Source organism: Phascolarctos cinereus, unplaced genomic scaffold, assembly GCF_003287225.1.
Source record: "Phascolarctos cinereus isolate Bilbo 61053 unplaced genomic scaffold, phaCin_HiC Scaffold_5;HRSCAF=322, whole genome shotgun sequence".
NCBI lineage: Eukaryota > Metazoa > Chordata > Mammalia > Diprotodontia > Phascolarctidae > Phascolarctos > Phascolarctos cinereus.
The window spans coordinates 278,185,856-278,330,034 of record NW_027555958.1 but is presented as its reverse complement, the minus strand read 5'-3'; the positions used below and the strand labels follow the sequence as shown (position 1 = coordinate 278,330,034).

Genomic DNA, 144,179 nt, shown 5'->3' with positions numbered 1-144,179 from the left:
TGTTCAACCAAACTGATCATTCAACCAAAGCTGTTCTGCCCAATGTACTAAAAAACTCTGAATTGCCAAATCTAATGACCCTTTTTTCAGTCTTCAACTTTATTGATGTCGCTGCATCCTTTTATACAGTTGATCACCCTCCTCTTCTTAATAATCTTGAACAAGACACTCCATCTCTTAACTCTGGTTATTTTCACCAACTATCTCCTCTGCCTGAAATGCTTTTCCTCTTCATCTATGCATCCTGGTTTCCCTGGATCCTTCAGTTCTCTACAGGAGGTCCTTCTCAATCCCTCATAATTTGAATGTCTTCCCTATGTTGATTATCTCTAATTTGGCCAGCATGTGGCTGATTTGTATATAGTTGTTTACATGGTGTCTCCCCCATTAGACTGTGACCTTCTTGAGAGCAAGGAGTGTCTTTTGTCTTTCTTTGTACCACCAGCACTTAGCATGGTCCCTGGCACGTAATAAGTGTTTGATATATATTTACTGACTGACTCTTTGTTAGCCCAAGCTATTTCCAAAAGTTGGGGCAGGTGGGTGGCTCAGTAGATAGAGTACTGGGCCTAAAGTCAGAAAGATTCAACTTCCTGAGTTCAAATCTGCCCTCAGACATTACTAGCTATGTGACTCTGTGTAGCCCTGTTTGCCTCAGTTTTCTCATCTGTAAAATGATCTGGAGGAGGAAACAATCCAGTATCTTTGTCAAGAAAACCCCAAATGCAGTCATAGAGAATAGGATACAACTGAAAGGACTGAAAAATAACAACATTGCCAACAGCTAGCAAGCAGCCGGGCTATTTCAAAGCAAGGTCCTCTAACTCCAAGCCCAGTGTTCTTTCTACCATATCATTCCTAACTGCCATTATGGAGAATGGTGAGAAAGTAGATAGGTTAAGATCCTCTGGCAGGGAGGAGAGGGTGGTATGGTCAAATAGTATTTACTTCAAAGTAGAGATTGTTCAGTGATGATGGAAGAGCAAAGGTTTGAAAATGATATTGGGAAGCAATGAATGTAGCAACTCTATCTCCAGGCCCTATAAGAGACAGAGAATGAGCAAAAAGATTGGTTCTCATTAGAGAGATAAACTGGAGATGCAGGATTCTTATGGGAAAGCTGGTTCTATGAATTTGAAAAAATTAAATACGTATAGAAGGTAGAGTTCTGAGATGAGGGGAAGCTTATTAACAATGGAATAAGAGATCCAATAGGCACAGGGGATATTCAGACCAAGGAAGGTTAGCAACCGAGGTTAAGGAATGTCAGAGTAAATAGAGATGAGTTTACAGGGAAGTAGTAGTCATATAGGGAAGAAGGAATGAAAAGAAACAAGCATTCCTTAAGTACTTACTAAATGTCAGGCATTGTGCTAAGCACTTTTACAAATATCCTCTCATTTCATCCTCACAACAACTCTGAAAGGTAGATGCTATTATTATTCCCATTTTACAGTTGAGGAAACAGAGGTAGACAGTTAAGTGACTTACCCAGGGTCACACAGCTAGTAGGTATCTGAAGAATAGATTTGAACTTGGGTCTTGACTCAAGGCCCAGCACTCTATCCAACAGTACCACCAACTTGCCTCTAGAGCCTGGGTTTACAGCAAATGCCTTTGAATGAGAAGCATTAGGGGTATCAGTCAGTAAACAAACATTTACTATGTGCAAAACACTAATTGCTGGGGATACAAAGGAAAACAATAACATTGCCCCTACCTTAAGGAGCTCATATTCTAATGGGTGAGACAACATGAAAATAACCATGTACCTGTAAGATCCATAAATGGAAAGTAATCTCAGAGGGCAGGTGTTTAAAAGGTGAATTGGAGTAATTTGTTAAGCCATAAAGGAAAGAGAGACTGGGCAGGTAGAGATGATAATAGAGAAGTTTGCACATCTATTTGACCCTCCAGGTATAGGAGCTCCTCTTGATTTCCTGGGTTCCCCAATTACAGAGGCATTCCTTCTGGGATCACTCCACTCCCCATCCTGAACTTGCATTCAAGGCTTGAACTTCGCAGAAGGATGGCAGATGGCTTACTACTCAGGATTCTAGGGATAACTCTGAGAAGATGGGTTTATAAGACTATTGCTCAATTTCCAATTGTTATGCTTCCAACTAACAACTACCTAGCCAGACTTAATTAGCTTTTTTGAAAAAATTGTTAACTAAAATGGAACAATAAGAACACCTGGTACAAAATATTCCCGTTAAAAGCCCAGGGCTCACTCTCCCACAAATATGCACATATCCATGGGAAAAGTGGTTCAAACTTAGAGTGTTATAGTAGTGGAAAATATATAGAGGATTCTCTTGTGGTACAACTGCTACCTTTATGACTGGAAGACCTTTCTTGAGCCCACAGCCAGCATTCTTCTTGAAACTTGCCTCCCTCCTAGGATGAGCATCTTTCCATATCTGTTTGTCCTGTGTGTCACCTTGATTCCAAACTGGATGTATTGTCTCCTACTTATCCAGTCTTTCTGATTCCCACTAGATGCATTCTCAGCTACTTGTCTAGTCTCTCCAATGACATGAGAGGAGTAAGAGGGAAAAAGTTAGAAAAACTCTCCAAGGGTGATTCCTTCTCAGGGATTTAACTCCAGTTCTACAACTGGAATTCTCATCTCTCAAACTTGGTTCTATTGGCAGATTCATTGCTGAAATCTGTTTAGCTATTTGGAGCCCCCAGAAGTATAGTTAGCTTGTTTGATTATCAATTAGTAGTTCCCTTCTAAACCCACAGAGGTCCAGACTTCAAAAAGAGATCATGGGGTATAAATCATTTTGTCATACATTTGAAACTTGACCATACTTTTATGCTGATTACATTAATTGAAATGGAGTAGATATGGCACTCCCTGTCTTACAATACAACAGTACTAATACTACCATGATTATCTGTGTCCCTTGATAAACTTCCTTCTACTCTATCATGCGTATTTTTAAACTGTTTAATTAATACTCTTTTCTTTCTTTTCCTCTTTTTTTTTTTAATTACCACTATCTCTGTAGAGGTAAATGGCTAGTAGTGGCTTAATCAGGTTCAATAATATACACCAGTTAGTGATTTTTGGTATAATCCAAATTGCTTTTCAAAATACTACTTCTAGTAGTACTACTAACAGTACATTATGGGGCCCATCCTTCCACAGTTCCTCAAACAATTGTCTTTTTCACTTTTTGTCATTTTTGCCAATTCACTGACTGTGAGGAAGTGAGGGGAAAAAATGGTGAGGAAACTAAGAGTTGCATTTATTGTATTTCTCTTAATGCTTGTGATTTGGAGCTCTGTGTGTGTGTGTGTGTGCGTGTGTGTGTGTGTGTGTGTGTGTGTATCTATACACACACATTTCACGCATGTATATATTTGTTAATAATTTGGATTCCTCCTTTGAGAGCTACATGTTCATATCCTTTTTACCATTTTTCTTTTGGAGAATGAATATTGATTTTAAATTCCTTAGATATGAAAGCTATCAAACTTTTATCAGAGAAATTTAATGGAAAGCAAATTTTATCCAGTTAATCACTTTCATTCTAATCCTGCCTGCATTGATTTTGTTGGTGTAGAAACTTTACAATTTTATGGAATTGAAAGTGTCTATTCATGACCTGTATGCCTCTTTATCCCCTGTTTGATCAAGAACTTTGCTATTATCCATGGTTATGAAAGTTGTCTCTTTTTCTTCTACTCTAATATGTTTATAAAGTGATTTTCCCCCTGTTTCTATGTCATGTGTATCATATATCTACTTGGGCCTATGATTGTATATAGTGAGATGCTAGTCAAATCTAATTTTTGCCAGACTGTTTTTCAGTTTTCTAATTTTTTTAAAAATAGTGAGTCCTTACCCTACTAGTTGAAGTAGTTGGTTTTATCAAACACTATATTAAATTGTTTCTAATTCTTATGTATTCAATCTGTTCCATTGATCAACTTTTCTACTTTTTAACCAGCACTAAGCAATTAACTAGGGAAATCTTTGGTAGTAAATTTCTCTGATAAAATTTTGATATCTGTGGCACAAAAAGATTTATTCAAATTTAATAATTATTGCTTTATAATATAGTTTCAGATCTAATACTTCTAGACCCTTCTATTTTTTTTTCATTTTTTTTCCTTTTATTTTGTCTAGTTCTATAAAGTAATTATTTGGTAGTTTGGTATGGCACTGAATCTGGAAATTAATTTAGATAGCATTCTTATTTTGCCAAACATTATCATAAATCAACCATGAGCAATTAATATTGTTCCATTTAATATTAATAGAGCATAGACTTGTGATTTCATTGGTATAAGGAATGCCCAGGTGAGCACCTTGTTAGTAATTTTTAGTCTTAGACAGTTTCCTAGAACTATGATAGGTAAAGTGACTTGTCCATAGTCAAACAGTCAGTATTTATCAAAGATAGGACTTGGAGCCTGGCCTTCCTGATTCAAGGCCAGGTCTCTATCCATTACGGCTCACTGCCTTCTTTAAATTTTCCTTTATTTCTATAAAGAATGTTTAGTAGCTGCATCCATATAATTCCTGTATTTCTTGGTAAGAGGATTCCTAAGTAGTTTTTATATTCTATTGTTATTTCAAAAGAGATTTTTTTTCCAGCACTTTCTTTTGGATTTTATTGGTAATATGTGGAAAAAACTGATATTTTTGCCAGCCTATTTTGTATTCTGCTACTTCAATTAAATTATTAAATGCTTCTGTTACATGTAATATAACAATATTACCATTAATTAAATTCTTAATTGTTTCTATTATATGAAACAGAACAATATAATAATTGCAATGGTGCAATAGAGGAGAGGTGGTTCCATCCAATCTCAAGAAAGCACAGGGAGGAGGGAAATGAGAAGAGTATAACATGAGGGAAATAGCTAGAATTTGTGAAACTATAGGATTGAAAGATTTAATATATATGTGAACATATTTGCTTTAAAATCTACACTCATAGAATCATCCCACTTGAGAGGTAGGAGGAATCTCAGCAATCATTTGGCCCAAGCCATATGTAAAGTACAAATCCTCCCCTCTAACATCTGCATCAAGTCCCTCTCCATTATCTGCAACAACTAGTCATAGCATCTCTACATAAACACCTCTGCTGGTGGAAAATTCACCTTATCTCATAGTATGCCATTCTACTTTGGATCAGCTCTAACTGTTATGAAATTTTTCTTTGTGTCAAGCCAAAATATATCTCTCTGAAATTTCCACCCATACTGGCCCTAATTTTGTCCTTTGGAGACAAGTCAAACAAATCTACTCCCCCTTAATTACAGAATGCTTTAACATCTGTGGTTATTAGGTCATTTAATTCTCATAAGAATCTTGGGAGGTAGGTCTGATAGACATTAAACTCAGGCCAGTGGGATTTTAAAGTATGCATGTAAAAAGGGGAATTGGGTTCACAGAATTGAACGCATTTCTAAATAACAGTGAATGAAAGCTGTGACATTCAATATGAGAAAGCCAGAGTCATGTGTTAACTCAAAGACCATATTGGAGTTATTTGTTTTGAACTTGTGTTTATTTGGAAATCTTCTAGTGTCTCTTCATTGAAAATAATGCTAGCACTTGATTTTGGAAGTGTAAGATTTATGGTATCAAAAATTGCCCTTACAGAAAATAAAAGAATACTTAAATGGTACTGAGGGGACATAGTGAGAACTGAAGGTAAATTGTGGTTTATTTCTTTCATGTTTCCTTTGCATTGGGCCACTTCTCAATCCTTTGTTCTACTTTATAGGATTTTTAACATAAGCAAACCTTACAGTTTGTCAAAGGCTTCTTCTTGCATCTGTTGACATAATCATCTGTTTGGAGATGTTTTATTTGTAATATGACTAATTATGTTAATTTGTTCTATAATATTGAACCAATCTTGCATATTTGACATAAATCAACTTGGTCATAGTAGATAAGAACTTTTTTATATATTGCTGTAGGTTTTCACCAGAATTTTATTTTAAAATCTTGCATCAGTTATTTTTCCATAAATCTTTAAAAAAGATAAAGAAAACTGGTTGTTTTAGCATCTTGGAAACAGAGTCAGAAAGAGCAAGAGAGAGACCCAGAAATAGATATAGGATATATAGGATAAATAGGGAATAATTAAAGAGAGAAGACATTGGAATTAAGAGGGATTGGGAACGGTTTCTTGATAGTAAGAATTAAGGACAATATCTATGGTGCTCATGTATGCTTTCAGGCTTATAGAGAAAGAATATCCAATGATAATAACCCCAATTCAAGTCAAGTAATATTCACCCATGAACAACTGAAGTTGAGGAGGGATAGAAGCCATGGAGGTGAGAATTTTTTTTTAACTGGAAGACCAGAATGTTTAAAGGACAACAACAATAGAAGTCATCAAGGATGAAAGCAAGAGATGGGATGAAAGAAAGACCATGAGTCAGGAACTAAACCAATTGAGAAAAGACAGAGTTACTAGAGGTCAATTAATGACAACAATGAATATCTACATATAGCAATTATTCCAGGCTTTAACAGCAGTTACAGGAACTTAGAGAAAGTTTTGAAAAATTTTAGAAAGAGTAATAATGCATATAGCAATAGGCCTTTGATTATGGTTCTAACTAGGACAAGGGGAAGCTAAAGGCTTAAATCAAGACACCTGGAGAAGTAACTCATGGGGAAGCATGAACAATGAGAGAAAGATGCAACCAGGGTAGTACCAGAACACTGAGGCTAATATAGTCTTCAGGACATGACAAGAGGAAGAAGGCAGGTCAGCAGTGGTCCCTCAGATGGACCACTTTTAGATTCAGCACACTTAGCTACATCAGGGGAGATCTCCATCACTCCTAGTTGGCAAAGACTATATTGCAATCATTTTCATACCACAATAGCTGCTTGAGCTCATGAGCTTTATAGGGAAGGTCTATTTTCTCACTCTTAAGTCTGATTCCTTTTCATTTCTAATTTCACAGTTAAGAAGATAGTAGGTATTGGCTGAGGGAGACCCAGCTGATCCTGATAGGAAGTATAAGCATGGGAGTGGGGGAGGAGTGCTAAGTACAGAGTACAAGAATCTTACTGTGAGTGAGCTTGATGGGTATCAAAGAATGTCATAGATGACAACTTATTATTGTTATTACAATGATATCAAGGTAGAAATGGTTGCTTAGTGATGGTGGCAGAAGTAGGGTCTGGAAGTATAATGGGGAACAAAGAATATGGTAACTTCTTCCCCCGTCCCACTGTGTTGAGGACATGCAAGAAGGAGTGCCTGGCACTAGAGAGGGTCACAAGAGATGAAACAGTTTCAAGATGGATCCAGGTTTCTATGAGCACCAGAAAATGGAAAGAGTGAAAAGAAGAAAATCAGGGTAGAGGGAAATTTTTTAACAATAGAATTGGGGTTCCAGAGAACATAATACAAGAAGATGGAAGATGAAGATATGACCTAGGGAGGAGGAGAACTGAAATAATTAGGAAGGAATACAGGGACAGACAGCAAAGGAGAGGCGAAGCTTTGCCTCTGAATCCTCCGATTAGAGGAAAAGGAGGCAAGAATTTGCCAACCATAAGACGAAAGAAGTGCCAAGTATCAAGAAGCTTGAAGAAAAAATCAGCTCTAAAATGGTAATTAGAATTCTAGTGTGAAGGGGCTTGGGCTGATAGTGTCCTCTAATTGAACCCTCTTGGCTGAGGAGTGAGGTCTAAAAGGATCAATTATAATGGATGGTGGAAAAGTCTTGAGATGAATGGAGCCATCTAAGAAGAGACATCTAAGCAATGCCCATTCCTGCAGTTAGAACTCCCTCAGTTTGAGATGACAACTGGGGATCAGTGGTAGTGGCAGCTGGAAAGCTTGTTTGGTAAAGAAAGCCATTTGCAACTTAGAAGGTCAATTCACTCATATAAGCACAGGACAGAATCTCAGAGCTGGAAGGTACCTAAGCTACCTGAACAAAAATGCCTCTTACAATATAACTCTTCAAGGACATGAAGAGAGCTATCACATTCATCTGCAATTCTTTGGGCTAAACATCAATCACTTCAAATGGTTTTTCAGAATGATCTTGAGATCTTTCACCATCCTGGCTGCCTTCCTCTTCATGTTGTTGAGCTTCTTAAGTCCTTAAAATGTGGTACCCTAAATGTGCCATGAGACTTAAGATGTGGTAATCACAGTAGAATACAGTGGAATTTTAATTCCCCAAATTCTGGTTTTGAGTACTGTTTCTCTGATTGCAACATTAGATGGCATTAGTATTGGCTTCCATATCACATTATTGACTCATATTGAGGTTACAATATATTAAATATCCCGTATGTTTTTTTCTTCCCCAGAAGAATTGCTGTTAGTCATGTCTCTCCCCCTTCCCATTACCCATTTTCAATGTTGATTTTTGCATTTATTCCTGTTAAGTTTAAACTCAGTAGGTTGTATCCAACATGTTTACCTACTAAAATCTCTTTGGAAACTGAGTCTGTCATTCAATGTATTTGTTTTTCCTTCCAACTTTGTATCATCTGCAAATTTGATAAGAATGACATTAATGCCTTTATCCATGTCAATGATAATGCAAAAGGCCAAACTGAGGCATTATTGATTACCATTTATGTTAAATTTTTAGGTCCTGCCATTCATTCTGTTCTAAGTTCACTTCACTGCATTGTCATTGATCCCACACCTCCCCATCTTGTCCATAACAATAGAATGTTAGATTTTGTCATGTTTTGCTAAATCTAAACAAACTATATCTGTGGGAGTCCTCTAATCTGTCTAGTAACTTGGTCAAGAAAAGAAATGGGAAAAAAAGAAAAGTGGGGTGAGTCTAGCATGACTTATTCTTTGTGGTCACCACTTTACTTTTGTAATATTCACAAGTCATCCCTTTTATAATATATTCTAGAATTTTGCCACAAATCAAAACCAAGCTCACTGGCCTACAGGTTATAGTCTCTATTCTCTAGTTTTAATTTGGACATCTATCCTTTGCCAGTTCTCTGGAACCTCATCTATTCTTCACAATATTTCAAAGATCATTGACAATGGATCAGCAATCACACTCACTGATTATTTCAGGGAAATGTAGTTGGTCTGGACTTGGTGGTATGAAGTTCATTAAAGTGAACTAGGTGCCCTCTCACTATCTTGTGTTTCAATTGCTTTTTATCCATTTTTGTTCTTAGCTTCTAGTCCAAATATCATCATCCTAGGCAGAATCTGATTGCGTGGTTTTGTAAGCCACTTCTTCCATCCTCTTCCACCACAATCTCTAAGCTCACCCTGCTTTTCTGGAAGCTATTTCCTTATGGCATTGTGGAAAGTGTGCCTACACTTACGAGATCATAAATCCATATAAATATTTAAATAATAGAGAGATACAACTGTTTAATTGACTGACTTTTTGCTCTTCTCAGTTTTTTAACATCATGGAAATAAGTAACTGTTCTAATCTATTCTGTCTCCTTTCTTATGTGCTCTCCCTTTTTACTATTCTGATTTTCATACCTCTTCAACGTTACCACATCCCTTTTTTGTTGTTTTTAAGTTAAAACCAGTTTACTTTTCTACTGTTTAGCATGATTTGTTTTGAACAAATGATGGAATAAGAAAGTGAAGTATATTGTGAGGCAACATGAATGGAGTTTCTCCAGGGAGTATTCTTTGTTGTGCTATCAGAGGGAGAGCACATCTGGAGGGCTATGGAGGTATGAAAAGGAAAAAGAAGGAAGACAAATTTGTACCATCTCACAGAGGAAAAAACATCAGTCTTCAAAGGATGTGAGTTTAATTTTTTTCCAATTTCCAGGATCCTCCCAATTCTCCTGGTCCCTTCTCTCTCTATGTTCAACAAAAAATAAAAATAAAAAAATGTCACGGAATGAAGCAAAATAAAGGAGCCTGACCCAAGCATTTTCCTTGACTGATTTAAACTCTGATTGGTGAGGCATAAGCAATTTTCTCAACTTGAATCATATAACAAGAAAGTGCAGACCCAGACCTTAGCAGGAAGTAATCTCTTCTTAAATTCAACTTAATTTGACAAGCATTTGTTAGCACTGACACTTGAAAGGCAAAAATTTGTCCTCACACTCAAAAAGCTTACATTCTACTGAAGGGAAATGTGTGAACTAATGGTATCAAACTCAAATAAAAATGGATCCCTGCAAAGAGCAGACTGACATAGAAAACTACAAATTAATATTACCTATGTTGTGTTGTATTTTTATTTATTTTGTTAAACAGCTCCCAATTGGAGTTTTGCCTGTTTGTTGGACCAACAGTTTGATACTTTTGATGTACACGATTCTTAAAGACAAAATATGTATCAAGTAAATGCAAAACAATATGGGTTAGGGTAGACGCATTAGTTAATTGGGGAGATTGGAAAAAGGAGTCTTTGAGAAGGGAAAGCATTTAAAGCATGTAGAAGAGCTTGTATGAAGAGACACAAGAGGCAAAATCCTCTGTACGTGGAAGAAGTAGAAGGCCAATTTCTCGAACGTAGTGTGCCTAAGGAGGAATAATAGGAAATCAGCATGGAAAGATAAAATGGAACAGATTGGTTCTAAATGTTGAACAGAAGAGTTTGTATTTTATTCTACAGGCACAGGGAGCCACTGAAGTACCTTGAGCAGGGAAATGGCATGGTCAAAAATATGCTTTAAGAATCTCAATTTAATGGGGGCAGCTGGGTGGTGCAGTGGATAGGTCTTCAGTCCTGGACTCAGGAGGACCTGAGTTCAAATATGGCCTCAGACACATAACACTTACTAGCTGTGTGACCCTGGGCAAGTTACTTAACCCCCATTGCCCAACCAAAAAAAAAAAAAGGAATCCCAATTTAATAATGAAGGATTAGAGTGGGAAGGGACTTGAAGTAGGGAGAACAATTGGGAAATTGTTACAATAGTCTAGGAGTCTAGGAGAGATGTGGATCAAAACGGATGATGGAGTAGAGAAGTAGCTTGATTTTCCTTACAAATACTCCAATGAAGATTTAAGAGGAGTGTCAAACTGAGTAGTGATTGGGAAATTTAAGGAGACACCACAGTGGGTCATTTTTTCAAGCCCAAGATTGTAAATTCAGCCCACAAGCAAGTGACCAGGGAAAGAACTGTGGAACAAGAGTGGGCCCTGAGTTCTGTTGCTCTGATTTCAGAGCCATTACCAAAAAGAATATATTTCAGAAATCACAAATCATATCTCTTAGAATCAGAAGGCAAAGTAAAAATAGAATCTTCAAAAAGACTCTCTTAACTGTAATATTTCCTTCCTTTTTCCTCTTCTCCAGCCACCAAACTTCACAAACTTTACACCAGTGACCCTCCTGCCCACACCCAAGACCGTGTTCTGGAGGATTTTAAGCCCTGAGGACTTACTCTCCTGAAATATTATGTTAAGAAAATTCCAATTATGCTTCATTTCACTCTCTTTTCTCTGACCACATCCTCTACAACCTCCTCATTAACTGTTTCATTGCCCATCTCAAAGGCCATTTCCTACAGGACCCAGTGCTTTCATTCCCTCCATTTCATCACCCCCCCACACACACACACACATTCAAGTTCTGGGACAAAGTACCATGACCAAATCAACTCTGCCATTGTTCCTGAATGGGGCATGTTAATCTACTCACTTATTGCCCCACTCACTATCCTGGTAATTTTTCAGACCAAAGTGCCCTTTTGGTGTGTTATACCTTCCTCATTAGAATGTAAGCTCCCTCAGAACAGTGAATCTTTGTTTTCATATTTGTATTCCCCAGTTTATCACAGTATTTAGCACATAGTAAGAAGAAAATAAATGCTTTTTCATTCATTAATTCATTTATTCATTTATTCCTTAAAATATCATGTATATGTAATCAAGCTTCCAACCAAACCTGTTTTTTAGTTTGTTTGTTTGTTTGTTTTACATGTTGCTGGTATGCAGAAGAAGCAATTCTGGATTGTTGGCAAGGAGGCTGAGCACAATGCTATGTATCTGCTTAAGGGATTTATTAATAGCAGACTTTCTTCAGGAAGAGACAAGACAGGTGGATGGAGGACATGCCATGTGAAAAAAGAAATACTTGGAAATAACAGACATGTGTTGGAAGCCAGCTTCATAATATCTCTAGATTTATTTGAAATTCTAGAGGCTGCTAGAATGGACTTCCTCTGTATGAGATGTTATTTCTTTCCTGGTTTTAATTGATATCTCATTTCCCTCTTAGCTAAAGAACTAATTTATTCTTGTATATTTTTTGGTTTATTCCTATTTGTATAACTTCCCCAACTTGTATTTACTATTTTACTTGTAAAAATGGGTGGGAATCATAGACTTTTTTGGAGAGAGTCAGGCCAATTTCCAGATTAATACACATACATCTACATACACACATATACGTACATGTACCATGTATAAACATACATGCATATGACTCCATTCTACCTGCAGGTTATATCTGTACATGTACAATCCATGTTGACATCTTTTAAATGGACACTGGACTTGCATATCTTACATGCACTTGTGTTTACATGCTATATCTCCCATCTGTCACTCACTCCTAAGAGAATATAAGTTCTATGAAGTCTGGGATTTTTTTTGGTAGAGGTGGGGAAGGAGAATGTTTGCTTGGAGGAGGTATACCTAATGCCCAGATCAGTCCTTTGCCCACAGTAGGTAATTAATAAGTGCTTGTTGGCTTGAATATGATTGTCTAAGGTCACAAAGGTAGTAGGCAATGTAGCCAGTATTTGGATCCAGCTCCCTATACTTGAAATCCAGTGCTCTTTTAAATAAACCACACTATCACTTTAAAAGAGTCAGGATGTCATAACTTCTAAAACTGTACATATAAGTCTTTATTAGTCAGAGAAAATGTGGATCAGAAACAATAGATGAACCTATGGTATGAGTTAGCATTTATTCTGAAGGAATAATAATAATAATAATAGCTAGCATTTATATAGTGCTTTAAGATTTGAAAAGCACTTGACAAACATTATTGATCCTCACAAAAACCCTAGGAGGTAGGCACTATTATTATTCTTATTTTATCAAAGAGGAAACTGAGGCTGAGAAATGTTAAATGACTAGTTCAGGGTCGTGCATAGTGTCTGAGGCTGTATTTGAGCCCCTGTCTTTTTGGTTTCAGTTCCAGTAATCTATTTCCTGCACCATCTAGATGTCTTGGTTAGGTCCAGGATGTATGAATCTTTTCCATTAAAAAAATTCCTGAGGATTGTCCTAGCAAGTGCACATGTCCTAGCAAGTGAATGAGGCTCAGCAAGCCGTGATATTCCTCCCCACAAAAAGGGGCAAGGGGCATGGTGAAGGGGTAAAAGGGCTAGCTAAAGGTGGAAGATAACTTGGTGCACATCAGATTGAGGAATTCTGAACAAAATCTGATGGGAAAATCAACTGTGGTATCATGACCTAGGACCCTGAATTGTATTGATTTTTATCTTCGATGTTCACACTCTTACTTGCTGTTCTGAGTTTAGTATCAACAAGTGGTAGTTGATTTAATGGGGATTCTATTTTAGAATGTATCATTTCTCTGTTACTGTGTCACAAAACAATAGAATGATCTAAAGGAGAAATTCTGGAAATGTGATGCCATATGAGGACCCTCTCTAGTAGAACCTATACCAACATTGTTATCTGAAGGACAAGGATTGTGTGGCTTTCCATGTTATCCTGGAAGAGACACAGACACCATTTCGTAGCAACAGGCATGATTTAACCATCTCTATGACTGAAGCCATGGTATACTATAGCAATTCTAACTATCCTGCTATTTTACTGTATTGTTCTTGGTTAGAAGGGACCTAGTAAAGTCTGACAGAGGCATAAATGTGAAATAGAGCAAATAATAATTTAATATTGCAGAAAAGAACATCCCTGAACTAGAAGATCAGTGTTTGGGTGGGAAAACAAGAAATGACAAACCAGCTGTGAGTCATCGTGGCTCTGAATTATGAAAAGGGAATAGAAGAAAATCAATAAGAGATTATCTTCTTTCATAATTCGTGATGCTTATGAAATGCTCTATGAATATCTTCAAAGCAAAGTAAAAGCCACTCATTTCTTCACCTCCTTCCCTTACAAATGCTTATAAAGGTAATTGATCATGGGATTGACATTTTGGCTTATAACAGCACAACATTCACCAAAGATAATCAAGTTTTACAGCATAGTGCTATGGTAGACATTGGGTCAGGTAGACAACCTAGTGGTATGTGTTAAACATAGGGTGAGGAAAACCTGGGTTTAAATCCCAGATACTGACTAAGTGACCCTAGCCAAGTTACTTTTCCCTGAGTATCAGTTTCTTCATCTGGAAAATAGGAACAACAATAACAATAAAAGCTATAGTGTCTACTTTATAGGGTTATTGTGTGACTCAAGTTCAATGATATATGTCAAAGACTTCGCAAACTTTAAAGTGCTATCTAAATGTCAGCTATTATTATAGACATCTGCTTAACTGTTAAAAAAAAAAATTTACCCTGACTGCCAAAATGTTTCTGGCAAGTGATTCATAGAGCTGGGAGGTAGGAATGAATTCCAATATTAAATAACATACTCAGAAAAATAAATCTTATTAGAAGACTAAAATATAAGTTTCTTTAGTATCTAAATGATTTAGCTGTAAGTATTTGATATATAGTTGATTCTATTATTTGCCTGTATTACCAAAGGGAATTAGAGGAAAGCTTGGCTTTGGGGTAAGAAACTCTCTACCTACAAGTCTGATCTAACCCTAGAGGCGAGTACCAAGAGATGATTTTGCTTATGCAAAGATCTGTAAAAATTTAAAAAACAATAACATCACCTTGAAAGTATTTAGCAGTGAAGGCCTGAAAAGCCAAAGATGTTGTGGTAAAGTAGTGTAATGGATAGACAGCTGGTGTCAGAGTCATGAAGACCCAGGCCCTAGTCCCACCTCTGACACACACTGACTGTATGACCCTGAGAAAATCATTTAACCTCTCAGTCCTCTAGGCAACTTCCTAAAACCACAAGTTGATGAGAATGTACTGACCTGCACTGGTAGAGAAAGGTCCTCCATAGGCTCTCCCTATATGAAGGAAATGAATGAATGGTCCAGTCCACATCCCAATTCTACTTTCATGATGTTCACCTGTCAGTTTGCATGTATCAATGCCTCTGTCTCTTTTCTCCCTATGCTTGTTCTACCTTCTCTCTCTTAACAGAATGTATGCAAGGAGGACAAGAGTTATAGTTGTCAAATAGAATTTTTAGTTCTCTCCTTATTTGGATTTTAAAGTTAATAAGTGGAATCACTTATATTTGTCTATTGAAAGTAATAAATTACTTTCTTATTCATAGAGTCCTTATTTTTTCTGTGTTAATTAGTTACTCAATCAATTTCTTAATCTATCCCCATTCTTAAACATCCACTATGTATCTGTGATGTAACTAATAGCCAAATTTTGCTGCTCTGAAACAGTGTCTTTTGTTCTGTTTTATATATCACTAACTAGACTTAGCTAACATTTAAAATATATTTATATACTTCACTGTAACTGTTATCTCATTGATAAGAATACTTCCTCTGTAGAGATTTCAACACATCTGGAATCTCTCTTCTGACATAATTCTGGTTCGTGTTCACCCATAGATCTTCCACAGAGGGTGCTTAAGGCCTTCCTCGATGCTTCTCTACATTCCAGTGGATAGTCAAAAAGCTGTCCATATGGTGAATTTTCCTCTCACTACTTCATTTTTTGGCATGCATTTCTTCAATTGCTACCACTTTTTGTGCATAAATCATCTTGGGAAATATAACTCAGACTACTTGAACCTACCACATACTGCTCCATTGTCCTTTGGTCATTCCAAACTTTAATTTCTTCTGAGACTACAGTGTTCCAAAATTCACAGCATGCCATATCACTGGAAGAATATTTTGGCTTAAATATGGGTTGTTGGACCAGAGAACAGCTTGAAATTATTAAAAATACAGAACCATAGCCCATGTGGAATCTAGCCTGCTCTCATCCTCTAATTCAATTCTGGGTCCAACTCATTGCCCTTGTATAGTGTCTATAGTGAATACGTGAACTGAGGAATAAATTAACAGATTAACAATCCAAAGCCCTTATTGTACTCTGGACAATAGGCATTTTTCATGCATTAAACTTTTCCATATAGATTACCAGGACAATCTATTATGAGAATTCATGAACTACATCACAGGAGCTAAAATTCTACAAGAGAAGTTGGTCTAAGAAGGGTTCCAAGCTCTCAAGAATGAAATTCTGAAGACAGAAAGAAAAATGATTCTGTTGGGGTAAGGGAAGAGAAGTTGCCTAAAAAAGACTAATGTACGCAAAAGGGAATTCATCATTTAAAATATCATTAGACATTTTAAAGATGGAAGCACCTTCAAAAGAAAATGGAAGCAAAGATAGGCAACAGAGGATGAATATAAAAATGTGACATGGTCCTTTAACTGTTGGTAGTATTGTATCCATAGCATTAAATCTGAGGTTAGTATGGAAGATTGAAAATAAAACAAAGGAGTGGCAACGGAAAGTTATGTTGGCTATACTGGGGCAAGGAGGATGATAAAATAAAGAATAAGATCGCTACTTGGAGTAGATGAAACAGTGAAAAAATGGAGCTGCTCCAATTCTATTTCTCATCTATTTTCTTTGCCACGGGGAATGATCTTTGGACTTGAAAGGACCCTTAAAGTGTGGAATAGATACCAAGATATGTTGTAGGACAATAAAAGGAAAGGTCACTGCCCTTAATGGGTTCAGACACAGATCAACTACATCCCAGAGTACCAAAGGAACTGGAAAGTATGATTTCTGAGCCACTGTAAACATCTTTGAAAGATTGGAGACACCTTGAAAAGAACTACATGTAAAATGGCAAATATTAGCCCTATTTCTAAAAAATACCTGGAGAGAATGGAATTACAAAACTACAGGCCAATGAGCTTGATTGATTCCTGGGAAATCTCTAGAATATATTGTTAAATGATTTGTGAATATTTGGAAAAGGAAGTAACAACTACAGAGGGCCAGTAAGCCTTTATCAAGAATAAAACACTTAGCACAGTGTCTGGCATATAGTAAGCACTATGTAAGGTTAGCTGTTATTATTATGCCAAGCTAACCTTATTTCCTTTCATGAGAGGATTACTGCACCGATGGGGAGAATATTCTATGTATATTTTACTCCATTTTAGTCTAATACTTGACAAAGTTTCTGATGACATGCTTGTGGACAAGATGAAGAAATGCAAGATAGACAATAGTATAGTTGAGTGGACTAATACTTGGATAAAAGGTCAGACCCAAAGACCTATCATTAAGTTAATTTTATGTGAATTCTGAAAGCTGTCTCTAGTGGAGTGCCCCATTTATCTGTGTTTGGCCTTCATCTTTTTAACATTTTCCTCAATCATAATGCTAAAGGTTTAGAAGGCATGTTTATCAGGTCTTCAAATGGTACAAAGCTGGAAAGGGTGTCTTAACATGCTGGACAACAGTCAGAATCTCAAAAGATCTTAACAGGTTTCATTGGGCTGAATCAGATAAAATAAAATTGAATAAGGATAAATGTAAACTCCAACATTTGGATTTGAAAAGAATCAGCTTCATAAGTGCAAGATGAGGGAAGCATGATTAAAACAGCCAGTCATCAAATGAAGACCTGAGAATGTTAGTGGAATGCAAGTTCAATATAAATGACCAATGTACTATGGAAATAAGGGGGGAAAGAAACTAACAGAAACTTAGATAATATTCAGAAGTATAGCATTCAGAATGACAGGTGATAGTCCCATTATACTCTGACCTGATCACATCACATCTTTAATGTTATGTTCAGTTCTTGGCAACACATTTTAAGAGCCTAGATAAACTATTTATTGTCAAGAGGTAGGCAACCAGGTTGTTGAAGAACCTAGGGATTATGCCATGCAAGAAAAAGTAGGATATTGAGCCTGAAGAAGAAAAAATTGGGGGAGGGCGATAATTAATGTCTTAGTATTTGTAGGACTACCACATGGAAGAAGGTTTAACATCTTGGCCCCGAAAGAACAATGAGTATAAATGGGAGCAATACAAAGGTAGTCTTGATATAAGTAAATGTTTTCTAACAATGAGTTCATAAAAAGCAAAATAAACTGCTTTTTTAAGTAGTGAGTTTTCCATGACAAGAAGTATTCAAGCAGAGCCTATGTATGTGTCAGGTATGGTATAGAGGGGGCCCTCAGGCACAAGTTAGACTAGTGTCCCTTTCTAATCTAAGATCCTCTCATTTTGGATTTCACTGAGATAGCCTTGTAATTTATTAGTGATTTATGTTACCAGTATATTAAGCCAATGCTTTCTGTAAGCAGAAGCATTCCTCAGCTTCCATAAGGGATCTTGATATTTGGACCTTGCACAAGACATCCTTCATGACACTTTAGAGAAGCATGCATGTCTTTATTTAAAGCCTTGTTTGGTCATTCTACAAAGTTATCTCCACCTTTGCATTTATCAAGAAACTTTGTATGAGTTTAATGTATGCATGAGATTCTTTAATCAATAAATCAACTAAAATTTATTAAGTACCTTCTATGCGCCAGGCTTTGTGATAAGCAAAGCAAAAATGAAATAATTCCTGCCCTCAGGGAGGACATTCTATCAAAGAACAAAACATTTAGATGATAGATAGATACTTAGAGAGATGGATACTAGATAGATTCATATATACATAGATACATAGATGGATGGATGGATAGATAGATAGAGAGATAGATGGAGAGATAGATAGTAAATACAAATAAAAATGTCAGATTCTTGGGAGAGAGGTACTAGCTGGGGAATCAGGAAAGGAAATAGGTAGGTGGTGTCATTTGAGTAGTCTTTTGAAGGGAAGAAGGGATTCTGAGAGGCAGAAATTAGATGGAGTGAATTGTAGCAGAGGATGTAAAGGTGTAAAGATGCAAAGAAGGAAAAAGGAGTGTCATCTGCGTGGAAGAGCAAGAAGGGTAGTTTGGCAGGACCATAGTGAGTCAAAAGGGGAGGAACATATAATAAGAGAGGAAGGGTAGTTGGATCTAGATAGTAAAGGGATCATAGAACTATAGAATTCTAGATCTAAAGCTGGAAAGGAGTTCCAAGGCTATATTATCTAATCTTTTCCTTTTGCAGTTGAAGAAACTGAGGCTCAAGTAGGCTAAGTCACTTGTCTTAGGTCATCCAGATAGTAAGGGGTTGGGATTTGAATCTAGATCCTCTGACTCCAGGGACAATGTTCTTTCTACCATTTCACTGAAAGCTAAATAGAGGAGCCCATTTTTTGTTGGCTTTTTTGAGAGAGCCAGTTGGGGTTTATCGAGTAGGAAAATCGTGTGGTTAGCTGTATACTTTGGGACATTCACTTTGGCTGCTGAATGAAGGATGAGATGAGTCAGAGAAAAGAATTAGGAAGTTGTTGCAGTTATCCAGATGAATGAGTGATGAGAGCCTGACCTAGGGTAATGACCATGTGGGAAAGAAGTGAATAGATTCTGGATCTACTGTTGAATTAGAAATTATAGGATCTAGCAACTGACTTGGATATCTGGCATAAAGGAGGGTGGGGAGTCAAGGATAATATCAAAGGTGCAAACCAGGGTCACTAGAAGAATGGTGGTACCCTCACAGTATTAGGGAACTTCAGAAGAGAGATTCTTTTGGGAGGAAAGGGAATGGGTTTTGCTTTGAACATGTTGAGTTTGACATGAATATAGGCCATTCAGTTTGACATATTCCAAATGCAGTTGGAGATGTATGACTGCAGTTCATTTGAGAAATTCAGGCTGGATATGTAGCTTTAAGAATCATCTATAGAGAGATGATAATGAAACTGATGAGAGCTGGTGAGGTCACCAAGTGAGAGAATGTAAAGAGAAAATAGAAAGGGGCTCAGAAGAGTCTCAGGAGAGACACAACTAAGGTGTCTGATACGGATGATGTCCTAACAAAGTTGATAAGTAGGGGTCAAGTGGAGAACAAAGGAAAATGAACAAAATGTTATAGAAGACCAGAAAGGAGAGCATTGCTAGGGAGAAACAGTGGTCAGGTGTAAATTGTTGCAGAGAGATGGAAAAGAATGAGGATTAAGAAAAGAACAACAAATTTGGCAATTAAGACATTACTGGTAAATTTGGATAGAGATGGTTCAGTCAAATGATGATCTTGGAAGCTACATTATAAAAGAAAAGATGCTTTTTTTTTTTGCTCTATCAAGTCAAATTTTGATTATTATGTTCAGGTCTGGGCATCACAGTTTAAGAAAGTCTAATAATCTAGAGATTGTCCAGAGAAAGGAAACCAGAATGATAAAGGTCCCTGAGTTCATATTATATGAGGGTCAGTTTAAAAAGATAGATATGATTAGCCTGGAGAAGAAAAAATGGAGGGGGGAAGGGGAAGAGAAGACATAATAGGTGTCTTCAAGTATTTGAAAGACTATCATGTATAATAAGCCCTGGCAGAGACTGGCTACAAAATCCCACAGGATTTGTAGCTTTCCTCAGCTTGAGAAGAGAAGAAACTAACTCCAGATCCATAATGACTGTGAAGATAGTTATAGAAATAGAGAGAAATAATTCTATTTTATATCTACGTATGATTCTCCTTCCACTTTCATTATAAATGCTTTGGGGATGCTACATTTTAAGTGGGGCTCACATAAAACTTTTAGTAGTCTTGTTTTCACTTACATTGCTTTTTGCTGTTTTGTGACATATAATCTGTAATTTACAGTCTTTCTCCAAAGGTTTAACAAATGAGTTTGTATTCTAAAGTGGCTTTCTTCTTGGTTGCTTTGCCTGTCTACTTGACAAGCAAATCACATGTTTGCTGGCTAAGGTAGTTTGTGGATTATTTTGTTCTCTTTGTGGAAGTTGTTTTACATAAAACCATTGCAGCAAATTGTTATAAGTGAGGTAATATCTTTGCTTTTCTCCATTTCCTCTTCCCATTTGGGGGAAATATAAATGGCTCATTAAAATAACAGGGATTGAAACTGTCACCTCCTCTCATGCCTCATCATTATGTGGAAGTGATTCTGGGTTCTCAAACACTATGCCGTGAAAGCATAATTTTTATTTATTTCTACCATACTAGAAAGTCACTGTGTTCCCAGTGACAGTCTGTACCTGCTCTATGAAGGTCAGTTTAGTTAAGTATAGAGAGAGACTCAACACCAGAGATCAATCGTTAAGTATTGAACACCATGTCTATTACAATTTATGAAATAAATAAAAAGATGAATAGCCCCCCAGTCTTGTACAGCTCTCTTCTGTTTCTGCAATGATAAAATGTCATGGTAGAAAAGGGGACAGAGAGTGCTAAGAATCATATGATTTAAGGTCTGTTTATAAATATTAATATATATTGGTATTTTTTGTTCAACGATCAATGAATTTACAAATTATTGAAACTGATACACATCAATATTTAAATTCTTTTGACAAATAAAACCAGGAGTCAAGAGAAAACTGCATCTAAATCAAAGATGCCTCATGGGTTCTCCTTAAAAGGAGAAAACAAAGCATTTGGTTCCTTGGTAGACTCAAAGGGAACATGGAAAAAATTATTCTTCTCGTTATGAAATGATCAAGATAACAAAAAGGCCACTGAGAACATCATCTTAGTTCATGTACCAATCAATATCTATTGCAAAAGATGAAGAAGTAGAGGAATTCTTAGGGAAGAAAAAACTGTTAAGATCATCCAAACCAAGTCAGCATACCTTTTGATATTCAATGACATAAGTGCAAAAGGTGGCAGAGTGGAAGATAGCCTGGAAAATATGGTTCAGGTTCAATAAACGAAAGAGGCCTAAGGCTTAGAAACTCATGCCTACATACCATGCATTGCAGGCCAGGCCAGACTCATGCCAATCTGGTATTTCATATTTGGAGCTGGAGTTTGTAGACCAACTGAAAGTTAACAAAGGGAGGTTTACTTAATGATAGCATGGGAAGGACATTCAGCAAGGATACAGGATTAACTCAGTTAAGCACAATTATTCAGCCTGTTTGCTGATCATGGTAGCATAGCAATCAAGCTTAAGAGAGATCCTGCTGAGCTGTCTTTTTGTTCTTAGGACATCAAGAAGCAATGCCAACAGTCTGATCTTTAATCACCTGAGCCAATTTAGTCCCAACGTCAGTTTCAATACTTTTCAAGGAAAAATTATGTTTTACGCCAACCCACATTGTAAATATTGCTCCTGCCACACCATGAAAACATATTTATAACGTTCTAGAGTTTATTAAAGGCTCAGATCTCTAAAAATGATGAATGATCACTCATTAGAGGTATTGTCTTCTTTTCAAATGAAGATGAGATAACTTTTGAGATTCCTCTCAATGCTAAGATTCTGTGAGTCTATGTCCTAAAACAATTTATTTTAATCATTTTGCATTGAAATACTTCTTTAAAGTAGCATATACTCCCTTGCCTTATTTAAAATACAAAGAGGAATCTGTACACATTTTATTGAAAACTCAGGATAACCAATAATTTTAAACCTTCATAATTGTGCTACATTGGAATATAGCAATGCACTCAACATCTATTGAGGTGCATGGATCTGCATTCTTCTATGTTAAGTGATCCCGTACTCCTGTGCTTGTCAAAATTTTGTTTTCACTTTTTGTATTTTTTTTTAATCTCCACCCTTGGTGTCAAGTTCTCAGTGTGTCTTGAGTTGTTTACTTCTAATTTACACCATTACCACCACCACTTCTCTTCCTATCTGTAGTGGGTTTGAAAATTCAGGTCAGCTCAATTTTTAAGATTCTTGAACCCAGTAACAAACATTGCTAGAGTTGCATGTAAATACCATTTTCACTTGGTTCAATAAATATTAATAAATGTGTAAGGTTGAATGTTGAACTCTAAATAAATGAAATCAAAATAAAGGCCTCAAGAAGACTCAGATTAAGTATTGGGCATAAACTTTAGTACGTGGACTTATATTTAACATCTCCTTCAGCTGCTTCAAAGCTCTTTTTTTTTACATCCCTTGTCATTTTGTGCTTTATTCTAGTTTCATAAGATTATCAGACAGATGTCATCCAGATATACGAGATATAATTTTACAATGATTTCTTATTTCATGGAGTTTCTGTCTCTCCCACCACCACCTCTACCTTTCTCCCCTCCTTTTGCTTTTCTTATTATCTACTTCTTTCTTGCTTTGCCTATTTCCCTGACCTTCTATTACATGAAAATGCCTATTATTTTTTCTCTTTTCATTCACTTCTTTCTCCTCCTTTATACACAATCTTTTCTTTTTTTTTAGCCAGAGAAAAAGTTTATTAGTGATAAAACATATAGGCCAGGTGACACCCGTAAAGACGAATGGGCGTGAGAGGTTCTCAGCCTTTTAAGCGTGAGATTCTCAGTCCCGAATGAGGGACGGGGTAGATCTTATATACTTTTGGGTGACCAGGGAAGGGTCTGGGAAAAGGGTCTGGGAAAAGGGGTCTGGGTGAGAATTCCCAGAATTGGAAGGTCTAAGAGATTGAATAGACAATGGGAATAGATAATGAAGCAACTGAAAAGCATCTGAGTGAGACAATCTTTTCTTTCAAAATTTTCAGGTAGAGTTAACATATCAAAATAGAAACAGGGAGAAAAAAGAGAAAAGAAGATGTTGGCTTTCTGGTGACATATCTTTTGCCTTCAATAATTAATAATTACATTTGATTTAATTTATTTGGTCCTCTAGGAATGTGAATCAAAGAATGTTAAAGGAGACATTAGGCTTTAGGACATGTGACTGTAATGGACTGATTCAAGGGATTGCTAAAAGTCTATTTCACAAGATTCCTTTCAAAAGGGAGCCTGGCATCTGCTTTGGTTTAAGTATCATGTAGTTAATGAACATTCCTCCATCCATCTTTCTGTTGCATTGTAAATTTCATATTTTGGGGAGTTCTGCTAGACTGGTTATTTTAGAAACATGTTTTTGGGAAGAATTTGTAGATTTCCTGCAACTGTTGACCAATTTTTAACCTTATATTGACTACAAATAAGAAAGATTTTTCTTACAATGAGTGCATAACTTTTCAGTGTTATTCATGTATCTGTGTATTAATGATATTTAAATTGATGTCTACAATTCACTTTCAGGAGAAGAATAGATGCAAACCTCAATTTTTGCAGCTTTTACTTAAGGTGAGGCTTTTTCCTTGTTTGTTTGACATTTAATTTCAGAAAATATTCTCCTAGACAACCATAAAATATGTATGGTTTATTTTAGAGCTATATGTGGCATTGTTGGGGTAATGTGATAATTTTGGTGTGACAAATCTATACAGTTAATAACTCAAAAAGGGATATGGTAGCACATCACAGGATATGCCACCAACTCTTTATTACCCTTGAGTACCCCTTCAGAGAAAGCCTATTTATTAAATGTGTTACTATTTATTAACCCAGAATGGATGTGCTCCCTATCATTGAATAAGTAATAACTCTATGTGTCGCTGCTCTGGGAGTTAGGGAGGAAAATTTGGTATAGCTCAGTTATACCACTACTTCTATATCCCCTAATACACAGGTTTGCCATAAATCAAATTAATCAGCTAGCATGTATTAAGTTTCTACTATGTGCCAGGCACTGTGCTAAGACTTGGGGATATAAAGAAGGCAAAAAATAGAAATATACAGTCCCTATTCTCAAAGTGTTCACAGTCTAATGGTAGAGACAGAATGTAAATAACTATGTAGAAACTAGATGCATATAGGATTAAATGGAAATATTCAAAAGAGGGAAGTCTCAAAGATTAAAGAGGACCAGGAAATGCTCCTAGAAGAAGGTCAGTCAACAAATAGTAAGTGCCTACTGTGTGCCAGTAACTGTACAAAAGATAGTGGCTTTTTTCAAGGAAGTCACAGTCACAGTGGGAGACAACATGCAAAAACTTAATGTAAATAAGATACAGACAGGATAAATTAGAGATAATCAGAAAAGGGAAGGCATTAGCATTAAGTGGGATTGGGAATGGCATTTTATAGAAGGTATAATTTTAACTGGAGCTTGAAGGGAGCCAGAGAAGCCAGGAGGCAAAGATAAGGAGGAAGAGAGTATCAAGAATGGGGGACAGCCAGTGAAAATGCTAGAAGTCGGAAGATGGAGTGTCTTGGATGAAGAAAAGCAAAGTCACCAGTGACAATGGATTTCAGAGTACATGGAGGTGGGGGCCAGTAAGGATAATATGCTAGATTGGGGAGAGATTTGAAGCAGGGAAACCAACCAGAGGGTTATTACAGTAGTTCAGGTATGAAGTGATGAGGATTTATACCAGGATGATGGCAGAGTCAGAGGAGAGAAGGGAATGTCTCTCAGAGATGTTCACACAGCCATGGCTATACAAGCCACAAATAGCATCTGTGATACTTGGGACAAGAATCACAAAAGGTCCTTGCCTTTTACTTACCTTTTTCTAAAGAAAAATTCAGTTGCAGGTAGAGGGAGGGTAGAGAACCTAGGGAGAGACCTCAGGTATTATGACAAAGACCTATGGAGAGATAGATAGACCCTGGGATACCTCCCTTTAAGAAGGAAACAGAGATTTGGGGTACTGAGTCATTTGGGCACTCTGGGACACTCTGTAGAGCAGGAGAGACCTAGTCTGGAAAAGAATTCATATGCAAGTTATTATTTAATTATTCTTGCCACTAGGGGGTAAGCTTAATTGTTTCTACCTGTTGAAAAATTAGAAGAGATATCAATATCACCTGCTCCCCCGCATTCCAGTGCCCTGGAATAAAGCCCCAGCTGTTATCAGCTCTAATTTCTATGATCTTCAGTGGTGTCAAAGTCAAATAGACCCAGTCCGGTGGGTTGCATATTAACTTGGAAAACTACAAATTAACAATATTTCTGTTGCATTATATTTTTATTTATTGTTTTAAACATTTCCCAATTACATTTTAATCTGATTCAGACTTTACTTTGGGAATTTTGCAGAATTTAATACCTCTGGTGTACTTTTGCTCTCTACACCCCCCCCCATCTTCTAGTCTTGGTCAGAGTGGCCAAAACTATTAATTTTTACATAATCTTTAACTGGCTCCATTTTTCTGACTTGAAATAGTTTGCCTAAGTGAATACTTCCAACAGAGCTATCCCAAAATGGAACTGGTTGCCTTGAGAGATACTAGATTCCTCCTAAGTAGAGGTCTTCAAGCAAATGCCATGTGAACACTTGTCTGGTATGCTGTGAAGGCTCTCCTTGTTCTGGTATAGATTGGACTCAATGCCACCCAAAGTCCTTTCCAGTTCTTAGATTCTTTATTTCAGAGAATGGCTTTATATATTATAAGGTTTTATTGTTAATTCTAATGTGGTAGACTTTAGACAACTGAGGAGGTCGGTTAAAGGTTTATTAGATAACTTTGTTCCCAGGCTATTTTAATAATCTAAACCACAAACTCTTTTCTCTCTTTCTATGCAACCATGTTAACCCACATAATTCCACTTACAAACAATACTGACCTTTATGAAGAAAGCAAAACAGCAGAACAAATGGCGGTAATATGTAGAAAGTTAACTATTCTAGTGTTTGATTCATTATGATGACAGAACCCTAAAATACTGAGGCTTGCCAGCTAAGGCCTATTTTTCCCCCTATTCCAGTGTGTTGAGCATAGTAGACTTGAATTTGAGAAGTGATCAACCAAAGCGTTGGAGAAAAGTCAGCTGATCCAGTGACCTCTGTGGACAGAAGGGTAGGAGTGAATCACATTTTCAAAATGAAGGTGAATAAATTATAGCTAGATTAGAAAGTAAAACCTTAAACTAAACTTCATATTTCATGGCAGTAAGCTGTAAAACCATGAGGGCAATCCTAAGTCACAGAGAAAATAAGTCTATATTCTCTAGAGAATGTGTTTTCCTAGGTGAAAACTGAGAGGTGGTCAGTTACAAATACACTAAATATAATCAACCAGTGATAGATTTTGGAATTTATTTTTCAGAAAGTCCAGAAAGGAGATTATCAGCCTGAGACGATTTCCAATAAAAAGATCACAAGGTAGGCTCACTTTATATAGCCTTAGCAATAGCTCTGGCTTTGTTAAAGACGTGATAAAATTATTTTCTGCTGTTCATCTTATACATTTTGTTGTTGTTGTTGTTCAGTCATTTTCAGTCATGTCTGATTCTTTGTGACCCTATCTGTGGTTTTCTTGGCAGAGATGCTGGAGAGTTTTGCCATTTCCTTCTCTAGCTCACTGTACACATGAGAAACTGAGGCAAATAGGACTAAGTGGCTTGCCCAGGGTCACAAGTCTAGTAATTGTCTGAGGCCATATTTGAACTCAGGAAGATGAGTCTTCCTGATTTCAGGCCTGGCACTCTACCCACTGCTCCACTTAGCTGCCTTATGTGATAGATAGATAGATAGATAGATAGATAGATAGATAGATAGATAGATAGATAGATAGATAGATAGATATAGATATAGATATAGATATGTAGATATAGAGAGATATATCTGTATCATATATAATTTCATATATCTATTATAGGAATGTGATTACAATAACAAAATGAGAGGTCTCTGTGTTTGAGGAACTTTTCCCAAATACACTCCAAATTTATGTTAGGACCCAGTCTCTGGGGGCAACTAATTTGAGAGGATTGAATTACCAATTTTTCCAATGTAAAACTGACCTCTCTCTTTGGGGAAACACGCTTTTAAAATGTTAGAATGGTTTTTCCATGGACATTTACATCCTTCTTTACAGTTTGGAAAATCTCATTAAGTTAGAAGGAAAAACATAGAAAACCCATAGAGCTGAGCATATAAATTTTCCAAATGACAGTGGTTTGCTTTTCATTCTTCTCTGTTAAGTCTGTCCCTTTTCATTCAGTGTCTGAACCCACAGCGCTTGCCAAATGGTAACAGAATCCACTTTATTCAATTCTTCTACTGCTGACACCCGGACAAAATTCTATGATTCTGTAATAGAGCCCAACTTTTATCTTTATATTGATGGGAATTTGCACAAAATGTCAGAGCTGCTTGTGGTGCATACCAACTGGATTTTGTTACTACAAACAAAACAGAATGTCCCTTCACTGAGAAAGTACATGTTTTCTGTGGCAGGAATCTAATTTCATGAGTTCCCTAGTTTCCTGCTGCACAACAGAATGACACAATGTCACACCAACATCACAGTTCAGGTACAACTCAAAAATATTTTCTCAAATAGAATAGTTGATAGAAAAAGTTAACCCCTTAGCACTAGATGACTTTGCCATTGGGTGTAAGGAGAAGTTTGATGTGGATATACTCATTTCTCTCCCTTTTGTATCCATGTTATTCCTTGTGGAGAAGATAACATACGCATTTTTGTAGGCTAAGTGTTATGCTTATATTTTTTAAACCTTATGAAATTACAAGAGGCAGAGTGTAATAGTGCTTTGAACTCTGGACATCCAGTCAAGTTTTGCCAAATCATACGAAATCATCAATCAGTATTGTGACTATAGGCAGGTCACTTAACCTCTCAGTGTCCCAGGCTCTCATCCTGGGTAATCTTCTGCCTCTAAACGTTTATCAGGCTCACAATGGATCATCTGGGTCACCAATTCTCTGATGCTGCAGTCTTCAATTTTGTTTAGCACTTGTTCAGGGAAATAATGTCCATTTCTATAAGCCAAAAGCTGGGATAAGTCAAACAGTGGGACCCTTTCGGTAAATAGCTCAGCTATCACACAACCTCCCAAAAAGATGTCCATTACACGCTTCAGCTCCCTTCTCGTCCTCTGGTTGCATTCGTCAAGTCCACTAAGGGGGTGGAGGGATCTTTCATGCACTCTAACTCTGTGGCAAACATGCCACCATCAACAAAGCACTCCAGAGCTATATATAGCAAGTTCTCCTCGATGTGTCAAAAAAATAGTTGAAATCGGCAGGGTTGTCTTCTGGAAGATAAGTAGGTTTAAAACTGGCAAAGTCTGTTAGAAGAACCCAATTACAACTGGTTACCATGACATTTTCAGTTTTGATGTCCCCATGCCGGACCCCAGATTTGGGAGCTTGGTCCACAGCAGTCAAGATTTGGAAAGCAGTCCACCGTTTTTCAATATTATTTAAGAATGGACGGGTACTGATTTGATCATAGAGGTTGTCTCGGACATACTGCCTGAAGAGCAGAGCTGCTTTTTCGGATGTCTTTTCTGTGGCCCTCTGGAATGGCAAACAGTTCTGGGCTGAATTAAGCCTTATTTTCAGCTCTTCCAGTTCCTGTTTATATCTAGTTAAAGGTAATGTTGGATCCTGAATCGCAAAGACTTTCACCACCACCAAACCTTCTCTGTGCTTGGCTCGAGCAACTTTAAAAAACCGAGTATTCCAAGGCTTTTGTCATATTCAAAATCATGGATGTGATTTTGATATAATTAATATCTTCTGTACCTGAGGCAGCTAGGTAGCTAGTGAATAGAAGACTAGGCCTGAAGTTAGGAAAACCCGAATTCAAAGTCAGCCTCAGACACTTCCTGGCTCTGTGGCTCTTGGAAAATCACTTGACCTCTGTGTGCCTCAGTTTCCTCAACTGTAAAATAGAGAAAATAATATTCCTTCCACTGAGAGTTATTGTGAGGATTAAATGAGATAATATTTATAAAATGCTAAGCACATTGCCTGGCACTTAATTAATGCCTATTTTCTTTCTTCATTTTATGGATTTCAATATCTGGAGGGAAATTAACATAATTTTGTTCATATGATATCTAGAAAGGGCCTAAGAGATCACCTAATGACTATTTGATCTATTTTATATCATATGGACACCTAGAAAAATGTAACATGCTTGTATACATGTATAAGAATATATGTGTCTATGTGTGTGTATATGTACGAATTAAAATAATTTCTCATGTTTACTATATGCCAAGCACTGTACTAAGAACTGGGAATACAAATTTAAAAGCAAAGACAGTACCTGCCTTCATAGAATATGTATTTTAATAGGAGAGACAATATGTGTAGGGTAATCTTGGCCAGAGAGTGATATTTTAGATTGGAAATTTAAAGGGTTAGGGACTGAAGACATAACGGAGTAATAGATTGGCACATCTTTTTAGGAGTAATGAAAGAGTTGATTTGGCATGCACACACACATAAATCATTTTACTATATGTAATTTATATTTATGATAATAAACATTGTATGTTTGGATATGTAATATCTATAATAATACATATACATAATCTAATATAGGTCTATTTATATAGTTCACTTCCTGGATTTCTAATCAGCTGCCATGCTGCATGGTCCAGAAACCAAGTCCTGGGAACTTAACATACACATATACATATTACATGCCTATTACATATTTATATATAATTGTATAAAATAAATAAAAGTAAGTCCCGCATAAACTATGAACCAAATTAAGTGAAATCTACAAAAGGAAAAAGAAGGCAAAAGATAAAATTTATTTGATTATATAATAGCCCTTCACCTTCCCATTAATGTTGAAAGTCTTCGGAACACAAATCCTACTCTTCTCCAATTGTGTTACCAATACTTCTACATTCTTAGCTTGGTTGAATTATTGCTGTCCTCCAAGACAAAATTCTATCCAAAAGATTTAAACTATTTCTGACCTTAAGCCTAGCATTTAGGCTACAGAGAATACATCTTGAACACAAGAAATGAAATTACCAGGAGAAGAGCCTGCTGTTAGCATGAACTTACTCTGAAATCTAGCCTGGCCTGTCATCATACCATCCAACTCCAGTCATGGAACTTAATGTTGCAAAAAAATTCCATTATTGAAATTGGGCACTACAGACCAAATTCCCATTTAATGAAAAGATTTATAAATCCTAGCTAATGGCCAGCTTGCTCTAAACATAATTTGCACCAGAATCTATATGTTAATAACAAAAAATTTGTCCAATCCCTTAGCCTTTGTTTTAAAAAGATCTGGACCTGTAGCTATTATCATACCACTTCTCTGACTACACGTGCTTGATAATAGAATAAGATCCCGGACTTTAAGCCATTAATTTCCTGCTTCAGGGATTATTCAAGTATAGTGGTTTTGCTAGTCTCTTTCCTAACATAGGAGCACAAGGCTCAAGAAAAAAACGGAACCAATTATACAGTTCATTAAATGAAAGGTGTTCTGTCCTGACTTCCCTCTTCTCCTCCCTTATTCGTGTGCCTGACTTCTGGTCTCAGGTAAATATTTATTAATATTAGCAGCTCTTCTTCCTGCAAGTCAAACAGTATTGGGAGACAGGCTTAGTTATCAGGATAGGTCCTCTTCTTTGAACTGATGACAGTGTCATGTGGAGGAAACCAAAGTGACAAAGTTTCACTGTATTCACTGTATTTGCTAATATCTTCTAACAGTCTCTGGACACAGTGTCAGAGCTCTCAAAAAGTTCATAACTATTGTAAAGGTCTTCCACTGATTTGTCAAGAAAGGAAATAGCTTCTTCAGTCAGGTCTTGGATTGCTAGTTACAGGAACCAGGACTTTTTTGGGATGTTTTCTCCTTTTTGAAACACGACTACTTTTCTGAGGATTATGGATATCTGGGAACATGAACCTAGGAAAAAGAGCTCTCAAGCTTGAAGAAATCTTGAGAGGTCCCCTAATCCATCTTCTCGTCTTCTAGAAGGAATTAAGGAATTAATCCTTTTTTAAAAAAAAAATCCCCATTGATAAAAGATTGTAGGCATTTCTAGTAATGGAGATCAATAGTTAGGAATTCTACCTTCTAACCCACCTAAATGAAGAGATACTGCAATTTCACATAGCCACCTACTTTAGAGCACAGCTACCTTTAGTAACAAGAAAGTCTTTTCTGGATTTCCTACACAAGAAGGTCCCTCGATACGTTGGGTTATCCCCCTGCATTGAACTTCGGCTAATGCATAAGCACTACCTCCAAACTGTCTTTCCTGAATGATTTGATATTTCTCACGCTTTATGCTACACATTCTAGCCTAAAAAGTCTACTCTCTATTCTCCATACAAAATATTATATCTGTAGTTTCCATGCCTTTTCATAAACTGTTTCTCATGCCTAGAGTATACTTCCTCCTTGGCTCTGGCCCAGTATTTTACTACTTGTGACTGTCAACAAATCAGCTAACCTGTCTGGACTTCTGTTTCTTCATCTTTAAAATGAAAAAAATTAGACTAGATAATTTCTAAGGTATCTTCTGCATCTAGATTTAAGATCCTCTAATCTGAGCAGAGGGATGACCTGACCACACCTATGCTTAAGGAACATTACCTTGATAGCATTATTAAGGAGAATTAGAATATTGGAGAGGAGAGTGTAAATAAATGGGAAGACCTGTTAAGAGACCAATATATTAGTGAAGGTGGGTAAAAATGTTGGAGCGAATTATTAACTAAACAAGAGAAAGAAGGAATTATAAAGGAAAAGATAGACAATTTTGATTATGTGACATTGAAAAGCTGTTGCATGAACAAAATCAATACATCTAAAGTAAGGACAATGGTAAACCAGGTTAAAAAAAGCTTTATATCAAATATATATGATAAGGTTATGATATCTAAAATACATGGACAATTGACAGAAAGCTAGAAGGCCAGAAGTTACCATTTCCTCTCCCTGTCCCCCCAGTAGAGAGATGATGTCTTTACATACTTAAGGGGCTATCATTTGAAAAAGGGTAGACTTGCTCTACATTTCTCTGGAGAACAGAAGTGTTAACAGTGAGTAGAAGTCACAGCAAGGTAGATTTTAGCTCCCTGTAAAGAATAACTTTCCAACAATTAGAGCATATCAACAATGAAGCCATCTACCTTTCAAAGTAGGGGCCTCCCCCCATCATTTGAAGAGTCTTGTTAGGGATGCTACAGCAAGGATTCTAAGTTATCTCCCCTCTAAGAGAATGAAAACTTAATTCAATTTAACTAAGGATTATTGTATACCTACTAAGTGCAAAACATTGTGTGAGGTACAAAAAAAAAAGTTCCAAAATGCTTTACTGTGACCCTGCAGCACCAGGAAAAGTCCTGCTAACTGGGAGTGTTATTTTTCCAGCTCCTGTTCTCTGCAGCTGTTCTTTTCTAGGGAATGGGGAAAAATCCTGTTCTCTCCCCTGCCCCCCAAACACAGACTGTCTTGTTATTTACACCAACAACAAACAATTCTTTGTTTGTTCCACTCTGAAAGAACACAGTAAAATATCTCCACATTTCCCAGGAGAGGCATTGCTGCGCATGTTTTCCGAGGCTGAAAGTAGCCTCCCAGAATCCTCTGTAAATATATTCAAGATGTGAATGTGGTCTTTTGCAAGAACTGATCTTTTGCTGTGTGTTAAATTTCTGGCTTTGATACAACCAGCAGAAATACTCTTTTCTAAGAAACCATGGAAGTAGGTTTTCAAAGGGTGCCATCTTCTGGTCTGATTTTTTAAAGCCAACTCAAGGTGCTTAGTTTGTTTCTATTAGTTCATTTAGCTTTTCTTTCAACCCAAAACAACCATAAAAAAAAAACAAACTTGTTACTTTCTTGAAGCCACTCAGGTGGCTGGGATATATCTCAGTCTGTCTCAGACCTCTAATTTAGCAGGTGCAGTCTCGAATTGCATCCTAGCTATGGAACTATGTAAAACAGTGTTTATTTGCTGAAAGAGCAGCTTTATAGAAGCTCTTCCATCATAGCACTGAATTGATGAAATCAGAACTGATCACTTCCCCCTCCAAGAAATACTTTGTTGTTAGCCTTGTTAGACATATGGAAACCAAGTGGTTTTTAGTCCTCTGAATATAGTCACAGTTAACTTACTCCTAAAATGCGCAGCTTTCTTTAGCCCAAAACCCTTTTTAATATCCCCATAATGTTTTAGCATTGAACACATTATATTTATAAAGTAAGACACCCTCCTCCAAAAAAACAGCTCTTAACCTGGGGTCCAAAGATCCCCAAGAGGCCTAGGAATAGATTTTAGGAGGTACAGAAACTTGGGTGGGAAAAATTATTTGCATCTTTATTTTCACTACCTTTTGGTTTTCTTTGTAATCTTATGTATGTTATTTTGTGCATTTAAAATATTCTTCTGAGAAGGGGTCCATAGGCTTAGTCAGACTGTCCAAGTGGTCCAGAAAAAAAAAAGATTACAAATTCCTGCTCTAGATGCTTGTTATGTTCTAAGATTCTATTCCTGTAATCCTTATAGCTCTCACTAGAAGGATAGACATGGCTGCTGGCATAGCTTAGACTCAACAAGTGAGTCCATTTTGGCTAATTTCAAAGAGGTAATAAGCTCCACGCTTGCATATGTTCTATCTATCAAAAAATCCTTAAACAAAAATAGCAGTATAACTTAGTTATCTACTTTCTGTGAGATTACTGTTTAAAGGTCTGAGTGTATCCATGAACTCATCAGTATGAGTACTTTCTTCACTGATACAGATGAAAACTCCTCCTAACCTCATCCTATATGATTCTTATTCCTGTGTTTTAGCAAATACTCCCAAGAGAAGCTTACTCTATGTGCTAAAGGCCTTCCTCTTGATTCTTTTAGTATTTCAGCAGTGCAAGATTAGCAAAAAGTTGTTCATCTAGTAGCATTAGTAATGATAAGAATAATGGTAATAATAATAAAACCTTTAACCCATCATCCATGGAAGGTTTGGTGGGGGAGATGAGAAGAGCTATAAAAATGATTTCATGAGGCCTGAGATGACTATAGTAGTTATGAAGGCTTTACAGAAACTCTGAAACATTGGCCATTTGTGTTCTGGTGATGCTACTGGTTGGGATAACACCTTAGTCAGTATGATACAACTATTTCTAAAAGTCAAAGAAGCAGAGTAACACAAATTTGCATGCTGATCCTACTCTAAACTGTCAAGATGGTTATCTTGACAGAATGTAGCTGAATGTCTGATGCTACCCTGTGTTCTGGCACAACAAAAACAAGTAAGGATATATTGGGACAAATCAAAAATACTAACTCCCCACCTGCTGGAAAAGCTGCAGTAAAGATGGCACTAACCACTAAAGCAGGCAAAATACATGTATGCATGAAATGGACTGAAGATCTGAAAACCTACATTATATGCCTGTACTACATCCTAGTTCTACATCCCACAGATGTTCTCTGTTATAGGCAGGGTTCCATTTTGCTTTTTGTCACTGTCACCCCCAGCTTCAAGTCACATAGCCATATAATGCTGACCAGGGCAATAACTATATCCCTAAGCCTATATCAGATGGAATAAGATATGAAATGGATGAGCTACTAGAAACTGAAAAGAACCTGAAATTATTGAAACAATGCAAATGCCAGAAATTGTACCTAATAACAAAATGGAGGACAAAAGTGGTGCCATTTAATAATTTTGAAAAGGAAATGGGAATACTGCTTGAGACCAGAAAAGATGGTGGAGTAGGAAGAAACAGTACAACCCAACTGCTTCCATAGCTACTCCAACAAAGACCTAAGAAGAACCCAAGATTGAGTAGCAGTCAGGAAATCTAAAGAGGAAATGCAATGTGACATTTTTTTCCAGCCCAACGAGATGAATTCAACCTACAGGCAATAAGATATGTGGAACAAGGGTGGACTTGGAGCACTTTTTGCTTTGGTCTCAGAATAGGAAAAAAGTTTTAGACCCCAGTTTCAGAACAGGTTTAGGCTAGCAGCACTATTTCTCTGACTAGAGTTGGATCATGGACTCTTTCTCTCGGCTAAAACTAGGGATAAGCTCTGCTACTTTGTTGTACTGACCTCAGAGTAAATTCTAATTTAGTCCTTGGGCTCAGACCAAGAGTAGGCCAGAAGCTCTGTTGCTCTGAATCTATAGAGTCCTTTAGCTAACTGATAGGGGATGGTCAACCATTGTCTACTGAAGCTTCACCCAAAGGCATGTCTACAGTTGTATTGTCTAGATCCAAACCTACACCTGGAGCCTAAAAAAGGGAAGGAAAATAAACTGCCCTAGATTAGACTGCTTAGGACCCATGTAAAGTTTGTAGTTCCCGGGCCCAAGTTGCCCTTCCAATCTTTGAAAAAGACATCATGCAATAACCGGAGAAAGCAGGAGCAAGATGCTATAGAATACAAATCAGTACCAAACATGGCCTGAAATGTCTCCAAAAATAAATAAACACAAAGCTTAATCTGGGAAGTAAGGCTGAAGAATAAGTAAAGAAATCAGAAAAGGGATTCACAAAATAAGGTTATTATGGTGCCAGGAACACTGAAGACACAAACATAAGAAAGGAGAATAACCTACATATATATATATATATATATATATATATATATATGTATATATATATGTATATGTATATATATATATGTATATGTATATATATATATGTATATGTATATATATATGTATATGTATATATATGTATATGTGTGTATATATATATGTATATGTATATATATGTATATGTATATATATATGTATATATGTATACACACACACACACACACACACACACGTATATAGTCTCAAAAACATAACTTGACCACAAGACCAATTAGAATTTCTAAAAGAAATCAAGAAAGGCTTTTCCTTTAAATGAATTTAAACTGATATTATAAATGAAATGAGAGTGCTATAGGAAAAAAAAGAAAAAAATGAGTACAATAGAGAAAGACTTGGAAGGAGAATAAACAGGTTGGCACAAGAGTTACAAAACCTTACCAAAATAACAAATTCCTGAAAATTAGAATGGACTAAACAAAAATGAACAACTCCATGATACAACAAAAATATTAAAACAAAGACAAAAAATTTAAAAAATAGAAGAAAATAGCAAATATATTTTAAATTTATTTTTAAAATATTTTTATTTTCCCAATTACATGAAAAACAAATTTTAATATTTAGTTTTTTAAAAATTTTTTGTTCCAAATTCTCTCTCTTCTTCTCTGCCCTCCCCCCTCATTGAGAAGACAAGAAATTTTATATGGGCTATATACATGCAGTCATGCTAAACATATTTCCCTATTAGTGATGCTGAGAAAGAAAGAAAGAAAGAAAGAAAGAAAGAAAGAAAGAAAGAAAGAAAGAAAGAAAGAAAGAAAGAAAGAAAGAAAGAGGAAGGAAGGAAAGAAGGAAGGAAGGGAGGAAGGAAGGGAGGAAGGAAGGAAAAAAGGAAGGAAAAAAAGTTTTTAAAAGTGTGCTTCAATCTGCATTCAGAACCCATCAATTCTTTCTCTGGAGGTGGATAGCATAAGTCCTCCATAACTGTCTTGAATTGTTGTATTGGTGAGAATGGCAAGTCATTCACAGTTGATCATTGCACAATATTGTTGTTACTATGTACAATGTTCTCCTGATTCTGCTCACTTCACTCAGCATCAGTTCATATAAGTCTTTCCGGGTTTATCTAACAGCATCCTGATCATCATTTCTTATAGCATAATAGTATTCCCTCACAATCATATACCACAGCTTGTTCAGCTATTCCCCAATTGATGGGCATTTTCTCAATTGCCATTTCTTTACCACAATTAAAAAAGCCGCTATAATTTTTTGTAAATATAGGTCCTTTTTCTTTTTGTTTTATATCTATTTGGGATATGGACCTAGTAGTGGTATTGCTAGATCAAAGGGTATACACGGTTTTATAGCCCTTTGGGTATAGTTCCAAATTGTTCTCCAGAATGGTTGAATCAATTCACAACTCCACCAACAGTGCCCCAATTTTCCCACATCCCCTCCAACATTTGTCATTTTCCTTTTTTGTCATATGATAAGTGGTACCTTAGAGGTGTTTTAGTTGGCATTTCTCTGATGAATACTGATTCATATTACTAAAGATAGTTTTGATTACTTCATCTGAAAACTACCTGTTCATATCCTTTGACTATTAATTAGGAAGTGGCTCTTATTTTTATAAATTTGACTCAGTTCTCTAAATATTTGAAAAATGAAGCCTTTATGAGAAAAACTTGCTGTAAATTTTTTTACAGTTATGATTACTGCATATTTTCCTCTATCCCATTCCCCCCTTTTATGCTACTCTCTCTCTCTCTCTCTCTCTCTCTCTCTCTCTCTCTCTCTCTCTCTCTCTCTCTCTCTCTCTCTCTGTGTCTCTCTCTCTCTGTCTCTCCCTCCTTCTACCCTGTCCATCTTCAAAAGTATTTTGCTTCTGACTACTGCCTCCTCCAATCTGCTCTCCCTTCTATCAGCACCCCCTATTGCCTTCTTTTATCCTCTTCTCCTCCTATTTTCCTATAGGGTAAGATAGATTTCTATACCCAATTGAGTGTGTGTGTTATTGCCTCTTTGAGTCAATTCCAATTACAGTAAGGTTAAAGTGCTCTCTTCTCCACTTCCCCCATCTTCCTCTCCATTGTAAAAGTTTGTGTGCCACTTTTACATGAGATAATTTTCTACCTCTCCCTTCCCCCTTCTTCCAGTGGATTCCTCTTTTTCACCCCTTCATTTCAACCCATCATATTCAACTCACAGCTATTCCCTTTATATTTACTCCTTCTAACTGCCCTAATAATAATAAACTTCTTACGAGCTACACATTCACCTTCCCATGTAGAAATGTAAACAGTTTAACCTTATTAAGTCCCTTAGGATTTGTCTTTCCTGTTTTCCTTTTTATCCTTCTCTTGAGTCTTGTATTTGAAAGTCAGATTTTCTATTCAGCTGTGGTCTTTCCATCAGGAATGCTTGAAAGTCCTATATTTCATTCAATATCCATTTTTACCCTGAAAGATTATATTCAGTTTTGATGGGTAGATGATTCTTGGTTGTAATCCTAGCTCCTTTTCTCTCCAGAATATCATGTTCCAAGCCCTAGGATCCTTTAATGTGAAAGCTGCAAAATCTTCTATGATTCTGACTGTTGCTTCATGATATTTGAATTGTTTCTTTCTGGTTGTTGCAATATTTTCTCCTTGACTTGGGAACTCTGAAATGTGGCAATAATATTCCTGGGAGTTTCCATTTGGAATCTCTATAGATTTTTTTTTCAATTTCTATTTTACCCTCTGGTTCTAGAATATCAGAGCAGTTTTTCTTGATAATTACTTGAAAGATTACATATAGGTTCTTTTTTAAATTATGTCTTTCAGGTAGTCTGATAATTCTTTAATGATCTATCCTTGATCTATTTTCTAAGTCAGTTGTTTTTCCAATGAGATATTTCACATTATATCCTATTTTTTAATTAATTTTATGGTTTCTTGATGTCCCATGGAGTCATTAGTTCTCACGTGCCCAATTCTAAATTTTAAGGCATGATTTTTCTTCAGTGAGCTTTTGTACCTCCTTTTCCATTTGGCCAATTGTGCTTTTTAAAGAGTTCTTTTTTTTTCAGTGAATATTTGTATATATTTTTCCAGTTGGCCAATTCTGCTTTTTAAGGAGTTCTTCTCTTCAGTGGATTTTTGTGCCTCTTTTATTGTTTGGCCTATTCTGGTTTTTTGAGGTATTATTTTCTTCAGTATCTTTTTGTGTCTCCTTTACCAAACTGGTACATCTTTTCCATAATTTTCTTGTATCACTCTCATTTCTTTTCCCAATTTTTCCTCTAACTGTCGTATTTGATTTTTAGAAGACCTTTTGAGCTCTTTCAGAAATTCTTTCTGGGCCTGAGATTAATTTACATTTTTCTTTGAGGCTTTGGATGTAGCAGTTTTGATTTAGTTGTCTTCTTCTCAGTTTGTGTTTTGATCTTCCCTGTCACCATAGTAACTTTCCATGGTCAGCTTCTCTTTTTGTTGTTTGCTCATTTTTCTGGTCTATTTCTTGACTTTGAACTTTATGTTAAAGTTGGGTTCTGTTTCTAGTGTGAAGAAAGCATCATCCCAAGCTTCAAGGTTTTTTGTGCATCTGTTTTCAGAGCTAGTTCCTGGGACTCTTAAGTTTTCAGTTCTTCTAAGGTGGTATGATCTAAGGAAAGATGTATTTACCATTCTCTTGGCCTATGCTCTGGTCTGTGAGTGACCATAATCCTTCTTTTCCACCCTGGAACTGTGATGAGGGTCCCTATTTTCCTGTGGCTGAAAGTTCTGGTATTCTAGTGCTCCTCCTTGCCCTGAAACTGCAATGCAGATTCATATATGGGCAATGCAAAAGAGTCTTGCCCTCAGTGTCAACAAAGGGTTCCCTGTAATCTTGTTCTGACCAGTTGTCTGATTCCCTTACCATCTGTGGACTGAGAGCTCCAGAAGCTGCTACTACCAATTCAGTTGCCCCCAAGACCTGTTGCTGGCCTGCCAAGGCATGGCCTGCTGTCCTGATGGCTCACAGCATAGCACCTGGCCTCAAGGAACCTTACTAAGAGAATATAATAGAGTCACACATAAGTAAATATGGGATACATGGAATACACACAGTGAAAGGGGGTCCCTAAAGATTGAGGCAATCACAAGAAGCCCCTTGAATAGTATGGCTCTTGAGGCGAACCTTGGTAAGAGTTAGAATAAAGATAAAGAACATTCCATGTATGAAGTCAGCCTATGCAAAGATAATTAGGTGGAAGATGGAAACTTTCAGTGTTCTCCATTCACCTAGGTCACTTTCCTGTCTTTATAATGTGTATATGTCAACAGCAAAGACTAATTGCTTGGTGGTATATTTTTGGCTATTTTTGGAAAGCTTCCATCACCCTGCATATGGGAACAATAAGCAGATCAGTTTGGCTGGAGAGTAAAGGATGAATAGGTTATAAGTGTATAATCAGCCTAGCAAGTCATAATAAGCTGGGATGTGACTCCTAGCTGGAGTTATATTGTGAAGGGCTTTAAATTCCAGAGAGATTTCTTTTTTTTATTATTAAAGCAATGAGGAGCCACTAAAGTTTCTTGAGAAAGCACTTGACATAGTTATATCTGTGCTTTAGAAATACAAATTGGCTGTTTGAAGGACAGATGTAAATTTGAATGCTGTTTTATTAGTCCAGATACCTGGACTAAACGGTGCCTGGACTTTTGTGGTGATATTGTGGGTAAAGAGAAGGGAACGTATGCAAGATACACTGAGGGGGAAGAGCAGAAAAGAATCAGCAGCTGATTAGATAGAGGGGATCTCTGAGAAAGAAGGGTTAAGAATGTGAATGTGGATGAACTCTTGACAAAAATAGGAACATTAGAATGATAGGTGAGTGTTCAGGAAAAGATGAGTTCTATTTTGGACTCACTGAGTTTGATAAGCCTATGAAATATCCTGGTGGCGATATTCAGAAGACTGTTATAGGATTGAAGCTCATGGGAGTGATAAGAGACGTTTATGTAGATTTGGTCACCTTCTGCATAGAGATGAGAGTTGAATCCATGGGAACTGATGAAAGCATAAGGTCAAAGTAGAGAGAGAATAAGAGAGGGCCCAAGAGAGAACCCTAGGTTACATCCATACATGGGAGATGGGACATGGATGATAAATTGATAAACTATATCCTGTAGGAAGACCCATAATGGAGCAATGTCATGGAAACCCAGGGAAGAGAGACTATGCAGAAAGAAAGGATGGTCAGCTGTGTCATATGCTACAGAGAAGTCAAGACAGAGAAGAAGTGAGAAAAGGCTTCTGGATTTAGGTATAAAGAAAGCAAAGGTAACGTAGAGCAGTTTAAATGGTGGGCACAGAAGCCAGATTACAAAGCAGTCAAGAGGTGAGAAAATTTAAGCAATGAATATAGACATCTGTGTCTAGGAGTTAGAACATGGAGAGGAGGAGAATTATAGGACAAGACCTTGAAGGGATAGTTGGGTCATGTGAAGCTGTTCCAGATAAGTAAAATTTGCTTGTAGAAAGCAAGAAAGGAACTGGTGGTTAAAAACGGTTAAAATTAGAGACTAGGGGGAACAATAAAAGGGGCAAAATGCCAGAGAAGAAGGAAGCTGTGGTGCTCAGGGCACAAGCAGAGTAGTTGGCATTGGCAAGGAGATCTATCATTCTCTGAGTCTGAGGCAAGATAAGTGAATGGAAGATGATGATGAAGTGATTTAAAGGGTGGAACTAATGGGATGAGGGAGCTCAGACAGATAGCCTCCGTTGCTTTTTTTTCTGTAAAGTATGGGTGCAGTCCTCTGCTGAGAAGGTGTGTGGAGATAGGGTATAAGTGACTTGAGAAGAGAGGGTTTGGAACAGCCACTGTGGGGAAAACAATAGAGTTGGTGAGGAAGGAGTAAAAAGGCTGTCATATGAATGCCCAGGTAAGATTACATAAAAGGGTTGTTGTGAGGCTCAAATAAGAAACTTCATAAACATTAAAGTGCTGCGAGAATGTCAGTTATTACTAAGAAACCTTAGACTTCTTTTGTGCTTTTCTATTCACCTGCCCCAACCAGCTTTTCAAGTCTGGGCAATTGTGATAAGCTATTTCTGTTTCCCTACAAACTGCAAAGATCAAGCACATCTGCAGGGAAAGAATAAAGATAGTTTCCTCTGCCTTTTGAGTGTACTTAATTATAAACTGGCCTTAGTTCCTTTTCACTTGACTCCAACCTCCCACAGAGAACCATTTTGTCCACAGTTGTAAGCTTGAAGCTTAATGGGACTGAGATTATTTGGGGAGCCTGCTCCTGTCATTTGGAGATTCTTAATTAGGTGTTTGACAATACACTAAAGGTCATCACTGATGTCTGAATTCAATCTCTTAGGTACAATGTGAAAATTAGAAGTCTCCTTTCAGATAAGGAGTGCTTGAATTCATCTCTGCTACCATGTACCCCAGTCAGTGCAGCCATTAATGAGGATATAGTTTCACTCATGAAGTGTTCATTACAGCACAGTCCAAGGCAAATTGTCACTGTCTTCATTTTCATTCTAGAATGAAATTCTTGTCCAGATTCTCCCCAAATATTTTTTGATTCAATTATGAAAAAAATCAAATGAGTAAAGAGAAAGGAACGCATGCAAGAGACACCGAGGAGGCAGAATAGACAAGAATTGTTGACGCAAATAGAAAGGAATTCAAGAGTCATTTCTATGGCATTTCAATTCAAAGAATGGGTAAAATTGCTGTTACAAAATAAAACTTGTTGTTTGAATGGATGAATGAATGAATGCATGCATGCATGCATGCATGAATGAATGAATAATGAATGAATGAATGAATGAATGAAGATCCAGGAACCAAAAGTTGAGGCTAATGTCTGAGTTTATGCAAAGCAATCATGAGTGGATAGGGCTTAAAAATCAAAGAAATCTCAGGAGAACAGGAAAAGAGCCAAGAGAATAATGAAGAGGAAAAAACTAGTGTCACATCTTGGATTCTATATGAGAAGGAATCAGCAGTAGTGTTATAAATCATTTGTTGTTCAGCTGTTTCAGTTGTGTCCAACTCTTCGTGACCCCATTTGGAATTTTCTTGGCAAAGATATTGAAATAGTTTGCCACTTCCTTTTCCAGCTCATTTTATTGATGAGGAACTGAGGCACACAGGATTAAGTGACTTGCCCAGGGTCACACAGGTAGTAAGTGTCTGAGGCCAGATTTGAACTCACAAAGATGAGTTTTCCTGACTCCAGGACCAGCACTCTATCCACAGTGATGCCTAGCTCCCAAGAGTAGTGCTCTGCTATGAGATAAGTACTCTTCCTTTTTCTTTTTCCTTTTTAACTTCAAAATTGTTTTTTAGATTTATTTTCATTTTTTTAATTACAAACTTGATAAGCATCAGAAAATATGAACATTTCCTAATACAAAAAAAGAACAGAAAAGGGAGATTGTATATGACATTGTGACTGACATTGTGACTCTATTGTATACAGCTTGTTTTAAAAATAAATATTAATTTTTTACACAATAGTTCTAATACTGTTGTCTCTTGAAGTTTTATTTTCTACCATGCATTTTTAAATGTTTTATTGGTGCTTTTCCTCCTCTTTATTTTTTGACATAATTATCACTGTGCCCCAACTATCACAATAATTCTCCCCAACCTCAAAATAATAAAAATTCTCCCCTTAAAAAAAATAAATGCAATCAATCAAAACAAATCACACATTGTTCCATTCTGAAAATGCCCAACTTAAAACATATTTGATTTTTTTCTAACAGTTTTTCTGAATCTTTTCATTAATAGATGCAATTCTTGGGTTTATGAAATGTGGTAACATGTTTGATTACTTCTGGTATCATACACACATTCTGTTCCTTTGACCAACTTTTCTTTTTATAAACTAGTGCCAAATAGTTTCAATGATTACTTCTTCTAATTTGAGATCCTGTGCTTATAGACCCTTCCCCCTTTTTTCATTATTTTTCTTGAGATTATTCACCCTTTATTTCTCCAGATGAGTTTAGTTAGTATTGTGTTTAATTGTATAAAGTAACTTTTTGGTACTTTGATTGGTATAGCATTGAACCTATCAAATAATATAGGAAGTATTTTAATTTTATGATATTAGCATATTCCAGTCATAAACAATATCTCTCTATTTACAACTGTATTTTTTCTGCAAAAAGTGTTCTGTAGTTGTATTTATATAATTCCAATGTGGGCTTTTTAGGTAGACTCCTAGATATCTTATATATTCTATAGTCATTTTCAGAAGAAATTTTTTCCTACCTCTTTCTTACCTGCTGCTGGGCTGTTTTGGTAAGGCATAAATAAACTGATGGCTTGTGTATGTTTATTTTAAATCCTCATATTTTACTAAGGTTATTAATTGCTTCAATTTATTTTAATTGAATACCTAGGGTTCACTAAATAACACATCATATCATCTGCAAAACATGATCATTGTATTTCCTGTTATGATTATTCCCTCAATTTCTTTCTCTCATCATATTGTTATAGCTAGCACTTCCAGAACTATATAAAATATAATGATGACAATGGACATTTTCCCTTTACCCTTGATATCATTTGAAAACCATGTGTATGCTGGAAAATGTTTAAAAAATCAGCTCTCTGAAATAAATGAACAAAAAAAGTACATGCCATGCCTTTATGTTTAATCTTCACTATTAATATTTTCTTCATTACTTTCTTAACTATAGGTAATCAAGCACAGGCTTTGCTAATTCTCAAAATATAAATGCTCATTTTGAAAATTTAACAATTAGCTCTGACAAGCCAGTATGAGCTGACTCCAGCATACCACTACCTATAGCATTTGCTCATTATAGATAATATTAGCACTTGATGTTAAATAGATATTGTTTATAATGGCAATTGCTTTATTAGTCTATATATTTTGTTTTGCAAATATTAATCCATTTCATTTTCCATTCTTGTTGGCATATAAATAGACAAAATAGTTTCTGAAAATTTCCTCAAAGAAAATGACAAAAATGAGGTAACATACCAAAAACTTTTATTTCCTCTTAATTTCTTGTGAGTTCTCTTCCTTGGTTATATCCCAGAAGTTTCAGAATGTTATCATATTGTCATTTTCTTTGATGATATTATCATTGTTTATGTGATTTGTTCTTAGATTTATCAATTATTTAGTATTAAATCAGTTTATATTTAAATTTTGGATTCTTCCTGTCACTGAATGCCCTTGACCAATTATTTTTATTGCTGTGGCTAGCAAAGGATACATTTAATATTTTTGTCCTTCTGAATTTGTTTGAGGTTTTTACACCCTAGCACATAGTTAATTTTTATAAAAGTACCATCATGCACAGTAGATGACAGATAGACATGCAGACAGATAGATAGATGATATAATATAATATATAGACATGTATATTCCTTTCTATTCCCAGTCAGTAGTCACCAGAGAGCTTTTGTATTTAACTTTTCTAAAAATGCTTTTCAGGTAGTTTAACTTCTTTCTTATTTATCTTTTTGTTAAATATGTCTATTTCTGAAAGGGGCAGTTATTCAAGTTTTGCTTTTTCTTTTTGTAATTTGATTAGCTTTTCTTTTTAAGTACTTAGGTGCTATACCATTCAGTGAATATACATGTGTGTGTGTGTGTGTGTATGTGTGTGTGTGAGAGAGAGACAGAGAGAGAGATTACCTCCTTGTGACAGTATCTTTTAGTACAATGTAATTTTCCAGCTTATCTCTTTTATCCATATCTATTTTTACTATTGCCACGTCTGAGGTTTTGCTTACCACCCTTTTTTCTTTAAAGTCACTTGAGGCACAATCAATTTTGCCCTAGCCTCTCATTGTAAATCTGTGAATCTATGCATTTCAAGTATTTTTCTTATAAACAATAAAATGTTGAATTCTGCTTTCTAATCCATACTGCTTCTATTTTATTGGTGAGTTCATGCTATTTATGTTCCCAGCTGTGATTATCAATTCCATATGTCTCTTCATCATATGAATCTATCACTGAAATAAACAGTCTGTTCCTATACCTCTGCCCCTCCTCTCCTCACTCAAGCCTCAATCTCTGACTCTTGTACTTTATTTTTAATCCCTCCTTTGTAATCCATCCTCTGAAACTGATACTTGTCTGTATTGTTTCTATTCCTTCCATTACTCTAGCCTTCTTAAAATCATCTCTTCCCTCTCCCTATACTTGCCTGTTTCCCTATTATTGCTAATGGAGTGTAAGGTGTGTTCAGGGAAGACTAGCACCTCTGATGTGAGGGCTGCCAAGCCTTTTTCAGGGCTGCTTTCCACCTTTGGTGTCCATCTCATTCATCCAACACTCAACCTATGACTTCAAGAAGCTGTAGCATGTGCAATAGTGATACCCCAGTAAGCCCTTTTGGCAGATTGGCTAAACCAGGTTGAGAGTAATTGAGAAGTTTCAAGCCCTTCAGTGAGTTAGGGAAGGTGTCTATCCCAAGCATGTGAAGACTTCCCACGTGAGAACAATTTTTATCCTTATTCTATCTATTGTCCTTTTCAAGATATGCACTGAGGTGTGTAAATGAAAACTGGAATCCTCAGCCACCTGAACCAGAGATGTGGAGATGAATTGTATTGTCTACAGACTATATGGGTTGCTGTTATGTGACAAAGGCAAGCAGTTCTGCGCCTTAGTCACCTGGTTGCTCCTCCAAGGATTAGTGGGTTTAGGGTATGTGGTATGGAGAGAGAAAATGAATGAGAAAGAGGGTCTCCTGGGCCTTAGCCCACTGACATCTTCTCTGGTCTGAGCAGAGGTCAGGGAGCAGAAAACAGCATATAATCCTTCTGTGGTCTCTTTGGGTTGGATGAAATAAGAGTCAAAGGGTAGAAGAGAAAGTATATAACCCCTTCAATGGTTGCTCCAGTCCCTCCCCTAAGGTTTCATTGCATTTGCTCAAGGCAGTACACAAAAATTTGGTTCTGGGCTCTCACTCAACTCCATGGGATCCCATAAGGTAGCAGCTGCTCTAAGAGGGAAATATTTTCACTGAAGAGATGATTGTAGATAACTTTCCATGCTGATCAGAGGGTTTTTTTTTAATTTCTCCCTTTCTAACTTAAGAAGAAGCATGGTATGGAGACCAAACTGGAAGTACAGTCAGGAAATGTGCATTCAAAATTTGCCCCAGACACTTTCTTGCTGTATGACTCTGGGCAGTTCAAAAAATCTCCATTTCCTCATCCATAAAATGTGGATGATAATACCTGTGTACTTACGTCTCATGGAATTTTGGTGGGAATCAAATGAAATAATGTATGTAAAGTGTTATGTTGGTGTCAGTTATTATTATTATTATTATCATTAGCCCTCATCAGAGTGAAGAAAACAATCTGGAAGATAAGCTACACCTGAGTCATTTGAAACACTTGGAACAGCTCTTCACAGCCCCAAATGAGGAAGACATAGAACCAGAAGAGTGGAATCCTGGTTACAAGATGCTCCCAAAAAAGAACACATCTTATCCCTCAGGAAGTTTGACTCTCCAGGAGTTCAAGAATGCTTTGACTGAACTTCTGGGTTCAGAGTACTGGAATGGCCAAACTGAGCTACTTTTCAACAAGGTACTCTCTCTCAGCCTTTAAAATTATCACTGTTGGGGCAGCTAGGTGGCACAGTGGATACAGCACCAGCCCTGCATTCAAGAGGACCTGAGTTCAAATATGACCTCAGACACATGACACTCACTAGCTGCGTGACCCTGGGCGAGTCACTTAACTCCAATTGCCTCCCCAAATAAATAAATAATGAAATTATCACCATCGACTGACACTCCTTCCAGTAAAGAATTGAGCATTTGTTCAAAATGGGGAAAGGGAAAAAATTCTTCACATTTTGCATTTTTCTGGGAAGAGAAATGGAGCAGTAGCCCCTGGAAATTATATATAGTGGCCCAGGCTACACTGAGAATATGATCTATCCTACATAGAAGTTCCCATTTTCTTCCTTCCTTCCTTCCTTCCTTCCCTTCTTCCTTTCTTCCTTCCTTCCTTCCTTCCTTCCTTCCTTCCTTCCTTCCTTCCTTCCTTCCTTCCTTCCTTCCTTCCTTCCTTCCTTCCTTCCTTCCTTCCTTCCTTCCTTCCTTTCTTCCTTCCTTTCTTTCTTTCTTTCTTTTCTTTCTTTCTTTCTTTCTTTCTTTCTTTCTTTCTTTCTTTCTTTCTTTCTTTCTTTCTTTCTTTCTTTCTTTCTTTCTTTCTTTCTTTCTTTCTTTCTTTCTTTCTTTCTTTCTTGGCTAGGCAATGGGGTTAAATGACTTGCCCAGGGTCACACAGCTAATAAGTGTCAAGTGTCTGAGGTCAAATTTGAACTCAAGTCCTCCTGATTCCAGGACTAGTGCTCTATCCACTGCACCCCCTAGCTGCCCCAAGTTCCCATTTTCTTCCCCCAACCCCTTTCCCTTCTTTTCTTTCACCACTGTTGTTCTCATTTAGTGTTTGGTGATCTGGAGACTGGATTCAGGCCTAAGCAGCCACAGGTTCTGATTCCAATGACTGTCACCTGGGTTATCAATAAATTCTATGAACAACAGAGAATGCAGTGGTCTACCTTCCTAACTTTGGCCCTTGTCTTGTAATCGACTTGGCTAACCTCAAATCTAAGAAGTATCTCAGCCATGGAAATAAAATATTCCTCTCCAGAGGGCCCATGGGTCTTAGGAACTCTAGGAATATATTTGACCTTTTGGGGGCATTTTATAATATCACACATATACATAAGTGAGCAGAAAGTGACTATAGATATTTTGATTATGACTGTAAATATGTGCGTTTTCTTGTTTTTAAAGATTCACACATCCCGTGACAATATTGTGGACTGGAGTGAGTTCTGTACACATTTGCTACTCCAATACAGAAAGAGAGATGATTCAGAAAAATCCAAGGACATTTTCTTTCAGGGGAAGCCCTTGATCCAGCAATGTTCACAGAACCGGGTGAGCATGAAGCTGCAGTTAAAGGCCAAAGGTTAAGCTACCTACTCAAGGCCTACCAGTGGAAGACTGGGTCCCGTAGGATTAGGAACGGGAGAGAATTAAGTTTACTGCCAGTACTCTGGGCTGGATTGGGGTAGTGGGGTTGTTAGGGAACAGAAAAGAGTGTTCAGCCCCTCTTCTGGCTTCCTACAGGCTGTTTGGGAGTGGTTCTAATTAACTAGAACATTTGGGGAAATGGCTATTCTATTTAAACAAAGTTTTCCTTAATTTGCCCTTTGTAGGATATAGGGATTTGGAATGTCTACACAGGGCAAGTAATTGGCAATGTCTCAATACAATTTGGAAGTCTTGAAAAAAGGACGCAGTTTTAACTGAAAACTTTAGCTAAACAGAATACACCTAGAAGAAGAAAAACTTTTCTCAAAGAGTGGTTTACCAGAAAGAACCCTAGACTGAGCTTAAAGGCCTGGCTGGCATCTGTCCTTAACTTAATGTGTCACCTTGAACAAGTCATTTAACCTCTTCAGGCCCAGGTTTCTTTATGTATAAAATGAGTAGATAACATAGATGATCTCTGAGGTAATAATAATAGCTCACACATGTAATACCTACGATGTGCCAGGTACTGTGCTAAGTTCTTTACAAACTTCATCTCATGGGATCCTCACAACCACCCTGTGTGGTAGGTGCTATTTTTATCCCCAGTTAAGGAAACTGAAGCAAAAAGAAGTTAAGTAACTTGCCTAAGGTCACACAGCTAGTATGTTTCTGAGAGTAGCTATGAACTCATGTCATCCTGTTTCCAGGTCTGGAGTTCTGTTACTATACACAGCTAAATAGCAAAAAGATTCAGAAAGCCTTAGGAAAACAAAAGTAAAACAAACTATTATAGCAACTGAAAAATATTCAATGTAATAGATGACAAAATTGCATGATATATATCTTAGCTAGGAGAGTAAACCTCTACAATCTGAAATATCTTTTCCCTTAAATCAGGGGAGCTTAACTGGGGTGCATGAATTTTTCAAAAAATGTTTTAACAATTGTATTTAGATATATTTGTTTTTCCTTTAATTCTATGTGTTTTATTTTATTCACTTAGAAACATTATTCTGAAAAGGGGTCTATACATTTCATCTTCATATGGGGCGCAATTGGCAATGTCAATACTAGAATCATGTGCTAGAGGGGTCTATGACACAAAAAAGGTTAAGAACCCCTGCTTAAAGATTAGAAAGGTAGAGAATTGCAGAAGTTATTGGAAAATTAGAGGTTTAATATGTTAAGAATGTGGCATAGTAGGAAGCTTGTTGTCTCTAGAATCAGAGGACCTGAGTTCAAGTCTCACTTCTTCTATGTACTGTCTACATGACCTTATGTAAGTTACTTAACCTCTCCCTGGGCATCCCTTTCCTCATCTGCAAAATGAGTTGGCCTTTAAGGTCCATAACGAATCTAGAACCATAATACTACATTCTATAAGCTCTAGACTCCTAACAAGAAACATTTTTATCCTTCTTTGTAGGATTCCAGCTAAACTATAGGTTGGACTGTGTAGAGAACTGGATTTGAAACCAGCCATTTGGGGATTCAAAAGACTATATAATAAATATATCAGAAGTCTGGTTGAAGGGGTGATGACATTTTCTCAAAGTCTTGCTTCTGTTTTAATGGAATCCTGGGTGAGAAGACTTATGGAAAAGGAGTGAAAGGGCAGGGGGAAGGAGAAAAGAGGCAGGAGAAATGTTTTAGTGTCACTGTCCTCCATCCCAAGGAGTTCTCAGCCAGTCATTATTTATGCTGAAGTGTTAAGTGACAATTAGGTGTTATCTGTCTAATATGCTGGGGCTTTCTTCCAGAGTTCACAGTTCATTAAGCATCACTGAAAGAAAATTGAAGTTTGTTTCTTGGAAAGACTTCAAGTCACTAAATGCCAGTTGTCAATAAGCATTCACTAAGCACCTACTAGGTGTTAGACATTTGGGGATACAAAGAAAGGTTTTAAAAATAGTCCCTATTCTCAAGATATAATGGGGGAAACCACAAACAAACTTACCACATACAAATTATGTGCATAAATTGAATAAATTGTGCACAATTGAATATGGATTAATTAAAGATAATCTCAAAAGAAAGGCCTTAAGGTTAGGGAGAGCCTAGCCATATGAGATCTCAAACTGTATTACAAACAGGTAATCATCAAAACAATCTGGTACTGGCTAAGAAATAGAATGGTGGATCAGTAGAATACGTTGGGTACACAATACAAGGTCTCAGCTTTTAGGACAAGAACTCACTATTTGACAAAAACTGCTGGGAAAAACTGGAAAGCAGTATAGCAGAAACTAGTTATAGACAAACATCTTACACTGTATACCAAAATAAGTTCAAAGTGGGTATTTGATTTAAACATAAAGGGGGATACCATAAGCAAATCGGGGAATCATGGAATAGTTTACCTGTCAGATCTATAGATAAGGGAAGAACTGATGACCAAACAAGAGATAGAAAGTATTATGGGATGTAAAATGGATAATTTTCATTACATTAAATTAAAAAGATTTTGCACAAACAAAACTAGTGCAGCCAAGATTAGAAGGAAAGCAGAAAACTGGGGTAAAAGTTTTACCACAAGTTTCTCTGATAAAGACCTCATTTCTCAAATATAGAGAACTGAGTCAAATATATGTAAATATGAGTCATTCTGCAGTTGATTAATGGTCAAAGGATATGAACAGGCAGTTTTCAGATGAAGTAATCAAAACTATAGTCATATGAAAAAGTACTCTAGAACACAGTTGATCAGAGAAATGCAAATTAAAATAGCTCTGAGGTACCATTAAACACCTACCAAATTGGCTAATATGATAGAAAAGGAAAATGACAAATGTTGGAGGGGATGTGGGAAAATTGGGACGTTAATGCACTGTTGGTAGAATTGTAACTGATTCAACCAATCTCGAGAGCAATTTGAAACTATACCCAAAGGCCTATGAAACTGTGCAGACCCTTTGACCCAGCAATACCACTGCTAGGTCTGTATCACAAAGAAATATAAAACAAAAAGGAAAAAGACTTATATGTACAAAAATATTTATAGCAGCTCTTTCTATGATGACAAAGAATTGAGGGGATTCCCATCAATTTGGGAATTGCTGAACAAGTTGTGATATACGATTGTGATGAAATACTGTTCTGCTATAAAAAAATGTTGAGCAATATGGTCTCATAAAAATCTAGAAAACCTTACATGAACAGTTGCAAAATGAAGTGAGCAAAACCAAGAGAACATTGTACATAATAACAGCAATTATGCAATGATATACTATGAATAACTTAGCTATTCTCAGCAATACAGAGATCCAAAACAATTCTGAAGTACTTAAGATGAAAAATACTATCTGCCCCCAGAGAAAGAACTGCTGGAGTCTGGATGCAGATTGAAGCATATTTTTTTAACTTTATTTTTTCATGTTTTTTTGGTCTGTGTTTTCTTTCACAACATAACTAATATGGAAATATGTTTTGTATGACTGCACATGTATAACCTATATAAAATTGATAGTCTTCTCAATAAGGGGGGAGGAGAGGGATAAAAGGAAAGAATTAGAACTCAAAATTTTAAAAAATGTTAGAAATTGTTTTTACACATAATTGGAAAAAATACATAAAGTATTTCTAAAAAAAAGTTAAGGAGAGCTGGAAAAGGCTTTTTGCAGAAGGTAGGACTTTAGCTGAGACTTGAAGGAAGTCAGGAGGTGGAGATGAGGAGGGAGGGAGAGAGTTCTGGTGCTCTATCTATTGCACCATCTACCTGACCCACCTCTACCATTTCAATACATTGCCTCTTTTAACAAACCACTTTTTTAAAAAAAGAAAAATGACCTAAAAGATATGGTCTAAAATGACCAGGTGTGGTTTTAAACATAGCATAATGAATTACCCTTAACGAAACTCTCCACTACTGTCAATGGGGATATGGTCTGCAATTTGAAGCTTTCACAAATGCCTGGGGTATTGAAAGATTAAAGTAATGCCCAAGGTCACAAATCCAGTAGATGTCAGCGGTGTGGACTTGACCCGATGTCTTCCTGACTCAAGACCAGCTCTTTGACCCTGATGTCTTGCTGTTCTTAAATACCACATAATAGTAAATAACTAAGTATTATTATATTTGATTTAACCTCTTCAAATAAGTGGTATATAAGACAATAAATCCTGAAGTAACCTTAAAAGCTGTTGTAAACACCCTCACCATATGAAAGGACTGACGTATAGATTAGCTCCAAAGAAAACACATGACCCGTCTTAGTATGATCCTCTTTTCTTCCCTTTTTCTCAGCAAGAGCCAACCACTCGGATCTTAGCCATCTTTTCTCCTTCTACTTCACACTCATTTGTGACTGTCAGCAGAGGAGGAATTCTCAGTTTCTGGGACAATAACCTGCAGCTCCAGAAGACATATGAGGTGATGATCCCAATGTGAGAGCTACAGGGCTACAAAATCTCTAGGTTATACATTCCAAGAGGGGATTTCTGGTGCCTGCTCATAGCAAGAGTGTTAAGGGAAATATAAATTTAAAAAAGTTAGCTTTCAGAGGCCAACAGAACGTGCAACTGACAAGGAGAGGGTTTGATGACTGTCCTTTCTACCTTTGCTAACTATTATATTCAGACATCACAAACACACACAAACATAAACTCACACACACTGGGAAAGCAGTTCATTTGGAGTGAAACATAATATGAACTAACCCTTTCTACAGTATTGAGGGAAAAATGAAGGGAATGAGTATTTATGAGTACTTACTTAGGCACTATGCTCACTAGTTTTGATTCTCAGAACAATCTTATGAGGTAGGTGCTATTATCCTCATTCTACAATTACAAAAACTTAACTGAGGCAAACAGAAATTAAGTGACTTATCCAGCTGGTAAGGCTGGATTTGAGGCTGGATTTGAACTCAGTGCTTCCTAACTCCAGGCCTACTGCTCTGTTTACTGTGCCACCTGGCTGGCTAAAACTAAAAGACTAAAACTCTTGTTAGAAGCTAACAAGTCTACATCAAGGTTTTTGTCTATTTAGTTTATATGTTTCAAGGGCCATGATTTGGCCTTTAATGTAGCTAAACCTACATAATATTGAGGCATATTATATCAAAATTCTAGCATATCTGCTACATAAAGAGTTGTTACTTTCTAAAGATACACAGCAGAGAGCCTACTTTCTACAGATTCCATCTTTTCACTCCCAAATCTATGACCTTCCTTCTGGTAGAAGGAAAAGGAATTTTGTCCCAAGAGGCATTTTTCCACTTAATGTTAGGAAATGTTTCCCAACAATTAGAGCTGTCCAAAAGTGAAATGGGCCTTCTCAGGAGGTATTGGGTTTCACTTTCATCCAAGGTCTTCAAAGTGAGGCTGGTTGACTTCTTCTCAAGGATGCTCATGAAGGGTGGGAGGGGCTTCTTAGCAAGATGCAGCTGGATTACAAGCCCATGAATTCAGTCCCCGCACTGACATTCTGTAGTTCTGAATCAACTGCATTGGACGATGGACTCTGGGCCTGGAATTGCTTCTGAGCAGCTCAGGGTGTCACCAGAGCCCCACTTTTGAGATCTCTGTTTCCTAGCCTTGTTTCCTAACAGATGTCAGCAGATGCTGTTGAGGCTGCAACAGGAAAAAAGAAGATTAAAGTTTGGACAACAGATGCTGTCTACATGCCTAATGTTCATAAAATTGCCGTTGCTACAACCAGCAGAAAAATGTACTTTTTTGAGGTGTCTCTGGGCCCCATCTTTGAAGATTTCCATCTATTTGGTAGGATTTAACACCCTGAACAGCCTACATATACAATAGCTTATGTTTATTTAATGGTCTAAAGTTCATAGTGCAATAGCCTTGCAAGGTAAATATCAGAGATTTATTTAGGGATATGGATTTTAAAGGGAGAAATAACCTTACAGGTCATTGAGTTCAACTTCATTTTAAAGAAGAAGAAAAATAAGGCCTAGAGAGCTCAGGTAAGTGTTCATATTCACACAGGGAATAAATGGTAGAAACAATATTTAACCTTAGTCCCATTTTAGAAATAAGAAAACTGAGGCTCAAAGAACTTGCATATAACCACATGGCCACTAAGTGAGAGAGCTAGAATACAAACACAAGTTTTCTGGCAAATAATCGTTTGCCACACAATCCAAAGAATGAGTTTATTACAGACAAATTGAAATGAACACCGTTCTCATTAAAGATGGCCTGACAAGTTGTTGGTTTTTATGTGTAAGTCTGATTATCTTTCCACTTTTTTTAGCTATGTACCCTTGAGTAAATCACTTAACCTCTATCTCCTTCAGTTTCCTCATCTGTAAAATGGGAATAATTATAATACCTCCCAGGGTTGTTGTGAGATTAAAATAAGGCAATATTTGTAAAGTACTTTGCAAACTTTAAAGCACTATGATAAATAGTATGTGTTATGTATTTGGACAGCTAGATGGCATAGTGGATAGAGCTCTTGGCCTGGAATCAGGAAGATCTGAGTTCAAATTCAGCCTCAGATACTTACTAGTTGTGTGACCCTGGGCAAGTCACTTAACCATATTTGCCTCAATTTCTTCACCTGTAAAATAAGCTGGAGAAGGAAATGGCAGACCACTCCAGCATCTTTGCCAAGAAAACTTCAAATGGGATCACAAAGAGTCAAACACAACTAAACAACAATAAATTGTTTCTTTGTTTATTTTGAGCATTGATGGGATCCTAATTTAAGTCATCCTCACTACTCCATTATTACAAATATACACCTATATCTTGGTACTGGTACAAAGTTCATTGCTTGCCCTATTCCCCAAGGATCTGTCTGTTGTTCTGTAATTGTCCTGGAATAGACTCTTCCTATTTCCCATTTAAGAGTGCTGAGTGAACCTCTCTGACAATGATGGTTGTAAAGGATCTATCCAGTATCTAGGCAGTAACCACAGAATGAAAATAGGTATAGAGAGGTCACAATCTGCTCCAGTGGAGAGAGGACCTACAACAGTGAGATCATGGATCCACTCAAGTATGGAAGCACCTTCTTCAAAACAGAGCATTTATAGCTTTAACCAACAGAAGATGGTACTGCCCGTTAGTTGAGCCTGTTCAGCATAAGGCCCTGGTAATTCCATTCTCACTTCAATGTCTAAAAAAAATGTAAAGTTCCTCTGGCTTTCAAAGCACTAGTTACCCATATTCTCTTAGCCCCATCTCTTTCACTGGAGGCAGCATTTGTCTAGGAGCAAGATATATATGGATTTATCCAACTAGAAGCTTGTACTTTGTGATGCCCCCAGCCTCCAAGAGACTCTACCTTTTCCCCTTCACTATTGCATTTTAGTAGAGTCAATCACAACAGTAAGGCTTAAAGGAGTCAATTACATAAGCTTGTATTTGTTTATTCATATCACTAATTAATGTTAGCATGTAATAAGCATTCAAGAGTAACTGTGGCTGGGAAATATATTTCCCTACAGTCAACCTGAGGACAGGATTCTCTTAAGGCCAATTCTTTGATTACTATTGCCAAACTTATATCTGAAGTCTTTCTAGTTTATTAGCATATGGCGGGGCTTATACTCCACTGTTGTAGTCATTGAGAAGAATACCATGATGACACATTGGAAGAATACTATACTGAAGAATCACCTACTTTATTAGATGGGGGAAAAGGGATATAGGCTTGATATTATGAGAAAAGATTCAGACTAGGAGGCAAGAAATGAGTTCTAGTCTTGGCTCTGGTGCTAATTCACTCTGTGGCCTTGGGTAAGTCACTTCATCTCTGAGTTTCAGTTTCCCCATCTATAAAAGCAGGGGTTAGCTATGGTGACCATTCTATGACCTTTCTTAGTTAAAGCTATCCAGTTGCCCAATATTGGACTGATAGACTTTTTGTCCAGTGTGATAGCTTCCAGCCTATACTACTTTTTCCCTCCATGGACAGTGTTAGCTATGTAAAGAGGTCATTTTCTTTTTACTTTTAACCTTATTCTATACATGTGTAGGTGTATAATTGCAAATATATGTAATATGTACATGTGTAGGTATGTGTATGTGTATGTGTATATATAGACACTTGTTTCTTTGTTTCTACAGCCCTGAACTACATTCCAACATCAGTATTTTACTGGTATAACACAGAAGTAAGTATGAGAAATATCTGCTATATAAATTGGGTTAGAATGTAACCATGTTACATGATCTTGTATGGTGGTATCCATGTTTAACATCAAAATATTTACTTCAAAATTTATCTTAAGCTTTCAGGGTTATCTTCTGGGGGAAAAAATATTCAGGACTAAAATAGAAAGTCAAGAGTTGACCTGTGCACAGCAGGTTCCTTGAATGTGTAATTAATGAGATCTGGATTAAAATCCCATCTTTCAGGGGCAGCCAGGTGGCGCAGTGGATGGAGCACTGGCCCTGGAGTCAGGAAGACCTGAGTTGAAATCCAGTCTTAGACCAGACATTTGACACTTACAAGCTATGTGACCCTGGGCAAGTCACTTAACCCCAATTGCCTCACCAAAAAAAAAAAATCTTTCATTTGCTCAAAATGGTATACAAATCTATTTTAACAATTATAACCTTAAGGAAATGTGATAATAAAATAACCAGGTTCTTCTTCAGCATAGAAACCAGGACAGTAGTGAAGGTCCCTGCCAATGATCAAGTGGTGAATGAGCAAAGCAGGGAAAGGTCTCAGGTCCTGAGTTTCCCAAATGATGCAGTACTGACCCTCTGAGAAGTTTGACCATAGTAAGAATAACCTTGGGGGACAGCTGCTATCTCCTGGTGGAAGCAGCTGACAGAATGATTTTAATCCAAACATGAATTTTGTTCCTTGAACTCCTGTATTTTCTTTGGGAGTTGCCTACATGAGAATGTTGAAACCAAACTCAGTTTCTGTTCCTGGCTTGGCCTGCCTATCAACCAATAAAGTGTTGGGTTATTGGGTCTGAGCCTAGCACAGGCATTATGCCTAGAGGGCAATTGTTTTTAAATGCATTTAGTTTATTTCTTTTCCCATTGAAAAATGTTTCTCATAGCCTCTGGGAGAATGATAAAACCTATTCTTCCAATTTCTTTCTTTGCCTCTCCAAGAAGTACCTGTGAGTCATCCTTCCCTTTAATTGCTACTCCCTTCTTTCTTCTCCTTTTACAAGAATATTCATCAAGATTATGATGATTCAGCTTCTCCAGAAATAAGTTCACTCATTGGTTTCTAGACAAAGATCCCACATTTAGAGTATTAATAATCAAATTGCTTTGATTTATAAAGGACCTAAAAAGTGGAAGAATCTTAGGACCATCTGATCCTGCAAAATTCTGCTCTAGTGCCTCATATGGTGTGGAGGTGATGCTAGGGTCTCATAAGCTATGTCAGTGGCAGGGTCTGGCAGGTTCTACCATGCTGGAAAGCTTTGAGAACAATCCCAGGAACATACCAGATCTATTAACTAAGTTGGCCAGGCTCATTACCAGTAGTATGGTGACATGGAGATGAATGATTAGGGCCATAGCAGCCCCTAAAACAAAGAAGAATACAAAGTTGACCTTAGTTCTGTATGCCCTCCTTTCTGCTGTGACAATGTAAAAGAGGGGAGCCAGGCAGAGACTTCTAACTATGTGGACTGAAGAACTCACAAAATATAGAGAACAAGAATAAATCAAAACCACATGGGAATAAAATGAGGCATATTTCATATTCCTTATGTCCTGTCTACTGATGGAATTGTCACAGAAGCTACATCTTTTTTTTTTTACTTTCATCAGCATAAGGAGCTTCCAGTGAAGAACTTCCTCTATCAATGCAGACCAGTACCTTCTTTGAAACTTACAGTCTAAGAGGGGGCAAGTAGGTGGTAGCTAGGTGGCACAGTGGATAGAGCACTGGCCCTGGAGTCAGGAAGACCTGAGTTCAAATGTGAACTCAGACACATAACACTCACTAGCTCTGTGACTCTGGGCAAGTCACTTAACCCCAATTGCCCCATACACACACACAAAAAGAAAGAAACTTACAGTTTTAGAAAATTGCCTGAGGGGGCACTGAAAGGTTTAAGACATTTTGGCCCAAGGCAATTTAGCTAGTACGTATCAGAATAGGGACTTGAACCCACGTCTTTCTGACCCTGGGGTCAACTCTCCACTGTGCCATGCTAGTCAACCCCAATATTCTTGTTCAATTAGAGAAAGCAATCATTTTATCCTCCTGCCAAATATTAAACCTCTAAGAACAATAGTAGGATGGACTTTTCCTAGGACAATTTCCATCAGAACCTCAATGATATCAAATAAAAGATGAGAACAAGAATTAATAATATTACTAATAGTAATAATACTTTATACTTATATGATACTTTAAAGTTCACAAAATTCTTAATATTATTTGATTCTCACAAAAATGCTATGAGGTGAGTGGTATTATTATCTGTATTTTGTAGGTGAGCCATTGGAGGCCAAGAGAGGTCAAGTTACTTGCCTGGAGTCATGCACTAATAAATCTCTGATGTAGGACTTGATTCTATGTCTTTCTGATTCCAACTACAGCACTTTATTCACTATACCATGCTACCACTGAAGTGACTTGCCCGAGGTCACATAAATAACACATCCAGTATTTGAAGCTAGGTTCTTTTATTCCAAATCTAGAGTAATTTCTGCTCCTTATTACCTCTGTCACTTTTGGTAAGTTACTTAAACTTTCAGGTCCTCAGTTTCCTCATCTACAGGATAAGAAGATTGGACCAGATGACCTATGAGGTCCCTTCTAGCTCTAAATTATGATTCTATAAATTGACTTACCCATAATCACACAGCTAAGTGTCATAAGCAGAATTTGAATCCAGGTCTTCCTGATTCCGGGTCTAACACTATAATGATACCTCTCAGATGCATGTACTCTTTAACAGTATGGATTAAATGGACCAGACATTCTGTCTGCCCATGATGACGGCTGTCCTTTCCTATCTGGCCTTTCCAAGTATTCAGAAAAGCCTGCAGCCATCAGATTCATACTGTCTGCATTTAGAAGAAATTGTTTCTGAATACAACTGAATTCAAATACCATAGTAAGTTTAGGAGTCTCTTTGGGGGACATCTCCAAGAGGAAGATAAGCTAACTGTCTGGAAGTTTATATACAACGCTGCCCCAGAGTCAGAGAGGTGACCTATTACTCCTCCAAGTTCTATGATCTGATCCCATGGTTTCTAACACTGGTCTCTTTTCTCTTCCCTCATAGTCTGAAGAGAGCTGTTCTGTACTACTATGGGGCGATGACCACGGAGGAGTGAGTGTACTTAAGTTCCTCCACCCCGACAAAAGCTTATATGAAAAATCCTTATTTGAGCAGTCTGGGTTCTCTGGAATCTACTTGCAGGTGGGGGAAGTATAATTGCATGTGTCACAGAAATAATAATAAGCCTGGATTAAAATGTGCAAGGTCAGAGCATGGGATGAAGGGAAAAGAAGAGGGAACACAACCAGCACTGGGGGAGACTTTGAAAGGAGATTGAGGAAGACAAGGCCTTTATTTTGAGTGATATTGGAATCACTAAAGTTAAATCCCCTTATAAACACAACAATGAGAAATTGCCCAATATAAAACTCTACAGGAAATAGCATTAACTAGACCTTGAAATCTAGTGTAGAACAGCTGGCTCGTAATTTTCAAATGTGCATTTGAGAGGAAGCTGCAAAACTGACTGTGTCCACAACTGGTCCATAGAGACTGCATTTAATACTCTCTGCCGAGAAGACTGGTTTAAGACAACAGCATGAATTTCTTCCAGCCATCTTAACACACAAAAGGCTGCATGGAGGTCTAATTAACAGTGGGTGAATAATAATATGGGGAAACAACACTAACTCATCATGATCATCACGGTGCTCTGCACACATTAAACACTTAATGTTTGTCATATTAAATTGTTACATTAACTGAGTCAAACTCAACTCACATTTCTATAATTCTCAAAAGGTTTGCAAACTGTTTCCCTCAGAGCAACCATGTAGCAGTACAAATGATTGATGTAGACAGTTCCCAATGCAGAAAGTCTCTTCACCACTGCAAGTCAGCAGTCTATAAAGTAGTATCATAAAAGTCTTGCTTGAGGCACTGAAATGTTAAGTGATTTGCACATGGTCTCACAGCTTAAGTGTCCCTGACTCCCAAACCAATAATCGTCTATCTAATACATCACACTGCTTCTCCATATAAGCATTATAATCTTCATTTATGGATGAGGAAATAGAGACTCAAAAGAAATTACTTGCTTAGTCACATAAGTAATCAATGCTAGGCTGTGACTTACACTGAGTTTCTCCTTTCCATGAAGGCTCAATAACCCACAAAAAGCACTTTTCTTACAGCAACACTCTGTGATGAGTAGTGCAAAAATTATCCTCATATCACTTATCTGAGGACCAGATAAGTGAAGTGACTTACCTTTGATGACACCATATAATTTCAGAGCTTGGTCTCCTGACTAAATTTAGTACTTATCTCATTATAACACACTGCTGCTCCAATTTGTAGCTCAACAAGTTTAATCCAAATGAATTCTCTTTTTTGATATTAGGAAAGTATACCATTGTGATCTATTTTGTGTTAGTATGGCACTGCTTGTCACCTTCAGCTTGGCATAAACCTCAGAATATTCCTGCTGGATCATATATCATTCTAACCTTGAAAACAATCATTTGTTCAGTCAAGTCAAGCCAAGTCATGTCAAGAAGTATTTATTGAGTTTACTATGTGAGGGGGCAGCTAGGTGGTGCAGTGGATAGATCACTGGCCCTGGAGTCAGAAGGACATGAGTTCAAATCCAGCCTCAGACACTTGATACTCACCCAGCTGTGTGACCCTGGGCAAGACCCTGATTGCCTTGCCAAAAATTTTTTTCAAAAATGAAGTTAAAAAAAAGAATTTACTATGTTCCAGTTGCTGTGCTAAACACAGGGATACAAAGAGAGGCAAAAATAGTCATTTCCCTCAAAGGGCTTACAATCTAACAGAGGAGACAGCGTGTAAAAACAGATAGGTACAAACAAGATGCATAGAGGATAAACTGGAGGTACTCTACAGAGGGAAGTCACTAGCATGAAGGGGAATGGGGCCAGAGCAATTACATGGCCATATCTTCAGAAAAGGTAGTGAAAGGGTTATTTGCTTTCTTCCTGAAGTGGGCATATATTATTTGGGAAATCAGAGAAACTGTTTTTAAAAATTTATTAAAGAAGTCTGATATGTACCTCAAAGTAGGAACAAAAAAGTTATGATATTGTGCACATTGAAGTTAATTTAAATATAAAGTTACTTTTTAAAAATATTTAATTTATGTGTGTGTACCTGTTTTTAATTTGTAAGATTGGCTTTGAATATTCACAGTGCAAAATGCATCAAGTTCTAAGTGTTACTCTGATAGAAACCTTAATGCAGTTTTAGCTTTTAGATGCCATATTAGGAGGACTAGATTTATACTCTGTATCTATTGCTATTTCCCACTAGGATATTGGAAATCACTGTCAATTTTTAAGTTATAATTATATCCGTCACATACACCAAGACTCCATTTCCCAAATCCAATATGTCCCGGAAGACCTCTGCATTACATCCTCAGGAAACTCTCAAGCCTCATTGGTAATCATAGACATGGACCAAAAGAGAAAAGCATATACGTGGAAGATAAAGAGGGTGAGAGCCTTTTTTTTTTATCTTCTTTTCCAGGGCAACCTCAAAGTGCCCACCTTAGACTCTGCTGTTCCAGCTTTTTCTCATCTTTGCAAACTAGTTTTTCTGTTGCTTACTCTCCAGGGAATAAAATGCTTCGATTTTTCCAAGTCTCTGAATCTCTTGTTCAGTGGTGGGGTTGACTGTTGTGTCCGGGTGTGGAATCGATTTGTCCCAAGCCTCCCAACAGCTATGCTCCGGGGACATTCCTTTCCCATCCTGGGACTGGCCATCCAAGAACAAAGTGGACAGATATTCAGCTATTCCAGGGATACAGTGAGTTGGCTTTGTATTTGGTTGCCTCTACCCCCAAAGCTAAATAATGATCAAGAGTGAATAGGGTGAGAGGAGAGTAAAAGAGATTCAGCCAAGTACTTATTCTTGCGAGGACAAATTTACCCCACCCCACCAAAAACCTAGAGGCTGATGGTTGCTAGGACATAGTTAATAGAACGTAGAATGTTAGAGCAAGGGACATTAGAGATCATCTAAATCCCTCATTTTCTAGAGGAAGAAACATAATCAGAGAGATGGAATTAGAACCCAAGTCTACTGACTTGCCAGTCCAATTTTATTTCTACCATGCTATTTGGGTAAGAATTAGAGAGGCTTTAGAAGAAACGAGAAGCCAAAAGTACAAGGTCCATAGCTCACACCAAACACTGATTAACCCTCACAATATGTATCTGGTTAACTTGGATGGCTTAAATATAGTACAAATGGTGATCATAGCTTTAATTTCTGTTTGTACTGCTTGAGGTCCTTCCATTCTGTAGCCTACTTCCTCCCACCCCTATCAACAATTATAAAATACTGGTCATAAGGGGAAACATATAGTGGAAGTGAATTCATTCAAATCAAAATGAATCTGCTATTGACTGTGGTTTCGGTGGCAATTTCTTTACATAGTAAACTATATGGCACTACAACTAAAGAGTCAGACTCAGAGTCAGAAAGACCCAGGCTCAAGTTCTGCCTTTGACACATACTAACTATTTAATGCTAGACAAATTATTTAAACTCTCAAAGCACCAGTGAACTCACTAAGGCTATAAATTGCAGAAAGGTTGACAGTTTGCATTAGTAAAGGGAGTTTCCTCACCAAGAGCTCCCCAGATCAGTGAAATTATAGATAATAAGTAACTAACATTTGCCTTGCACTTCAAGGTTTGTATAGTGCTTTATATGCATTATCTCATTTGATCCTGGAAAAGAACCCTAAAAGCAAACATTGTTGTTGTTGTTATTGTTGTTATTTTATAAGTGAGAAAACAGTTTAGAGAGGTTTATTGAATTGACCAGTCATACAGTAAGAGTCCGGGGAATAAAGTGGAATACTGGGTATAAGTGATACTAAGAAAAGATAGTGAAAAGTGTCAAGAAATATTGGATTGTCCATTTTGTAGTTCAAAAAATATATATTAAAACTGGTATTGTGAGTGCGTCAGTTGCTTTAAGTATGTTATTTCCACTGAAGTTTGATTTCAAGATGACTGTAAGTCTCTTCACTTATATACAGCCAGAGCGGCCTTCTTGATAGCTTTATGTTTTCCTGGAGGAGGCCAATATATTTATAAGCAGCATTGTTGTCCATTTGTCAGTTTGTTGAATTTGGCCTCTGAATAAAAGCTTAAAGTCTTCAATATCAATTTTTCATTGGAATTCTTTATGTATGAAGAATTTTATATACTTCAAGTCCAAACTATACTTTTATATCATTGGGAAAATATTGAACAAATTGAAGGAACTTTAATGTGTTTTAGGTAAAACTAAAGAACTTGATATCAATCATGTATGTCAAATGATTAATAGGATTTTTGTTTAACTCTGATTAGAAAGCAACACTCACCTCTATTTAGAAGAGATTATAATGGATTTTAGCTGTCTCCCTGAATGATATTGTTTTATAACAATTGTTTTTGACATTATCATATTGATGGCAAGCTTTAAATAGAGAACAACAGTTTTCTACGTAGGCATCAAATGTTCTACTATACTCACTATGCTTGTGTATATTTTATATATTTTCAGCACATGAACAAGTCATCACTGCACAACTGAGTCAAATGCTTTGCCATAATCAACAAAGATAGTGTAAATATTATAATACTTTGGGGTACTTTATTCAGTAATTTCCAAATCACTAATGAATTGTATCCCTAAGGCTCAATCAATATGTGGTTTTCTTGTGTTTATAGATTTTTTTTAGTGATGATACACTATGAATGTTTTGTATTAAGTACATAAACATGTATTTGGCTTACACGTAAAGGGGTCATGAGAGTTCTTGGTTTTTTTGGTAGTGGATATGTGATATCTTCTGTTAGGAAAGGTTGTAAGAGACATATGTCAGAGAGGAACCTGTCAAAATACTTTTTGAGTAATTCATGAGCCACTGTGAAAATTTTGAACCAATAATTATGGATCTTATCCAAACCCTTGGCATTCCAATTTTGCAAAGAAGCTAGAGTTTCCTTTAGCTCTAATGACAGTACTGGTATGTTGTTCATTATGTTAGAGGCACATGTACCGAGTTTGGTACTGGCAAGGAAAAAGACAACCTTGTTAATAAATATTAGGGGAAAGGAGAGGGCTGGGGGATGATGTCAAGGGGGTTTTAGTAAAGACATAGAGAGAAGAGAGACCTCACATGAATATGGCTTCAATTTTCTCAGCAAAGTTAGAAGTGAGATGTTCAGCTGAGAAAGAGGGGTAGAAAATGTGTGAAGGCTTGAAGAGAGGAAAACACATAAGAGATTGCCTTACAACAGTGAAGACCCAGTTGAAGTTGAATAATATGAATATATAGTGTACACAGTTCAGCATTGTTTTGTGACATGCTCCAGCTCCATTCAGCAGCATGTAAATAGGAGCAGGGGAACTAGGTGGTGGGAGTAACCTATGGGTGGGTTTTGGCAAGGGATAAACATCAATAGAACAGACAGATTCCAGAACTGGTGACAGTCTAGAGTTGAATTGTTAACTGCAGGATTGAGATTGGGAAAAGGGGGAAAATGAAGTCAAAGAAAGGATAATGGCCTGAGAAAGTACTGACTGAGAGATTAAGGGATGGGAAATTGTCATGAAGGCAAAGTATAGATTCAGGAGGAATGAAATTTGGAGAGAAATAGAATAACAGGCAGCTCTGATCATATAGCATAGTGCCAGTTTTGTTTACAGAAATGTAACATGAGGTTATTTTTTTTTATTAATGAAAATCCACCTTTTCTCCCTCCCATTAACCCCCCACTGATTGAAAAAAGGAGGGAACAAATAGGTATAGTTAAGTAAAACAAATTTCTACATTGTCTGTGACCAAAAAAAAGTGTCTCAATCTGTACTCTAAATCTATTATTTCTCTGTCAGAAAATGGGTAGTATGTTTCATCATAACTCCTCAGGAAATATGATTGATTATTGCATTGATTAGAGTGTTTAAGTCTTTCAGAGTTGTTTGTCTTTTGATATTGTTCTTAATTGTTATATGTAATATTATTTTAGAAATTGTTCTCCTGGTTCTACTTACTTCACTCTGCAATTCATAGAAGTCTTACCAGGTTTCAGAAAAACCATTCCCTTCATCATTTCTTATAGCAAAATAGTATTCCATTGCATTTATATATCATAATATGTTCATCTATTTCCCAAATTCATGAGTAACCACTTAGTTTCCAGTTATTTGCCATAGTAAAAGGAGCTGCTATAAATATTTTGTGCATATGAGTTATTTTCTTCCTTCTTTTATCTCTTTGAAGTAGAAATCTAGTACTGCTATCACTGGGACAAAGAGTGTGTATAATTTAATAACTTTGGGGCCATAGTTTCAAATTGTTTTTCAAAATGGCTGGACCAGTTCACAGCTCCACAGCCCCTTTATTATTTATCATTTTCACTTTTTATCAACTTTGCCAATCTGATGATGTAAAGAAGAACATCAGAGTTGTTTTGATCTACATTTCTCCAATTATTCATGTGTCAGAGCATTTTTTTTTCATATAGCTATTGGTAGTTTGGATTTCTTTCCTTGAAAATTATCCATTCATATCCTTTGATCATTTTATCAAGTAAGGGATGGTTCTTATTTTTATAAATTTAAGTCTATTCCATATACATATATGTACATGGGGATATATATGTATATATATATATATATGTATATATATATGTATATATATATATATATATATATATATATATATATATATATATATATATATATGAGGTATTTATCAGAGAAACTTAGTGAAAAGATTTTTTTCCAGTTACCTACTTCTTTTCTAATTTTAGCTGTACTGGTTTTGTTTGTGCAAAAACTTTTGAAATTGTATCATTAAAATTGTCCATTTTACCTTCTGTGATCTTCTTTATGCATTATTGTCATAAGCTTTTCCCCTACCCATAGATTGGAAAGTTAATTTCTTCTATGTAGAACTGAGGAGCAGGAACAACTGGGGTTAGGAACCATAAAGGTAGGCAGCCAAGTGAAACAAGAGAAAGGTTGTGGGTGGAACAAAGTAAGAGTAGGATTAAAGGTCATGGAAGAGAGAGGAGGAGAGGAGAAAAAAAAAACCATGGAAGAAAGTCTAAGCCCCATTTGTGTCTAAGTCCCTGATCTTATGTCAATATGACTTCTAGCCTAGCTTCCAACAAGATCAGTACAGCTATAAACAGTGAATGATATGAACAGAGGTAAATCAGAGTATCCATTCACCTGTTTCTGCCCCTACCACAGACAACCTGCCTTGCCCCATATTAGAGTGTGGCCAGTTTGCCTGGTTCATTTTCACAGAGTCATAAGATTTAGAAGTAGAAGATATCTTGGTGAATCAATTAGCACAGCCCTTTTATTTCAGAAAGGAGGAAAATGAGGCTGATAAAATTGCAACTTTTGCCCAGCTTCACTCAAGTAATAAGTAGCAGAGTTGATATCAGAACAAAAGTTCTCTAAATCCAGTGCCTTTTCCACCATTCCTTGACCCATAGATTTATCTTGTTTTTTGAGTTCACATTTTGTTCTTTGGAACAGATCATAGCATGTATGCTACATTTGACATTCAATTGCTGCTTGTATTCCTCAAGTTAAAGTGCTTTGAGATCGTTAGATAATAGGAACTAGTAGATGAGACAAATGCAAAAATGTCAGAAATAAGTAAACAGAGTTACTGAAAGTAGAGTCTTACATTGATAACTTCTTTCCTTTTTTTCCTTACCATGGGCATATAATGGGTAAAATCACTTAACAACAGAAGCAGGTTTCCTCAAGGGAATAATTTCTACTTTCTGTTTTTCTCAGGTGCTGAAGATCTGGGACATGAGTTACCACACTTGTCTCTATACCGTGGCATTGAAGTTCCCTCACTCCCAGCCTGAGCATGTGTTGAAACAAGGAAGCTTCCCCTTTCTATTTCTCCAAAAGCCTTTGCCCCTGATCCTCATCTCCCATATCGACTACATTGGCATGCTGAGAGTACCCATATCTACACATTCAGAGATAAACCTTACAGCACCCCACAAGGCTCCACTGTGTGGAACTGTGTACAATGCCTTCTTTCATCAGGTCAGACATACTCTAAAGGAACCACTAAGGACTTCAGATCTGTGGGGCCGGGCCCAACAGAAGGTGTGGAAGGACAAATGTGGCTTTGTCTTACTTGATGGCCTTTAGTAGAAATGAGTAGTAAGCATTGGGTGAAAGACAAAGTAATAGAGTCTACTGCCACTTTGAGGAAACCTAAACACAGCTCACTTTACACAGGTATGGGGACCTATTCAGGGCAATACAGAGCCACCCCCAAAAAAGAATATTTAATTTAACAAATATTTATGAAGTATTATATATTTATTAAGTATCTACTATTTTGAGTAGCACTATTTATTAAGTACCTACTTCCACATGGAAGAAATGTTAATAGGTGCTAGGAACACATACAACAAAACAATCAATGCCTTCAACAAACATTTTCTAGTTTAGGGGTGGGAGGGAAAGAAATAAAATATATACAAATGTACACAAGTGAAGTATTAATTCAATGCCAGGAAATGAAAGAACAAAAGAAAGATTGCATGGAGTGCTCTGATAGTGTGATATTGATATGGAGGGGGGTCTTTAAAGAAGGATTCCAGGTATCTATGTTTGCTCCAGTGCTATTTAATGTATTTATCAAGGACTTAGATAAAGGCATAGGTAGCATGCTCACTAATTTGAAGAGGGATAGATAACATATTAATTGATAGAGTCAGAATCAGTATACAAAATTATCTTGGCAGGATAGAGTATTGAACTAAATCTAATAAGATGAAATCCATTAGGGATAAATGTAATCTTCCACTTGGTGCAAATAATAATCTTCATAAGTATAAGATGAAGGAATGCATGATTAGATAGTGATTTTTCTGAGGTTTTAATGGATTGTAAACTCAATATGTAAGTTGCATGATGTGGCAGCCATAAAACCTAATATAATTTGCATTAAAAGGAGGAATAGAAAGGTAATGTTCCCACTGGACTCTGCCATCATCCGATCTCATCTAGAAGATGGTGGTCAGTTTTGGACAACATCATTTAGGAAGGAAATTGAAAAGCTGAAGAATGTACAGAAGAAGGCAACTAAGATGGTGAAGGGACCTGAATCCATGACATATGAAAATTGGTTAAAGAAACTGGCCATTTTCAGCCAGGAGAAAAGAAGATTCAGGGAAGATATGATAACAGTCTTCAAGAATTTGAAGGATTGTCATGAGGAGGAGCAATTAGACTTCTGTCTGACCCCAGAGAACTCAGAGAAAAGATGGAAATTACAAAGAAGCCAATTTTAGCTTGATGTCAGAAAACAAACGAAAAATCTTCCTAACAATTAGTGCTATCTAAAAGCAGAATGGGCTGCCTCAAGAGTTAAAAAGAGGTCTTCCTTGAAGATCTTCAAGCAGAAGTTGGGCAAAACACTTGTTGGGCACCTTATAGTGAGACACATAACTAGTACTTGTCAAAGATGCACTGGAACCCAGATTATCTTGATGTCTAAGTCATCCATGCCATGCTTTCCTTACCACATTTCTGTTAAGGAGGTAGTTTAAGGAGTAATAATCCCATTTTTCAGATGAGGAAACTGAGGATGAGGTTAAGGATATAAGAGCACATAGCTAGTTAAAAAAAATAAAAAATAAGGGCCAGGATCTGATTCCATATTTGTTTGTTTTTTCCTGCCTCTATATCCTTAGTTAGTGGCAAATCTCCATCTCTTGAGAATAGATTTTATTTTTGGAAACAGATCAAAGTCATTTAGTTCTATGCTTGATTAAATGAATGATCAAGGTGAGTAATACTATTTTTGTTGGATTTTTTGTTAAACTTTGAAATAGATGCTTCATTATAAAGTAATGACACAGATATTTATATAGTGCTAGCATGGGTAGTTTGGGCAGCTAGGTGGCACAGTGGACAGAATGTTGGCCTGGAGTCAGGAAAACTCATCTTCTTGAGTTCAAATCTGGCTTCAGATACTTATTAGCTATGTGACCCTGGGCAAGTCATTTAACACTCTTTGCCTCAATTTCCTCATCTGTAAAATGAGCTGGAGAAGGAAATGGCAAACTACTCCAGAATGTCTTCCAAGAAAACCCCAAAATGGGGTCATGAAGAGTCAGACACAACTGAAAATGACAACAACAACAGTGTGAGCCAGTAAAGGCAGAGCCATAGAAAAAACACTGTACCTGGAATCAAAAGAGACCTGGGTTAATCCCAGTTCTGACAACTGCTATCCAGTGATTCTGGGCAGGTAATGGCTACCTCTGAGTCTTGGTTTCTCTGATGAAGTTATTTTGAGTAAGGTTTTCTGTAAATATTTGGTGGCAGTGGGTAAATGTGAGCTATCACTATTACAATATGTAATTTGGGAAAGCAGAACAGGAATGATCACATCTGGGACACTACTTTGAATGAAGAATTTGCCACCACAGGATCTTTGGAAAAAAGAATAACAGTCTCTTGAGGTAACTACTTAGATGATGACAATAATCATTTGCATAAATTCTGGAGATGTTTTTTGAGGAAGAGAAGAAAGGAGAGGAAGGAGTCTAGATCTGTGACTTTATCACTACAGGGAACTCCTAATGTAGAAACTACAGCCACAGAAATAACTATTCACAGCCTTAGAGGATTGCCTGGAAGGCATTAAAAGGTTGTGATTCACCCATATCTGCACAGGTAATAGGATGGAGATAGAATGTGAATCCACGTCTTTCTGACTGCAGGCTAGTACTTAATCAGTGATGTCTCAAGTTCTGATAGGTTTATTTCAAAAAATAATTGATCTCATTACTTTATAGTCACATCTCATGTTCCTATGAAGGAAGATGATGCAATAATGCAGCTGTTATAGATGGCTTCTCCTCCCTTCTGTTGCCAGTGCACAGAGGAACAAGTCAGTCAGGTTCTTGGATTTTTCCTACCCTTCACTGCCATCAATACTTTTGTGTTTTTCATCTGCTATGTACAAAGCAACTGGCCCCATTTCAGAAAAATGGAGGAGCTCAGGCAAGTGACATTTGCAACTTGCTCTAATGACCAAAGTTTTCAGCCAGGCAACTCAGACTGCCAATGGGATGGAAGGGAGCCATCGATAAATCATTGCCTTTTTTTTTTCTGGGCCTCTGCTCCTCTTCATGCTAAATAGAGAAGATTATGATAGATCTATAGTATAGCCAATGTAAAAAAAAAAAAGGCTCTTGCTTATCCTTCCCCAGTCCAAGATTTCACCTCCCTCTTCACTCAAGCCCTGTCTTTTGATTAGAGGAGGAAAGAATAGACAAGGGCTGGCTGCCAAGAAATGCTGAGAAACATTGGAAAGCCCAAGGTTTTTTTTAATCACTTTGCCTAAGCAGAACCTGGTAAGTTGCTCAAGTGATGACGGCTTCCTCAGCTGAACTCCAGAGCACCTAGGGATGGAAACGAACCATCACTTCTGCTCTCAGAAGAGCTCAGAAAGAGCGAGGCTGACCAAGAAAGAGAATACAGTATAGGCTTTCCAAATTAAAAGGGAATCTCCATTTTGGCAGCATAACTCAATTCCCTGACAATTCCTCTCTGAGTTGGACTAGAGAGATCAGCTTTGCTTCTTTTCTACAGTATATGCCTGTGAACCAGTCTTTAGCTTCCTAATGTTTTCCAACCAGATGCCAAACTCTCCTCCTCTGTAATATTTTGACCTTTAGTCTGGCTTGCTGAAGTTTCTCCAAATATATTATCTATCTTCTTCCTTTTGGGCAATGTGGTATAGTTACCAAGGCACTTAGACTCGGGAATCCTAAGCTGTGTGACTTTCAGCAAATAGTTTAACTTCTCTGAGACCTTCTATTTTAACAAATATTTCTCTGGCCTCAATATCTCAGAGTCAGGTCAATCACACTACCCCTTTGGGGATCTAGGAGTACTCCTGAAGGTTGTTTCTTCTCTAATGGGCTCAAGATCCCATTCCAAGTGTATTCCTCCTCACTGTTAGCTAACAAAAAAATAGCACCTCAGTTCCCTTTAACTAATTGACATTAATTAGAATTTACAAGGGGATATTTATTTTGGGAATATTGAAGAAGTAAGCATGAAAGTACAAATATTTCTCCCAACACTTCAAGGTTACACTCTCCCCTATAATTCCTTGGTCTCTGGGGAAGCAACGCAGACTTAACACAGTTTCTCTTTATTGTTGGGTTCACCAAGTTAAAGTCATGTGCTGCATTGATGCAAGGTGATTGACTCCTCATCAAGTCTAGTCAACAAGCATTTATTAAACACTTACTCTGTGCCAATCACTGTGCTAATCGTCTCAGCTTACCAATGGGCTAGGCTGGATTTGAAAAGTCATTCCTTGCTCCTCAGGGTATCAGTGCTAGGTTGGTCACAAAGCCCAGCAGGAACTTGACTCCTGGACTCTCCTAAAGTTTAGGATGGCTCCTAAGCTTTCAAAACTCACAAGATGCTAGGCTTTGATCTGAAACAAAACAAAACAAAATATGTTGAGGCTAAGAGCTAAGCTTGTATTCATGTGGCCACATGATAGCCTTAGAGGGAGAAATGCAAAGGTCCCTCTCCTTACAGCACTGTCAAAAAGTAACACCAGATACTAGGAAGAAGCAGCATCGAGAAAAGAGGCCACAATTCTACTTAACCAGTGTCTTTTGAATGTGCCCCCAGTCAATCAAAAGGGTTCCTCTTCAATGCGTGGTTAACAGACTGGAATCAGTTCCATGATGTCTACACATGCTCCAAAATCTCTCCAAGGCACTTCTATTATACATCTTTGCAAGTATTCTGGAAGCTTCTTCCATGTGGGAAATTACTGTAAAGTACTGAGATGATGTTTAGTGTAATTGAAAAGGCCAGGATTTAGATTTGAAGATTTAATTACAAATTCTAATACTGCTATTCACTGACTGTGTAATCTGGACAGGTCACTTTACCTCTGAGAGCCTCAGTTTCCTCATCTGGAAAAATAGATTGGACTAAGTGATCCTATGAAACAGAAGACATTATTTGGCTTAATACAGTTTGTATATGGCACACAGTGCTGCACTGATGCCAGATGACTGAGTCCTCATCATTGAAGAGTAGCTCTGTGGACAGAGCACTGAGACTGGAGTCAGGAAGACCTGAGTTCAAATCTGGTCTCAGACACTAATTGTGGGACCCTGGGCAAGTCATTTAACCTCTGGTTGCCTTAATTCACCAAAGGAAATGGCAAACCACTCCAATATCTTTGCCAAGAAAACTCCATGGGCAGCATTGACATGCTATGATTCACTGGGTCATGAAGTGTTGGACGTGACTGAAACTGCTGAACAACAACATATGGCCTAGCAGATGCCAAAGGCATAGATAGTATCCCATGTAGGGCTCTGTGAACACTCTTTAGTTGGCTGCAATCTTTAAGAAGTACTAATGCCTATCATTTGCAAGAAACAGGTTTCATAGGAATTAGTGCTTTAAGGAAATTTAGAGTTCATCTTGTCTGATATCCATATTTTGCAGATAGGGAAATTGGGGTCCAGAGAAAGAAAGGAATATCAAATAGGTAAAGAATAAACCAACACCAAATCCTTCTTTCCACAACCTTCGGCATTTTCAGTGGAATTTTTCCTTTGGTTCTCATTTCTGCTGGACTCCAAGGTGATAATCCTTTCCTCCATGGCATTTACACCCTGTGAAAAACTGCTATTCAAGGGAAGTGATAACAAGCAAGAAATTATGAGTATAAGGAAAGAATGATGGTATTCCTCCCACTCCCTCCCTGCACCCTTGCTCATGTGATGTAATCACAAGATTTAGTCACAAATCATAAGGTTTTAATATGGCAACAAGGCATTAAACTAACTGTAGAATTACAACTATACTAGGAAATCCTTTGATGCAGTATGGACCCCATTCTTTGACGGTATTAAGTGGAGTGATTTCTTTAGATAAGAAAAATTAGACATGCCTTTGCATGGCTTTAACTAGCTAAATCCTGGAGCTCCAAACCAAGAGTGTTTTGTAGAGAAGATTTTTATATAGGAGCAGGGGAGAATTTCTCTTTTCTTCCCTCACTTTAACAGTCATGATGTCTAGCATCAAGTTAGGGAAACACTCCATCCAGCAGTTCAAGTGTTTGTCAGTTTGAAGGATTCAAGGCAGAGTTGAGGGATCATGGGTATGTATACTCATACACATGACTACAAAAAAGTAATCTTTTGATGTCAGAAGCATCTTCAAAGAATGGGGCACCTGACATCAGAAGGTTGAACTATGGAAAGGAGCAAACCAAGGGAACTTAGCCAAACAACCCATCCTGTAGAATTAATGCACATAAGGTGGCCAGTATGAGTATTCTATGAAAAGAGAATGAATTCCCAGACCCCAAAGTACCAAAAGTTTATAGCATTTAGAACACATCTATCATTTATATGCATCTTGCTACCACTAAGCTTGTGCCTACTCTTATCATGGGTACTGTATATATTTTGGAGAGTGTGTCTTGGGTAACTGAGGAGGATAATGTTTTGCAACTACCATTTTTACTATCCTAACTTTGCTAAGAGCTAATAATGCCTACTAGCTTATGTTAATGAGAAGTACATTGGTGGGGGCTCATGAGCTATAGTTTTAGTAGGGTGGACCAACAGGATACACCCTAGAATTCGAGGCGCCAGCCACTTTTGGAAGACTCGTCCTGTGTGAGTACAAGTAATAGGGTAGTCCAGAGTAGGTACTGCATAGGTAAAGAATGAGTTAGATTTGGAGTCTACAAGTTCCAAGTGTCTTGAAGTTAAGCTTCACCTAAATTTGGCTTCCTGCTCATTGTTTAGGAAACTGAACAATGTAATTTTTAAAATGAAAGGGATGGGAGCTCATATAAGCATATATACATATCTTTTTCCCACCTTCAGTTTAATTCTCTAAAACAATGTGTTGCCTATTATGTCCAAGACACTATGGTGGATTCTAAGAATATAATGAGAAAAATGAAACAACCTCTGGCCTCAAGTAGCTTATATTCTCCTATGGGGACTTAACATGCACATATAAATAAATAAAAGTATATATGAGAGAGAGAGAGAGCAACTAGGGAAATCAAAAATATAATTTTGAAGGTTGTGGCACCTGAGCTGTTTGAAGGAGAGTTGTATGAAATTTAGCACCTATATGGACAATGCCTTCCACCTAAATCTCTCAGAAATTTTGTCCCCTAAAGGGTGAATATCCTGGGTTCAAGGTACTCTGTAGGTCCACATTCCTAAAACTATAGCTCTTGAGCCCCTACCAATATACTATTCTTTAGTAGTCAGTCAGGTGATACAATTAGCTCAAAACAAATATATTTACTGAAATGTCATAGTAAAAGACAAAACATTCCCACCTACCCCCAATAACCTATGACTCACTCTTTTTTAAATACACTTAGTACTAACTGGTATAGATAGTAAACAAAAGAGAGTTCATAACTACAGAGGTACCGCAGAACAGGTATGGTGATGGCATATAGAGGCAGCTAGGTAGAACAGTGGATAGGGCACTGGAACTGCAGTCAGAAAGACCTTAGTTCAAATCCTCACTCAGATACCTGTTATCTGTGTGACCCTTGGTAAGTCACTCAACCTCTTTTAGCCTCAGTTTCCTTATCTACAAAATAGGTATAATAATAACCTACTTCCCGAGGTTGTTGTAAGAATAAGATGAAGTATTCGTAAAGCACTTTGCAAACCTTTAAGCACATAACAAATGCTAACTCTAATTGTTATTGTTATTATTATTGCTATGTGTGCAAGGAGAAGCCACTTCCATACCTAACAGTGGCTACTTTTTATTGAGCATTCAATATCTTCTAGGTGAGTCTCTTCACCTGACCTTCATTTTATAAAGTCCTTCTTATAGGTTTCTGGGGCTTTTAACTCTTCACTGGACATGACATTTCTGCTACTTAGCCATAGTCTCCATTGTCTCTAGCTATGGGCTCAATTGAAATCCTGGCCTGTGGTATTGCTATGTTCTTTCAGAAGGAACAGGAGGCTATAACCAAGGACCAGTAAGAGTTTCATCTCAGAGATGAAATGGAAGACTATATGTTGCTATTTTAACATCTCAGGGTGACATAGATTCTTAAGTGCACGTGATGCCCTACGGAAGAAATATACATGCCCAGGTCTCGATCCAGGTCTTATGTACATCAGTGTCTCTATTTCTTCTGCATATACCTCTTATTTCCAGAAACTGATCCTTTCTTATGCCCTGGGGGTCTCCCATTATTGAGAGAGGAGGAACCTAGCCAAAATGGGAGAGTTCCATTTCATTTTACACTGTGAAGAGTCCTGTACTAATGCAGTTAAAAACACCAATGGTGCAGTTCCAAGATTCTCACTTTCATAAAGACATTGACAACCTGGAATAATTGTAGTAGAAGGTGATCAGAATGGTGAAGGGCCTCAAATAAATGTCATATCAGTATGTATTTAAAACACACACATATACATACATACATACATATATGTGTGTAAGCATATTAAAAACTTCCTTTTTAGTAATAATCAAATTGAATTCTCCTCTTGTTGCCTTTTCCACCCTTAAAATGACTGGGTTACTTACCCAGCTAAGGGCAAATTCTCCTTTGTTCTTTCCCTAGAGTGATTAACTAGGAACCACCAGAGCCCTCTATTCCACTGAAAAGGAGGCAATGTCTGTCTCCGGTGCAGAAAGGATTCTTGATAAAGATCCTTGGAAAGAGTTCAATTGATCTCTGGAGGGCAGGAATCCTGGAAGAAATAGAATAGTGACTTGTTCACTCAACAATTCTAAAATATTCATTCAAACTGTATTTTAATATGTTATGATTTTCCTCTTCTTAGATTCCTATGTTGCCTAAAATTGTCTTGAAGCAGAATGGGCATGAGGGAACTAAACCAGTGTAGTTCTCTCTCTCTCTCTCTCTCTCTCTCTCTCTCTCTCTCTCTCTCTCTCTCTCTCTCTCTCTCTCTCTCTCTCCAAGCTAGAGCTACTTAGATATTAGCTTAATGTCAAATTAAACAAAATTGTTTCTGAAAGACTTGAGCCCCAAAGCACAGCATGCAATGAGTCTTAGTATTTTTCTTTAACATGTATATTACATACATATATTACATTGTATGTATAATATATCCTGAACAAGGAAAAACTTATGGAGGGCATGATAAATGCATTTAAGGGGCTACCACGTGAAAGAAGGAGCAGAGTCCCAGTGTGCTGGAGCCAGCTTATATGGGAGAACCAATTATTAATTTTCAATGTGAGCATTTATACCTCATAAATAGGCAAACCTACAAATCAGGGATTGATTTATTATTTTGTTCATATCTAGAGTTAAAGTGATAGAGAAAATGTTAGTAGTAAAGATTCAGCAAAAGTGTCTTGTGTTTAAGGAGAACTAATTGTTAAATGTTTACCAGCACGCCACTGCAGCAGACTTATCCTACTTAGCTTTTAAAGGACTAATCAATGAAAACTATAGGGAGGTAGATTTCATTTCAACTCAGGGACATGCGCTGACAGAACTATCCGAAAGTCAAATGAGCTACTGCAAGAGGTAAAGATCCTTGTGTGCAGAAGTCCCCTTCACCCAACTCCTATGGCATCTTTTGCCCAGACATTCATATAATGTATGCTGTACAGGCTCGTGACATCCCTTGTATTCACTTCACAAATTCTTACCAACCACCTATGACTCTGACAGTGCTTATATAATTCAGCTTTTCACATACTTTTGACTTGGTTTTCTAACTAGACTGCAGCTCCGTGAAGTCAGGAACTATGATTTAATTGTTTTTGTAACTCCCATAGCTTTTTAAATATCAACTAATCCCGGATCCTCATTTTGCAGATAAGGAAACTGAGGCCCAGAAAGGAAAAAGGAACTTGCCCAGGGTCATACAGCTAGTAAGTAGAAAAGATGGGCTTCAAAGTCAGTTCCTCTATCTCCAGATCCCATCCTCTTGCCGTTGCACCACACTGCCCCTATGCTTAACACAGTGCTGCTTTGCAGATGGCAGATTTTCAAAGAATGCTTGGTCATCAGATGTTTAAGAGATGAGTCAAAACTCATGTTAACCAAGAGAGAAGGGATGTATTTTACTCATATCATTTGAGAATTTTGTTAGCCTGGTTTTAATATACACAATTTAACAGAATTTGAAACCAAATTGTCTCATGGCAGGTAGTGACAGGATGTCACAACTCCACCATTGCAGTGTGGGATATCAAGACTGGCATGAAGCAATTCATTTTAAACAACATCCATGGTGAAGAGGAATTAACCTGCATGGCCCTAGATACTTCAGGTAGAAGGCTTATCACAGCTGCCAGAAATGGTACCGTCAAGGTATGTGGGAAAGCAAATCAGAAGGGCTCTGGCGCAACCAAGTTACACCTTTTGGCTTTATGGTTTTCATTTGTTTTTTGTGCATGGAGATGCTACTAAAGTACTCTATAAGCCTTAGAGTATCATACCAATGCTAATTATTATTATTGTTGTTATTATTACTACTACTGGTCCAATGTCAGTAAGACATTGTCAATGTCTTGTACAATGTCCAATGTCAGTTTTGAGTTATTCTCCCTTATGGTATTAGTTGCCTGGGGCATTGAGATGTTAAGTTTCTTAACCATAGTTACACAGCTAGCCTGTGTTAGTGGTGGGAATTGAACTCAGGTTTTTCTCATGCCAAGCCTCATCCTCTAGCCACTATACCATGCTACTTTTCTATTCACTGGGAGAAATATTATGGAAGGAGCTCCCAGAAAAAATACTGGAATGATCTATCCAGCATTGCCAAGAAGGTGGGAGACAGTGGGTCCTAAAACTTGCTCACCTTACTCTTATATAAACAGGTCTGGGATATTCAGAGAGGTCACATCTTGCACAAACTGGAGATGGTAGAAGATGCAGAAGTGACAGGGGTGGTCCCAGTTCGAAAACATATATTCCTAACAGTGGGATGGAATCGGAAAATCATCCTTTATGACTGCTCAAAACCTGAGGTAAGCTAGCCTAGAGATAAGGGAGGATAAGTGGCATTTGTTACAAACAATGGTCTGTGAGACTAGTCAGACTATAATATGTCTTATTGAATGGGAAGACCTGGATTCTCATAGGCTCATGTATTCACTTCAGGCTCAGTAGCAGGGATTAAATACAAAGAAAAGACAATAAGACACACTCTAAGGAGTATGAAGATTAATGAAAGTAGTAAAAATTTACATTGCAATTACAAATTTACAAAAAAGTGACAATTATGCAGAAATATATAAATAAGTTCAAATTGATATACTAATGATAAACTATGAAATGCTATTTCTTCCTCCATTTTAGACTACTCTAATCCGTGGTATTGTCCCCTTTTCTAAAGTCCTATAGTATCCCCAGTCTGAACCAGTCATATGATACCTCATATTCTTTATTGTCTTGGTAATATCCCTTGTAAACAATTCAATGAATATTTATTAAGTACCTACAACTATGACATACTTATGACTTGGTTCTCTGACCAATTTGAAACTTCCTAAAGTCGGGAACTGTATCTTATTTGTTTTTGTATTTTCCCATAGCTTTTCAACTGTTGAAACAATTTTATTTTTTCAATTAGCAAGCATTTATTTTCTCTCCCTCACACCTGCCATCCCCTACCTTAGGAAAAAAGAAAACTTTTTGTTGCAAAAATCCATAGTCAAGCCCAAACAATTCCTATATGATCATATCCCAAAATTTCTCTCTCTTTCTGCATCTTGAGCACATCACCTTTCTGTCAGGTGGGGAGCAGCAGCATCATTGGTCTCCTGGAATCACTCTTGGTCATTTTATTGATTAGAGTTCTCAAGTCTTTCGAAGTTGCTTTTCTTTATTATGTTGTTATTGTAGGAATTGTTCTCCTGATTCTGCTCACTTCACTCTGTATCAATTCACACAAACCTATAGCTTTTTAAGATAATCCAACCTTCACCCCTTTTACAGACAGGGAATAGCATAAAAATTCTGAGGTTTTGAGAAATGCTTAGTTGCGCAGTAAACATTGAGTTCCCACAGTGCACAAAGTCATTTAGAAGATACTCAGGGTATGTAGAGAGTAAAGAGACCTATACTTGCCCTTTGAAGGCAAAACAAATATATAATCAGCATAAAGATGTTGAGAGAAATATAGTAATTTCAAAAGTCAGCTGAGGGGGAGGATGAATAGGTGAGGTGGGAGAAATAAACTACTAGATTATTGAAGGGACATAAAGTTGATAGTTATTCCACTGGTTCCTCTAATTACTAGCAGTTAGAGACAGATTATCTACCCCCAGAGGACACTCAGACATTGTCAAGGTGGTCTATTGAATAAGTTAGGCTATTCACATGGGGAGGTGGGGGTAAAAGTGGTAACCAGCAGTCATGTGAACCCTAAGAACTCTGTCTAGGTCCTGGAATTTGGAAAGAATTGCCTAACCTAATTTGGGGAGGTGAAACACTTCCACTGTTAGCCCATCTTAGTACAGTTCTTTGACTCTTCCTAGGCTCTAAACGTGCATGCAGACAAGTCTTGGAAAGGGGGACAACTACATAAGGAAGATATCTTAGCTGTGGATTACTGTCCTCCTCTTGACCTCCTTGCTACTGCCAGCTTTGATGGAGAAATTATTGTTTGGAATGTGGAAACCCAGCGGCCCCATCACTACGTCAGAAAGGTGTCACGTGAAAGGTAAAGATGTTTTCAGAGGCTAAAATTGAATGAATAATAAAAATAGCTAACATTTACCTAGCACTTTGCTGTTTACCAAGTGTATTCCATCTCATAACAATAAAAAGCTAACATTTATATGGTGCTTTATAAATATTATCTCATTTTATCCTCACAACAACCCTGGGGAATAGGTGTTATTATTATTTCCATTGTGCAGATGAGTTAACAGGCAGATAAGTTAAGTGACTTGCCCAGGGTCACAGAGCTAGCTAGTCAATGTCTAAGGCCAGATTGAAATGAAGTCTTCCTGACTCCAGATCCAGCATTCTATATTCGTGGCATCATCCAGCTGCTGCTTGTATATATTATTTCATTTGAGACAAAACCATTCTGTGAGAGAAGTAATAATAATAGCACTTTAAAGTTTAAAAGCATTTCCCTGGCAACAACCCTGTGAGAAAGGTGTGTAAGTATTATTCTTCCAGTTTTACCCATGAGAAAACTAAAGCTCAGAAAGATGAATTGTCCCAGGGTCACATGGCTGGTGGGTGAATGACAAAGTTGGCATTCAAACTCACCTCTTGGGGGCAGCTAGGTGGCACACTGGCCCTGGAGTCAGGAGGACCTGAGTTCAAACCTGGCCTCAGATGCTTGACACTTACTAGCTATGTGACCCTGGGCAAGTCACTTAACCCCATTGCCTAGCCAAAAACAAACAAACAAAAAACAAAGCTACCTCTTCTGAGGACAAGCTACCTTGGAAGCTACAAGAGCATAGGGTCAGTTATGAATGGCTTTTCTCCAAGTTGCATTATTTGGTGACCAGGTGAAAGGGAGGCCTTATTATTAATAGATTGCCTATCCCATAGTCATTCATTTTTATATAAATCTCAGAAAATGTTGCCTTACACTAAAGGCTCATATAAAGTTCTTCCTATAATCTTCATAATACAGGGGATATCCTGTGAGGCTTTTTCCCCCCATAGTTTGTTCTTCTAAGAATTTGACAGAGGGAGAGAGAGAGACAAATAGAGAGACAGAGACAGACAGGGAAAGAGAGTATTGAGTTAGGCAAGAAAACACCAAGGTCCCTACTCTCAAGGAGCTTGCCTTCCAATGAAGGAAAACAATACATAAAGGCAAGGTGGAAAGTAGTTGGAGGTGGGGCATAACTGTATGAAGTCTAGAAAAAAAGGGAGACTGTGGAGTTGGAGTCTACCAGTGAGTGAGCTGGAAAGGAAATGAGCAGCTTGGCTAGAATTTCTGATGATACAAAAGTTCTAGGTGAGGGCTCACCAATCATGTTGGGCCCTGCGTAGTGTCACCCTGGGGTTGGAGGCAGGGATCAAGTGGAAGTCAACAGGTAAGAAGGTAGAACAGATAGGAAGTGAAAAAAAGCGAACTACAATTTGTGATCTGTGGGACCTGCCAACTTAGACCAACAAAATGGAAGAGTGGTAATCATGGTTTTTAAGGAGCTGAGTTAGCGTGACATAGAGGCAAAAGTGCCAGACATCAGGTCAGAGCCCCGAGAGGGAATACTGTCTCCAACACTTACTAGCCATGTGGTCCTGGATGTCACTTAATTTCTCTAAGTCTATTTCTACCTTTACGAAGCTGAGACAATAATATTGGCACTGCTTACCTTGTGAAGAAGGAACTTTATAAACCTTAAACCACTACAGAAACATGAGCTATTTATGGTTACTTACCTAGGGCAAATAATTTTTGCCAAACAAGTAGGTAAGCAAGTAGGTACCTGTGGAATCTTCCCGGAGGAAAGAAGTCTGCATTTTTTTTCCTACATGAATCTTATGACTTCATCAATACTTTTCATTTGCTTATAGGATTGCTTTGCTGAGCACCATCTAGTTCATGGCATTTGAGGGTCAAACTCTACCATAATAAATCCATTAAATTTTCCCCAGAGATGACAGTGGCATCTGATTAAAGAAGGCAAGTAAAATGCCAGATTTCCAGGTTCTGCTTCTACAATTTTCAACATATCTTCCTCCCTTTTCCCATTCCATCTCACTGAAATTTCTTCACATGGTAGGAATCCTATGAGATAAAACTCATAAGCTCTCACAGATTTTTTGGATAACAAATGTTTATCCAGTGTCATCATTTGGCACTTAAGTTATTATGACTTAATTCCTGCTCTAGAAGCAGGCACTTGGAAGTTGGGGACACAGAAAAAAAAATATTGTCTCTGTTCATTCATTGTTTTCTATTTTTGTAACTACAAGGGTTATAATCTGTTATATGTTTGTTTGATTTTGGTTTGTTGATAATCCTTAAGTTTACACACTAAACTAATTTGTAGATTAACTAGTTTACATATTAAAATCCCATCTTTTACTAGAACCCTTCCCCAGCCCATCTTAACTCTAGTGCCTTCCCTCTATTCATTATTTTCTATTTATCCTGTATGTAGTTTGAACTGCATAGATTTGTTTACATGTTGTCTCCCCCCATTGAATTAGAAGCTCCTTGAGGGCTTGTCCCTTTTTATATCCCCAGTGCTTGGCACATAGTAGTGTTTAAAAATGTTTATTCATTGACTGATATACATACATACATATATGGACAAGGGCGTATATATGTACATATATGTGTGTTTGTGTATAAAATAATTTTTTTTGAGAAACAGTGACAAGTTCTCATCCAGGTCCCATGACAGACCTTTCTTCTGTTTCACTGTTGGAGTAGTGAAGTGAGGTGACTCATTATGCTTCTTTACTTTTATATACTTCATATATATAATATTGTTTATATATAATATATATATATACATACATGTACTTATGTGAATCCTTAGAATGGAGAACATCACCTCACTCCCCCTAGCAACATTTGTTGAAGCCAAACCAAAGCAATTAATGGTGTTCCTTTCCTCTAGTCAGTCTTTTCCTGCCTGCTTTCCATTTTTATGGAGGAGGTGCTCAGAATGCCTGAGTACTGAAAGGGTAAGGCGTTCACACAATAACAAACAGAAAAACTGAAATTATGTCACCCTCAGGTGTGACCACAATGATGAGACATGATCTATCTAGTCTTCATTTCACTTGGGAGCTAATAAAATAAGTTCAGGAATAGTTCCATTTGCAAGTCTTAGCTATAAATGTCGAGAAAGCATTCATCCTTACAAAGGTCACATATATCCTACAGCTGCATCTGCAATCCACGTAAACTATTTATATACCATCCCCATCACAAGGAGAAAACCAAAATTATGGAATCTCCATCTTTATAGTTGTTCTAAAAGCATTTGCCCCAAGGGAAGGCAGTAATGTCAGCCAGAAGAGGTTGGGAATATGAGTCTGGCCAAGCATAAGGAGGATCTAGTAGAAATCATAAATTTATTTTGGTGAAGAGTCAAAGGCCATTATACGGGGGGAAAATTAAGTAGTAAATATTCAAGTAAGAAAGTAGAGTCCAGGTTTAGAGGATACAGCAAAATAGAGAGCTGCAGGTAGGTAACTGGTAGGCAAACTAAATCAAAGTTCTTTTTCCCCCATTTTCATCACTCTTTAATGTTTCTAAAACTTTTTTAAAACTTATTTTATTTTTAATTTATGGGATAAAACAAGCATTTCCATAACAGTACAGTGCAAAAGATTACATATGAAACCGCAAATCTACTATGTACAACTTGCTGTTCCTTTCAAATACAAAACAGAATTATAATATAATTTTTTTCCTTTTTTCCTTCTCCCAACCCTAGAGATGGTTACGATTTGATAAAAATAGGCATGTATGTCTGTACATGCGTGTATATTTTATATATATATATATATATATGTATATATATGTATATATGCATATATACATATATATGTAAAATCATTCTATATATACTTCTAATAACCAGATCTTTCTCTGGATGCAGATAGTGTCTTTCTTCATATGTCTTTTGTAGCTAATTTAGGTATTTATAATAGACAAAATAATTTATTCACTCAGAGTCATTCTTAAAACAATATTGCTGTTACTGTATACAATGTTCTCTTGGTAAGGTACCTACTAGGCAAACTAAATCAAAGTTCTAAGCAAGTCATTCAAGGTGATCTTTGTTTCAAGTTCAAAAATAGAGTCCAAAACCCAAGAAGGTCAACAAAAGAAGAAAAGAAGAAATGCATCAACAAACAAACAAAACAGGTTTATGACTTCAGATCCTAAGGTAGAAGCTAATTCCTCAGGATCCTGGGTTTTTCGTTCTTATTTTATGTGGACAATACAGGCTCACTCATCTCACTTATCTGCTCAAGAATCTTGAGTGGCTTTTGATTGCCTCTAAGATAAAATATTATTTAATAGATAACATTAATCCTTAGCTTCATATGAGTATACACATTTAAAGCCCTTTTCAATCTACTACCAGCCTACCTTTTCAGATATTTAATATCACTCCCCTTCAGTCATTATTTATTCCAGCCAAGCTGACCTCCTTGCTCTTCTCCAATTTGATATTCCATTGTTAGCTTTTGTGCTTTTATATGATTCATCATGTACCTTTTGGAGTCATGATTCCTCATCTGTAAAATGGGAATGATAACACCTACAGCACGGGGTTCTTATGAGGATAAAATTAGGCAACACATGTAAAGCACTTTGTAGACTTCACAATGCTGTGTGAATCTAGTCATCATCATCATCATCGCATCAATCCTAGCTCTTACTTATTTCATAGTTATTTCTCTTAAGTGTTGTAGTCATTATGTAAATTGTTCTCCTGGTTCTGCTCACTTCATTCTGCATAAATTCATACAGGTCTTCTCAGATTTTCTATGAAGCTGATCCTTTTTTACATTCATATACCATAATTTGTTCACCCATTCCCTTTGCTGAAACAAACAAAAAAACTGCTACAAATATTTTTGTACATATGGCTCGCTCTCTCGCGCGCGCTCTCTCTCTCGCTCTCTCTCTCTCTCCTCTCTCTCTCTCGCGCTCTCTCTCATCTCTTCAGAATTTCATTGTTGCTTAGTCATTTACAGTTTCGTCCAACTCTCTGTGACCCCTTTTGGGATTTTCTTGGCAAAGATTAGAGTGGTTTGCCATTTCCTTCTCCAGCTTGTTATATAGATGAGGAAACTAAGGTAAACAGGATTGAGTGACTTGCCCAGGGTCACACAGCAAGTAAGTATCTGAGGTCAAATTTGAACTCAGGTCTTCTGACACCAGGACCAGTGTTCTGTCCACTGAACAACTTAGCTGCTTCATTTAGAATACAAGACTAGCAATTTTCTTGAAGTGTCAAAGAGTAGACATAGTTTAGTGACTTTTGAGGGTATAGTGCCAAATTCTTTTCCAGAATGGTTAGGCCACTCCACCAAAAGTACATGAGTGTGCCTTCTCTCCTACAGCCCTTCCAACATTTTTTTCCCTTTTTTGTTATCTTTGTCAATCAGATGAGTGTAAGGTAGAACCTCAGAGTTGTTGTAATTTGAAAGTCCATTGTCATTAGTGACCTATAATGTTTTTCATATAGTTGTTGATAAGTTTGTCTTTATTGAATTGTGCAGTACCTATTCATATCCTTTGGTCATGTTTTTAAATTGGAGAAGAGTACTAATTCTCATATTTGTATTAATTCCTTATATATGTTAGATGTCAAATCTTCATCAAAGAAATTTGCTTCAAAGATTTCTTTTCTTCAGTTAATGATTTCCCTCCTAATCCTAACTGCATTGATTTTGTCTTAGCAAAAAAATTTCAATTTTATGTAATCCAAATTGTTAGTTTAAATCTCTCACTATCCTATATGTAATCCAAATTGTCAGTTTAAATCTCTTATTACTAACCTATTCTCTATTTGGTCAAGACCTCTTCCCCAATCTATGGTTGTGAAAGGTGTTTTCTTCTCATTTCCTCTAATTTGTTTATCATATGACTATTGATACCTAGGTCTTATAACCATTTGGCATATCCATTATTGTGGTATATGATATAAGATATTTGTCTAAATCTAATTTCTGACAGATTTCTTTGCAGTTTTCCCACCAGTTTTTGTTGAATAATGAATGAATCCTTATCCTAGTAGTTGGATTCCTTGGGTTTAATCAAACTCTAGGCTGCTATAAATGATTACTTCTGAGTCTTGTGCGTGTATGGTATGAACTGATCCATTAATCATTTTCTTTCTATTTTTTTAATCAGTACGAGACAGTTTTGATGATTGCTTTGTAGTATATTTGTATTATGTTTTGAGATCTAGCTAATAGGTTTAACTATTTCTTTGCATTTTTATTCATTATTTCCCTTGAAATTTTTGACCTTTTTTCACTGTGGTTGGATTTTGTTAATATTTTGTTCAGTTTTAGAAAGTAATTCCTTGGTAGTACAATTAGTATGGCATTGAATCCATAATTTAGTTTTGTTTCATTATAATTTTCATTATGTTAGTAAGACCCTCACATGAGCAATTAATATCTCTCCAACTATTTAAATCTCTATTTCAGTAAATAGCACTTTTTTGCAGTTACATTCATGTAATTCCTATATGTACCTTAATATCTGGACTCCAAGATAATTTATACATTTTATAGCTATTTTAATGGAATTTCATTCTCTTTCTCTTCCTACTAAATGTTGTTGGTTAATAGACATTAAAACTAATGATGGTTGGGGGTTTATTTTATTTCTTGCCACTTTACTGAAAGTATTGTTTCAATTAAATTTTAGTTGAGTGGTTCTCTAAATAAACCATAATGTCATCTATAAAACATGATAATTTTGTTCTTTGCCTTTGCTTACTACTTCAATATATTTTTTCTGATCTTATTGCTATAGCGATAATTTCTAGAACTATATAAAATACCAAATAAAAGTGATGAATACTGGCATGTTCTTATTGGAAAGTCCTGCAGCATTTCTTCATTCCAGATAATACTAGCTCTTAGTTTTAGCCAGGTACCATTTAAGGAATGACATATGTGTGTATATATGTATGTACGTATGTATGTATGTGTGCATGTTCCTCTGCATTTAAATATTTTTAACATAAAGGGATATTTTATTTTTTTCAGCAACTTTTTTCTGTGATTTTTATTGTTTTTGTTATATGGTTTTTATGTGTATGGCTTTCTTAATATTGAACCAATCCAGAATCCCTGAGATAAATCCAGTCTGTTGTTACTTTATAACCTTTTTTTAAATACCTCTTTGTTAATAATTTTTGCAGTACTATTCATCTTTACTTTCATTTCTTTCCTTTGTCACTTCCTTGTTTAGACATCAGGACCATATTTGTCTCATAGGAATCTGGTGGGATTCCTTCTTTTCCTATTTTTGCAATCTATGTAATATTGGAAATATTCTTTGGATGTTTGGTAAAATTCACTTATAAATCCATCTGGTTCTGTTCTTTTTTCTTTTCTTTTTTTGGTCTAGAATTAGAGGAGTTTTAAATTTTTTATTTCTTGGAATGATTATACTTTATTTTAACATTCATTTTAACAAATTTTGAGTTCGCAATTCTCTCCCTTCCTCCAGTCCCTTCCGCATTCATTAAGAAGGCAAGTGATATACTATCAGACTGTGAAGTCATGCAAAACGTATTTGCATATTAATCACACTCCCCAAAAAAAAGCAAGAAAGAAAAGTAGTGCTGTAAGAAATGATGAGCAGGTTGTTTTTAGAAAAACATGAAAAGACTTGTATGAAATAATGTAAAGTGAGATGAGCAGAACAAAAAGAATGTTGTATAAAGCATTTCAAAGGATATTGCTCAAAGAATAACCATGAATGACTAAATTATTCTGAGTAAATGAATATTCAAATCAACTATGAAGGACTTATGAAGAAAAATGCTATCCACTTCCAGAGGAAAAAACTGATATACGGAAGTATGCATTACACGGTTCCACATATATCTCTATATCAAATGTTGGCCTTCTCTAAGGTGGGGATGGGAGGGAAGGAGGGAGATAAAATTTAATAAAATGTAACAAAATATAAAAATAAAATAAAATAAAATTTTTTTATAAAGTGAATGTCACAAAATTGCATAGAAGAAGCATGACTCAAAAGAAGAGATGTGAGAAGACACCTGTACCTCTACTCCTTTGTAGAGATGAGCAGTCCAAGAGTGGTACATTACACATATTTTGAGATTTTTTTTGATGTACTGGTCAGTTTTCCTTTAAAAATATTTTTATATGAGATGGCTTTCTTGGGATAGGTGGAGGAGGGATGCAGGGAGAAACTTTGTTGATGTTTTTTAAAAAACTATCAATAAAATTTTATGAAGGAGAAAGAGAAAAGGAAAAGAAATCAAGTGAAAAAGTATGCCTCAGTCTGTACCCATACTCAGCAATTCTCTCTCTGGGTGTAGGTAGCAATTTCTTCAAGAGTCCTTTGGAATTTTCTTGGATCATCATATTAATCAGAGAAGCTAAGTCCATCACAATTGATCATCATTACAGTATTGCTCTTACTCTGTATAATGTTTTCCTGGTTCTGAGAACTTCACTTTGCATCAGTTTGTATAAAAATTTATGAAGGAGAAAGAGAAAAGGAAAAGAAATCAAGTGGAAAAGTATGCTTCAATCTGTACGCATACTCAACAATTCTCTCTCTGGGTGTAGATAACAATTTCTTCAAGAGTCTTTTGGAATTTTCTAAAATAGTTACTCTGTGATAGATCCTGGGGATACAGAGACAAAATAAAAACAATCAACATAGAAACATTCTCTTCCCTTAAGGAGCTTATATCGTATTGAGAGAGATACTCCAATAACTGAGTAACTAATACTCAAATTTCAGTATTTCATATTAATTATCCACTCGCTCAGAGTCCCTACTCCAGTTTACTCAGTTAATAAACTGGAAAAGCCCACCTCCCCATAAGCAGTTGCTCAAATCTCTATATAGCAAAACACTTAATCTCCTAGTTTTATGTAGCACAGTATCTATGACAGAGTATTTTTAAAATGCTCATTGGCTCCCTGATTGATTGTTTAAAACAATAGGAAGCCACTGAAACTTCTTCAACAAGGGCATGACTTAGTCAGACATGTGCTCTAGAAATATCAAATTTGGTAACTATATAGAAAATGAATTGGAAAGAGGAAGATGTAGGGAGTTCATTTAGGAATGTATTGTGATAGTTCAGGCAAAAAAACGATTAGGACTTGAACTAGAGTGGTTGTGGCATGAATAGAGAGAAGGAGACAGATGCAAGAAATGCTGAGATTGAAAAGATAGGTTTTGATCCTTGCTTGAATTTGTAAGGTAAGTGAGAGTGAGGAGTCAAAAATGAATCCTAGATTGAAAACCTAGGTAACCATCGAAAATGGTACCTTCAACCAAAATAGAAAAATCAGAAGGTTTTGGGGAGGAGGGAAGACAAGGTGTTCTGCCTTGAACACGTTGAGTTCAAGATGTCTATAGAAGATCTTGGTGGATGTACTCAGCAGTCAGCTAGAGATATGGGAGTGGATGTCAGGAAAGTGATGAGGGCTGGTTATGTAGATTGGAGTCATATACACAGAGATGATAGTTGAATACACTTGAGCTGATGAGATCCCCAAGAGTGAGATGGAAAGAGAGAAAAAGGGAAGGCCCAGGAGAGAGATCTGATATACACACACGCATAGGGAGAAGAATATAAATGATGAGCCTGCAAAGGAAGTTGAAAAGGATCTTTCCAACATGTAGAAAGAGAACCACGACAAAGCATGTGAAAACCCATGGAGGAAAAAGCATCCAGAAGGTAAGGTTGGTCAACAATGCCAAAAGATGCATAGAAGTCAAGAATGATGAGGAAAGGGGAAAGTCCATTATGTTTAGCAATATAGAAATCATTGGTCAGCTCAGAAAGAACAATTTGAGTAAAGTGGTGGGGAAGGAAATGAGACTGTAAGGACATGAGAAGTAAGAGGTAGGACAAAGAGGGCAGAGCATATGCAGTTTTACCTTCAAAGTTTAAATGTCAAAGGACAAAGAGACATAGAGCTGTGGTTTGAGGGGATGATAGGGTTAAATGAAGGGCTTTTTAAAAAGATTAAAGAGCCCTGGGCACGTTCAAAGGCACCAGGGAATGAGCAAATGGATAACTAAACATTGCTAAGTACTTGGGGATTTGCTTTGATGAATTAATGGTTTGTAATTGGCATATTAATCTCCTTATATAAATTCTTGAAAAATTTTTTCTTCTGAGTTAGTTAAATATTTTCTTTGTAATCATACTTTTAATTGATTTTCCAGCTCCTTTTTCCAAAGACAGCATAAAAGTAAACTTCAATCCACATCCTATCCAAATTAGCACAAATTTTGAATTGATAGAATACAACTGGGAGAAATTGTATTCTTTCTAACCATATTGTTTATGCTAAAGTCCAAAACCACTTGACTCCTTTGGATAGAGAGATTAGCTGATGAGGAATTCCTTAATATCTGAGATTTGCCTGCTTGAAGAAAATTATTGAAACAAAAATTATTAGAAGTTAAGAAATTCCAGTTCTTTTCACCTTTCCTCAGAGATCTTATTTTTTATCTATTTTAGCTCACTGGGTCCTGTGAATAAACTACTCTTCCTACAGCATCAGTGCACAGATCACTCTCTAAAGAAATCTGCAGTTCTCATAAGTGCTGAAAGAGGGACCCTCCACTGGTGGAGCATCTTGGGGAAAAAGATGGAATATGGTAAGGCACAGGCTATGGCTATGTCATAGCCTCAAAGGCCTTGAAGCTAAGCATGGTGCAAAGAACACCTGATCCGGAGACTTGGCTTTCAGCCTCAGAGCTGTCACTAAATAACTGTCAAGTTCCCTAATAATTCTGAGACTTAGTTTCTCTATCTATAAAATTAGGTGATTGAGACTAGAAGGTACTTCAATCTCTCAAATTCTATTATTCTACTAATACTTTTAACTGACTGGTTATTATGTTTTCTGGTTCCATATATAGCCCATTACTGCCTTTTACCTACTCTGTACTCCAGTCAAATTCTTGCTATTCCCTAAATAGACCCTATCATTTCCTACCTCAATGCATTTGCTCACACTTCTTCTGTTACTTAAAATATGTTTCCTAAGATATCTGTAAAAACGTTTGCTGTTGTTATTATTTAGTTCTTCAGTCATAGATGACTGTTAATCATCCTGTGGACCATAGAATACCAATATTGTTCATAGGGTTTTCTTGGCAAAGATATTGCAGAGGTTTGTCATTTCCTTCTCCAGTGGATTGAGGCAAACAGAGGTTAAATAACTTGCCCAGGGTCACATAGCTAATAAGTATCTGAGGCCACATTCAGACTCAGGTCTTTCTGACTCCAGGCCTGGTGCTCTGTCCACTGTGCCACTTGCCTACCCCAGAACCAACCATATTGGAAAGACCTTGAGCATGGTCCCAACACCAGACTGAGTTGGACCAACCCAGTTAAGAGCAGAAAGACTCATCATCAATAGATTGATCACTAAATAATGAATTACTTTGCTGTAACAACCAATGAAAAAAGGAAAAGAAAAAATCGGTTTTAGTTCTATGCAACCCACTTTGGCTTTCCCAGTGCAACTGGTATAATTATAGAAAAGAGAGGAAAGGAAGCTTAATTTACTTATAAACAACTAAATTTTTAATACTCTAAATTTGAGATCTTTGTCTAATGATCAATAAATCATTATGCTAACATAAAAACTAACATTAATATTTAAAAACTCACAATTAGTGCAATCTGACAAAAAAAGGGAAAATGCGGCTAAATTGAAGGATGGATTACAAGTTCTCCTTATAGATTCAAATGAGGAATTCATAGGCTCATCAAATATCCGAAGAAAATAAGGAATCTCATTTCATAAGAGAGTTAGTTATCTCACTTTGCAATGGTCATGATGAGCATAAACAGAGTATTATGATGATAATTGCAGCTTATGCGCTAAAATCCAGAGTCTTCTTCTTTTGATATAATGATGAATATATTCGCCTGTCATAGGGGAGAATGGGGTTCAATTTCTTGATGTGGAGGTTACCTCTTGTCTCTTTGTGGTGGAGGGGTGGGTAAAGAATAAGCATTCATTAAACATTTACTATGTGCCAAGCACTTTACAAATATTATCTCATTTGATCCTCACAATGCAGGTGTTTTTATTTCAGTCATGCCTGACTTTTCATGACGCCATTTGGAGTTTTCTTAGCAAAGATGTTGGAGGGGTTTGCCATTTCCTTGTCCAGCCCATTTTATAGTTGAGACAACTAAGGCAGAAGTTAAATGACTTGCAAGGGTCACATAATTAGTGTCTGAGGCTATATTTGAACTCACGTCTTCCTGACTCCGGGCCTATGTGGTATAGAGGAAAGAAGAGTGGATTTAGAGTCTTAAAAAAAAACCTGCCTTCAAATTTTAGCCCTGCTGTTTAGCTGCCTATGTGACTTTGGGTGTGATGCTTAATCTCTACAGACATTAGTTTCTTCATCTATAAAATCAGAAGACTGCACTGACTTCATCATGGGTTCTTGACCTGGAGTTCATGGCAAGGAATCTATGGGTAGATTTCAGGAGATCCATGAATTTGAATGAGGAAAAAAATTATATTTTTATTTTCACTAACCTCCAACTGAAATTTAGCGTTTCCTTCAATTCTGAGTTTAAAAAAAAGAAACATTAAGTTAAAAAGGGAGCCACAGGCCCCACCAGACTGCCAAAGAGGTCCATGACACCAAAAAACAAAAAACCTAAAAACACATTAAGAACCACTAACTAGACTAGGTGATCCAACTCTAAATTTATGATTCTATGAACTATACTAAACTCTATATCTAGGTGGTGCAGTGGTTAACGCACTGGACTTGGAATCAGGAAGATTCATCTTCATATGTTCAAATCTGGCCTCCAATACTTACTAACTGTGTGACCCTGGGCAAGCCACTTAACTCTCTTTGCCTCAGTTTCCTCATTTATAAAAATGGGCTGGAGAAGGAAATGGCAAACTCCTCCAATATCTTTGCTAAGAAAACCTCAGATGGGGTCATGAAGAATCAGACGTGACTGAAATGATTGAACAACAACAATAATATAGCTATAAATCTATAAACCATAATCCTTTGAATATATACAAAAGACTAAGAGATAGAGAAATTTTAGAAAGATTTTTTGACAAGATTTCCCAACAGATGCTTTAATACTCAATGACATTGAAAAAATGTGTTGGAAAATATGTTTCTTTTCTAGGGCATGAAAAAAGCCAAGACCTTGCAGACTACTAAGAGGACTCACACCTGAATATCAGGGATAATTTCTTCAAGAACAGAGTTGAAAGGCACTATAACAAACAACATAACAAAACAAAAAAAAAAAGAAGTTGACTATATTGTAATAGGAAATGACTAGCTACTGATGGGCAAGTCCTATTAACTGTCCCCATTCAATAAGACCATCAACTAGTTAATCTAAAGGTCAATCCACCAAACCAGGCTATATTAAGCACCTACTATGTGCAAGGCACTGGTGAAAAAGTCATATTTTTAACATAGATGTTCTCCCGGTGATGTTACAGGACTGTGACTCTTGAAACACTACAACCTATAAAAATAAATGTTGCAGGTGACTCCAAAGGCAATGGAGAGATACATGGTAGTTCAAGTGTGGTGCAGCCTATTTCCAGTGATAACCTATGTGCAAGAAGTAGCAAAAGGGCTATCATTCAGAAAATGTGTGATTTGACAAGGAAGTGAGTCAGTTATACAGAAAGAAAAACCAGCATGCTGCACTAACAGTACAATTTTTACTCTACCCAAGTGCAACCATTATCATAACTTGGAATCTACCATATTTCAGAACTATGCCACCTCCAAAATCCAAAACTTTGAAATTTTTTTCTCCAGCCATAAACTCACATCCACCTACCCCCTGTTACTTTTGTAAAAAATTAAATCCATTATGTACCTCATCCTGACTTCCAGTCCCTTGACACCCATCCCTATTCTCTCAGTCCATTCCTTCTTCCCCTCTCTGGTTTTACTTGACTTTCACACTAAGCCTTGAGCTTACGGTTGGTTACTCTGTTTCGTAAACTTCTGAGTCATTTGCCCATTTGATCTTTGACAGATCTTGACCTGTGAATCCTAATCCCTGGATAACCTCACCATCCAACTCTTCCACTCTTGTACCATGAGCAACGATAGAGAAAATCATAAATTCAAACGAAATAAAAATTTGTTACATACCCTCCGCTGAACTCTCATAATTACTTGGAAAGCTTTCTATTCTACCCTTTTCATCTGTCTTTTTCATTCTCCACAGCATCTGTTCAGAATAGGTTCTTTTTTCTTCCTTTCCCCAGCTCCATGCCTAATCTGGATACACACTTTCCATTGAGAAGATTGAGGCCATCCAACATGTGCTACCTCAAGTCAACTAAAATTTCTCAGAATTATCCCTTCCATCCATCTCTTCCTTCCAACTGATCATAGAGGAAATATATGCCTAATTCCCTATTGAGGCTAATCCCTCATCCAGGATCTTACCATAGAATTTATCCACCATCTTTTCACACATCTTCTATTGCTCCTTCTCCATTATCTCCTTTCCATCTGTATACACACATACTCCACTTTAATCAATCCTATAAAGGTCTTTTTGGCCATTGTATCTCTACTTAGCCTGCTATGTCTCCATCTCTCTCTTCATGGTTAAATTCATCTAAAAAGTGGTCTTTGCCTGATGCCTATATTTTCTCACTACCTGCCATCTCTTCAAACTTGTCGATCAATCAATCAATCAGTATGCATTCATTAAATGCCCACTATGGGTCAGGCACTGCACTAAGTACTAGAGACCAAAAGCCGGTCCCTACCCTCAAGTAGCACCATCTTGTTTCTACTCTCACAACATGCAAACCCCTCTCTTAAAGGCCACTAATGCAACATCCTATTCACTGAATCTAATGAATGGCTTTTCTCCAGTGTTCATTCTTCCTTATGTCTCTGAAGCATCTGGCTGTGTTAACTACTCCCTATTACTATATCTTTTCACTACCTGGGCTTCTACAACAATTTCATTACTTGGTTCTTTTCCTACATCTCTCCCTCACTCTTTTTCTGGCCCCTTTATATCTATAAGTCCTTAACACTCTTTTTTCTTCTCACTACATGCTCTCCTTTGGAAACCTCATTCACTTCCATGGCTTTATGTAGACCACTTCCAACTCTGTATCATCATCCCTGAACTCTCTTCTGAGTTTCATTTCTACATTTCTAACTGCCTAAAAAAAAATGTGTGCTAGGATGACCCACTGGTACTTCAAACTCAATGTGACTAAATAAAGTTTAGTATCTTTCACCTTAAAATGTTTTTCCTTCTTATATTTCAATTTGTCAGTAGTACCACCATTTGGCCAGTGTCTTATGCTTATAACACTGCCTTACCTTTGCTTTCCATGTTCATTATCTCTCATAAACAATCAGTCACAAAGTACTATAGATTTCATTCCTACGAAACATCTTTTACCTTTCATTCTCTATCTCCAGTACTATTTCAGTGGTCTCCAAACATATCTTCCTGCATCCATTCTTTGCCCTCTCTAATCCAGTCTTCATAAGTGTTTCCTATTGTCTCCTGAATAAAGTCCAGACTTTAAAATTCAAGTAAGGCCTTCAACAATTGGACATCACCATGTCTTTCCATCTTTCTCTCATATTATTCCCATCAAGGTACTTACAAACCAGCCAAACTAGACAATACTGCTCCCTGAGCAGATTCTGTGCTCTCGCATTATGTCTTTGCTCCATCTTTGCCTAAAGGCTTCTTACCCATCCTTTAAATCTCAACTAAAATGACATCTGATAACCCAGGTCAATAATGACCTTTTCCATATGACCTTATGTAGCATTTTGTTTGGTAATTCTCTAAAGTACTTATCACATAATATGATATACTATATTTATCTGTATTTGTATTAGATTTTACCTTCCTATGCTAGGTAACAGGCTTAATGAAAACAAAGACAAGTTTTAGCTAAAGCACATTGTACATTCTTAATTTATAGTAGTAGGTAGTTAATAAATATTTGTTGATGATTACTGAATGGATGCGTCGGATTTTATTATGGCAGAAGAGAGTAACTTTGTAGACACTGAGTGTCTAGGTTTCCTAGTATGAGTGGATTTATTTTCCCTTATGAAGTATGTGCCCTTGGGAAAATTCTAATGCATTGAGCTATAACTGTAAGCTGATTCAGATTTTGTGCAGAGGGTATGCCAAAGCACCAGGCAGTTAGTGATGACTCAGTGTTACAAGATAAGTAATAGTTGCATCTTTGACAGTACCTTCTGAGCTCTTCCTAATTCTCTTGGAAAGAATTCTCTTAATTCCTTTGATGGAGAAGAAAAGCCCTTTCTTGGAGCCTAAAATACTTAAAACTCATGTTTTAAGTCAATTCTAGGGAAATTTTTTAAAGGGGGAGGGAATCTCTCAGTAAACCAGATGCTGCTGTAATATTAGGTATGGAAATGGAAAGAGATCACTGATAGTATGTATAAATGAATTCCTCCAAATGAAAATTCTTTGGGGCTGGAAGGAGGCAGTGTCAATAGAAATGTTCAATGAGAAATTAAATGATGATTTTTCAGGACAGGTTTCCAGACTATGTCTCTCCAGATAACCTGGAAAGGCTAATGAACATGTTTTATACCTCCATGACTATTATAGCTCAGTGACTGGAAGACCAGAAGAGGAGGCAAGCTCAGCACCAAGATAAGTGAGGAGAGCACCTGAATAGGCCAGAAAATTCTGAGCCCACGCTATAGATAGAGATGACAGACTTTCAGGCCACATTCATCTGACAGCTATACCCCACCTCAACTAGAAATCAGAGCAATGTACCTTATATTCCATGGGAACACATTATTATAAACTCAGAGATGGAAAGGGCCTTAGAAGTCACCTAGACTAACTACTTCATTTTATAGATAAGGAACTGAGGCCCAAAAGGGTAAGTGATTTGTCCGTAGATATATAGGTTCTAGCTCAGGTTTGAAGAAGGGAGTTCAAACTTCCCTCTCCCTGCTTCTCCACTGAAGAAACTCCCCAAAGTCAACCTCAGGATAAGTCAGATTTCTATGAGAGTGAAAAGACAGAAGAACCCTCAGAAGAAGTGGTCTAAAGTGAGGAGAGATTTGTAACTATGGAACAGGAGTTCCAGAAAGCACAGTGGAAGGGTCATGCATGACCAGAGTAGAGCATGGTTATGGTAATGTTGTGGTGCATAAAATGAGAATATCAGAAGTGTAGGAATAGTGACTTATTCTTAGGCAGCCAAGAGTTGATCTCACTGGGAGAGGAAAAGGAGTGAGGTTGCTAAACATTGAGTTTGAAGCAGAGTGCTTGAATGACCTTTCCTGAACTCAGTGATTTTGTCAATTGATGGGATGCTCTGTATCTCAACTATGTCCTCAGCAATGATCAAGGGATAAAGGGCAAGTTGCTACTTTGTGGTTTTATCCATTCAGTGACCTCGCAAGAGGATGCTGGGATCTGTTCCACCAGATTGGTGATCTCCTGATGAAAGGATGGTAGTGGAAGGGAAAGAAAGTGTCATGCATTGGGCCACTCTGTAATCTGTTAAGATCTTAAGAAGAGAGTAAACTAAAAGGTTGAATGTGATTAATGTATGTCACAAAGTCAGCAATAGATACACCCTTAACAACATATTCTGAGCTCTTTTTTCGTTTTCTTAGGCATGCCTGTGTCAAAGTTCTGAAATTAATGTTTGTGATACCCTGAAAAAGGGGAGTGGGGTAGGGCAGGAAATCTTGATGGAAACACAAGATAAATTCAGAAAACAAGAAAGAAAAGAATAGAAAGTATGATATCAAGAAAAGGGTACTGGTCATTGCTCAGCCACAGTCATTAATTAAGGATAATTATAGTCAATCTAAGAGTTTAAATAGTATCTAAAAAATTAAAATTATAAAAGCCTCTCTATCCTGGGGGCAAACCACAACCAGTTCTTTAGCCTTAGTGAGCCAAATGATGATCTTTGAATGATTCAGGGGAAGACACAAGGCATCTGGTAATGTACCTTTCCCAGGTAAGATCCTTTTAAATCTGATCTAACAACTGTTTATATAGAACTGGTTTACCTAGAATATAAGGAGGTCTTCTGGATAGAATGATTTACGTCTTTTCCACTCCACATAGGCAAATTTTATGCTCCCTTAAAAAAGGATATTTCTATAACTGGGCTGTCATCCAACAAGGATAACCACCTCCTGGTCACTGGAGACACTAATGGCTTTATCCAGGTGTGGGATATTTCAAACTATGCAACAACCCTTCCTTCCATGGTAAGTTTTTCATGCAATGATAATACAAGAAATTAGAATACAACTTCACTATTTCTCTTTCTCTCTACTGTTATGTATGTTGGGACTTCTATTGGAGAAGGGAGAAGGAAAGGAATCTTGCTCCCACCCACCCTCATGGCAGCGATGTTAACTGTCTCCACATGGCCACAAGCACATTTGCTGGCCTAGGTAATTCTAAGACTGGGCCTCAAGTTTCTTTCCCTGAACATAGGTGACTGAACAGAAATTTAAAAATAAAATTTCTAAACTTCACCAACACCAAAAAAAAGAACATTTCAATATACAAATAGAACAGACAAAAAGATTATATTAAAATCACAAATCTCTGTTATGTACAGCTTGTTTTTCTTTTTTTTAACTATATAATAAATTTAACATGTGACTTTCAAACATGTTGTCTGCTTATCTTTCCTTCACAACTTTCTTCAAGTACGTAATAAATTTAATGTTACTTTCAAAACTATCCTGATCGTCTATGTTTCCTTCAGAACTTTCTGTTGTTCTGTGAATTTAAAAATGCCTTGATTAAACTTTTATTTCTTTTCTTTTGGGGGTATAGGATCAACACTATTGTTGTCTCCCCTCTTCCCTAGTATCCCAAATGAAAAAAGAAAAAGAAAAACACAGTGTTTGTAACAAATAAGCATTGGCAAGCCATGTCTGACAATGTATTCCTATTCTGTACCTTGAGTCCTGCTGTCAGGTGGTAGGCAGCATGTTTTATTATCAGTCCTCTGCCATAATGCTTGGTTATTAATTAGAGTTCTTGAGTCTTTCAAAGCTGTTTTTTTCTTTACAATTTTATTGTGACTGTCTAAAATTGAACAGTGTTCCTGAGATGGGTATTTCTAGTCTATCAGTGATCTTATGAGTTAAAGAGGTTGGGGAGCTCCTTGATCTGGGTGCTGGTTGCCCAGGAGGAGTACTGCTGAAATAACTTTTTGGAGGAGATGACCATCACTAGGAAGATGAGGGCAAAGCCATGCCCTGGCATGCCAGAAGATATGGACCTCAAATGACTTGCTCAGACAAAGTCCCAGGAAAATTTTCATGTTTTAAGTTTTTAAGTTTAGGTTTCATGTTTTACTCCTCAAACAAAAATAAATTTCTTCTTTATTAATTACCTATCAAAGCCTAAGGAATCGATTCTGGTTTTAGCCCCCTGACTCAGTTTTGTAGTACTTGTAAATCATGCTTTTTTAAGCACTGAGAGAGACCTGGTATGCATTTGGGTATTTTCAACTCATAACACTGAAAAATCTGCATACTTTTTGGATCACATGTAATAATCTTTTATGATGATGAAATCTTAGTAACATGCTTGCAGAAGTACTAATGAGAATCCATATATATGTATATACATATATATATATATGAACTCATATATGTGTATATATATATACATACACACACACATATATACACACACACATATATATATACATACATATATATATACTCACACACGCGCACACACACACACATATATGCAGCCTTCAGGGTATATTGTTTCCGTGTTTTAAATATCTTAGATATCTCTACAGTACTATAATAACCAGTGGTCATGTAACAAGGTTTTGCTAACAAGGTTTTTGTCTATATGTACAATGCTGTGGCTTTATAGTAAAGATCATTTTTCAAGGGTGTTCTGAAGCTTAATAGGTACCAAATTTAAAAAAAATTCTTAATCTCTAGAGCAAGAGTGTAAGGTATTATGTGTAAAAGAAATTATCTCCCCCCACCAAATAATAAGACAGAAGGCACAAAAATGGAAACTCTTCTGGTGATGGGGAAGAATTTTAAATAAATCAGTGTATTTTCTACAAAAAAGAAGGACAACTCAGAATTTTACTTTCAATTTTCAGTAAGAATAAGAATAGCTGTGAGTTAATGTATTGTGTTTTAAATACTTGATAATGTGTATTCATGAAATTTTTTTAAAGTTTTAAATATTTCATTTGTGAGAGGGGAAATATATATTCTGTACCTATCTATTTTGTACAGTAAGTAACTTTCTAGAAGAGATCCCATTAATTACTTTTGGGGAGACCATAGACCATAATGGCATGAGTCATTAATTTTGTTTAAGAGATTTTCCCCAGAATTCCGTGGGGAAGTCAGGTAAGAGTCAGGTTGCACCAGAACCAAACCTATAACTTTGGTCAGCGTAATGGCCAACCACAATTACAGAGAACTCATGATGAAACATGCCATGCACCTCCTGATAAAGATGTAATGAACTCAAGAGTGCCTATTCAGATGATTTTTTCTGGACATAATAAATACAGGAATTTGTTTGTCTTGACTACATGTTTGTAACATTATTTTTTCAATTAGGGTAAGGAAGGCATAGGAGGAGGAGAAAGCAGAACTTCATTTAAAAATAAAATAAATTTTAATAAAAAAGAAAAACTAAATCCAGTCTGTGTGAGCCCAATGCCCTACAACAGACTGTCCCACCAAAGGGCCTGATTAGTTTCATTCCTGAAGGATCTTGGTCTTATACAGGAAGATCAGGCTCTTCTCACAGTCTCTAGATAGATATGTTCCCCACCCAGGAATTCTAAGGAAAATCATTTAAAGTGAGGCAGCTAGGTAATGCAATGGACAGAGCACTAGCCCTGAAGTCAGGAGGACCTGAGCTCAAATCTGAATTCAGACACTTACTAGCTGAGTGACTCTGGGCAAGTCACTTATTTGCAATTGCCAAACCCCACCCCCCCCCAAAAAAAATTAAAGTTTAGGTCATATAGAGACCAATTACAAGCCTTTTGAAGAGGGGGAGGGGAAAGAGTATTATTAGCTTCCCTCTCACCCTCCCCTAATACTATCCCCAATGAACAAAAGGGAAATATAATGCTCACCCTGGTTCCACATAGACTTTTATCAGAGTTACACATGTCTTTTATGAAGGAGGCCATTAGAAAGAGCCAAGGCATATGTGTCATCAGAGGGGTCCAGCTCCATGGACAGCACATGTGTCACCAGAAAGGATTCAGGGATGTAGGGCACTGTGGCACTGGAAAAAAAAATCCATTTTCACAAATACTCCCCAGAAGGGATGGCCACTGTTAAATAAGCAATTTGCTCCCCCTTTCATTCTGTTCATTTCAATGCCAGCAAATACTCCATTTCACCTATAGGTCTTAGAATTAAACAGGAAACTATTATTAGACAAAATAAGATTCAGAAATTTGTGCTTCATTCATTAGCCTTATTATCAGGAACTGAATACCATTGGTGTGATTGAGCAGGAATGGGCTGATTTGATACATGTCTTCCCCACAGATCTCCTTGCAGTTAGGATGTTCATTTGTTATTGATTCTCTGGGCCTGGAAGGAGCCTAAAACCTTCAATTTCTCCTGGTTCCAAGCTTGCAAAATAGAATCTATTTCTACCATCCCAGAAAGAGGGGAACCTATCATCTTAGGTAATAGGCTCTACATCTTACACTACTCATTCTAGTATTTAGAATTTAGTATCACCTTCAAGAAATTCATTGTGAATAAGATAGACAAGAAATGTCACTCTACTTTTGTAGTCTCTGCCCTTTTAATCACGCCTTCAACATATAGAAAGTTATGGGAATTATCCAGGATTATTTAAGCTATTAGATGTGAAGGATTTGACCATGTTTTAAATTCTTAAACTGGTAGCAAATTAGTTGCTTTGTTTTTCAGTAACCTCATTTCTTCTATTCATTGTCCTATCTACTGCTTGATAATGTTAAGAAGGATGAATTTAGGGAGTTTTCAGATCAACAGGCCCAGCTTTTTTCTTCTTGTTCAGTTGTTTCCGTTGTCTCCAACTCTTCATGACCCTATTGGGGTTTCCTTGGCAGAGATACTGGAGTGGTTTGCCATTTCCTTCTCCAGCTCATTTTACAGATGAGGAAACTAAGATAAACAGGGATAAGGCACTTGCCCAGGGTCACACAGGTAGTAAGTGTCTGAGCCCAGAGCTGAACTCAGGTCTTCCTAACTCCAGGCCCAGTGCTTTGTCCACTGCACCACTCAACTGTTTTGTAGCTGTAACAAAACTTTCAAGAGGCAACATAGTGCAAGGGATCAAGAGTTGGCCTTAGAGGCAAGAAGACCTGGGTTCAAGTACTGCTTCTGATAAATACTACCTATGTGACTATGATTTACCTCGCAGGGCCCAATATAATTCTCTAAGACTATAAATTATAGATAAGCTAACTTATCTATACAGGTCAAGAGATAAAATCATAAATCCTTGACACTGATGAATTCATAGGTCTGGACCTCTCCACTACAACTAAACAAAATAAAACAAAAACTTTGGAACTCTACCATTCTGATGTGCTTATTTTGCACATATCAGCAGCTCTTGTGACCAGTTATTTGTGTCTTCCCTCCATTTTCAATTCTTTAGAACTCACCCAATAACCCCCTCCTGCTTCATGGCTGGAAGGCCCACAACTGCACAGTCATGAGTGTGGAGTACTTCTCCTACAATGCTGATTCCTTCATCATCAGTGGCTCTTCAGATGGGACTTCTGGGTTGTGGACTTCAGAAGGAACATTTGTGGGACTATTTAGGCAAGAGAGAAAATGGAACCAGAAAGTGCCAGCTACCTTTTCTTCCCACAAAAATGCTTTCCAGACAACAATGCCAGTCTTGGACTCCAAATTGGAAGATTCAACTACTGGAAAAGACAGGTGAGGGAACGTCTTGGGTTTTTTTAATTGTTGCTCTTAGGGAAGTGGGAAGATACATAGGATCCACTGTCTTCTGGTCCTACAGAACCCTGCATATCCACTGCATAATGAATGATGAGTTTCCACATGTAGAGAGAAGAGTTCCCACATTATACTTATGAAAAGGTTGCTTGTGTGTACTGGTTCCACATAAAATATTATTCTTTTACCTATGGCTTATATTTATATTTTACAAACTATTATTTTATACATGACTTCAGTGGTTTCTCCTACCAGTCTAGGGAATGATGTTTCATTTGTATGCTGTCCCTCTCCTGAAAGACCCAGAGAAAGGCCTCCTTCACCATTCCAACTCAGTTCACTTCACACTAAGGAAAACCACCCCCCTTTAAAAGAGTAAAACTTTCCAAATCTTGACCTAAGCCACATCATTAGATCCAGTCACGATTTTGGCAGGTAGCTGCTGATTTTTTTTTCCTTATTTAATATTTTACTTTTCCCCAATTACATGTAAAAACAATTTTTAACATTTGTTTTTAAAACTTTGAGTTCCAAAATTTCTCCCTTCCTTCCTGCACCCCCCTCCATTTAGAAGGAAAGCAATTCAATATAGGTTACACATGTGTAGTCATGTAAACATATTTCCATGGTAGTCATGTGGTAAAAGAAAACATAGACAAAAACTCAAGAAAAAGAAAGTAAAAAAAGTATGCTTCAATCTTATTCAGGCACTACCAGTTGTTTCTCTGGTGATAGATTGGTTAGCATTTTTCATCGTAAGTCCTTCAGAGTTGTCTTGGATCATTGTACTGCTGAGAATAGTTAAGTCATTCACAACCGATCATCTTATAATATTGCTACAGTACATGTCACTTTGCATTAGCTTCTGTAAGTCCAGGTTTTTCTGAGAGTATCCTGCTCATCATTTCTTATAGCACGATAATATTCCACAACAATCACATACCACAATTGGTTCAGACATTTCCCAATTGATGGGCATGCCCTCAATTTCCAATTCTTTGTCACCAGAAAAGAGCTGCTATAAATATTTTTGTACATATAGGTCCTTTTGCTTTTTGTGGGGTTTTTTTTGGTCTCTTTTTGAAAACAGACCTAGTAGTGGTATTGCTTTATACCCTTTTGGGCATAGTTCCAAACTGCTCTACAGAATGGTTGAACCAGGTCACAATACCACCAACAGTGGATTAATGTCTCATTTTCCCACATCCCCCCAAAATTTGTCATTTGCTTTTTCTGTCCTATTAGCCAATCTAATAGGCATGAGGTAGTGCCTCAGATTGTTTTAATTTGCATTTCTCCAATTAATAGTGACTTGGAGCATTTTTTCATATAGCTATACATAGCTTCGATTACTTCATCCAAAAATCATTCATATCTTTTGATAATTTATCAATTTGGGAATGGCTTTTATTTTTATAAATCTGACTCAGTTCTCTATATGTTTGAGAAATAAGGCCTTTGTCAGAGAAATTTGCTTCTAAATTTTTTCAGTTACTATTGCTAACTGTATTTCCCCTCCATCCTATTTCCTCCTCTGTTTATTCTATTCTCTCTCTCCTTTCACCCTGTTCCTCCTCAAAAGTGTTTTGCTTCTGACTACTGCCTCCCCCCATCTGTCCTCTCTTCTGTCACCCCCCCTTCTCTTATAGTCTTTCCCTCCCACTCTTCTGGAGGATAAGATAGATTTCTATACACAATTTAAGCCAATTCCAATGAAAGTAAGATTCACTCACTCCCTCTCACCTCCCCCATCTTCCCTTATGTGAGAAAATTTGCCCCACTCAACCTTTACCGTTTCCCTTTCTGCCAACTCATTCGTCTCTCACTCCTTAATTTTATTTTTTTAGATATCATCCTTTTATATTCAATTCACTCCTATGCCCTCTGTCTATATATACTCCTTCTAACTGTCCTAATAATGAGAAAGTTCTTAGGAGTTACAAGTATCATCTTCCCATGTAGGAATGTAAACAATTTAACCTTATTAAGTCCCTTATGATTTCTCTTTCCTTTTTATGCTTCTCTTGAGTCTTGTATTTGAAAGTCAAATTTTCTATTCAGCTTTGGTCTTTTCATCAAGAATGCTTGAAAGTCCTTTATTTCATTGAATGTCCATTTCGCCCCCGGGGAATTATACTCAGTTTTGCTGGGTAGGTGATTCTTGGTTATTATCCTACTCCTTTGCCCTCCGGAGTATCATATTCTAAACCCTCTGATTCTTTAATGTAGAAGCTGCTAAATCTTGTGTTATCCTGACTGTGGCTCCACAATACTTGAATTGTTTCTTTCTGGCTATTTGTAATATTTTCTCCTTGACCTGGGAGCTCTGAAATTTGGCTATTATTCCTGGCAGTTTTCATTTTGGGATCTCTTTCAGGAGGTAATCAGTAAATTCTTTTGATTTCTATTTTACCCTCTGGTTCTAGAATATCAGGACAGTTTTCCTTGATAATTTCTTGAAAAATAATGTCTAGGCTCTTTTTTTTGAACATGGCTTTAAAGTAGTTCAATAATTTTCAAATTCTCTCTCCTGGATCTGTTTTCCAGGTCAGTCATTTTTCCAATGATATATTTCATGCTGTCATCTATATTTTTCATTATTTTGATTTTGTTTTATTGTTTCTTGATTTCTTATAAAGACATTAATTTCATTTTGCTTCATTCTAATTTTTAAGGAATTATTTTATTAAATGAGCTTTTGTACCTCCTTTTCCATTTGGCCACTTCTGCTTTTTAAGGCATTCTTCTCCTCATTGGCTTTTTGTACCTCTTTTATTATTTGGCTTAGTCTATTTTTAATGTGTTATTTTCTTCAAAACTTTTTTTTGTGTCTCCTTTACCAAGTTGTTGACTCTTTATTCATTATTTTCTTGCATCGCTCTCATTTCTCTTCCCAATTCTTCCTCTACCTCTCTTACTTGATTTTCAAAATCATTTTTGAACTCTTCCATGGCCTGAGACCAATTTATATTTTTGTTGGAGACTTTTGTGTGTAGGAGCTTTGATTTTATCATCTTCTTGAATACGTGTTTTGATCTTCCTTGTCACAATAGTAACTTTGTAGAATGGTAAGAATTTTTTCTGTTGTTTGCTCATTTTTCCAGTCTATTTCTTGACTTTTAACTCTTTGTTAAAGTGAGGCTCTGATTCCAGGGTGGAGGGCACACTACCCAAGCATCAGGATTTTTGTGCAGCTGTTTTCAAAGATATTTCTAGAGATCTGTAAGTTTTCAGTTCTTTCAAGGTGGTATGATCTAAGTAGAAGTATTTACTACTCTCCTACCCTATGCTCTGGTCTGTGAGTGATCACAAACATTCTTTTCTGCCCTGGAACTGTGGTGAGGGTCTCTGCTCCACTGTGGTCTGCAAGGTGTGCTAGTGCTCCTCTTTACCCTGGGACTGCCTCTTGGAATTATGACCCAGAGCTGCGTATGGGTGAAGCAACAGAGTCCTGCCCCCAGTGCCAACAAAGAGACACCTATGATCTCCTTCTGATCAATTGTTCAACCCCCTTAATGTCTGTGGTCTGAGAACTCTGGAACTAGCCACTGCCACTGTAGATTCAGTGGCTCCCAAGGCCTCTGACAATTTTTTTAAATATCAAAATTTGGAATGATATCAGAATTGAAAAGTTGAAGTAACATAAGCATAAGCACCAATCACTTTTTCCTGAAAGCTTATGAAGGACACTGCTTGCTCTCTTTCTGTCTCTCCATCTTCATGCTAGGCAGGAAGGAGACCACAGTGTAAGAGGAACATTGGCTTCTGTCTACTATGCCTTGGTCTCAGCCCAAAACTTCCATCAGTTCAAAGGAGGAGGGGCTCACTCCTCAGATACCTACACTGTGGCAACAACCCACAAGAATCCCAGTACACAGGCTGCTGTGCTAGGGAAAAGGCATTTCTTTCCAGAGCACAAATGAGCTCTGCACTTCTATACATTTCATCAGTACAGATTTTCTCCATCTGCCCTTACTTTCTAGAGTTCTCAAGGCCCAAATTCAAGACCTAACAATCCTGGTGATGTCTGGATAAAACTCTTCTCCATTGCTCTAAAAAGTTCTCCCCTGTTTGTTCCTATAGCAATACACAGAAAGAGAAGAGTTATTCATCACAAGCAAGCTATATACATAGGGTTAATTTATGCTTCCAAATTTGAGGGCCACCAAGACACTTCTGTGTTGGGCCCTTCCTCTCCTAACTGACAACCACCTTTCCTAGAACACTTTCTTAAAAGCCCCATCCATACCTTATTTCACTCTTTACTTTCTAGCCATCACTGCTACAATTTACTTGTAAACTGAAGGGACTTTCCCAACAAGTTCTGGAATTATGAACCATGATCAAATCAACCATACCACTCACTATTTCTGGACTGAGTATGTTCCCTCTATGCTCCCCTATTGTCCTACTCATTATTCCCATAACTTTCCAAACCAACTGCCCCTCCATAGCCACCATTTGCCTATGTGTGTTGTATTCCCCATTACAATGGATGCCCCTAAAGAGCAAAGATTATCTTTCTTTTTGCTTCTATATGTGACCCCAACACTAAGCACAATGCTTTGCCCATAGTGAGTGCTTAATAAATCCCTACTGGTTAGCCCAAAAAAAAAAACCCTACACTAAGACAGAAATGCAATGGTAAATAGAGTTTGGCCAGGTAAGATTATCCTGACCAATGTTTGTGTGATGATTTAGGGGTGGGCAGAGGTAGTAACTATTTCTGTGGATGTCTAGAAAAATTGAGTTTTCAGAATTCACTAGGACCTAACTGCAATATTCTTTCAGCCCCATCACAATTGTCCTAAAATATTCATGAAGTCCAGGGTCTCAGTGGCAGAGTTCAATGGATGGAGAGAAAGAATAAAGAGGAATACTGGTAGAAGTTGTCATAGTCAAAAGTTAGGGAGTGGGAAATAGAATGAGATCCTGCCCAGGAGAATTCTGAAGGGGTCTAGATTATGTCCTATTTCCCTTAATGAAAGGTTCTTTATCTCAGAAGAAGCACAACTACCTGTGACTTATCAAATAACTTTCCTTGACTGGGGACAAACTCAAGATAACTTTTCCTAGACAGAAAGCCAGTCAAGCATATTGATTAGTGATATGAAAAAAGGCTTATCAGCTCACAAAGTGAATTTTTATCTGACCTTACCCATTCTTTCCAAGAATCATAAAGATATGGAGATGTTCTTAATGGAGGGTATTACAAGCAAACATTTATTGATTGCCCACAGAGTATCTGAGCAGTCAGATGATATATAAGCCTTGACAAATTTCTTACCTCCAATTCAGTTTCCATTAGGCCCCTTTGTAATTTATTTCAAGCCTTGGACAGATAGAACTATGTTACTTTGCAAGATTTCATGGAGAAATCCCACCTGAATCTCAATTCTCCTCTTAGAGAACGTGCAAATCTATAGTACCTCTAATACTTTCTGAGAGAGGTTGCGTGACTTTGAATGAAATGCATCATTCTTAATGTCAAAGTAATGACTATTTATGCCATAGCAAGTTTGTAAGTTTTCAAATAATATCCTTCTCCAAATGACTCCAAAAATTTGTTATTTTTGGTCGGTTTATTTGTTTTGTCTGGACCTGTGATGTCAGTTCTGTAGAAATCTCCTAGTGATAAAATTTCTCCAATCAATGAAGATAACCAATTGCTCTGCTACTAAAGAGATAAGACATTAAAAATTTTGCATAGGTTCACAATGACATCATGGGTCAGAACTCATCTTTTTACCCTTGAGGTCAGATCTCTAACTATTATACCATATAGCTCTCCAAAGAGATAAGCATAGAAATTAGCAAACACTTTGGTATTTATTGTCTTTGCTTCCAAGTTAGAGCACTAGTAAAAGTGGGGGCCTTTTTAGTGCATTCCTAACCATTCACTTGAGGCTTCCTAAAAAAATTACATTTGTTAGAACACCAAACAGAATTGCAGATACACTACAATGTACTCAATCAAAAAATGAGGGAAAAAATGTTGTGACTATTTCTTGGAGTAAATAAGAAATCCTGGGGGCAGCTAGGTGGTGCAGTGGATAGAGCACTGGCCCTAGATTCAGGAGGACCTGAGTTCAAATCCACCTCCAAACATATAACACTTACTAGCTGTGTGATCCTGGGCAAGTCACTTAACCCCCATTGCCCAACCAAAAAACAAAACAAACAGAAAAAAAGAAATACCACAGGGATCTCAACTAATAATGGAATCATAGATTACAGGATCATAGATGTAGAACTCAAAGAAGCCATTATTTTAGAAATGAAAATTCAGAGTGGGAAGACACTTTAGACATTGAATCCAATCTGTACCTGAACAGGAAATCACTGATAAATACCCAGCCTCTGTAGGGAGTGTGTGGTTTTTCCTTCCTTCTCGAAGAGGACCATGACATCAGGAAGATGATGCCATGACTTCCAAGTAAACCGGTTTTAAGTGAGGGAGGGCTGTGCAAGGTCACCAGCCTCACTTTCTCCTCCAAAGCCATCTGGGTTTAGTAGCCAAATATAAATCAGAACAGCTGGAGATGACCCAGGAAGCAGTAGGAATCCTTGGGCTTTTTAAACTAAGGTCTTTCTGAGTTCTCACTTTGACTACAGCAACACTCATTCAGTGATTAGGGCTGTTTAAGAAGTGAGCCAAAGGATGGCCTCTTTAACCCCCAAAAAAGAAAAAAAAACCAACAACAAAGTCTTGTACCAGAAAGTATGAGAGGGACCCACATGAACCTGAGAGGTCATTACGTTGCCCTGAAGCTAAAAATTGAACTAACTGTTGCATATCAATGAAATCACAGTTCTGGTTTTAAAAAAGAGATGAAAATAAAAGATTTCTGAAATTATGTGAATATAAAGAAGATAAAATTTACATGCATAAAATTATATATACTCATATGCATATACATACATGCAACCTTTAGTAATATATTTGTGATAGGAAAAGCAATGCAAAGAACACTAGATATGGAGCTTCCAGTGAAAGGAATCCAACTATGTCCCAAGTTAGCCCATTCCATTTTTAGACAGATCCATTTGTCATGAAGTACTCCTAGTTGCTTGTATATATTATTTAATGTCCCTTTGGACTATATCTTGGCAGTTCACTCACAGATTGAGTCCCTCAGGAATAACTGCCCCAAATTGAAACAACTTTGTGGGCTCACATCCTAAAATTATTTAGCTCACAAGTTCCCAAAATTTCAGGGGGTATGATTAGCTCAAAGTAAAAAAGCATTTATCAAATGTCAAGTAAAGAAAAAATAGCAATAAAACATCTTCTCCATAAACCTTAGGCTCACTGTCCCATAAACATACACAGCATCAGTGGGAATAATGAATGCTCGTAACAGATACAAGTAGAGAATAATACAATTAAGGAAGATATTGGAAGAGGCAACTTATACTCTTTTGGACCCATTGTACCCCCCAATATCTTCTCATGAATTCCTTATGTTGCTTCTCATGGGGCATAGCATCTCTTCTTAGTAAGTTACCGGGCCCCTTCTACCTTCTCTTGGGTATGGGGCCAATACTTGGATACAGTTTTCCACCATCTCCAGCTTTAGGCTCACCTGAAATCCTGACTGAGATTATTACTAGGCATTTTTGAAAAGGCTCAAAACCCCTATTCTAGAACTAGTAGAGTCTTGGCTGTGGGGCCTGCTATGTTTCAGCTCCAGATACTAGATTCCTACCAACTCTACTTGAATCTACAACTGGACTTTGTTCCACTGTACCCTGCCATATGATTCTGCTGCAAGATGTAATGGGGTGTGGGATGAGAGGAAGAACTCCATGCCCACCCTTATTGCACTGTCGAACAGGTATAAGGAAAAGGTAATAAGCACACTCTTTCCTCAGGACTGACCCTTGCCCCAAGAGTTCACTTATTTGACCCAGTTGAATTCTCTCTTCAATGTTCTTTTCAACTTTCTTTTATAGTATTTTTTGACTCTCTATCTTATACAAATATTAAGTTTTAGGTAGAGTTTACCAGTCACTCTGGGCTTCATTTCCAACCAAACTGACTACAAGAAGACCCAATCTCAGAGTACCAGGAACCATTACTGGCATAAAAACTCAATAGCAAGAATAATTAAACCAAAAGCTACCAGATGGCATGCTTCATCTTCTTAGTAGCTGTCCATCAATTGAGCTTCTCATTTCTCACTGTTCCTCCCCTAGCAGCAGCCTTGCAGAGTCCTTGTCTCCGCACTGTAGGACTGTGTCTGAGCTTTCTTCCCCCATGGCTCAGTGCCCCAAGATCTACTTCTACCAGCCTTGCCATAGGTTATATAAGTATACTTTCTCTCGCCAATCACTGATTACAGATCTGGATCTTCTGGGTGTGACTGGTTAACTATTCATATAAGTATGTGTCTTATCTCTTTACCTAGACTAGGAACTCCGTGACAGGGTGAGTACCAGCTCGTTCTCTCTCTCTCTCATTATCTTCTTGCTTGTTTGCTATGCCTATTATCAGCAGAGTGGTCACTGTGAGTCCTCATTTAATATTTTTCCAAGTCAAGAATAAGGCCTAATCAAATAGTAAGCCCTAAATTTAAAAACAAAACAAACAAACAAAAAAACCAGTGATTCCTCTACCTTTGGGTCTTTGATACTCTTTGTAGATTTTTCGTCAGCCCCTCTTGAATTATCTTTTATCCGTCAACATTCTTCATGTCTTCATACCCATCATGCCTCCTCCAGATGTTATTATCATTCTTTTATTATTATAAAATTCCCAAGGCCTGCATTTTAAGGAACATTCCCTCAATCAGATGCTTGCCTTCAGTTCTGCAGATCTATCCCCAGCCCAATGCTACTGGTCTATATCTAGGATAAATGCACAATGTCGTAGTCAATGTAAAAATATAAATAACTGATATATAGAAACAGCTAGCCAAATAAATTTTTTAGACTGTGCTCTCAACACCTAGAAGCTGTCATTATCAATAAAGAACGTTTCTTACGTTTGGACTCTAAGCTAAACATTTTCCATGACAATAACAGACATCTTTGATGGGTATGCATTTACTGTCTTTAGACTGGTTTTTGATAATAGCCATTGAATGAAATCATCTATATTGTTACACTTACAAGAAATTGCATATGATTTTGACATATGCATTGGAGACATCTTGTTGGAGAAAAGCTATTTAAGGTTTATAATGCCAAACCAAATTTTGTTTTTATCATCAATAAACAAACTCAGTAGGATCTTGTCCTCTCTGCCCCTTTCAGACAAGGATGTGACTGTAAAGATGTGGTCTGATGTGGAATATCATTTTGCAAAAGTCTTTTAGTTTATTATTATTATTATAATCTACATCAACAATAACTTCAATTTTTTTTTTTACAAATTCTTCTCATTAAGACATGAGAAAGCCAGTCCATGTGCATTTGTGTCTGAGTATTCGAATTGCACTTCTGCCATATTTCCATCTTTCAGGCATGGAAACAGATATTTCTGGAAGAACCATCATGATGGCTACCCAAAGAGAACCCCAACTTCAGTTCTGACTTGGTGACAAATCATATTTGTAAAACTTCATTTGACTGGTAAATTTCAGAAGTATGTAGCCACCTTTCGTGTTGAAATCCCTCCCCCCCCCCGTGTTCCATACTAACAGAAGTATTATTAAATTTAATGTGTGGGATACAGCTTACCAAAAGAAAATTGGTGGTCTGAGAGATGATCATTACATTCAAGCTCAGTATGTCATTATAATGTTTGATGTAATATTAAGAGCTCCTTGCAAAATTTTACACAATTAGCATAGAGATCTAGTATGAGTACTTGAGAATACCGCTATAGTCCTATCTGGCAAGGAATGGGTAATAAGGACCCAAAAGTTAAGTTGAAATCCATTATCTTCCATAGGAAGAAGAATCTCTAGCAGCATGAAATTTCAGACAAAAATAACTGTAACTTTGAGAAACCCTTTCTTTGGCTTATTAGAAAACTTGTTGCAAGCTCCAATTTGGAGTTTTTGCCATGCCTAATCTTATTCTAAAGAGTGTCATGGATGAAGATCCGGCAGCATGTTATGAGCAAGATGTAAAGATTGCTCAGATAGATGCACTCCTCGATGAAAATCTTATAAGGACTCAAGCTAGAGTCCAGAATCTGAGGTCTGGCTTTATAGGCAGCTGTCATGGGATGTCAGTGGTACAGAGCGTTTGCCACTTTATTATATAGCTGAGCAGAACATGTGTTTGATCTTTGGGATGTTAAAAGAGATAAGTGGACTTCAGAATGAATGTGGCACTTTAAAAATATGTAACTCATATTTTGGACATGAGAATGTAGCTGTTTTGGACCACAATTACATCCTCCATGAGTTTCAAAATACAAGATTGCTGCATTCCCATAACGGTAGTCAATGATGACTCTTGCTTGCTATGTTGTTTCCATTCCTTTTTCATTTAGATCATAATAAAGTTGCATTTCAAATACCTAAAAAAAAGAAAGATGGAAAAATGGGCATACTTTCCCAGGCATCTTTTTTTTTTTTTGCTAATAAGGTCTGTGATTTTTTAAAGCAAAAACTATGTATTTATAGGAAGAAAAAGTTAAGCTATTTTTTAATGTGTTCTCAGGATCATGAAGAATTATTTCTAACTGATTATGCTGAACTGAAGGAAATGGATGGAAAGAATAAACATAGTTAATTTAAAGCAGATGGAAACCTTGACAGAGCCCAATGCAGATTTAACTTGGGGATTTTTAACTTTTTTTAACCAAAATTTTATTAACATTGTTTTTAAGGTGCCAAAAGTTACAGTTACAGAGACATCCCCAAATCCCCAATAACTAGTTACTTGTTGGAATGGTTCATCTTGACCACATCTGGCCCTTAATTAGGTCTTCTGGGTTCCTGCTTGATTTTTTTCATGGCTGTCCTAATACTATGGATAGCAAGGCTCACAGACAACTGTGAATGAAGTTGATTAAGCACTTCAAAATCCTGATTTTGGGCTCAGAAATGTAAAGTATCAAATTTTTTGAATCTTGGTTTTGTTAACATTCCTCAATGTGTCTTGATCACTTTCAGTCTGGTGTTACGAAGCATTAGGAAAATCTAGGAAATTGTGTAGTTGTTTAATGAGCAGATATTCTTATACGCTTAAGAGTTTTGTCCCCCAAAAAATGCCAAACAGTTTTCTAGCTACCAGCAACCATACAACAGTTGAACTGTGTAAGTTAAAATTTGTAGAATCATTGAGGTTTCAGAAACTGCTGATTTCCATTCTGTCTTCCTCTGTTGAACTCATAAATGAAAAATGGTGCAGCTTTTCATTTTTAGATACTGTATGGGAACATTTGGACTGGAACTCTGTCAGTACAGATCCAGTGTAGAGGGCTCACTTACTACCTACTAACATCAAAATAGGCCCTTGGTGAGAACTCTCCTGGTCTAAGCAGGAACTGTTTTTTCAACTGTTTTCAACTGATTGGCACCTCCAGTATTGTCGTGTTTAGATCCAACTTCTTTGACTTCCAGAAAGGATTTTTTTAAAACAAACTAATGATGATCCTCATTTAGAGTTTCTTCAGATGGACTAACCACAAAGTATTCAGGCAAAGCCATAATCTCCCCTTCTATATTCTATGCTGCGGCCAGGGGTTCCTAACTAATCCCAGACACAGCCAGTGCAGAATGATATGCAGATTTTCTGCTTTTAACCAGTTCAATAAGCTCATCATAAATTCACCAATCTCCTCTCCCTTTAGGGGTTCATATATATGAAAATAAAAGATGTACCTGAGGATCCTTCTTCCATTTTTTAACCTCCTCACCCCTTCTCTCCCATTATCCACCTTTGTGCTGCCTACCTTGGAAAAAACCCTATTAGATTACATGAAATGTTGCTCTCAGAACAGTTCAACCCAACATATATCCCCAAGTGCCCTTTGGCTGCTGATCCCTATTAAAACTGTTCCCTATGATCTTAATGCATTTTACAGAAATAATTTTGGGTGCTTTAGGGTTGGAACCCATGGTACCCTAGTTGATTACTTGCTCTAAACAAAGTAGAGGTGTTCTTACTCTTTCTGTCATGACCGTCTGACCTGGAATCGTCCTGACTGGGCCTCCAGACTTCCTTTACAAAAGAAATCTCTTTGTAATTTGCGGTTCAGACTAAGTATTTTACTGTTGGCCTATATGACCTTGGCCATACATATCTTGGATTCATTTGGAAATAATTGAATCACTCTGAATATCATGCTTCCCTGGAACTCTTTATGTTTAGAGATCCCTTTGATAAGTGGAATGACAACAGGAAAGGAAAGGATGTGACTGAATGCTACCAATTAATTGATGTTCGGAAGGGGGATCATATGCTGGTCAGTGAAGGAAACCCAAAGGCTGCAGGTGACTCAGAAACTCAGAAAGAAGGAATTCCCCTCAATAAAACTGAAACAAGAAAAGACTTGAAGGGTAAGATCATTCCATGGAGAGATATCTCATTTTCTTTGAGATGAGAATATGAAAATAGTACTGTGTAGGTGAGGGCTGGTAGACAAAGCTAAAATAGTGTCTTGAAATAATCATGCTAATATTAATATTTTAGATTTAATACATGATTCTATATGATTTACAATACACATATCTCAATAGGTAGTTAAGGCAGATTTTTTTCTGTATTTTACAATGACTAAACTGACTCAGAGAAGTTAAGTGACTTTCCCAAAGTCACTAGGAAATGGCAAAGCTGAGATTCAAACCCAGATCCTCTGACTTCAAAACCATTGACTCCACCTTAACACTTCAAGTCTTCCACTACAACTCCAGCCAAGAACAATGTTCATGCTCACATTATTCCTGACAAAAGTAAACAGATTTTACCCTCTAAGTGCATCTTCCACCTAAGCTAAATATGAGAATTTGACCAAGTGGTACACATGAGAAGGTATACTGTCTAGAACAGAGATTGACCACCTGTGTGGCGTGAGTGTTCCTATGGTAACTGAAATCATTGTTTGTGTTTGGCATAGTGAAATTGGAGCTAGAAGGCCTGGACTTGATTTCCAGATCTACCACAGACTTTCTTTGTAACCTTGGGCAAGTCACATCATCTATCTGAGCCTTGGTTTCCTCGTCTGTAAAATGAATATTATAAGAATTATTGCATTACTTTCCAAAAAGTTATTGAAAGAAAACATCTTGCAAACTGTAAAACATTATACATATATTAGATATGATATTGTTATTATTGTCATCTTTATTGAAATCATAAAGCCAATTTCCACCTGGTACTATTTTCTCTTTTCCTTCTGTCTTTTATCTCTCCTTCTACCTTCTTATAAGTTCTTACTTCCTTTTTCCTCTCTTTAATCCTTTTCCCCATATATTCCTAGGACCATCTACTGGTATCCAGAGACATTGTTAAGCAATTATTCTGAGCTAAAAATGTTGCTGAACCCTGTCCTGGAGATATAAACGTAATCATTCAACAAGCATTTATACTTACTATGACACATACTTACTATGTGTCAAGCACCAGTACTAAGCTCTGGAGATAGAAAGAAAGATTAGAAACAGTCCCTACTTTCAAGAAGTTCACATTCTAGTGGTGAAGACACTATATCAATAACGAAATACACACAAGATATACACAGGAAGGTAATCTCAGAAAGGAAGGCACTAACAACTAAGGAAAAGCTGGAAAGGGACTCACACAAAATGTAGAACTTGAGATGAGTTTTAAAGGAATCCAAAGATACTACAAGATGAAAGTAATAAAGGAGAGTATGCCTGGTATGGGGATCAGTCAGTGCAAAGACAAAGAGTCAGGAGAAAGTGTTATGTGCAAGGGACAAAGCTGGTGTCACTAGATTATAATGTTTGGGGGAGGGGTAGAGGGAGTAAGATTTAAGGTTAGCCTGTCTGCCTAGATAGTTTTACTGGGCAAGCTACAGCTTCTTGGAGCCACAGGTGACAGTTGGGTGAAGAGGTCCTAGTCCTCCCAACAGGCCTCAAACCCATTGGTGAGTTAGAAGGGTGTCTACCCCAACCATGTGAGGACTTCCCTCAGTGGAATTGGCAGATGAGAACAATTTGTTCCAATGGCCATGAAGGCAGCTGAATCAGGCATTGTGGAATGCTTAAAACTTGGTCATACATCAAAGACACCAAAGTCCTCCAATGCATCCAGACCCATCACCAGTCATCCTGACTTTTGTCTTCCCATTGGACTTGTATGACTATGGAAGAGAGAGTGAAGCTGATAACATCGTGCAACTTTGCCTCACTTAAATCCAATTCATGCATAAGTCAAGACATCACCCCATTATGTCACTGGTCCTCTTTGAAAGCAAAAGAACAATAACAACAGCATGCAAGATGATTGAAAAGGTAGGATCTTCTACAATATATTCAAACTAAGAGATTTTCTTAGGACATTGAATAACCACAAGCTCATAAATTTAGAGGTAATAGGTAATTTAAGAGACCAAACAGTACAACCTCATCATTTTGCAGTTGAAGAAACTGAGGTACAAAGGATGACTTGCCCAAATTCACACAGCTAGTCAAAGAACCAGGATTTTGATTCAAGTCCTCAGTCACCAAATCCAGTGGTCTTTCCATTGCCTTCCTCCAAACTATGTGAAAGTAGGAAACTAATTTACCTTTAAACTTCTTTTTCACATTCCAGTTAAGGAAATCAAAACAGTTTCTGTGTGATAGTTGGAGAAATTTATATATCATCCCAATTGTGCAGAGGAGCATGAGGATATCTTTATAGGCATCACCTTGAGCTTCTAAGCCTTGGTAATAAATTGGAAGTAGTAATCTAGTTGTATAAGAGAGATCCTGAGCATTAATAAACAGAAAAATGTCACTTCAGCACCTTTCAAAATAAGGGAAGAACTCAAAGTAAAAGGGAAGGGGGATAATAAATCCAATAAAGAGGCATCAGCTCACTTCTGAAAGTTTCTTCAAGAGGAATAATGGTGTCATAGTTTTTAGTTATTCAAATGCCACTACTACCATTTTGAAAAACACAGCCCTTAGGATGCCAAGGGTTTTTTCTTCTTAGTCACCTGTAGTTCTGCTCAACCAAATAGATGAGATCCAAAAAGATGTGAAACAAAACTACAAACCATGGACAAGCTTAATTTGTAAGGTATAATTTCACCCTGCCACACTGAAACAAACAATTAAAGAGGAAAGGGAGGCAGAGAAAGGCAAGGAGTAGACAAGAAAGAGAAGAGTTAAGGGGAATGTCATCTCCTTTGCCTTGGAATGGAAAAGGACTGTAGACAAACTGCTAACAAAAAAAGTATTACTATTGTTGTTGTTGTTGTTGTTGTTGTTGTTGTTGTGTCTGTTGTTTCAGTCATGTCTGACTCTTCATGACCCCATTTGGGGTTTTCTTGACAAAGATACTAGAGTAGTTTGCCATTTCCTTCTCCAGCTCATTTTACAGGTGAGGAAAACTGAAGTAAACAGAGTTAAGTGACTTGCTCAGAGTCTCACAACTAGTAAGTATCTGAGGCCAAATTTCAGCTCTTCTTGACTCCAGACCCAGTGCTGCATCCAAGTTTTACCATCTGCTTTTGGAACATAGGAAAATGCCTGAAGGTTTTAGTCAGAGGTTACTCAGAAAAACTTAGAGTTACTCAAGTAGAATTATTGAACAAGATGTTCTTGGTTCTTGTCCCAGTTCTCCCATTGGTTATGCAGTATTAACCAACTTGCTTCTTAGGTCTCAGTTTCCCTTTCTGTAAAGTGAGAACATAGTATTTGATCATCTTTAAATTTCCTTCAAGCTTTAACATTCCATGACCTGGATTTTATAATGTTGTCAAGCCAGTTCTCCAATAAATACACATCCTACTCTTTCTCTAGGGATCTCAGAGAATATCTAGATCAATCCCTTCATTTTACAAATGAGGAAACTGAGGTTCAGAAAGGCTGAGTCACCCAAGGACCCAAAGGTAGAAAACATTAGAGGTAAGATTTGAATCAGGGTCCTCTGAGTCCAGAGACAAGGCAGATACACCTAGAAACCCTCTAGGCCTCTAAAGTGAATCACTCAGCTCCTGGAATAGTGTATCCAACCATCTTGTCTGATGTTAATCTCAGTTAGCTACTGATTCTCTATTTGGAGATCACTAGCGTTTGTGGCCACTCTCCTAAGCTTCCAACTAGTCTTTCTACATCTGTTCCTCACTTTTACTCAGAAGTCAGAGACAAAATGTTAGTGGAGGGAAATTATTTGAGCTGTACTGATTCAATTCAATAAATATTTTTAAGTGCTTACTATAAGTTAAGAACAGTACTAGATTAGGCACACACCTGCAAAGATGAAAAATAGCATAGTCTGTGCCCTAAAGGGACTAACAGTCTACCTTCCAGTCCCTACCTTCTCTCCCTCCCCCACCTGCCTGCCCCTAATCAAAGCAGAGGATTTAATAACATCTTGACTTGTATTAGTGATAATTTCATGCTTCAAAATGTCAAGAAACCAACAAGAAGAAATGTTATTCTAGATCTGATTGGTTTCTGGAGTGGGGAAGAAATGATGGGAACTCTGGGAGAAAATGACTATCCATTCCCAGAATTTTAAATACAGAAAACAAAATCCAGGAAGAGATTGGAACCCATCTAAACTTGGAGAGAGCAAGTTTCAAAGAGTTGAGAAGAAAGATAGGTAGGATCCCATGTAATAAAATTCTATAGAGAGTGTAAGCCCAGGAGAGATGGGAGAAGCCCAAGAGTGAAATCTCAAAAAGTAAAGGGAAATAATTCCAACTGAGGAGGAAATACAGGATTTGTATGAAAAAACTGATATGGCTACATGGAAAATTCACTAAACAATTTATATTTTTTTAAAGAAATATTCAGAAGATAGAAACAAGACCAAATAATAGAAAATGAATATGAGCATGGCATGATTCTGAAAAAAATGGAATCAGAAATGCTAAAGCTTAGAATGAACTGAGGCTGGCAAGCAAAACTAAAAAGGGGGGGATTTTTTTTAGCTATGTGGGGAGAAAAGAGAAGCTCAAAGAAGAGATAAAGACTTCTGGTAAAGTAGATGAAAAGATGATATCTAACAAAAGAGATAAGGTAAGTTTTCTCAATTCTTACTTAACTTCTGTTTTCTCTGCCAAGGAGAATCACTCTTAGACTAGATAGAACAAAAATGACAACTAAGAAGTTGATGTCCAGGAAAAGTAAGGAGTAGTATCACTGGATGGATTCACATCACCTGACCAAGATATACTACACTTGAAGAAATGGAAAGAACTGGCTGATGTTATTTTTGAACCATTGTCAAAGAGAGTTGAAAGATCTCGGAAAATAGAAGAAGGCTAATAAAAATGGAGAAAGGGAAATGTCCCCATTTAAAGAGAGAGAGAGAGAAGAGAGGAGAGAAGAGAGAGAGAGAGAGAAGAGAGAGAGAGAGAGAGAGAGAGAGAGAGAGAGAAAGAGAGAGCGCAGAGTTTCCAACCAAAAGCCAATGATTTTGACTTTTATTAATGGCAAAATCTTGATGAATATCTAGAAAAGGAAGCCATGATTATAAAGAGCCATCATGATTTCAGACTAGCGCTATTTCCTTTTATGGCAAGATTACTAAGCTAGTAGATGAGAGAGATGATGTGAATATAGTTTCCCTAGATTTTTGCAAAATTTTAGATAAAGTATCTCACACTATTATTGTTGAGGGGGGTGGCTTATGGATTGGATGATAATATAATTAGGTGGATTTGGTGCTAGTAGATTGGTCAGAGTGAAAAATTAATTTTAATGTTTTTGTGGTAGGAGGTCCCTAGTAAAGTTTCTCCAATGTTCTTGGCCCTCAGTTATTTGACATTTTGATCAATGACTTGGGTAAAGGCATAGATGGCATAGCCATCACAATTGCAGGTGACACCAAGCTGGGAGGTACAACTGACATACTGAATGAGAGACCCAGGATCCAAGAGGGTCTTGACAGGCTAGAACATTGGGCTGAACCTAATTAAAGATGGCTCCATGTCTGGTTCCACCCCTGTTTCTGTCCTTCATAGATTCTTAAAATTAGAAGGGATCTTAGAGATCATCTAATTCAACCTCCCAACCAACATATGGAGAATCTCTTTTACAATATCCCAGAGAGATACTAATCTTCTTGAATATTTACAGTAAAAGGGAACCCTTTAACTAAGACAATCCATTCCATTGTTGGATAGCTTCAACTGTTCTTGAGTTGTGTCTGATAATAAGTTGGGGGGAAATAGAAGGTGTCATAATGGAAATAACATAGGACTAGTAATCAGAAGATACTGGTTCTGGAGCTACTTTGCCATCAACTTACTATGTAAACTTGAGCAAGTCACTTAATTTCTCTGGGTTTCAAATTCCTCACCTGTAAAATAAAGAAGTTGGATTAGATTATCTCCAAGGTCCTTTTTGGCATTCTACTTTCTCTATTCTTAAGAATCTCCCTAGGGGCAGCTAGGTGGCTTAGTGGATAAAGCTCTGGCCTTGAGGACCTGAGTTCAAATCCAGACACTTGACACTAGTTGTGTGACCCTGGGCAAGTCACTTAACCCCAATTGCCTCACCAAAAAGCAAAAAAAAAAAAATCTGCCACCTTGTAACTTTTGCCTATTGTTCCCAGTTCTGCCTTCTAGAACTAAAATAAAATTTATTCTCTCTTCCACATGATAATCCTCCAAATATTTGATAAATATCAATCATATTGACTCAAAGAATTCTCTTCTCCAGGCTTAACATTCCCAGTCTCTTCAGCCATTATTCATATGGCTTAGTTTCCAAATGATGCACTACCTTAGTGATCTTTCTTTAGAAAGCATGGCTTCATTTTTGCATTTGTGACACTGGTGCCTAGCACAATGCCTGTTGTTGTTCAGCCCTTTCAGTCATGTTCAACTCTTCATTTGGGATTTTCTTGGCAAAGATACTGGAGTGGTTTGCCATTTCCTTCCCCAGCTCATTTTATAGATGAGGAAACTGAGGCAAACAGGATTAAGTGACTTGCCCAGGGTCACACAGCTGATGAGGAAACTGAGGCAAATAAGGTTAAGTGATTTGTCCAAGGACACATAGCTAGTAAGTGTCTAAGGCCAGATTTGAACTCAGGAAGATAAGTCTTTCTGACTCCAGAGTTGGCGCTCTATCCATTGCATCACCTAGCTACCCACAATGCCTAGTAGGAGCTTAATAAATGCTTAATAATTTATTGACATGCTCTGGCTTGTCAACATACCTCCCAGAAAGTGATTACAATCTATATGTGACTTGACAGGAAATAAGTACAATAGGACCATTGTCTCCCATGGTCCAAATACTTTATCTCTTTCTCTCTACCCTTTTGTCCTACCTCTTCCTCCCTCATCATACACAACTAAAAGGAAGCATGGTCTCAGCATCATAAGAAAAAAGACGAGCTCTCTGTGGATTAGGAGGGATTTAGGGAATAGAATTTCATTATCACCTGCTGCAAGGTCACTGACTTTAGCCTGCCAAATTGCCAACTACTTCAGGAAATGGAATCTCATTAGTGTAATTGAGTCATTGGCAGCCCTGAGATGCTCAATTTCTAATTTTAGAAAATGTTGAGAAATAAAATGGCAGCTGTTTAAGAGATATCAATGTGTACTGTTATATTCTGAAATCAAGAAAAGAATAGTTTAGTTGAGAGTATCACATGCTTCTGAAAGATCAGACATTTATTAGGACTGGAATGCAATCCAATATGACATTTAAAATTGGAATATCTAAATCTAAACAAACAGAATAGTACATTTAGTTCTTGCTCTCATTTGTTCATTTATCAAAGTTATTGAATGTCTACTATGTGCAAAAGAATTGGGCTATGCTAATTTTGAGCGAGGATCTTCCCATCACCCTCCAATACCTCAGAACACCCACCTCCCCCTACAAAAAATCCTTCCACCACAAACTGGTCTGATAGTTACAGACATCCCTAAAAAGAGTCGTTTTGATTTAACATTCTTTTCCCCACCCCAAATTTTCCCACTGTTAGAAAGATGCTTGACCATACTTACACTATTCTCCATTTTCAAACCCTGAGAAATTATACACCAGAAAAAGAGAGCTGATATTGGTTCTGCTTTGCTAAATCCACTCAGGGGCTAAGTCCCTGGCCAGCTGTGACATTAGATCCCATCCAAGGGGAATAAATGCAAAAACACTTTATGATTTTTAAAAAAGGTACATATGCCTTTCTCTCTGCCTTCTGCTTCTGCCAATTTTCAGTCAAGATACAAAGGCAAAACAACAACAAAGTAAATGGATATAACATGAGGCAATTAGGTTAAGAATAAGCTAGCACTTTCTGATGTCACTAAAGTATGACCAGCATTGGAATAGGTTAATAATAAAAAAAAAAAAGAAGGTATAGAATCATCCTCTCTGGACGTTTTGGAGATAGAAAAGGCCTCATTTATGTGGGTTCGTTTATCTGTAATCATTTCTGAAGATGTGGACTGAATGACCTCTCAAGATCCCTTCTAACCTTGAAATTCCAAGATAACCTGACAAGCTTTTTGAAGTTGCCTGAGATGAACTGAGGATGCTCATTATCATTTTATTACATAAGAATTAAATGTATTCCCCTCTAAAGAGGGCCTTTACATTGGAGTATGAAAGATGTCAAAGGTAAAGTAATTATCTTATAAAAATGCAAATGATGGAGTGGAACAAATAATTTAACTCTTAGTCAATTGAATTTTACTATTTACTATATTTACTATATTGAATTTACTATATTGGGGAGGGTGTGGCCCTTATCATCTCTTCTTAATTACATTCCCAAGAAAAAGAATCCATACAATACATGTAGCAGGAGCTGAATAATCGCCCATTTATACTAGTATCACAGAAACCAGTAACACAGCTGGCAAAGCACCCGACAATATTTATAAAATTCTAGCAGTTGCCAGAAAACAAATCATGGCAACAAATAGATATGATATATCTTCCAACATAATGTAATCCTTGGCTCAGGTTTGGAGGAGACCTACTTTATGCTTAGTTGAACAAGCCTTTTTGTAGTCGTACTATTTGATCAACAATAAAGAATTCAGGCTTAGTCCTTGTGTTGGTCTTGGGAGAAAGAGAATACCCCATTTATTTGTGGCTCTTTAATTAGCTTCCTGTGTCTCCCTTTCTTTCTTGAAACAGATTGGAAGTTACCAGCCCAGTTGGGAACTATTCATTCACAACTGACCTCTTTAAATTCAGACTCCCAAAGTGTTGGAGGACAAAATTGGGAACAGCCTCCCCAATTAGCAAACAGTTTCAGGATACATGAGGTGAGTCTTGAAGGTATTCACCATCTCCACTAATCCTTTGCTGATAGAGAACATCACAGCACTCTATCTTTAGTCTGGAATCATTCATAGGTGTTCTGAACAAGGTGAGGTCATTGAGGTCAGATTTGGGAGAGCAGTTTGGGTGTGAAAGAATTCACTTAGACAACTTTCTCTTTACCAATCGGAGCCTTTTATTTTACATGAAAAAGCATCATGAGTCCCATTAGCGAGAAGCTAATGAAAGGCCCTGATATTTGGAAGGACCAGGCTTAAATAGACAGAAAGCAATACAGCCTGAAGATGTTCAGCATGATGTAGTTTTAGGATTTTATGGTGATTAAAGATAAGGACAGGATGAGGAAGACAAAGAAAATTTTATGACACAGAATGAGGGAGATGGTTGCTTACAAGATAAGGTGGAATTTATGACACAGGATGAGGGGGAAAGGACTTTAAAGTGTCCTCAAGTTACAGGATCTCAAGTTTCAGGATGGGCTACAGAATGAGCCCCAACCCCTCCCCTCAGGGGGGTCATCACAAACTACTAGAAAAGCAACCCTTCATAATACTTTTAACCCTGAGGGCACCGTATGCTATATCCACATCAAGGTGGCTGTCACTTATTACAGTGGAGAGGTTGAAAGAAATGAGGCAATTATTCCATCCTAATTCACTCCCAATGCCCAATAAGGTGGGCAATATACTTATCACCTCCTGAAATAAATCCCAAAATAAAAACTCCCAGGAATATTATAGCCGAATTCCAAAGCTCTCAGGGGAAAGAGAAAATGCCTCAAACAGCCAGAAAAAAAATATTCAAATACCATGGAGCCACAGTCAGGATCACACAAGATTTAGCAGCTATCACATTAAAGGAGCAGAGGGCTTAGGCATGATATTGTCGAAGGCATAGGAGACAGGATTATGACCAAGAATAACCTGCCCCCCAAAACTTAGTATAATCCTTCAGGGGGAAAAAAATAAAATAGACTTTCAAACATTCCTAATAATAAAAGACCAGAGATAAACAGAAAAATTAACTTTCAACTATAAGAGAATCATAAAAAGATAAATATGAAAGAAAAATCATAAGGGACTCGATAAGGTTAAATTGTTTACATCCCTCGATGGAAAGATGATGCACATAATTCTCTTTTTTTCTATAGAATGTCATATATTAGCAGTACAACTCAATATTTATTGACTGCCTATTATGTGCATAACTCTATACTAGGCACTAGTAATGCAAAAATAAAAATGAAAGAAAACACAAAACAATTTGATGAGGAAGAAAATACTAACCTCTTAATGCTAATGTCTTCTCTCTATTGCTTATCTCCACTTTATATTTTTTTATTTTTTTACCCAGTTGTTTGCCTGTTATCTCTCCCATTAGATGGTGAGCTCCTTGAGACTAGGGAGGTTTTATTGTTATTGTTATTTTGTTTGCCTTTCTTTGTTTCCCTAGCACTTAGTACAGTTCTCGGCTCAGGGTAGATGTTTAATAAATGTTTATTGACTGACTGAGTGACACTGAGTGGATCTGAAAAGGCTTCTTGTAGGAAGCAACACCTGAAGTGAACCCTGAAGCGAGTTAGATTTACAAGACAGAGCTGAGGAGGACATACACTCCATGCATGGGGACAGGCTATGAGAAGGTGGGAACACCGGACATGGAATGTTAGGTTTGGAAAGAGCTAGTAGCCTAGTTTGGCTGAACCACAGAGTACATAATAAGAAGTGATGTTGAATAAGTCAGGAGAGGTAGGCTAGAATCAGAGGAATCAGATTATGAAGGGCTTTAAATGCCAGGTTGATGGTTTTATATTTCTTTTTTTATTAATTTATTTTGATTTATTGACAATCATTTCCATAAGCTTTTGAGTTTTAAATTGTTCTCCCCCTCCCTCACTACCTCCCTCCCCAAGACAGCACACAATCTGATATAGGCTATACATATACATTCCTGTTAAACATATTTTCATATTAGTGATGTTGTAAGGAAGAATTAGAACCAATAGGAGGAACCACAAGAAAGAGAAAACAAAACAGAAGAAAAAAATAGCAAATAGTATGTTTCGATCTGCATTCAAACTCCATAGTTCTTTCTTTGGATGTAGATAGCATTTTCCCTCATGAGACCTTTGGAGATGTCTTAGATCCTTGTGATGCACACAACTCTTAAGAATTTTATCATTATTAGGGCAGTTAGAAAGTCTCTACATAGGCCATGGGGACAGGAGTCAATCAATTATGTTGGGATAAGCTAAAAAAAAATGGATAGGTGAGAAAAAGGAGGAATGGAGAAGAATGAGGAAAATTATTTCACATAAAAGATGTGGAAAAGGAAGAGCTTTTACAATGGAAAGAAAATGGTGGGAGTGGGTAGGCAACAGTTGAACCTCACTCTCATCTGAATTGGTCCAAAGAGAGAATACACACACACACACACACACACACACACACACACACACACACACAATCAATTGGGTATAGAAATCTATCTTACCCAAGAGAGAAGTAGGAGAGGAAGGGGAGAAGAAAGAGGGAGGGAAATGAAAGGGAGGGCAGATTAAAGGAGGTGATGTGATCAGGAGCAAAAAAGACTGTTGAGGAGGGACAGGGTAAAAAGAGAAATAGAAGGAGAAAACAGAAGAAAATAGGATAAAGGAAAAAGGACAGTTGGTAATCATAATTCTGAATGTGAATGGGATAAATTCACGAATAAAATGGAAGTGGATAACAGAATGGATTAGAAACTAGAATCCAACAATATGTTGTTTACAAGAAACACACTTGAAACAGAAATACACAGAGTGTTACACTAAGTGGCTGGAACAGAATCTATTATACTTAAGCTGAAGTTTAAAGAAAAAAAGCAGGGGTAGAAATTATGTTCCCAGAAAAATCCAAAGCAAAAATAGACATAATTAAAAGAAATAAGCAGGGAAACTACATCTTGCCTATAAGGCACCATAGACAATGAAGTGATATCAATACTGAATATGGCACCAAAAAGTACAGCATCCAAGTTCTTAAAGGAAAACTTAAAGGAGTTGCAGGAGAAAATAAACAGTAAACCCATACTTCAACTTTCCCCTCTTTGAGCTAAATAAATCTAGCCAGAAAATAAATTTTTTAAAAAGTTAAAGAGATTAACAGAATTTTAGAAAAGTTAAATATAATAAAACTCTGGAGAAAATTGAATGGGAATAGAAAAGAGTTTATCTTTCTTTTTCTCAGTTATATGTGGCACCTTCACAAAAAAACGACCATGCATGAGGATGCAAAAACTGCACAAACAAATACATAAAAGCAGAAATAATAAATTTACCCTTTTCAGACCATAGAGCAATAAAAATTACATTCAGCAAAGGGATATTGAAGCAGAGATTCAAAAATTAATTGAAAACTAAATAATCTTATTCTAAAGAATGAGTGGGTCAAAGAAAGAAGCATGGAAACAGTCACTTCATTAAAGACAATGACAACAATGAGACAACATACCTGGAGAAGAAAATATTAAAGGAGGGAATTATTTGAAAAGCTGTCATTAGGCTGAGGGATTAGACTTGTCCTGTTTGGCCTCAGAAGGAAGAACCAGAGGCAATGAGTAGAACTTAAAAAGAGACCAAATTAGGAAATTGAGGGATGCCCATCACTTGGGAACTGGCTGAACAAGTTGTGATATATACTTGTGATGGAATACTATTGTGTTATAAGAAATGATGAGCAGGATGGTTTCAGAAAAACCTAGGAAGACTTACATGAACTGATGTAAAGTGAAGTGAGCAGAACCAACAGAGCATTGTACACAGTAACAACAATATTGTAAGAAAGATCAACTGTGAAAAACTTAGCTACTGTGATCAAGACAATGATCCAAGGCAATTCCAAAAGACTCATGATGAAAAATACTATCCACCTCCAGAGAGAGAACTGATGAACTCTGAGTACAGATTGAAGCACACTTTTGAAAACTTTCTTTATTTTTTAGCTTGTGTGTGTGTGTGTGTGTGTGTATTTTCTTTTTGCAATATGGCTTATATGAAATACGTTTTGCATGACTTCAAGTGTATAATCAATATTGTATTGCTTGTCTTCTCAGGGAGTAGGAAAGGGGTAAAAGGGAGGAAGAGAATTTAGAGCTCAACATTTTAAAAAATGAATATTAAAAAATTTTGCATTTAATTTAGAAATATGTAATGAAATAAATTTTAAAGGTATTGAAAAAGAGAGAAAGAGAAAAGAGACCAGTTTAGGCTTAATGTCAGCAAAATCTTCCTTAACAATTCAAGTTTGCCAAAAGTGAAATGGATTGCCTAAGGAGGTGATAGGTTCCCTCTCCTTAGAGACCTTAGGGCAAAGCCAAGATACATGCCTGTATGTCATACTTGGGGTTCCTTTTGTTTAGTGGCCTAGATGGCCACTAAAATCACCTTCTGACTCTCAAATCCTGTGACTTTGTTCATCTCTGAAACCAGAATAAAAAGGACTAGAGAGACACATTTCTACCTTCTTCACTCCACAGAAAAAGCTATAAATTGTAATAGACAATGGTTTTGTCCAATGGGACTCTAGATGATTTGGTCCAATCACATGTCATTGGGATTGGTTAAAAGTGACCTTAAAGATCCAATCTCATTTTACAGATGAGGAAACTAAGACTCAGAGAGATAATGACTTGTCTAAGATCACACAACTTGGAAAGTAGCAAGGCTGAGATTTGAAACCAGGCCTTCTGACTTTAAATCCAATCTAATACCTACTACATGATGTTGCCTCCATCTTGCATTGAGGAGAGCTTTACAAGGAAAGTTCTAAGAATTCCCTGTGGTAATTTAGTTGGAAAGAGGTTGAAAATCCTCTAAAAAGAGAATTTAAAATCATAAGAACAAGGTTCAAGTTCTGATTCTTCCACTTCTCTAGTACCTCAATGATCCATAATTTTGTCATTATGGGTACTTCCTCCACTAATACATATGATAATGCCTGTACAACATGGTAAATGGTTCATAACATCATACCTTTCCATCAGGATAGGGACTTTAGAGTAGTTTTAAGCTGTTACATACATAAATGAGCACGCTTATTTCAAAGAGCAGGCTCAACCATGAGGACAAGTTTCTGGCACCATTTGGCAAGCCCTATCTTCCACTTTGCTCTACCCTATCTGTGGCTCTCTGGAGGTGGTCTTATTGGGCCAGAAGAAACTGGACTACTACGTGCATAAGTTTTTTTGCCTTTAGCTCCTTGTTCTTCATATAAGTAGTGAAATAAGACTTCAGGCTCTTTAGGTTGACTAATAATCAAAGTAATTCGAACCTACATAGCACATTAAAGTTTACAAAGCAAGGTTATCTCTTCCCTTCCTCACCTGCAAGACCCATCCCAGACTTAGCTTCTCTGTTATTCACAGAGCCATAGAATATCAGAGAAAGGTGAGACCTTAGAGACATTCTGGTTTAACTCCCTTCTCCCATTTTACAGATGAGGAAAATTGAAGCTAAAAGGATTAAAAAAAACTTCTCCAAGGTCTCAATACAAATTAATGGCAAAACTGCAATTATAACTCTGATCTCCTGATTACCAGCCAGGCATGCTATTTCCTTTACACATGGTCCCATGTATCTCAACCAACTTCTTCTGATCGCTAGGAGAATCAAGTACAGGGTATGGGATATAAGAAGTGCCTCGAAGAATGGAGAAGAGAGCAGCTAGATGTTTTGTATTCATTCATTTTTTTCTGTCAGTGTGTTAAAACTGTGCGAATGTTCATTAATTTCTTTTCTGCTTTGTGTGGCAGGGTCCTTTTAAACATTATATGGACTCAAAGCTGGGAAAGCGGTTAGCAGGGAGGAAAGAATGCCGGTGTCGATTTGGAGATATTAATGTTCACAAGTGCTGCCAGTTTGGAAAGATCTGTTCTCCCTTCCAGGCTCTGGCCACTCCAGTGAGCATGCTCTTTTTTTTTCTTGAATGGGTAGTCAGAATATCATACCATCCCCCCCTTTTTTTGAGACAATCACAGTTAAGTGAATTGCCCAGGGTAACACAGCTAGTAAATATCTGAGGCCTCCTAACTACAGGGTCAGTACTCTATCCACTGAACCATCTAGCTGCATCCAGCACTTTTTAAAGGGATGAGAAATCGACAAGTATATGTTAACATCTGCTGTGTGGAAGGCCTGATGACAAGAGATAGGGATAAAAAAAAACAAACAAAAACATAACAATCAATCACTAAGCATTTATTAAATGCCTACTATGTACCAGGCACTGTTCTAAGCTCTGGATGTAACATACCATATAACATAACATAGCAAAACAAGTCCTTTCCCCAAAAGAACTTATGAGAGATATAGCACATGTACATTATGTTGAAGAACATTAGAGGAGATAAATCCTTAGCCACAAAGGAGATCAGGAAAGATTTCCCCTAAGAGGTGGTATATGGAGGAAGGTAAGGAAGGATTCCAAAACATGAAGGTGATGAAAGAGTACATTCCAAGACTTTGCAAAGGTATAGAGGCAAGAAAGGGAGTTCTTAGTTTGGTAAACAGTAGGTAGACCAGGCCTCCTGCAGTACAGAAAACACACTAGGTAGCTGTGTGAACTATGTCTAAAAAGGAGAGCTGGATCTAGTGCCTGTAATGGTACTCTTTACTAATTGTTCTCCATATTCTACTCTCATGTGGGTATATCCTGATTCAGTCCTGGGCTCTCTCCTACCCTCTCTCTATACTCCTATCCTCATCAGTTCCCAATGTGGCTCCAGTACTAATCTCTTTCCTGAGCTTCGGTCCCATATCACCACCTTTCTATTAGACATTTCAAACCCAATGTTAAATTCAATGTAGCAACAAAAGAACTCATGATCTTTCCCTCAAACTCATCCCTCTTCTGAATTTCCCTATCAAGGGCACTGCTCTTCTCCTACTCACCTAGGATCAAAATCTCGGAGTCATCTTTAACTCTTTTCCCTCACCCTCCATACCAATTAGTTGCCAACTCTTGTTCATTTTCTCCACTCACACTCTTAACATAGCCATTACCCCAGTTTAGGTGATTTAGGTAATATTGCCACATCTTCTCATTGATTATTCTGCCTTCTCTATCATCTCTCTAAATCATTGTCCACACAACTGCCAAAGCAAGGTCTGTCCATGTCAGTCCTTTGCTCAATAAACTATATCGGCTCTCAATTTCCTCTAGTATTATATACAACATCCTTTATTTTTCATTTTATGGCCTTTACAACCCAACTTCAACCTGCATTATTATACATTACTCCCTTTCATGCACTATATGGTCCAGTCAAATTGGCTTTCTTGTTTCTCAGACACAAAATTCCATTTCCCATCTCCATGTCTTTACACAAGCTACCCCTTGTTCCTGGAATGCACTTCCTTCTTACCTCCACTGCTTAGAATCCCAGGTTTCCTTCAAAGCTGAAGAGCACATCTTACTTGAGACTTGTCTTGATTCCCCAGGTACTAGTGCCTCTCACCAAAAAAAAAAAATAACCCAATATTTTTGGTATATATTGGCTATGTACTTATAGGTGTAGATTTCTTCCCCCAAAAGAATATAAGCTTTTTAAAGTTAGAGACTATTTCATTTCTGTCTTTGTGCTCCCATCACTTAGTTCAAGTCCTGATTTGTAGTTGGAATTAAATAAATGATTGTTTATTGATCGATTAATGGAAAAGGAGGGGATCAAGGGCGCAAGTAGAGGCACTAGTCTTAAACAAGGAGAAGCGTCACCCCTTCATCGGAGACTGGATCAAAGGCAAAGAGAATGATGTAAAGGCCAAGAACATCCCACCAGCAGGCTGGTGACTGGAGAGGACGGGAGCAAAATAATGTTGCCTAGGGAGTTCATTGCAGTGCTTACGGTAAATGAGTCAGGATAATATTAGTAAAGGGAAGAAGTGGAGGAATGGACAAACTATCTAAATGGCCTTGCCTTTTGCTAGCCTATTCCAATGACTGCCCAGAAGTTCATCACCCATGTCAGTAATACAGTGAGTTAGATGGTGCTTCCCAGTTTTTAACCAATAGACAAGACCAACCTCTGTCTCTCTAATGACATCAAGCAGTCACCCACTCCCCTCTGTCTACCAAAATCTGGCTGAATATTATATTAATCATCCAGATGTGCTATTCTATAAATTGACTTGCCCTTCAAAGCAGGGAGAATGTTGCCCATATGCTGACAAGCTACGAGTCCCAACTTGTAGCAACAAACAAACATCTGTATTTATATATTTTTCAGCCCCATTTATTTCAAGCCCATGTTTCATAGGATTTCAATCTGGAAAGGCCTCACAACAATCACCTCATTTTAAAGATGAGGAAACTGAAGTCCAAAAAGGACCTTTCCCAAGGTCACCCAGGAAGTAAGCAGCAAAGATGGATGCTAACCCAACTTTTAATCTAGTTGCTGGGTTAAGGACCAAGAGAACTCCAATTAAATGAAAGAACTTGAGCAATCTGTCACATTTTAACACTGTCTTGTTTGGTATCCAAAACTTCTTAACCCACACAGTTATGGGCCTAAATAAAATTAGGTAAGCCTTTAAAATGAGCACATGAGAATTTTAATAGGCAATAAAACTTGAGGCTTCTGGCATATGGCTTTCTACTTTCTGCAGGTACAGAAGCCTTCTTCTGTCAACAATTGAATATCATAGTGTTCCTAGGGAGAGGCTTCCTGGACCTTTCCTGGTTCATTGTTCCAACTGGAGAATCATGACCATTTTCTCCTTTCTAGGAGATGAGAAGACTGATGCTGCCTCAGGACCTGCCCATAAATCCCCGGATGGAGTACCTGGGATTCCCCTCTACTCTAGACCCAGGACCCCAAGATTTTTACTTATCTTCTGAAGATCTGAATACTGAAGAAGATAGTGACAATGAAACAGAGAAACCAGTGATCCAAATGAAAACACCTTTATTCCCACCAATAGTTAAAACAGTAAAATCTAGTGACATAAAATGATTAAAAGAAATCTCAAAATTGGCTTCCCTCCCATATGTGTCTACTGGCATCTCTTTAGAATACTAACTCTGAAAGACTTTTCAAGCAACTTTTTAATATTCAAGTCTGTAAAGAAAAAGATACCATGAAATTAATGGGCATTTAGAAATCAAGAGAAGGGTAATTGATACTCCTGGACTCTACATTGAAAAATACATATGAACATTAATATTAATAAATTATTAATTAATAATATTAATAAAAATACAAACACATAAAGCAAATAATTACAAAAAGAGGAACTATAGGATTCCTTTAGATAAAACTCCTCCAACTTGCATAAATATAGAATCATAAAGCCTCAGAATTGTAAGAAACCTTAGAAACCACCCAGTTCAACCCACATCTGAATTACAGATGCTCTTTATTATAACATTGCTGGCACCATCCACTTAAAGACATCCAAAGATTGAGGAACTCATGAAGCAGATGATTTCACTTTTGGCTAGCTTCTCTTATTAGGAAGTAGGTCTTTTTTTTTTCATTGTATTGAACTCAAATATACTTCTCTATCATTTCCACCCATTGTTCTAGTTCTGCCCTAGGGAGTCAAGCAGAACAAGTATAATCCCTCTTCCATATACTAACCTTAAAACATTTAATCATTTCCCCAAGGCTTTGTTTCTGTCATCCAACATTTTGACAATCCTTTCCAGCTTTGTATCATCTTCAGATTGATAAGCATTCTACCCCTGTCATCATGTAAGTTGTTTTCAGAACACCAACTAGATTAACAAAGAAGCTAATCAGCTAATAGGCAGCCAGGTGGCACAGTGGATAGAGCTCCAGGCCTGGAGTCAGGAAGACTCACCTTCCTGGGTTCAACTCTGACCTCATTTATCAGCTTCTGACCCTGGCTGGGTAAGTCACCTTACCTTGTTTGCTTCAGTTTCCTTATCTGTAAAATGGCTGGAGAAGAAAATGGCAAACCACTCCAGGGTCTTTGCCAAGAAAACCTCAAATGGGGTCATGAAGAGTCAGACATGACTGAAACAATTGAACAGTAAAATCTGTTAATGTTCCTATCTGAGGAAGCAGCCAGCAGGGAAGAAGGAATGATGCTATTGATTTGGAGATATTAACATTCACAAGTGCTGCCACTTTCGACAGATCTGTTATCACTTCCAGACCTGGCCACTCCAGTGAATGTGACTTTTTTTTTTTAGCTTAAACGGTTTCTGTAATGGGTAGGCACAATGTCGCACTATCACTTTTTTTAAAAAGACTCAAATGTACTAAAATTTAAGAAAAAATATTATGAATTTGACAAACTCTTAACAAACATGAACATTTCTTCATAGGAAGAAGAACACAAAAAGAGGACTTCATATGAAACTGTGTGATATATTTTTAAATACATATTTCAAATTTTTCATGGCAGTCCCAGTACTTAACAGCTTATGTCCCTCCTGATCCTTCTCCTGGCCTCTTCTCTCTATTTTCTTCAATGATTCGTTGATACTCTTTCCTTCATTTTAAAAATTATCAGTATAACCATCCTACCTCTACCCATCAATCTCCCCCCACTAAAAAAAAAGGCATCCTTTGCTAAAGTAATAATAATAATAATAATAATAAGCATAGTACAGGAAGTCTATTATTATTGCTTCAGGAAACTTCATTATACCCTGTGAATTATTATAAAATAGTGACCCAGTTTGGGAACTAGGGATTCAAGCCAATGGAACTTGAAACAATCTCTCAGGATTATGCCTAGAGACCTACAAAGCAGGTTTTTAGCAGCTATGCTCTAGGCACTCACCTTAACAGTGCAAGTAAAAGTCAGGATAAGGAATCAGAGAATATATATGGTCTACACTTGCCTTCTGCCTTGGTCTCCTGGTTGTATATAGCAGGTTCTAGTTTTGACAGGAGTCTGTCATCTGTCTTCTGCAAGATCCCAAATCTGAGATTGGTTTCATCCCTACTATGGAACTGACAAGCGCCAATAAAATATTGGAGATAGTGTTAGTCTCAGGCCTCTTGCACAACCACCTTGAAGTTGGCACCCAGGTGCTAAATCAGCCCTACTTTCTCCTGTGGTTCCCAATACTCTAAGTATATATTTTGTCTCTGTATCTCTGTGCAGTGATCAATGGTGCTGGTTCTGTCCCTCTTATTCTTACAGATCTGGGCCAGAGACTCGGTTTCAGGTCTCTAGTTACTAGAGCTTTCACCGGCTTGCAGTCCCCTTGTTCAGAGCCTGGGCTGACGTTAGGTCCATTTGTAGTAGTTTGTGTTAGCCTCTTTGGCTCAACTACCCTCCCCAGCTCTGCTGTCTACCCAGTCACCAAGGTTCACTCTAACTTCCCTGCAAGATTCTCTCTTTGCCTCTCCTAACTCCAATCTTTCCTATTTACCCAAGCTTCCACCTATATCTCCAATGCCACCTGTTGACACACCTTGTCTAGCTTCTGACTCTTCATATGCAATTCTGAATTGGATGGAGGAGGTCATTTCTCTTTCTTTTTGTTTTTCTTTTTCATTGGTCTTTGCTAGGGATTTTTCAGATATTTCCTGAGCTTCTCTATGACCTTTCATATCACATCTTAATTATAAGTGCAGCCAGCATACTTGTGCTTAAAGAGGAGCTTTCTGGAAATGACACTTCAACCCAAAGGAATATTTCTAATGGTTGGGAATTTCAAGCCCTGGTGGTAGCTAGATGGAAGCTGGCCTTTGACCACCTCTAGCTTTCTCTACCACTGAGTATCACCTCAGTAGAACAGACAGTGGAACTATGGAGACTAGAGGGAAAGGGAAGGTGACTAAATTGGATATCAAACAATCTATGGAATATTGGAATCATAGGACATAAGGACCCTTAATTCAGTGTCTTGCATCTAGTAGGCACTTAACTTTTGCTGAATTTGGCATTTTGCTAAAGGTTTTAAGATGATTCTGATCTGACTCAGTGGTTTTTCATAGGGACCCAAGAGGGGAAAAAAAGGATATTTCTTAATTCAACAAAAATTGCAAGTGCTGAACACAGTGCTGGAGACACAAAAACAAAAACTGCCAAATGACGCCAACAAGCATCCTTAAGAGCTGATGACTCACCAGGCACTGTGCTAAATGCTGGAGGTACAAAAAGGAAAAGAAAAACCCCAGCCCCTGCTCTCAAGGAGCTCCCAATTCAGTTAGGGAAAAAATAAGCCCGACAACAATGCACAAACAAGAGACAGTCCCTGCCTTCAAAGAGTTTCTATTCTACTTGATAAGCTCCTTTAGTTGCTTTAGGCAATTGTCAACCAGAAATCCCACTTCTGACACCAATTTAACTGTCAAACCAGAAATCATGACTTCATGAAACATGTGTGAAAACTGGATTTATTACAAGAGAAAGGCACTTAATACCAAGAAGCCTAGTAATGCAGGGAAAGCCTTGGATATTTAAGTTACAGGAAAAAGGAGAAGTGATAGGGGAAGGAAAAAGGACTGAAGGAGAGGAGAAAGGCAATGGCAAAAGCAGCATTCTTTTCTCTCGGGAATTGCTAGACCATGAAGATAGGATGGTCTGATTATTTACAAGGGCCCTAGCTTCACACACAGTTTCTCATTCTGCTGAAGACTGACTGGCACTTGTCTTGACCCCTAAGGTCAACCCACATCCTAAGGTTGTTGTGAAGATCAAATGAGGTAATATTTGTAAAGTGCTTTGAAATCCTTATGTGTTCCATATTGTTGTTGTTCAGTCATTTCTCTGTCATGTCCAACTCTTTGTGAACCCATTTGGGGCTTTCTTGGCAAAGACACTGGAGTGGTTTGCCATTTCCTTCTCTAGCTCATTTTATAGATGAGGAAACTGAGGCAAAGTGACTTTCTCAGGGTTATATATGTACTAAAACTGTAAGGCCAGATTTAAACTGATAAAGATGTGGGTGTTATTATGAACCCCATTTTGCAGATGAGAAAACTGAGGCACTTGGAGGTTAGATGCTTTACCCAGGGTCACACAGTAAGTATCTTAAGTTGCATTTGAACTCAAGTCTGCTTGACTCCAAGGTCTAGTGTGCTATCCATTGCTCAATCTAGCTGCCACAAATCTCAAATGAGGTAATGTATAGAAATCCCTCTGTTACCATAACATCCACTCCCTATGTAGATCAATCAATCAACAAATACTTACACACCTACTGTGTTCCAGGCATATAGACAAAAATTCAATTCCTTTAGGGAGCTTACATTCACAAACCCTCCACACCATCTTTGTAACCAGAAAGTGCTATACAACTATAAGCTATCTCCACCATCAGCAGCAGCAGCAGCAGCACTATGATATGGTGATAAGAAAGCTGGCATTAGTCAGAAAAGACCTGGATTCACATCTCATCTCCAACACTTACCAACTGTGTTAACAAGTCACTTCATTCTCTGTTGCCTTATGTGTAATTTAGAGATAAAAGTGTCTACAATTCCCACCTCACAGAGTTTTGAAGAGAAAGAAATGTTTGAAAAAACACACATTGCAAACCTTAAAGTACTATATAGCATTTCCCAAAAGTCTTAGGGCAGTTTTAAGCTATTATAGTCTAAAACTTCCATAAGACTTTTGGGTAACTCTGTATAAATCATAATTATTACTGTTTTCCTCATCTTAGTTTTCCATAGAATACCACTAGGCAACAGCCAAGTCTTTATTCATGAGGATATACGGAATCAGAAAAAATTACGACATAGGCAAAGTTCATCATATTCTCCCACCTGGTCCTCCAGATGCCTAGTACTATCATGCTTTCTCAGGGTTTGTACCCACCCAGTACTATCTTCACCACTTCCATGCCTTCCTGGCCAGGACAGCAGCCCCAAACTCCCAAGACTGTCTGCCCATTGAAGATGTACCTATTCCAAGTCTCTTTCCCTGGGGATCCTTCTCTTAGCTGCTTAGTAATAATGGGTGACACTGGGTCAATCAAAAAAATTGCCCTATTATAATACATTGGCCAGTAAGCTGGAGCTGGCAGGCACTTTAGAAATCTTCGCTCTAACACCTGAATTTTACTGAAGAAGAAGATGAGGTTTTTGGAGGAGAAATGACTTACCTAAGTTCATACAGCCAGTTGATTAGCAGGGCCAGGCTTAGAACCCAGGTCTCCTGATTCCCTATATGGTGCTCTTTTCGTTATATTATGCTGCCTCTAATAAAAGCTTTGGCCCAAATAAAATGTTTTGTTTTGTTTTCAAGGAATACTGTGAATGTTAGGAATTTCTGGCACTGGAACAGGCCAATGATGAAAATATTTTTGCTTGGAGAGTTGGGGAGGGAGGGATTCTCCATCATTCCCCACTTCATGCCACACAGTTGGCTCCCCTACTCCACCCACTCTTAGGACACTCCTATCTGGAAGTATTAGCCATTGGTTGCTTCTGTGGAAGCATGGGAAACCATATTGTTTTATTTTGCCATGATTCAATCCCTACATGCTCACTGTGTATTCCCCTCTGTTGAATGTTATAAAATGTAGTGAGAAATAGTTGCCTTCTTCTTCCTCTTCTTCCTTTCTTCCCCTCAACGGGCTTTAGAAGAGCTACCTGGTGCGCAGGGAAATGTTTCAAAGATTGACATGGTACGTGGGGAATGGAAGGGAAGACACACCTGCAAGAAATGGGCCATTTTCTACCCCCACCCCCATCTTTCTCCCAAGAACACTATGCAGGAAGATGCATACATGGGATTCTTTGGCACTGGATGGTCTTATGGGAACAAAATGGCACTGGATGAAACGTCCTAATAGTGATTAAATGTGATAAGTCAGAGTAAGATGCAGCCAAAAACAAAGAAACAAACAAACCAATGTTCTGCGATAGTATTATGTGAGCCCATCTGTGAGACTATGTGAGATCACTAAAAGCCAAGAATATGTGTTGTGTACACTTGAGGCTGTTGCTGGAATTTGCTCTTAGCCACTCACCTTGGGCGGATTCACTCTGCCAGTGACCTTTCCTCCCTGGCCAGACGTGGAAGCATAAGCATGTATCCTAATTTGGCTCCTCTCTCAGGTTTCATCTGAATTACTATCATTTTCCTTAGTCTCCCATAATGATACCCTAACTAGGCTAAAATTTCTCTAAGATAAAGTGTCTTTAATGATGATCTTGGTCCAAAAGGTGTAATTTGATCAGATTATAATGAAACACTTAACCATCTCCACCGTGGCATCATCACTGCTCACTGAACTGCCTTTGCTGGCTCCTTCATGCCCTCCTTGTTTCATTGCCTTTCTCTCTCCAATATTCTGTGGATCACCAGAACACCTCTTGATACTTTCTTCTCTCTTCGTACATTCTTTTCTATTGCTAACAAAACGGTGACCTTGAAGATGTAGAATTCTTTTTTGACTCTGAAAATGAAAACCTCTTAAGGATCTCAAGACTGGGGAAAGTATTTGAGTAGTAATAAGGCCATTGTTACTGCCAGATACTACACTAAACCATTGCAGATAATGTTGGCTGGGGTGTGAGCATGGATCAAAAACTCTGTTTCTTAAAATATTTTATTCAGAAATGGACCTGGACATCTTTAAGCTGTAGAATTCCTCATGAAAAATTTCAGTACAGCAAATGCTCAGCATTCCCAGGGAGTATGTTCTAAAATAGACACCAATGTAACTACCTCTCATCTGTTCCTAGGTGCTGAAAATACTGGCAGAAAATACCTTGCAACATAATCTATTTTACTACACATAACTGATCCTGGGCCCATCTTGCAAAGTAGAGTGCTAGACTCAGCAGAGACCTGAGTTCAAATCCTGCCTCTGATCTATTCTAGCTCTGTGATTTCTGGGCAAGGCTCTTTGAGTTTTCTTAATCTATAAAATTATAGCTGACATTTATATAGCTAGTTAGGGTTTGCCAAGCCCTTTATATACAGTGTCATATTTCATCCTCATAACAGTCCTATAAGTTTGGCACTCCAATATAATTAGGCTCATTTCATAAAGGAGAAAGCAGGCTCAAAGAGGAAATGAGATAATGTATGTAAAGTGCAATATAAATTTCAGTTATCATCATCATCATCATCATCATTATCACCTGCCAATGGACACATAGCTAACAACTGTATGAATGGGGAGTTTGCCTGACTCCAAATTCAGTGATCTTTTCACTATCTCCTTTCTGGAAGTATTAGCCACTGATTACTTCTGAAGAATCAAAGTGAAATCCAAATGGGAAACTATATTTTATTTTGCCATAATTTAACTCCCATGTGCTCTCCACATATGGGGATAATAATTCACATAATCATATACTTAGAACTGGAAGGGACCTCTTCTAATCCAGTATTTCTCAAACTGTGCTACAAGCAACCCTGAACAACCCAATTTTTTTAAATGTACCTTATGGTGTTTGTTATTAGGCATTAAAATAAAATTAAAATTTAAAATAAATAAATAAAACATTAATTAATTAAAATAATAATTGTAGAGAATCTGAATATAAAGGTTGGAGGACCACTCTCTAGACCATACCTGGAGTACTTGCCTTACAAGGTGTTCATGAGGATCAAACAAGATAATTTGCACAAAAATGCTTAAAGCATTGTATCAATGAACCAAGTTCAGCTCTTATTTCCTCTGCCTGACAGGTAGAGGAAAACAGGGCCAGACAAGAGTTAAAAGGAAGATAAATTAGCTTCTCTGAAAAGCAACAAGATCAACACTAGAAAGAATTAAAAGTTTGTTTTTGATGCCCCCCTCCTCTTCCTCCTTTCTCTCCCACTTCCTGGGGTCCTGTCTCCCCTCCCCTACAAGATTTCTGTGCCCTTTTTGTTTTTCCTACCAAATGGACCCCACACCAGCTTTTCCTTTCCTCAAAGTGACTTATCTTCCAAAATGACCTCAAGCTCCTTCCTCTTCTCCCCTCACTTTCTGACAAATTCCCACTAGGACCATCCTTAGGAACCATTTCCCCAGTCACTATACTGCCATGATTAGGCAGCTAGGCAATGCCTCAGGAAGACCCCAGACCAAAACAAAATGGATTGAGGATTATTTGTGCATTAGTACTAATATATGTTTAAGCACATTGGTAAAATGTTATAAAAATAGTTTTTTAAAAAGTTTTCCAGGGATATCTGAGCAAGATGAAATAATTTAACAAAGTAAATGGATGAAACTGTTAACTAGAACCACCTATGCATGGTGGCTACTCAAATCTCTTCAAATTCTCAGTTCCATACCACCCTTCCTCTCTATAACTAGATAACCTCACTCCCTATTTTGTTGAGATTATCAAAGCCCTCCATCATGAAATATTCCATCTCTCATCCTCTTCTACTTTCTCCTCCTTGATGAGATCAGTTCTTCTATGTGTGCCCATTCCTCTTCCATCTCTTCTAGGACCTTGTTCCATCTACCATACCTTCTCTCTTCTCCTGTCTCCTCTTCTCCCTCTACACAAACTCTAGAAACATGCATATTTCCTAATATGCCCATATTCTAAAAACAAAATCCCCATTAATCTCATTATTTTACTTAAGCCTTATTTTTTACTTTGTTTATTATTACTTAATCCCATTATTCCATAAACTTTTTTTTAATTTCTTCTCCCCTTCACTGATAAATCTCTATTTTTAAAAAAGTAGTTTCCATTTTTTTATGGACCATAGATATAGAACTAGAAGGAATTTGGTGGTCATCTAGTCAAACCCCCTCATTTTATAAATGAGGAAACTATAGAGAACAGTTGTGATTTATACAATTGGGCTCAGCCCTCTTACAGTCTGATTTTCATCTCCCTTCTCTAATTCATCAGAATTTAACTCCTTGGGAGAAGAAACTATTGTGTTTTTCTCTTTGTATATCCAACACTTAGCATGATACTTTACCCATAGTCAGTGCTTAAGAAATGCTTTTTCATTCATTTAGCCATAACAGGGAGCTGGCTGATAAGTCCAGTCTTTAGGAGGCTACACAGAGGACTCAGATGATACAATTCCCTATGTGGAAGAGGCTGGGGATCCTGGTTCCAGGAGGGTCATGATAACATGAACTGAAAGTACTTTGAAGAGATTTTAGAGCGTGCATAAAAATATTCTACAACTGCTTCTGGTCAGCTATTTGGTGAAAAGGAGTCTCTTGAGTGGTTCCACCTGGCTTTCTTGATTGGACCTTTTCCCTTGATTGGATCCCTCCCCTTGAGCTTACTTCTTTCTGCTAATGGTATCCAGAGATTTCTGTAAGGGGAGAAGCCTCAAACCTCACCATCTAAAGCCAACATGTAGCCCTTGAATATGGGCCTTGCTTTTTGTCTTTCTTGGCATTTGTCCTTTCATTTTTGGCAAAGGAGGAACTTTTAAGTTTCAAAAAGTCAAGAAAGTGAGCTCCCAGAAGTCCAGGACTGCAGGAGTCCAGGATCCCATAAGTGTAAGTGTCAGGGAGTCAAATCTATGCTACGTTTTGCAGCCAGTCTAACATCAATGCCCCAGAGGTAGAGGAGGGACAATTGGGACCCAGACCAGCAGTAACTGAGACAAGAACTCATCTGGTAATGAGTCTATATTTGGATGTGAACTTGGTGGGACCAATACCATGTAGAAACTTCTAAATTCTGAGCCCACTCTCTCCAGAGACTAAGGTGGTATAGAGCAGAGTACTACA

At 37.3% G+C, this 144,179-nt stretch overlaps 1 protein-coding gene and 1 pseudogene across 1 annotated transcript; both read left to right on the top strand.

Annotated features, from left to right (window-relative positions):
* Nucleotides 1-47,554: 47,554 nt before the first annotated feature.
* LOC110218282 (cilia- and flagella-associated protein 337-like) lies at nucleotides 47,555-134,541 on the top strand. The gene is made up of 19 exons (XM_078155731.1): nucleotides 47,555-47,848; nucleotides 49,069-49,215; nucleotides 53,558-53,683; nucleotides 54,864-55,035; nucleotides 57,352-57,398; nucleotides 60,501-60,638; nucleotides 62,769-62,954; nucleotides 63,075-63,266; nucleotides 68,283-68,546; nucleotides 78,700-78,864; nucleotides 79,374-79,523; nucleotides 81,036-81,220; nucleotides 91,713-91,852; nucleotides 99,348-99,493; nucleotides 103,911-104,197; nucleotides 116,492-116,613; nucleotides 125,407-125,537; nucleotides 131,344-131,490; nucleotides 134,314-134,541. Exons 1-19 carry the CDS (start codon nucleotides 47,555-47,557, stop codon nucleotides 134,539-134,541), a joined length of 3,267 nt encoding a protein of 1,088 aa, XP_078011857.1.
* Nucleotides 113,779-114,434, top strand: LOC110218239 (GTP-binding nuclear protein Ran pseudogene; annotated as a pseudogene).
* Nucleotides 134,542-144,179: the final 9,638 nt, after the last annotated feature.

Excerpts from the sequence above, each read along its gene's own strand:
- LOC110218282 (XM_078155731.1), top strand. The coding sequence starts at position 47,555 with ATGTTGGTGTCAGTTATTATTATTATTATTATCATTAGCCCTCATCAG. Across the intron at positions 55,036-57,351 it reads TGAAGATTTCCATCTATTTG|CCCTGAACTACATTCCAACA; the intron begins GTAGGATTTAAC and ends TTGTTTCTACAG. Across the intron at positions 99,494-103,910 it reads CAACAACCCTTCCTTCCATG|AACTCACCCAATAACCCCCT; the intron begins GTAAGTTTTTCA and ends TCAATTCTTTAG.